The sequence below is a fragment of the Panthera pardus genome, unplaced genomic scaffold (genome assembly GCF_024362965.1).
Source record: "Panthera pardus isolate Hobbes unplaced genomic scaffold, ASM2436296v1 HiC_scaffold_3, whole genome shotgun sequence".
NCBI lineage: Eukaryota > Metazoa > Chordata > Mammalia > Carnivora > Felidae > Panthera > Panthera pardus.
Genome location: NW_026526876.1, coordinates 44,235,983 through 44,367,013, shown reverse-complemented (window position 1 = coordinate 44,367,013; position 131,031 = coordinate 44,235,983). Strand labels below are relative to the sequence as shown.

The window sequence follows — 131,031 nt, the reverse complement described above, 5'->3', positions numbered from 1 at the left end:
TGAAGTAATGGTAATGTATATAGGTGTGTTGAACCAGTAAAATTCAACTGAGTAAGTTTTTTTTTTTTATAAGTTTTATTTATTTAAGTAACCTCTACACCCCATACGGAGCTCAAACTCATGACCCCAAGTTCAAGGGTCCCACATTCCTCCAACTGAGCCATCCAGGCATCCTTCAACTGAAAGAAATTTTAAAGATCTTGTTGGCTGTATTCAATGATACATGAATCTGGTAGCATACCGTCTAGCAGAAAGAAAGGGGATCCAAGGAGCTATACAAAATGGAAGGCTTTTGTAGGCAGAAGCCTCTGGACAAGGAAGCTACAAACAAAAGAAAAGAAAGGATTGTTTCAGGCAAGGCTTTTCTTGGGGTGGGGGAAGCGAGTTATCACATAGATTACTTAACTAGAGCTTACCAGGAAATTCTAATTTGGCTATTAAAGATCACATTCCTGGGGTACCTGGCTGGCTCAGTCAGTAGAGCTTGTGACCCTCCATCTCAGGGTTGTGGGTTTGAGTCCCACCTAGGGTGTAGAGAATACTTAAAAATAAAACCTTAGGGGGCACCTGGGTGGTTCAGTTAGTTAAAGGTCCAACTTTTGATTTTGGCTTAGGTCACAGTCTCATGGGTTTGTGGGTTTAAGCCCCACATCAGGCTCTGCGCTGCCCCCCAGCTGATTTTTGACAAAGGTTTTTTGGGGGAGTGAGAATTCTTGCCCCTTCAAAGGTCCTTCTAGCTGATATACAGCTAGATATACATGCAGATTAACAGGAGAAAATCAAATGTAACAGCACACATACGGGGAATCCACACAGACATGGAAATTCCAGAGACAAGCAAAATGAGGTACATATGTCATCCTGAACCGAGGAGAAAGGGGTAAGGGTCTGGCACTTCAGAGGAAAGAATAAGAGCCATAAGAAGAAGAACAGATAGAAGGTAATTAGGTGGGGTAATTAGGTGGGGCAGCGCCCCACCATACAGATGGGTCCCTCAGATAAAGTTGGTCCCTGCTAATAACCCTTATTCTGGGAAAGACCCCCAACTTAGATTCTTCTATGTAGTTAAGGGAGGGGCAAATTTTCTCTTGAGCCCATAGGGTCTCATTTGCCTTTGACTCAAAATAATCTTCATGTCAAAGTGGCCCATCTTGGGGTGACCTGTGTCCTCAGCGTCAACAGTTCAAAAACAATTCAATGGAGGAAACGTAGCCTTTTCAACAAATGGTGTTAGAGCAATTGGCTATCCAGAGGCAAAGAAAAGGGACCTCAGTATAAGTCTCACATCTTATACAAAAAAATAACGCAAAATGGACCACAGACTTCAATGCACAATATAAGAGTTTGTGGGGCGGGGGAGAAGAGAAAATTTGGGACATGGTGCCAGGCAAAGAGTTACTAGGTTATCAAAGGATACCAAGAACATGACTCACAAAAGGAAAAACTGAGAAACTGGACCTCATTAATTTGGAAAACTATTGCTTTATGGAAAGCCCTGTTAAAAGAATGATGAGACAAACTACAGAGTGGGAGAAAATATTTGCAAACACCACATCTAACAGAATAGTAGTAGAAGTATTTAGAATATATGAAGATCTCTCAAAATTCAACAGTAGAAAAAGCAAGCAATCCACACAGAACATGGGTAAGAGACTTGAAGGGATATTTCACAGAAGAAGATAGCAAATAAGTAGAGGGAAATGTGTCTAACACGATTAGCCATTAGGGAAATGCAAATTAAAACCATGAGAAACCACTACATATCTATCAGAAAGGTAGAAATGAAAAACACAACAATGCCAAAGGGTGGCCAGGGTATGGAGACACTGAATCACTTCATACATGGCAAGTGGGAATACAAAATAGTTCAGCTACTCTGAAAAACAGTTGGGCAATTTCTTAAAAAACTAACCATGCAACTATCATATGACCCAGCAATTGTAGTCCTGGGCATTTATCCCAGAGAAATAAAGACTTATGCTCCCATTAAAAAAAAAAAAAAATCTGTAAATAAATGTTTATAGGAGCTTTATTTGTAATAACCCCAAACTAGAAACGACCCAAATGACCTTGAACAGAGCCAACAGGCCTTCAACCCAAATGGTTAAACCAACTGGTTCATCCATGCCATGGAATGCTATTCAACCATAATAGGGAACAAACTGTGGACACACACAACAACCTGGATGAATCTCCAGAGAGTTCTGCTGAGGGGGAATGGAAGCCAACACCAAAAGGTTATATACTTTATGATTTCACTCATATAACATACTTCTTCAAAAAATGTGTATTATTTATTTTTGAGAGAGAGAGAGAGAAAGTACATGTCATGTGCTAGTGTGGGAAGGGCAGAGAGAGAGGGAGACTCAGGAGCCAAGCCCTGAGATGGTGACCTGAGCCAAAGTCAGACACTTAACCTACTGAGCCACCCAGGCGCCCCTCTCTTATAACATTCTTTAATTTCTTTTTCAATGTTTATTTATTTTTGAGAGAGAGAGACAGAATGCGAGCAGGGGAGGTGCAGAGAGAGGGAGACACAGAATCTGAAGCAGGCTCCAGGCTCCAAGGTGTCAGCACAGAGCCTGACTCGGGGCTGGAACTCACGAACCATGAGATCTGAAGTCAGATGCTTAACCGACTGAGCCACCCAGGCGCCCCTAGCATTCTTGAAATGACAAAATCATAGAAATGGAAAGCCTTGCAGTGGCTGTAACAGAGCAACAGGAAAGATCATTGTGATGATGGAATTGCTCTGTACTTTGATTGTATCAATGTCAATGTCCTGGTTATCACTGGGGCAAAGGTCACATGGATCTCCCTGTACTATTTTCTACAACAGCATGTGACTCTATAATTATCTCATACTAAAAAAACTTAATTTGAAAAAGGAAAGCAAATAGAAACATAAAATATATACTTCTCTGCTCCTTGCCCTTTCATTATATCCTAGGCACATTTCCATGGCAATGTATTTGGAACTACCTCGATAGGGGTTTAACTGAATACATTTTGATACAGCGGAATTCTATACAACCATTGGACGTACACTAATTTTATTCAATTAAATCCCCGTCGATGACTATTTGTTTCTCGTTGTTTGTTTTTACAACGTTTCAGCAAACACGACGCAGGAGCCTTTGCACATAGTATTAGTCTATCTGTAGGATAAATGCCTAGATGTGGAATTGCCAGGTCAAAGGGTATCTGAATTTATAATTTAGACAAGTGTTTAGAAACTTCTAAAGGGTAATTTGAAAAAAGAATAGGTCCTTTCTATAAATTTTTGTAGTCACGAACATGGCAAAATACAGATAAGCACACAGAATTGGGTACCTACCACCCAGCCTTATTAAAATAATTTAATACTTTGTTTCAGACTCTTAGATTACATTAGATTCAATTGGATTATAGCTAAGGTTAGATCTGACTCTTAGAATTACAGTGTAGTGTCGACCCTTTGTCATCACGCCTGGTTCCCATAGTAGAGAGAATGGTGACATTTGACTATCTCCAGGAAGGAAACAAGAATAGTCATGCAAGCACTTAAAAGCCACCTGCTGCTTAAGTACCTTTTCGCTTTTGGAGTAGCAGTCTTCGAACTGGGGGCAAGTAAGTGCTGAAGAGTACCCAAACACTTTCTTTTCTTTTTTTAAACTGGCTTCTGGATTTATATCTGATTTTTTTTCTTTTTTCTTTTTTTTTACCCAAACACTTTCTAAGGTGAAACAGGACTGCGTGGTTTTAAGAGAATCAGATTATACATCTCTTTTTTTCACTTGAACTTCTTCCTTTTTTTTTCTTTTTAAGTTTATTTCTTTTGAGAGAGAGAGAGAATGAGACAGGGGGAGGGTCAGAGAGAAAGGGAAAGAGAGAATCCCAAGCAGACTCTGGGCTGTCAGTGCAGAGCCTAATGCAGGGCTAGATTCCAGTAACCTGTGAGATCATGGCCTGAGCCAAAATCAAGAGTCAGACGATTAACCAACTGAGCCACCCAGGCGCCCCGAGATTCTGCATTTTTTAAAATATTTATTTATTTATTTATTTATTTATTTATGAGAGAGAAAGAGAGAGAGAAAGAGGGAGCACAAGCCAGAGAGGGGCAGAGAAAGAGGGAGCCAGAGGATCCCAAGTGGGCTCTGTGCTGGGGTACCTGGGTGGCTCAGCTGGTTAAGTGTCCGACTTTGGCTCAGGTCATGATCTCACGGTTTGTGAGTTTGAGCCCCATGTCGGGCTCTGTGCTGACAGCTCAGAGCCTGGAGCTTACTTTGGATTCTGTGTCTCCCTCTCTCTCTGTCCCACCACCTCTTGCACTTTCTCTCTCTCTGTCTCTCTCAAAAATAAATAAACATTAAAAATTTTTTTTAAAAAAAGCAACCAAAGTGGGCTCTGTGGTGCCAGCAGACAGCTTGATGTGGGGCTCAAACTCCTGAACCATGAGATCCTGACCTGAGCTGAAGTCAGACACTTAACTCACTGAACCACCCAGACACCACTCACTTTCATTTTTTAAAGACAATTTCATGGGGTAAAGAGTTTCAAGGTCACAGTATTTTTCTTTCAGCATTAAAAAAAAAAGTTGTTGATGCTTATTTATTTTTGAGAGAGAGACAGAGTGAAAGCGGGGGAGAGGCAAAGCAGGCTCCAGGTTACAAGCTCTGAACTTGGGGCTGTCAGCACAGAGCCTGACAAGGGGATGGAACCCACAAGCTGTGAGATCATGACCTGATGCTTAACCGACTGAGCCACAAGTGCCCCTCTGTGTCTCATTTAAGATAGCTCCTATTACTGTGTCTTCAAGTTCACTAATCTTTTCTTTCTCATCTGTGAATCTTTTTTTTTAATGTTTACTTTTTTATTTATTTTGTAGGAGACAGAAAGAGGGAGGGACAGAGAGAGAGGATCCCAAGTTGGCTGTGCACTGTCACCACAGAGCCTGACATGGGGCTCAAACCCAAGAACTGTAAGGTCATGACCCGAGCTGAAATCAAGAGTTGGACACTCAACAGACTGAGCCACCCAGGCGCCCCCACTTGAACTTCTTCCTAAAGCTGATTGCCTGAGAATGTGATGGCACTGTTTCTGTTCTCCAAAGTAAAAGTATCTTTTTCTCTCTCCTGCCTCCATCTATGTAGCCTTACTGGCACCTACTATACTTGGTTATTTATTTGTACCAGGTTTATTAAATTTAGATTAATTTTAGGGATAACTGTAGTGCATTCTACAGTAAATAATGGACAAGGCAGCAATCACTGATACATAAAATCTAGTAATGCCCTGACCTTGAGAAAACGGCTTCTTTCTATTGGGATCAACTCCTTTCTCTTAGATATTAATACTCTCTTTCAATTCAGTCAAATGAGTGCTTATAAACATAATTGATTTCGACTATCAAATTAAATTGCTAGTAAATCTGTAACAGTTCAAACGTCCACTATCTCTCTACCCATGAATATTCAAGTCTTTGATTACAATTCTCATTTTTTGCCCATTTCATCTCATTTAGCTCCATAAACCAAGCACCTCTAAATGTAAGATTAAGTGGTGTAGTCATCCCTTAAGTCTCAATGGAGCTTCCCAAATATTGAGAAAGTGAATGACTCTAGCGACTGGGCAAACGCTCCTTTTGGATGTCAGGTGATTCCCAATTCTTTGTTTTTAACATTATGCAACATAATTGAATTGTTGGCTGATGGAGTACTGAAAATAAATTTTTTAAGTGTTTTTCTTTATTTTTCAGGAAGAGAGACAGAGAGATTTTGAGTGGGAGAAGGACAAAGAGAGAGGGAGACAACAGAATCTGGAGCAGGCTCCAGGCTCTGAGAAGCTGTCAGCACAGAGCCTGATGCGGGGCTCAAACTCACAAACGCGAAATCATGACCTGAGCCGAAGGTGGATGCTTAATTTAATGGCTTGAGCCACCCAGGTACCCCTGAAAAAAAATTTTAAAGGAAGATCTCTAGGAAACTTTAGCATGTAACGTGGAAGGAGTTTAAACAACTGGCTGACATTGCCAACGACATAAGTCCTTCTATTCTTTTTTTTTTTTTTTAATGTTTATTTATTATTTCTGAGAGGGGGGAAAGAGAGTGCATGCATGTGTGAGCCGGGGAGGGGCAGAGAGAGGATCCAAAGCAGGCTCTGTGCTGACAGCAGAGAGCCCTATGCAGGGCTCGAACTCAAGAACAGTGAGATCATGACCTGAGCCCAAGTCAGACGTTCAGCCAACTGAGCCACCCAGGCGCCAAGCCGTTCTAGTCTTACCCACTTATATAAATGAACAAGTTTTCTCAGGATTTTACATCTATAAAAACAAAAAAATTGATCTAGAATCAATGTGGAGCCCTGTCTCTTTTAGCAATATTCATCCAGAAAGACTTGACCTAACAAATTAAAAAAAAAAAGGCAGCTCCATTTCGTTAATAGATGTTTCCATGTCCATTTTATTTTCCCTGTTTAATAATTATGTACCAAATGTGTGATGTTTTATGTTATTTTGATCAGTTGTGTACCATTCATAACAGTAATAATAACTCAATCATAAGATCTACAGCATTAGGGTTACAGGAAAATAAAATTTCCCAAAAAATTTTCTTTCAATGTGTCCAATGACTACAAAATATTAGCATTTACTAGTCCAGTAACCTTGGGTTAGTTACTTAATCTAAACCCTTTTTTTTAAATCTTCAAAATGGGAATAGTAATAGTTCATAATTCATATCTTTGTCATGAAAACTAAAGGAATTAATATGCTATGTGAACGGATGGAATGGAAATTTGAATGATGTACACTTTATGATTTACTTACCTAGTGGTTAATAAGGGGGCTTATTTTTATATTTTAAAATATGGATGGGGCACCTGGGTGGCTTAGTCGGTTGGGCATCTGACTTAGGCTCAGGTCATGATCTTGCGATTCATGAGTTCGAGCCCCAGGTTGGGCTCTGTGCTGACAGCTCAGAGCCTGAAGCCTGCTTCAAATTCTGTGTCTCCCTCTCTCTCTGCCCCTCCTCCACTTGCGCTCTGTGTCTCTCAAAAATAAACATTAAAAATATAAAAATAAAATATGGATGGTGGTAGGTATTACACCGATAAGGTCTTTCAATTCCACTAGGCACATGTAAAGGAGTGACAAGTGGTTTTATTTTAAACGTATATTTACAATATACCAGGAAATGCATCTTTTCCAACTCTTTACCAACGAAAAAATTGTCAAATGTATTGGGAGTAACTGCTTTTTTGAAATTCTTTTCCATATATAAGCAAATATCTTAGAAGACAACGACTGAGAAGTGCTTGTTTATCCAGAGAGTTGCCTAAATTTCGACCCTGCATAGAGCTCAGCGGGAAAGGAGTGAAGGCATTTATTTCACTTATGCCCTTCCCTAGCCCAGCGATGAGCAAAATGGAATCGAATCAACCCCGCTCCGCGTTCTTGCGGGTCACGGGAGCCTGCAGTAGCCACTGGCAGCCAATAGAGGGCACACGTTAAAAGGCCCCAGGGGGCGGGCCGCCGAGCACGCCTCTCGGTAGCCCTGTGGTGTCTCTCGGCTTCCGTTGAGCAACGGGCAAGATGGCGGCCTCCGAGACGGTTAGGCTACGGCTTCAATTTGATTATCCGCCTCCAGCTACCCCTCACTGCACGGCCTTTTGGCTTCTCGTCGACTTGAACAGATGCCGAGTGGTCACGGATCTCATTAGTCTCATCCGCCAGCGCTTCGGCTTCAGTTCTGGGGCCATCCTGGGCCTCTACTTGGAGGGGGGGCTTTTGCCCCCAGCCGAGAGCGCGCGCCTGGTACGAGACAACGACTGCCTCAGGTGGGCGAGGCGCGGGGTTGGGGGTGGCGGGGTGGGCGGCGGGCCGGGGACGCGCCTGCGCACGCCCGGGGCGCCTCGGGCCTCTGGAGGCCGCGCGTGGGTGAGGGGTGTGGAGTGGGGGTGGGCGTGGGGTGGGGCTGTCAAGCTGCTCATTCGTGCACCGGAGGGATGCTGATTGGTCTAGGCCAGGATGGGGCTCAGGAATCTGCACTGGGAGGAGCATCCTTCCCGGAGTGCTCCGGGGGCAAGTGGTTACTGGGACAAGCCTGGGAAGACAGTGATCTGGTGCCCGGGCCGGGCGCGTGCTTCTTGCAACCTTGATTTAGCAAGCGCGTTCTTACTGTGTTACATGCGCCGGATGCGGATGTGCATGAGACCTGGCCTTCCCCTGGCGGCTGGCAAGGTCAGGTGCAGGGGGCCCAGGCAAATAGAACAGTCATGTTCTCTTCCAAGCGTGCAGTTTGTCCAGCCTTAGTAAGCTCCTGCCAGATCTCCTGAGACTTACGGTGTCATTCTTGCCTCACCTGGGTATTTTATGGTTCATTTAAGTAGGTGTTTGGGACCTTTTGGGTTGTGAATTGGAAAATAAAATAGTTTTAAATATGCTTTTGGAAATAAAAAAAAAAAATGATACAGAGGGGGCGCCTGGGCGGCTTAGTCAGTTGAGCTCAGACTCTTGATCTTGGCTCAAGTCATGATCTCACAGTCGTGAGGTCCAGCTCTGAGTAGGGCTCTGGGCTGAGAGTGCAAAGTCTACTTGGGATTCTCTCTCTCCCTCTGTCTTTGCCCTTTCCCTGCTCGCTCTCTCTCTCTCTCTCCAAATAAATAAATAAAATTTAAAAATGACACAGAGGTGGGTATCGAGGAGCCATTGTGGTATGAATTGCCCATGTGTGGTTGATTTGTCTCGATAAAATGGTAAGACAGGATCATTTCAGTTTGGATTCTTATCTTAGACTAATTTATTCAGGGCTTCTTTTTAAAACTTCAGGTACAATGAAAAAGTTCTAGAGTTTTGAACCAGGCTGCTTCCTCTGCTTGCTCTTTGTTGAATATTCTTTCCTCAGAGCATGTCAGATTCATGAGATTTCTTCAGAACATCAGGGAATTCAGTTTGGAACAATTACTACATCTTTGTGTGTGTGTCTCTCTTAAAAATGGGAATGCTGTGATTTACTAATGTTTAGTCGTTTCTAAAGACAATTTGAAATAGTTAAAATTTCAAAAAGAGTTCTTTTTCCTTTTTATTCACTGAAATAGCTTTCCATTATTTGTGCAATTCAGGAACTGCTTAAATGTTACGGTTGTAAGGACTGTATCCCCTCCTGTGAAGTTTACTTTCTGACCTGCCCCCTGCCTAATGAATTACTAACTGCAGTGCAGTTACACCTCAAGTAATGAATCACCTGGGAATTGCACTCTGTATAATGAAGTGAACAATGTCAAAAGCAAATGATGATGGCTTTTATAAGAAATAAACATAGCACGGTCGCAGGCCGAATTCCTCCTAAACACTTAAAATGCATAACTGTGTATGGTAAGAAATATCTCTGTAGCTGGCTTCGGTGGTTAATGGGGCAGACCTTAGGAAAAAAATTGAATTTGTAAAAATTTTTGTTTAAAAAAATTTTTTTAATGTTTATTTATTCTTGAGACAGAGACAGAGCGTGAACAGGGGAGGGGCAGAGAGAGAGAGGGAGACACAGAATCTGAAACAGGCTCCAGGCTCTGAGCTGTCAGCACAGAGGCCGACGCAGGGCTCGAACCCACGAACTGTGAGATCATGACCTGAGCCGAAGTCGGACGCCCAACCGACTGAGCCACCCAGGTGCCCCAATTTGTAAAAATTTCATGTTTTTGTGGTTTCCTGTTTTCCATCATTTCTGTCTTCCCCCAACAGATTCACCTTTCTCCAGAGCTGCAGAAGAAAGCCTAGTCTCTTTTTTTTAAAGGTTCCTAATATTGTTGGAGTAGACCAAGATAACTAGTTTCATGTTTTTGTATGTTACCTTCTTGTGTGATGCAGGCAGGCAGCCTGGATAATTACACTAGATTGTGTTGCTAAGCGCAGGAGACAGTGGAGAAGGGAGAGATCTTCGTGAAACACAAGGGGTCAGGGAATTTTGCAGCACCTTGAAGGACATGTAGGAAATGGAAATGTTGGGTAGCCCATTACTAGTGGAGGCAAAAGCTAGCCTGACTCGGTGAAGAGATGCATCTGGCCGCAGAAGGATTCTGTAGGGGTTGCCGGAGTACTGAAAAGTCTCATGGGGAAAGGTGAGCCAGGTGGTGGCTATCCCGTGAGGCTGGAGAGGTTTCTCCTCACTTGTATGCCACGGCCATTTCCTCACGGCCCATTCTCTTATGCGCCCACAGTCTGACTTTTTCTGCTTTGACAGACGAAAAAAGATTTATACTTTAAAATGGCTCAAGGTAAAGAGTCCCTTATTTATCTTCTCACATACTCTTTCCGGTATTACCCCACTCTCTAGAAGTATCCTCAGTTAAGTTTGGGGTCTGTCTTCCTAGATTTTTTTTCTCATACACACGCAAACATATACTTTTTAAATACACATGCCATTATAATATACATATTGTCCTGCCCCTGACTTTTTTTTTTTTTTTTTTTTTTTTTAGAGAGACAGAGCAAGTGCCATTGGGGGAGAGGGGCAGAGAGAGAGAGAGAGAGAGAGAGAGAGAGAGAGAGCTGGGGAAAGGCAGAGAGAGTGGGAGAGAGAGAATCCCGAGCAGGCTCCACATTGCCAGCATGGAGCCTGAGGGGCTCGAACTCATGAATCGTGAGATCATGACCTGAGCTGAAATCAAGAGTTGGATGCTTAACTGACTGAGCCACCCAGGCGCCCTGAGAGAGAGAGAATCTTAAGCAAGTTCTGTGCTGAGCGCAGATCTTGATGCAGGACTTGACCCCATGACCCTGGGATCATGACCTGAGCCAAAATTAAGAGTCTGACTCTCAACTGACTGAGCCACCCAGGCACCCCTGCACCTACCTCACTTTTTTACCTAACATATCTTGGGTATCTTTCATTTTAGTGTATATGGTATGTGATGTACATCATTCTTTTTTTAAATTTATTTTATTTTTTTTTTTTAAAGAGAGAGTGCATGAGCTGGGGAGAGGGGCAGAAGGGGGGAGAGAGAGAGAGAGAGAGAGAGAGAGAGAGAGAGAGAGAGAGAATTTTAAGCAGGTTCCATGCTCAGTGTGGAGCCTGACGCAGGGCTCAGTCCCACGACGCTGGGATCATGACCTGAGCCAAAATCAAGAGTTGGATGCTGAACCCTATAAGCCACTCAGGTGCCCCTACATCTTCTTTTTAAATGCCACATAGTAGGGGTGCCTGGGTGGCTCAGTCAGGTGAGCGTCTGACTTCAGATCAGGTCATGATCTCACGGTTCATGGGTTTGAGCCCTGGGTCGGGCTCTGTGCTGACAGCTCGGAGCCTGGAGCCTGCTTCGGATTCTGTGTCTCCTTCTCTTTCTGCCCCTCCCCTGTTCACGCTCTGTCTCTCAAAAATAAATAAATGTAAAAACAATGTTTCTTAAATGCCACATAGTATTCTTTTACATGCCATAAATTTATTTAACCAATTTCTTCCTAATGGACATTTTAGGTTGTTATCTTAGTTCATTTGGGCTGTTATAATAAAAATACCATAATCTGGGTAGCTTATAAACAACAGAAATTGGCACCCGGGTGGCTCAGTCAGCTAAGTGTCCGACTTCAGCTCAGGTCATGATCCTGAGGTTTGTGAGTTTGAGCCCCGAGTAGGGCTCTGTGCTGACAGCTCAGAGCCTGAAGCCTGCTTCGGATTCTGTGTCTCCCTCTCTCTCTGCCCCTTCCCTGCTCACACTCTGTCCCTGTCTCTCTCTCAAAAATAAATAAACATTAAAAAATCTAAAAAATAAATTAAAGGGGCGCCTGGGTGGCTCAGTCGGTTAAGCGTCCGACTTCGGCTCAGGTCGTGATCTTGCTGTCTGTGAGTTCGAGCCCCGCGTCAGGCTCTGTGCTGACAGCTCAGAGCCTGGAGCCTGTTTCAGATTCTGTGTCTCCCTCTCTCTCGGACCCTCCTCTGTTCATACTCTGTCTCCCTCTGTCTCAAAACTAAATAATAAATGTTAAAAAAAATTAAAAATAAATTGAAAAATAAAGCAACGGAAATTAATTTCTTATAGTTCAGAGACTGGGGAGTCCAAGATCAAGGTGCCAGCAGATTTGGTGTCTAGTGAGGTTTGCTTTCTGGTTCGTAGATGGCACCTTCTCACTGTGTCCTCATGTGATGGACGGGACTAGGGAGTGTCGTAGGGTCTCTTGGATACGAGCACTAATCTGATTCATGAGAGGTCCACGCTCATGGCCTAAGCAGCTTCCAAAGTCCCCACTTCCTAATTCCATCACATTGGTGGTTAGGATTTCAACATGGATTTTGTGGGGACACCAACATTTTGACCATGGCAGTTTTTTTGTTTTGTTTTTGTTTGTTTCTTAAGATTTTATTTTTAAGTAATCTCTACGTGGGGCTCAAATTCACAACCCTGAGATCAAGAGTCACATGTTCTACCAACTGAGTCAGCCAGGCACTCCCCATGGTAGTTGTTTTCTGGTTTCCACTGGTAAACATTGCTGTAGTGAGCATTCTTGCGTGTCTGTGTGTGCTTGGGCAGTGATTTAGCCGGGTGCATTCCCAGAAGAGGTACTTGTTGGTCAAATTTTAAAATTTGGTAAGTACTGTCAAATTAGCCTCCAGAAAAGTTGCACAAGTCTGTCTTTATACCAACAATATAGGAGTTACTTTTTTTTCAGTATTGTGTGAAAAGGAAGACAGCAATGTGATTAAGAATTCAAGGTCGGGAGTCAGAACCCTGGGTGTGCATCTTGACTCATCAGTTGTGTTCCCTTGGTCCAGTAGCTTTACCTCTCTGAAGGTGATAATGCCACAGCCAGATGGGAGGGAGACTGCAGGGAACAGAGGGGACCCAAAGAGAGTCCAGCTCTACCTTTTTACTCTCCTTGTTGAATTCCATCTCCGTTTGATGGGACAAATTCATTAAAGCCCACTAACTCCTGCCCTGGGAGGACTAACAACATTTATTGTATTAACAAAAATTAGAGTTAACATTTGGATGGTACTTGCTCTGAGTCTGGCACTGCCCTAAATATACATGATAGCTCATCTGAGTATTAAAATTATTATCACTATCCCCATTTTTACAAATGAGAAAGGTTGAGCTACTATTTTAAAAATTTAAAGTGGCAGAACAAGGATTTGAATCCAATCGCTTGGGCCTTGGCCAAAAGTGGGTGGCCCGCAGTGGGTGTGGGGGTCAGGCTATGCAGTTGGACGTGGCTGTATTTCTGTGTGATCGAATCCTAGAAGTGAAGTTGCACATTTAGGGGCGCTTGGGTGGCTCTGTCGATTGAGCGTCCGACTTCGGCTTAGGTCATGATCTTGGGCTTGTGAGTTCGAGCACCACATCGGGCTCACTGCTATCAGCACAGAGCCAGTTTCAGATACTCTGTCTCCCTCTCTCTGTCCATCCCCCCCCGCATAAAAAAACTTTAAAAGAAAGAAAGTAAATTGCGCATTTATTTTTTTTAATTTTTTTTTAACGTTTATTTATTTTTGAGACAGAGAGAGACAGAGCATGAACAGGGGAGGGGCAGAGAAAGAGGGAGACACAGAATCTGAAACAGGCTCCAGGCTCTGAGCTGTCAGCACAGAGCCCAACGTGGGGCTCGAACTCACGGACCATGAGATCATGACCTGAGCCGAAGTCGGACACTTAACCGACCAAGCCACCCAGGCGCCCCAATAAATTGCACATTTAAAGGAAGCACCTTTAACGTGGGCACGTGGCTGGCTCAGTCTAAACAGCATGTGACTTTTGATCTCGGGGTCTGAGTTCAAGCCCCACAGGGGGTGTAGAGATTACTGAAATAAATAAATCTTTAAAAAAAAAAAAAGGATCACCTTGCATTTTGATAATATCACCTGGCTTGCCCTACAGAGTTTGCATGAACACTGGAGAGTCTGTTTTAGAAATTTCTTGGAATTAAATCTCTTTCACTGCTAATTACATAGGTAATTCACTTCTCTTTGTACAAGGACAGCTATGTTTGTTGTCTGTGATCCAAGTAAAGAAATGAAGGACATTGCCAGGGAAAGTGCATACCCTGAAAGGAATTGGTTGGTAACTCGGCAGACCCAGGTGAACCATTTCTTACTCTCTGGATGGCATTTTGTTCCTCAATCTTATTATGTTCCCAACAGAAATGATTCTCCTCAGGAATCACAGATAGTGAATAAGGCGGCAGCAGTCATAGGTCATACCTTCGTATCAGAATCCACAGATTCACTGTCTTCAGAATGGGTAAGGTGATGCCAAGGGCTGCTTTTGTAAGCATGAGGGTCTTGCAGGCTCCTCTGAAAGGCAGCAGGTGCCGGGTTCCAGTGATTTAATAAACCGCAATGACTGAACAGAGTCTTGCAACCATTTTCAAAGTTTGATGGAAAATTCAGTCCTAATTGGTTGCCTTAGAATTGAAACTTGAATCATAGCATTGCTACAAAGTAAAACAAATTAATCAAGAATGTCAAGGGACAATCCATTATTCTTACAAGTTCCCCAGTTCTTAGAGTCACAGGATTTCCAGCTAGTTTTTGCCCATTTAAGAATCACTTCCTTGCTGCTAGATGCTGAAGTCCATCCTGGGAATACAGGATGGTGTATTTTTATAATCTAAATCTCTGATTGTTCATACTTTTTTTTTTCTCTCTTTATCCTGATATCAGTAGCTTTGACTTTGCTTTGTATGTGTCTGTGTATCTGTGTATTCTGAAGAATAATTGAGGATTTTTTCACCTGCCACATTGAGATAAATCCACCGGTATTACAGTCCCTTAAAAGAATTTAAAGAGTGCTTATATATTCTTATTCACCAATTATACTTTATTTTCAAATATGATTATACATCTTTCACTGGTTACTAAAAAAAATTGATGAAATATATAGCTGGATATAAACATATTAAAAGTATATTGCCTGTTTTTAGCAGACGATTTTGAGCACCCGCTATGAACTTGACACTGGGGACACTCTGGGCTCTCTGTCATTGGACTGCACATATTAGAGGTGGCTGTTGCCAGGCCATGGAGCAACAGAGCTCCTTTACTGTAATCATTTTGGATGAAATGTGTGTTAGGGTTCTTCAGAGAACTGGAAGCAATAGGAAATGATAAATACATAGAGATATGAATCTGTTATAAGGAATTGGCTCATGAGATTAGAGAGGCTGAGAGGTCCCAAGATTCACAATTGGCAAGCCAGAGACCTAAGAGAACCGATGATAAAGTTCCAGTCCAAGTCCAAAGGCCTGAGATCCAGGGGAGCCGATGGTGTAAGTTCCAGCTCTAGTGTGAGTCTGAAGGCAGGAGCAGGCTGAGGTCCCAGCTCAGACAGTTGGGCAGAGAGAAGGAATTCTGTTCAGACCTTCAATGGATTGGGTCAGACCCACTCACATTGGGGTGGGCCATCTGCTGGGCTTAGTGTACCCATTCAAAAATTTTTTTCTTTAATGTTCTTTTATTTTTGAGACAGAGAGAGACAGAGCATGAGTGGGGGAGGGGCAGAGAGAGAGGGCCACACAGAATCCGCAGCAGGCTCCAGACTCTGAGCCCAGAGCACAGAGCCCAACGAGGGGCTTGAATCCATGAACCGTGAGATCATGACCTGAGCGGAAGTCAGGTGCTTACCTGACTGAGCCACCAAGGCATTAGTCTACCCATTCAAATATTAATCTCGTCTAGAAATATCCTCACAGACAAACCCAGAATGATGTTTAACCAAATATCTGGGCTGTCATGGCCCAGTCAAGGTGACACATAAAATTAATAATCACAGAATGTCATGGAATTTTGTGATGGCTGTCACTGTCCCAGAGAACATAAATTGTTAGAAGGTTTTCTTAAATTTCAACAAAATAAAAATGAAGTCTGATTTTAAGAAAAAACAGCCCACATTTAAAAATAAAAATTTTTATTTTTAATACAATTTAAGTTGGTTAAACGTCCGACTCTTGATTTTGGCTCAGGTGATGATCCCACGGTTTGTGCCCCTACCCCACTCCATGCACGTACATGCTTCTCTCTCTCAAAATAAATAAACATTTAAAAAATAAAAAGAAAATAAAAAGAAGAGTGGGTACTCTGCAGTATCACCATTTGGGGTAGGCGGCATAATAGAGTGGAGAGATTGTGAACTTTGAAGTTAGACAGACTGAGGTTTGAATCCCATCTCTGCTGCCTATTAGCTGTGGACTTTGGGTGGGTTACTTACCTGAGTTGTAATTCTGTGATCTGTCTTAAAATGAAGCATACCTACTTCATGGTGGCATTTGATTAGAGAAAATGTCTAGAAAATGCTTGGGATGCAGTAGATATTCAATAAATAAAACTCGTCACTTCAAAGTTGACTCTAAGGGATGCCATATAGACCATTTTGTCAAAAAGAGTCTTTTGTCCTGAAGTTATTTGACATTTTTCCATTGACTGATGACAGGTATAGTGTGCGGCCATCCTGGTATCTAACTGTGTCCCAGAGACATGCCTGTGAATGACTCACTGTAGCTTTCTCTCTTGTTGTTTTGCTAGAGTTAAATTAGAAGAGAGAGAAACTGCGGAGAATACTGTAACAGTCAAGAATGGTGACGATAGTCATTTATTACCCAGAAAAGCAAAGAAGAGGGCATTTAAGTTGGAGGAGGGTGAAGAAACCGAACTAGATTACAGAAATTCAAAGAAACATTGGAAGAGGCAAGAGAACAGTAGCAATGGGAAGACCTTGGATCTAGAACCTAAAGCTGCCACAGATCAGAGTATGAGGAAAAAGGGCAAGAGGAAAAACAAAGCCATGTGTGGTGTAGTGGATGGTGATGACGAAGAAACCAAAAGAAAGTCACCAAAGAGGAAGGAGAAATGCGAACTTAAAAGGCAGACCAAGAACTCCAGGTCTTCTAAAGCACAGACGGTGAAGGACTGGGCCATCTCGAACTGTGGTCCTCTGAAAGGCTCACTTGCTAGGAACAGCCTTGTCAAAGCCAAAAGGAAAGGCGGCGCGGGCGTCTGTCCAAAAGACAGCCCCATTTCCTCCTCAGAGTCCGAGTCTTCTCATGAGTCCACCAGTGATGGTGTCAGCAATGTCCTCTTGGAGGTCAGAAATTCCTCAGAGAAAACAGCAACCGAGTTATCAAAGGAAGGGCCCTCGACAAAAAACACGACTGCAAACAAAGTGGCTGCCAAAACTGGCTTCACCTGTGCGGCCGTCAAGTGCAAGACGACCAGAGCATCATCTTCCAGTTCGGACTCCAGCTCGGAGTCGGACGACCAGTGCACGGTGTCGAAGAGTGCCCCGGAGCGCGCTGCGGGTTTCTTAAAGCCTGTAGGCCTCTTTGCAGGAAGAGGCTGTCCGGGCCCGGGGCTGTGCGCGCAGACCCCACACGCTGCCGGGTGGAAGCTCTCGGACGCAAACGGTGCCAGACAGGCTCCTCCCGGGCCCCCTCCCAACGTGACTCTCCCCACCAGTTTGGGAAGAGGCTGGGGGAGAGGAGAGGACCTTCTTTCTTGGAAGGGAGCTAGGGGTCGGGGTGTGCGGGGGAGAGGCCGGGGCCGAGGGCAAGCTGTTTCCTTTGTGTTAAATAGAAACCCTGAGTATCAGAAGCACCAGCAACTAAATGAAATGGTAACGAACTCCTCTACTATTATCCAGGCAAGTATTATTTATCGTGAGTGCGCTTCTTCCGCTAGGCCCGTGGGGTGTGTCTGCAGTTGATGTCACGGCTTCACTTTTGTCACCAGTAACAAAGTCACGTGACTCATGCTGTCTTTCAGAATCCGGTAGAGACACACAAGGACTACAGTTTGTTACCGCTGTTAGCAGCTGCCCCACAAGTTGGAGAAAAGATTGCATTTAAGGTACATTTTAAGACAACAATTACCACCAAAAAGATTCTTCTCCCTCCAAATAAACTTACTCATTGGCAGGTCAGGATTATATATGTGTATGTACTAGACCCTTTCCAGATCATATCTGTCCGGTGCCTAGTATGTAGTAGGTACCTACTTAGGTTTTCTGAATGAATAAAAATGGCTGAGCTTGGTGTGTGGAACCTAGCAAGCGCTCAGTTAAGAAAGGCTCTGCGTAGCACCAACCCCTCTCCACCCCAAACCGAAGAAACCTCTCCCACTGGAACTTGTGTCTCGCCGCAGGTCATGGCAGGGCTCCCAGAATGATGGAGTGGGCACCCCGCCACTGCATGTTTTCTTGGGGGCAGGGGAGAGGAACTGCGGGGCTTGTGTATTTGTGGGCTCTTTCTTCTTTTTTAGCTTTTGGAGCTGACATCCGATTATTCTCCTGATGTCTCTGACTACAAGGTAAGGCTTTTTATTTAAAAATAACGAAGTGTCAGTATATTAAACAAGCTAAAGTCGTATTTAATACTGCTAATATGGATAATTTTGATTTTTTTTCAGTAAATAATGTTGTAGAAAATGGGAGCATTATCAAAATGTAAACTTTTTAACAGTATCACTGTGGAGCCCCCAGTGTTATTTTCCTTACATCTGGGGAAGAATGTAGAATAATGACAAGTTTAATTCTTTTTTTTTTTTTTTTTTCTAACCAGCTTAGACAACCAGCTTAGCAAGCTTATTTGAATGCCACTCTCCCAGGATCCTAAACTTTGAAAGAAAATACTAAATAGCTTTCAGCCAGAAAATTTGATTACATTCATCATAGGAATCTCTTTTATATAATTGTGAATTACTGCAGATTCTTATGGTCTAACATGGCCCCTTTTATATTATCTGTTCACCACAGGTAATTCACGAGTACTGTCCCTGTAATTTATTCACTTAACACGCGTGTGGGACTTCACATTGGCATGAGCTTTATCACAATTCAGTAAAAGGTTGACCCCATCAGTGGGATTACAGAATTACATGTTCCCTTCCTTTTTTCATCCATTCAAAATTTTGTTGAAAACTTTGTTAAAGGGGTGCCTGGGTGACTCAGTCGGTTGAGCGCCTGGCTTTGGCTCAGGTCATGATCTCACAGTTCACAAGTTTGAGCCCCGCGTCGGGCTCTGTGCTGACAGCTCAGAGCCTGGAGCCTGCTTCGGATTCTGTCTCCCTCTCCCTCTGCCCCTCTCCTGCTTGTGCTTGTGTCTCTCTCTCAAAAATGAATAAATTTAAAAAAAAAAGAAAACTTTGTTAAAATGCACATTTTTTAATTTTTATGTAATATACGGAATATTAAGTCCATTTAAAAAATGAGTTGATACCTTGGAAGACTTTTTTTAAACCTTGAAAGATTTTTAAAATCTTGGTAAGAACCTTTCCTCAAAAGTAGGCTAGAAGGTAGGTCAGTTCTGGGTAACTGGTATTTTATCACATTTTTCATCTTGACCCCTTTATATAGGTGACATATAATTTGTCATCTAAAGCAGGATACTTGTGCATGAAAAGGGTTAATATTATATTAATGATTACCCTGGAAGGAAATGTAAATGGACTTGTTTTAGGCAAACCAGGATGTTTTATCACCTTACCATAGATAATTACTTTAATTCTGTGATGTACTACAAGATAGAAATATAGAATTGGTATGTTCTACAACCTCTACAAACTATGATTCTAGATGATACTGATTTTTTTATTTTTTATTTTTATTATTGGTTTTTTATTAAAAATTTTTTTTTTAATGTTTTTTATTTTATTTTTGAGAGACAGAGACAGAGCATGAGCGAGGGAGGGACCAGAGAGAGGGAGACACAGAATCCGAGGCAGGCTCCAGGCTCTGAGCTGTCAGCACAGAGCCCAAAGCAGGGCTTGAACTCATGAACCGTGAGATCATGACCTGAGCTGAAGTCAGTGTTCAACTGACTGAGCCACCCAGGCGCCCCATTATTGGTTTTTTATTTCAGAGAGAAAGTGCATGAGTGGGGGAGAGGGACAGAATAAAAAGGGCCTTGGGGGAGAATCTTAAGCAGGCTCCACGCTCAGCACAGAGCCCAACACAGGGCTTGATCCCATGACCGTGGGATCACAACCTGAGCTGAAATCAAGAGTTGGACGCTCAACCAACTGAGCCACCCAGACACCCTGATTCTGATTATTTTTAATGCATATTAAATCTATGTTGGTCATCACAGTTCTTACCCTGGAAAGCTATTTTCTTACTTTCCCGGTATTTAGAACTTTCTGGAAATGATTTTCAAAACCATTTGGAAAGTGAAAATCAGTACCAGTTTTTTTTTTTTTTTTGCCTTGACCTCAAGTGCTGTTATCTAGCTTGATCACTAGCTTTATTCCTGAAGCTTGTCTTCAAAAGTTAAATCTGTCTTCAAAGGATGTAGTCTCCTCCACGCTCAACCCTGTCTCACGTGTACGTACCTACCTGTGGGATTTTAATTGATGAAGGTGGCTGAGTGATGCCACAGAAGTCAGTGCAATGAAAGAAGAATTTATTACTTACGTTTCCCGAGGGAGGGGGAATGCCACGCCATGCAGGACCCTGGAAGAAAGCACCAGGGTGTCATCCAGAGGCAGAGACAGGAGTGAAGAGAAAGCCTGGGCAGGGCCTTTATTGGGGTTTCCTTGGGATAGGCCAGGCGGGATGGGGGAAGCAGTTTAGGATTGGCTCGTTTGAATAATTAGCAGACTTTGGGCTATAGGGGCTGTGCCTAGTTGTGTGGTACCTGACCCTGGAATGATTTAGATTCAGGGGAAATATTGGCTTGGTGTGTGGGAGTTTTATTTCTCCTACATATTGATTTATTAAAGAAAAAAAGTTTTCATATTGAGATAAAATTTATGTAATGTAAAATTTACCATTTTAACCATTTTAAAGTGTATAATTCAGTGGTTTTAGTATATTCCAGTGTTTTACCTGCTGGTTTTTGACTTGGACTTTTATTTTTGAAAGGAAGGAAAAATACTAAGCCACAATCCAGACACCCAGCAAGTAGATATAGAAATTCTTTCATCCTTACCTGGTGAGTCTTGTAGAAAAGAATTCAAAAATTTAGTCTCTTTATATCTACATTGGTTTCTAAATAGCTTTTACACACAGGAGCTGCTCTCTTGCTTGGCCTCTGGGACTAACTGTCCACTATCCCTGTCCGCACAGAGCAGCCCAGGAGACCCGAGCTCCCCCTAGTGGAGGTGTGTGTCCACTACGGATTGTTGGATCTGTTTACAAAGCTGTTAGGCAAGTTGTTCTTATTCCTGTAATTATGCAGTTTCATAAAAACTGCATAAACTAATGAACGTTGATTGCAAAAAGAATTATTTCTGTGAAACCCAAGTTGAATGCCGACCCAGGAGTATAACTAAGAAATTTACTATTCAATCGTGTGGGTGGATCTGCTTTGAGATTGGGAGGAATCTGGTAAAAATCTAGGAAGATTCTGAACTCAGGCTGCCTTGCTAGTGTTTGCATTCTTGTATCCCTTTAGAAAAACTCAGAACTGGAAATTGTAGAAATTGCAGGTATACATTAAGTATGTGGTTTATGAAAGAAAGAGAACTCTAGTCAGTGGGCTCCGAAGACCTTCTCAGGTCTATCTCCAAAGATTGGCAAATGAGCATACTTCAGTGTGTTAAGTCAAAATAGAATGTCTAAAGTATATGTGCATGCACACTCTCACACATCGTTTTAAATGGCTCCCTGCTTTATCCCTGATTCATCTCACCCATTACTGGTTCTAAAATCTGAGAATAAGAGAGCTTTTACTGTATGTGGCTTCACTTGGGTTGTGTTGTAGGGGTCCCTGGCCACAGATCAGGGGAGACCCTTTTTCTTTAGCAGAACCAAAGGCAATTAATTATATTCTCCTTGTGTTTAAATAATGTAGTGAGTAAAAGATTCAAAACTCCCGTACACAGTAATCAGTTAACATGGTTTTCCAACGAAGTCCCTTTATAATGTTAAGTAAATGATTAGATATAACTTAAATTGGTTTTCCAGCTTTCTTCTCATTAGGTTTTATTTGAGGAAATCTCTCTTCCTAGGAACGGTGGGCAAAGAAATTTGTCCATGGTCAGATTCCACGACACAGCCTGATCACTGCTTGTCAGGTGATTGACAGTGATAACATCCAATTAGAACTTTCCTTCTTTGGGGCACCAAGAAGTGTCTTTTATCTGCTCACTGGTGGAAATACAGGTAGTCCTCGCTTTGCATGGTTCTGATATATAGGAACTTTAGTTACCATGGTTTAGTTAAATAACGCCAGTTCCCAAAGACATTCGATATGTTACCTGTTAACTGACTAGTGGCACAAAGTTCTGCTAATTCTTCAGTCCACAGATCGCTACATAAATAACAGATGCCCATCATGATCGGTGACCAGTCATGTCACGTCCTTCCAAGTCTCCCGGTGATAAGTCACCGTGCACCTGTTACTCAGTTCCCATACACGCAGCATCGCATGAGGCTGTGCTGTCTCCTTGTACAATCTCAGTGATAGACCCACAGGGCATCTTACAAAAAGGATAATGGAGGTAGGGAATTGGTCGACAGAGATGAAAGTACAACAAAGAAACAAAAAGTGGTAGTTCTGGAGGTGACACCCAAGTGAAGTTTAAACTTGTGGAGTTAGAAGAAACCGCTAACCGTGGGGATGTTGGAACTGCAGTTTATGTGAACTTGACATAAAGGAAGAAGGTAGTGGTGATGACAGGGATAAAGAGGTCCCGGAGGTGGCATCAGCAAAAACATCACACAGTTGCAAAACAGAAACAAAGAAGCTCCAAGAGTTATTTCACGATGATGTCAAGATCTCAAAGGAAAAAATCCTGAAAGCTGATCCACGCTTAGAAAGGTGTCTGCAAGTTCCGTAAAGTGTAAAGATTCTCTGTGTTGTTGTTGTTATGCGACAGGAAGGCAAGCACTGTTCGAGCCACCCTTGATAAGTTTCCTTTTCTTTTCTTTCGCCTGATAAGTTTCTTACAAAGAAATAGAACACTAATTCTCGGTCTTTTTGAGGTCTTAGATTACAGTGTACTACATAAATGCTAGTTTTAATATCTTTTCATCTCCCTGTACAGTAATTTTAATGTTCTGATCGTTTTTAAAGGTCATGAGACAATCATAATTTTTCCATTGATTATTCAGATAGTTTTGCATGATGTCAGCCTGGATGGTCATTTTTATGGTCCCACACTACCATGCAACGCGAGGATTGCTGTATTACCAAGTAGTAAGCACGTTTAATTTCTGAGGACGGAGCAAAATACACAAATTTTGCAGAATTCATATCACGTTAACCTGCTGAAACAGGTCCTGTATCTGTCGGGTTACCTAATGGTCCCACGTTCTTTTCTGGGAGTACTAATAACAGTGTATGGAGCTCATTTCTTTTTGACGAAGGATAGATGGTCTCTGGCAAACGGCCCAGGGGCTCCCGTCTGCTGTTACAGGGTGTTTCCGAGGGTCTCCTGTCACTGAACACTCCATGCTTTCGTGTGCGTACCCAGCCTCCACCTCAATGGACAATTTGTTTGTGGTTGTTTTTCTAATGATATAAATTCCCTGTAGAGGAACATTTTCACTACTGGGAAATGACTTACTGTCTCTCCTTCCTACCGTCTGGTTTCAGCCATGAAAGAACCTGGGAAATTTGATTTGGTTTATCACAACGAAAATGGAACTGAGGTAGTGGAGTACGCTGTGACGCAGGAGAAGAGGGTAGGCGTGCTTCTCTTCTTGGGATTGCTCGGTCGTCCATTCTCTCTCGACTGGTTGCTGGTAGTCTGGAAGGTGACATCGCAGCTTCCGGTTTCTGGTGGTCTGGAAGGTGACATCGCAGCCGCCTGAACTGCCTGTATTAAAGTCGTAAAAGATCTAGGCCCTGGGATCTCTGGTCTGCCTACAGGGTGGCGAGTTCAGTGCCAAGTGCCAAGTTAGGGTACCGTCCCAGATCTCAAAGAGCCTACACGACAAGATTCACGAATAACAAAGTCTTATTTAAGATTATAGAGTTGTATAAAATCTTAATTGCATAAGGGTTTCAGTAGAAAAGAACAGTGTATTTAAAAACCTTTATTGATATATACATTGAGAAAATTATACGTATGTATACAGCTTGAACGATTATCACAGATGAACATACCTGTGTCACCAGCACCTAGATAAAAGAAATGGGATATTGACAACCCCCCCCTGGAAATCTCCATCGTGTCTCTTTGCAGTCATTACTACCTCCCAAATATTACCGTGATTCTGACTGATGCCAGCTTAGAAGTTTTGAAAAATGACATGAAAATGATGATTCTGTCTTTTGACTTCCATTTAATCTTTAAATTGCCCTTTTAAGAAGTATATGGTTTAGCTTTTAGGCAGCCAGACTTCCAGAGTTGCTGGCAATGCTGGCTCATGAGGCTATGCTAGCATTAAACTAACTAGAATTTATATTTAAGAAAATGCTTCCTCTTAAGGTGTTTATATTTGAAAGGTTATGGATATTATTCTGTAGCTTTCAGTATTGCAGACTCACATTTTACCTGAAATGTAAACTTGTAGAAACCCTAACCAGACTGCGTTTTGCTTTGTCTTTAGGATCGATGACACTCTTAGGGATTTATTCCCCAAACACATTTTTAGGGTCTGTGGTAGGATCAGCAGATTTGGCCACATCTCCTGTACTTCTTTATTGGCAACGTATGCCTCTGCGCTTTTTTGTTGAAATGTATTCTTGGAAACTACATTGGAAAATTAAACCTTGGAAGTTTCCCCTCTCTATGCCTATTAAACCGGGGCCTGAAGCAGAGCCTGTAATTACCTCTCCTTGACACTAGATGGCCCTCGTGATTCGTCCACACGGGCCGAGTGTTCACATTGGCTGCTCTTGGTGAGATGCGAAGCAGCTCCTGGTTTTAGGCAGCACAGGAGAGCGACTGTAGAGCTGCGCAGAGGAACATCAGCAGTCCCGGGAAGAGTGCGTGGGCCGCCTAGCCACAGGGTCTTGTTGGGCAAACCTCCCTGACCCCTTTGTAACCACCGCCCTGCGCCCCACCCCACCCCCTGCTCCAAATGAAAGAAGGGTAAAATGTGTTTAACGTAAAGTGTAGTTGCCTTCTAGGTAAACAAGTTCTTCTGCCCTAATTGAACTCAGCTTACTGGGACTCACGTCATTCCAGGTCTTCAACCATTCTGCACAAATGGAAATATACTTGACTGAAGTTTTTAATCGACTAAAACCCAGATGACCTCAAAATGAAGCCTCTAAACCAAATGTTTTGTGTCTTTCCTCAGATCACTGTTTTTTGGAGAGAGTTGATTGATCCAAGACTGATCGTTGAACCTCCGAGTACCGTACCAAGTACAGAGCCTGCTCGAGGATGACCTCTCCACCTCCTAGTCTACAAATGTCTTGTTTGTGAAAGGGACTATAACCTGAACTTGTTTTTTTTTTTAAAGATTTGAAAGTTGTGTGCGTTTTTTGTTCACTTTACTGCATAGGAAAAAAATCTACCTCATCATTTAAAATAACATGGGTGTTGCTTTTGTAGACCTTTTTTTTCCTTCTTCCAGGCTTAATTTCAGTAACAAAATTTAAAACATGACATTCCCTCCAGGCATTGTTATATATCAGCGTATATGGTTTCTTCTCTTTTTTTTTAATTTATTTTTTGACCATCAAGTAGCCATCGTCAGTAGGAGTTTATAACACCAAGTACAAGAAAATGCTGCATATCTTGTTTCAGTAACGTTGTATTAAGTAACATTTTAAGACATGAAAGCATGTTACTTGACCGAATTTTTTAATATTCAAGTTGTTCCATTAAATGTGGAGCATCTTATACATTTCAAGTATTTTATACTTGTAACTGTCAAGAATTAAAAAGTAGGTGGATTTGTTGCAGGCAATGAGTTAAGGAATCCTTTCACATTTTTCTCAACATTAAAATTAAGGATTTTCAGAACCTTGCGTAGAACAGTGAAAATAAGATCTCGTGTATTTGCCTGGGGACAAACGGGTGGTCCACCTGGGTGAGAGGATTTCCTAGGAGTTTGGCCCAGGGAATGTGTTCTCTTTCTACAAGATCTCAAGCACCTGGCTGAGTGTGAAGTGAGGACTGAACAGGAACTTCCTTTTCTGTTATTATTCAAAACAGAGCTAAAATGGCTAAATATATACTGTGAAAATTGCTTTCTTTTAACAAAACATCGGGTTCCTCCTTCAGCTTTGCAAATTTCTAAATAAAATCACATTGAACTAAACTTCCATGAGTTGAGTATTGCTGTCTTGTTTCACAATGAGGCGAGAGATACCAACAAAATTCATCAGATCTAGGAGCTGTTGGGCCAGTGATGCTGTCCAGTTTTAACCTGGATAACATTTATGTGTATCAAATGTGGATTTATTGATTTGCAATGAAAAGTATTACTCCAGAAAGAGTGAGCTCAACATGGATGGTGGATCTTGGTACTGGGGAAGTTCTTGTGTGGCACACTTTTTTTTTTTTAATGTTTATTTTTGAGAGAGTAAGCAGGAGAGGGGCAGAGAGAGAGGGAGACACAGAATCCGAAGCAGGCTTCAGGCTCCGAGCTGTCAGCACAGAGCCCGAAGTAGGGCTCAAACTTATTAACTCTGAGATCATGATCTGAGCTGAAGTCGGGTGCTTAACCGACTGAACCACCCAGGCGTCCCTTGCATAGCACACTTTCTTTCTAGGGTTTGGAAAACAAATTAACTAGTAAGTACCAACAGGTGTATGAATAAATGCTCAACATCATTCATCATCACAGAAATGCAAATCAAAACTACAATGAAACACCACCTTACACCTGTTAGAATGGATATTCTCAAAAAGACAAGAAATAACAAATGTTGGTGAGGATGTGGAGAAAAGGGATTTCCACTGTTGGTGGGAATATAAATTGGTACAGCCACTATAGGGAACAGTATGCACCCCTGTATTCATTGCAGCATTGTTTACAATAGTCAAGATATGGAAACAAGTGTCCATCAATGAATGAATGGATAAAGAAAATGTATATGTACATGCACTTCTTCTTCAGCCATAAAAAGGAATGAAATCTTGCCATTTCAGACAACATGGATGGACCTTGAGGGCACTATGGTAAGTGAAATAAGAAAGAGATACTGTGTGATCTCATTTATATGTGGAATCTAAGCAACCCCCCACTCAAAACGAACTCAGATATGGAGGACAGATTGGTGGTTGCCAGTGATGGGGGTGGGGGGCAGGTGAGGGGTGGGCAAAATGGGCAAAGGCAGAGGTAAAAAGTATAAGCTTCCATTACAAGTCATGGGGATGTAATATACAGCATGGTGACTATAGTTAATAATACTATATTACATATTTGGAAGTTCTAAGAGAGCAGATCTTTTTTTTTATTATTTAAAAAAATTTCTTTTTTAATGTTTATTTTTGAGACAGAGGGACAGCATGAATGGGGGAGGGGCAGAGAGAGAGGGAGACACAGAATCCGAAGCAGGCTTCAGGTTCTGAGCTGTCAGCACAGAGCCTGATGTGGGGCTCGAACCCTTGGACCGTGAGATCACGACCTGAGCTGAAGTCAGATGCTCAACTGAGCCACCCAGGCGCCCCTCTAGGAGGGCAGATCTTAAAAGTTCTCATCACATAAGGTTTTTTGTAACTATGCATGGTGATAGATGTTAACTGGATTTACTGTGGTTATCATTTTGCAGGGAGTGTATACAAACACCACGTCATTATGTTGTACACTTGAAACTCATGTTGTATGTCAATTACACCTCAGTTTAAAAAGATAATTAATAAACATTGACTAGACCAAAGAGAAGTGTTGACCTCAGGGAGTGTTTTCTTCAGTTTATAATCAGTTTATGAGTCCCCCTTTCCCTCTGGAGTAGTGTTTTTTGAACTGTGACTAGCAGCCTACCAGAAGGGTCATGATGTCAAACTAGGAGGGCATGACCTTTCTGAAAGATGCAGTACAAAAGAAAAATACTGTACCACATCCAGTAAATTTCAGTTTTCTTTATAAAACATAATCTACACATAGCCACATAAAATGTGGCTGTATTTCTTCTTACTTGAAATTAGATAATTGTCTGATGTGGGAACTCTAAACTATACAGTTTATTCCAGGAGTGAGAGACAAGAGGGGAGATGAGAAAAGGTTCTGGGCAAAAGTAGCCGCCAGGGACTAAGTCTTTGCCTCACTTTGCCTGGGCTGGTGGTCCCATTCTAGATGAGGAAATAGGTACTCAGATGCCAGCTATGAATACTATAGGATTAGCCTATGGATTTGAAGAAGCGATGCATCTAATTTCTCCCAACATAATATTCGGTAACTTGCCAAAGATCACCCATCTAGAGGAGAGAGAGTCTAATTTCAGAGCAGTATTTTTTCCCAAGATGTTTTGGTGGCTGTCCCTAAAGCTGCTGTGTCTGGCCTGACAGTAAGCAGTGGGGCACCTGCCACACGTTTCCCCCACTGCCACCTGTATCGTTGGGACTGGGAACGTTCTGGCTAATTACTTTCCTGCCCTCACGACTCAGTTTTCTCTATCTTCAGGCTGTCTGCTCACCATTAAGTTCTTTTTTTTTTTTTTAATTGAATGTCTATATTAATTTAAAAAAACGTTTTAAAGTTTATTTTTGAGAGAGAGTGAGAGAGAGAGAGGGCACAAGTGAGGGAGGGGCAGGGAGAGAGGTAGAGCGAGAATCCCAAGCAGGCTCTGCACTGTCAGCACAGAGCCCGACTCAGGGCTCGATCCCACAAACTGTGGGATCATGACCTGAGCTGAAAGTCTGAAGCTTAACCGACTGTCACCCACGTGCCCCTAGACAAAAACTTTCAGTTATTTTAAATATGTTCAAAGAACATTAGGAAAACATGTCTAAGGAGATAAAGTGTGAGAACGGTGTCTCTCTCAATAGAGAAAATCAGTAAGGAGGGAGGAAAAAAAATTTTGTTTTAAAGAACCAAATGGAAATTCTGGAGTTGAGAAGTACAAAAACTGAAATGAAAGATTCACTATGGAGTTCAATAGCAGATTTGAGCAGGCAGAAGAAAGAATTTGTGAACCTGGATATATAGATCAACTGAGATAGATGATCCAGTCTGCGAAGCAGAAAGGGAAAAGAGCAAAGGAAAATGAACAGAGCCTCAGAGACCTGAAGGACATCAACAAGCAGACCAACACACACATGCTGGGAGTTCCCTAAGGAGAGGGGAGAGGAGGAGGGCAGAAAGAATATCTGAAGAAATAGCAAAGGAATAAAAAAGTACACCAGAAGATGGCATAAAGGAAGGCAGTTATGGAGAAATAGAAGAACCAAGATGATAGAAGACATAAAAAGAAACAGCAAATGGCAGACGTAAATCTTATCAGTAATTTAATGGAAATGAATGAAATGCTCCAATTAAAAGGCGAAGGTTGGTTGGATGCATAAACAAAATGATGCTGTCTACAAAAGCCACGATTTAAAGACACAAATAGGTTGAGAGGACAAAGAGGGAGAAAGAGGTGCCACGCAAACAGTAAACCCGTAAGACAGACCACATTCAGGAAATAAAACAAGTCTCAATAAATTTTAAAACACTGAAAGGGGCGCCTGGGGGGCTCTGTCGGTTAAGCGTCGGACTTTGGATCAGGTCATGATCTTGCAGTTTGTGAGTTCAAGCCCAGCGTCAGGCTCTGTGCTGACAGCTCAGAGCCGGGAGCCTGCTTCAGATTCTGTGTCTCTCTTTCTCTCTACCCCTTGTGTGCTTATACACACACACACACACACACACACACACACACTCTCTCTCTCTCTCTCTCTCTCTCTCTCTCTCTCAAAAATAAACATTAAAAAAACCCCACTGATATAATACAAAGCATATTCTCCAACCACAATGGGATGAATTTAGCACGATAGTGATGTAGGCAGGCCTGGTCTGAGGACCCACAGTGGGTCCTCAACGGACCAGCCAGGAGGGTCCTTGGCTTCAGGCAGGATAGAAATGAAAGGTGAACCAGGAGTGATGAAGTTTTGGGGTGATGGTGGCGTGGTCCGGAGCCGACAGCCAAGAAAGAATTCTTGAAGATGTCTTTGGTGCAAAAAAGGTGATTTTATTAAAACATGTGGACAGGACCTTTGGGTGGGAGCTGTACTGAGGTCGTAATGGGTAACTTATTATATACATACAGGTTGGAAGGGGTTAGGGATAGATTAAGTCTCTAAGGTATTTTTCCAGGACCTTGAGGGGCTAGCTGTGTTAGGAACACACTAATTATTACCATTTAGTAAAACCTCAGTCATGAGACCCTTCAGATGCATATCAGGGGGCCATAGCTTGGAGTATGATCTTGGGGGAGTTGAGATAAAGGCAGTTTCCCAAGGAATTTTTATATGTTAAAGTAGACTTACAGGATCCTCGAGGTTGGGATAATGTTAAGGTTCTCTTTTGCCCCTAGCAAAGTGTCATCATTGAGGCAGCTGAGCTCCTAGGGGGAGGTCACTCTGCTGGTTTCAAGGACTTGTCAATGGGCTGTAGGCACTAAGGGAATTTAATCTTTCATTTGTCTTAGTTTCCCACATCACCATGGTAAGCATTTAAACCCCCTTCCTTTGTTCTTGGGTGGCCAGGAGTGTCGAAGGAATACCACACATATTCTACCTGGGGAAGGGGTGCTGTTAGCCTGTACTTTGTCCCCAGTTTGCCCCATGCTCCTACGTCAAGGAGGAAGTGAACAGTGTTTACTGAGTAGTGTGACAGAGTATAGCAGACAGAGTGTTTAGGAGACTCAGAAAAGGAAAAGTGAGTCTCCCTGTTGCTTGGGGTTAGGGGCTTATACTGGAAAGGGGTTCAGGGTACATATCGGTTCGGGAATCCAGGAAAGGGTCCCCTCAAAGGGAGTGTCAGGCGAACGCTAGGTGTTACTCCACAAATCACTGAAGGGCAGGGGGACTGATGCCAGTGTCCACCCAGGTTTCTTCGAAGCTAATGTCCTGGAACATGTCTGAGATCTGGTTCTTCTTAGATGGTGTCATGTGTCTTGGGGGCCTGGGGCGAGACTCAGAGAATGATTAACTTCCTCGCTTCCCCCTTGGAGTGGGAACGTGGTAGCTTCTCTGGTTTACCCAGACGCAAGGTGGGATACGGAGCATGCGTAAATGGAGCCTTTCTAAAATGGAGTCCCTTCCGCTTCCCTGTCTCAGGAGGTCGTAGTAAATATCTAGTGCGTGGAATTTGGTAAACATAAACTATGTTCCACCTAGTCGTCTTCACTGTCTAACCAGCCCTTTGAAACTTCTTGGCCTGGAAAGAAAATTCTACAGACATTCTGGCTGAGTCACCAGGCCACCTCACCCACAAGAGCTAAGTCATGGAGGATTTCATAGAATTTATTTCCTGGAAACGGCTCCATCCCTCCCCTTGGGAGGCAACATTTTCTGGTAGCAAATGTTTGGTTTCTAGAATGAGATAGGTTGCACGACAGTATCTGTAGTCTTAAGGAAGCTATTTAGTTTCTCCAAGGCTTAGTTTTCTCATCTGTAACAGGAGATAATAATACCTTCCTTAAAGATTTAGTGGGAGGATTAAATGAGATACTATGCGTAAATCTGATTCCTGACCCCTCCCTGCCTTCTGCCTTCCTCCTCCCCATGCAAACAACAATGTAATAGGAGAGAGAATAAATGGGGTTAAGAGTCTCAGAGGAATAGAAGTAGGAAAACCAGGAATTAGAATTTTAAGCAAAGCAATCCTGAGCTAGAATCTCAGTCCTGTTTTGTATTAAATATGTGACCCTATTCTGGCCCCAACTTGGGTGGAGAAATTATTAAAAAAAAAAAAAAAAAAAAAAAAAAAGGAGGGTAGGAACGCCTGTCTGGCTCAGTCCCTGGAGCCTGCTCTCTTGATCTCAGAGTCCTGAGTTTGAGCCTCATGTTGGGCGGAGAGACTACTTAAAAATAAAATAAATAAAAAGTGACGCTCGGGGCGCCTGGGTGGCTCAGTGGGTTAACTGTCCGACTTCGGCTCAGGTCATGATCTCACGGTCCATGGGTTTGAGCCCCGTGTCGGGCTCTGTGCTGACAGCTCAGAGCCTGGAGCCTGCTTCGGATTCTGTGTCTCGCTCTCTCTCTCTGCCCCTCCCCCGTTCATGCTCTGTCTCTCTCTGTCTCAAAAATAAACGTTAAAAAAAAAAAAATAAAAAAAAATAAATGAAACATTAAAAAAAAATAAAAAAGGGGCGCCTGGGTGGCTCGGTCGGTTAAGCGTCGGACTTCGGCTCAGGTCATGATCTCACGGTCCGTGAGTTCGAGCCCCACGTCAGGCTCTGGGCTGACAGCTCAGAGCCTGGAGCCTGTTTCAGATTCTGTGTCTCCCTCTCTCTCTCTGCCCCTCCCCTGTTCATGCTCTGTCTCTCTCTGTCTCAAAAATAAATAAACGTTAAAAAAATTTTAAAAAATAAAATAAAAATAAAAAATAAAAAAAAAAGTGACCCTCACCTATAAAATGGATGTAATAAGATCTGTCTTCTAGTGTTTATGACATACGTATGTGACTTGTCTCGCAGAGAGTAGATGCCCCATAAATAGTAGCTTTTACTTTTAGCAGTAGTTTAAGACATTTACCTTTTCCTTATTTTTGCTGCTTGCCCCGTCGCCAGTGCAAACTCCAACTAACTCCTCCCAAGGCACTGCCTTGCTTTTTTGCCCCCCCTCCCCTCTCTTGAATATTTCTCTTCTCTCCTCCTGTACACCCGTTTTTCCTGCACTCAGGCCAGGGGCCGGGAACAGAGCCGAATAAAAGGAAATAAATCTAAATACACAATCTGGTGAAAAACGTTTGTTTCAAAATTGTGTGTGTGTGTGTGTGTGTGTGTGTGTGTGTGTGTGTGTGTATGACAGAGAGAGAGAGAAAACCTTTGTTACAACTGGGATGTCTGCAAATCCCACTAAAGTAGAACTGGAAATTAAAAAAAAAAAAAAAGCATATTGTACAGGTGGTATGGAAAGAAATCGCCAGCTTTAAGTCTGAGTGTGTGCCCATGGGCTCTGGCCTTCAGGGGCTCTGGGTCCCTGTGCCAGGGCCCGACGGGGCGGGGGAGGGGGAGGGAGGAAGGGTTTAAAAGCGGGCGGGGAGGCGCGGCTTCACGGTTGGCGGCGCGGAGCGGACGTCTCGGGGCTGGGTGAGTTCCCCTCAGAAAGGCACTAGCGGCGGGCGCGCCGGGGCAACAGCGCGACCCGGGCCGGGGTTCTCACCTGACGCGCAGGTTTCCTCCTCGGCGGGCCGTGGGGGGCAACCTGAGACCCCGAGTCCGGCGCCCGCGCGCACCCGAGGGAGCCTCTGGAGCTCCGCGCGCGGTCGACTGCGACCGCGCGCCGCGACCCCCGGCGCCCCCGCCCCGGAGCGCGGCCCGCCCCGCCCCTGCCCCCACGTGACTTCCTGAAAGGCCCTCGGGGCCCGCCCCTCCCGCCGCTCACTTTCGTTTCCTAGGCTGTGTGGGGCGGCCGCGCGGCGTTCGCGACCGAAGTGCCAGCGCGTCTCGTCCGGTCCCCAGGAGCGCCATGGCGGAGCTGGTCCCCCTGGCCGAGGAGCTGTCGTGCTCCATCTGCCTGGAGCACTTCAAGGTGCCGGTCACCACCCCGTGCGGCCACAACTTCTGCAGCTCGTGCCTGGACGAGACGTGGGCCGTCCAGGAGCCGCCGTACCTGTGCCCGCAGTGTCGCGCCGGCTATCAGGAGCGGCCGCAGCTGCACAAGAACACGGTGCTGTGCGCGGTGGTGGAGCAGTTCCTGCAGGCCGAGGTGGCCCGGGCGGCGCCCTCGTCCCCCCGACGGCTGCACGCCGCCCGCCCGCGCCGCCGAGCCCAGCCCGCCCTGCCAGGTGGCCTGCGACCACTGCCTGAAGGCGCCCGCCGTCAAGACGTGCCTGGTGTGCATGGCCTCCTTCTGCCAGGAACACCTGCAGCCGCACCTCGACAGCCCCGCCTTTCGGGACCACCAGCTGCAGCCGCCAGTCAAGGACCTGATGCGCCGCAAGTGTCCCCAGCACAACAGGCTGCGGGACTTCTACTGCCCCCAGCATGATGAGTGCATCTGTCACATCTGCCTGGTGGAGCACAAGGCCTGCTCGCCTGAGACCCTGAGCCAGGCCAGCGCAGACCTGCAGGTAAGGGGTGTTGGGGGAGGGAGCCACTGTGGGCATAGTGGCCCACCACGGATCACCTGGGGTAGGGGGATGGGCCCTGCTGGGCCTGAGAACCGGGGCAGGGCGTCCCCAGCGTCGTAATAGAAAGGGGCGGGGAGAACACACAACCCTCCTCTGTCATCCTTGGTCCACTTTCTTCCCCCCACCCTCTGTCTTAAAAAGGGGAATGCTGAAGACGGGTGGTTGCTTGCCTTAAGCCTAGTATTTGTCTGATGGTGTTTAGCAGAGGGTTTCCAACGTCAAATATGAGCCCTGGAGGTTACCTCTGTTTCCGCATTTAAATCCCGGCAGCTGGAATTGAATATAATTAGTTCCATTTTACAGTTGAGGAAATGGAGGTCCAGAGAAGTTAATTTAGCCTGAGCTGTTGGGACCCCAACGGGTTTGACTCTATGGTTTGCCGTTTCTCTCCATGACCACTGGGTGCATGGAGGATGTGACGTTCTTGCAGGCTTGAGGTCATGTGTGCAAAAACTTTTGGTGAGCCAGAGAGTGACCAGGGAGGATCGTTTTGAGCAGGATGGTGGGCAGAGTCCCAAATATCTCTGGATACTACCCAGAGGGACAGCCAAACTCTTGCACCATAGTGACCTCCACCTTGGCTGTGCAACTTTGAGCACAGCCTTTGGTTCCTGGGGCCTGAGTCTTCAGTAAAGCAAGGAGGCGGGACCAGGTGGTTTCGTAGGGGGCCTTCCAGATCTGTGTTGATTTTAATGGTTTGGGGGAAATCATAACTTCTCCTTGTGGACTCAAGGCAGAGGCTGAAAGGTGTAATTGAACCACCTTTTTTTATATCAGCCTGAGCTCCGAGGCATGGCCTGATTGCCTTTCATTTTCACAGTCAAGGACTGTCCTGTTGTCGAAGGAGATAAGAGACCCAGCGGAGGTTTGCGGTGGCGCCGGGACCAGGCTCCGGGCCCTGCTCCTATGAAGCCATGGCCCTTCCTGGGCCTGGTCTGCTTCTCTGTCTGAGCTGGGTCCCTTAGGACTTCTTCCCTGAGTCTTGGAGGGCCAGGGGTTGACCTCTGAGGCACAGCTATGTCGGGCCTCGCCGCCTGGGTCTCCAGCTGCCACACTAAAGAACCTGCCTCGCCTTTCGAGCCAGGAGCCCTGCTCTGCTCCATATCAGCTGTGGTTCAGGGCAAGTCGCTGCAGTTCTCCCAGCCCCGCTTCCTCATCTGTAAAATGGGGTTAAGAGCATTTCTTCTCAACCTGCAAGGGTGGTCAGGAGGCCCTGGGGAGATGAGCTGTGTGGGAAGTGCTTTGTGGGCAGGTCCTGGTGTCAGGTAGGTGACTGGTTGACCCAGGCTCCGACCTGGGCTGGGTGTTGAGACCTGAGCTTCAATTCTGCCTCTTCTTCCTAGCTGGGTGAGCGCTGCCTAAGCCCTGCCGGTGTAGTTTCTGGGAAGAGAGCTTGCTGGGGGTGGTGTCAGGCGACCAAGATCTTCGTGGCCCTGGGGTGCCCGGGCCTGTCCCTGAGCACTTGGGCAGCCGGCTTCTGCCAAAAGGCTCTTCTAGAAGTTCTTATCCAGGGAGGCAGAAGGCAAGTAGGGGCAGGAGGGTTCCTCTCAGCCTGGCCGGGAGCTGCAGCTATCTCTCTCGGCCTCTGGGGCCCGGAGCTGGAGTCTGCACCCAGTGTGCCTGTGTGCCATACTCGCTTGGCTTTGTAATCCTTGTAACCGGCCTTGCCTTGCTGCTTCTTCCATCAGCCTCCACGTCTAGCCCTGCCACCGCTCGCTGCTGGGACAGAGCCAGCCCCAGCTGGGCAGTGCCCCAGCTGTGGGAGGCTGGTTCGTCCTGGCCACTGGTGTGGGGCAGACCCGGGACTCTGCTGCCTCCCACGTCCTCATGGCGGACCCAAGTCCCTGATCTGTGAACAGGTCCTCAGAACTTCAAAAAGTTCTCTACCCTTGATGAGGGGAATGTTGCACCTCTCAAAGTCCTTGGGCCACTTTCCTGTGTCTGGAGCCAAGGAGGCCCCTCTCTGCCATCAGGGGCCTGTCATATGTGTTTGATTACTGACGGATAAAGTTTTCCCGAACACAGAGGTCTGGGGTGCACTAAGAGTGGCTGTTGGAGGTGGAACAGTGTTGGGCTGTTGGCAGCCCCCCAGGTGTTCTGAGTTCTCTTGCCGTTCTGACCCCTGTGAGGCCGGATCTGCCATGGCCTGGCCTCCTGCCTTTGGCCCACAGTTTATCTTGGCTACTGTGAGAGGCCAGGTCAGAGGGCACTGTCACAGAGGTTGAATTGGAAACACCATCAGTAACTTGGGCTTTCGGGGTCAAGTTAGTGTGGTCTTGGTCTCCGCTTCTAGCGCCTTATGTGACTTGTCACTGTGTTGTTCAAATCCAGATTCAAGGTCAGGTTCGGAACTGAATATCTCTAGTGGTGTGGGAGGGCTGGAGGATGTTGAGCTAGCTCGTTAGGGGAAGTAAATGTTTTTTGTCTAGACTTTTCTAACGTACTCAGTGCTTTGATTGTAACACCAGGATCTTGGAACACCAGTTAACAGAGATGTGACCTAGGGCGAGCCACTTCATGACTCTGCTTCAGTGTCCTTATTTATGTGGTTTTTTTTGAAATGTTTATTCTTGAGAGAGAGAGGGAGAGAGAGAGGGAGAGAGAGGGAGGGGGAGGGGCAGAGAGAGAGGGAGACACAGAATCCAAAGCAGGCTCCAGACCCTGACGCGAGGCTTGAACTCACAAACCGCGAGATCATGACCTGAGCCAAAGGCAGTCGCTTAACCGACTGAGCCACCCAGGCGCCCCTCAGTGTCCTTATTTATAAAGGGTGGGTCGCTCTCACTTTACAGTGTTGTTTTTAGCTTTAAGTTAATACCTGAAAAGCACTAGAACAATGCCTGGCTTGCAGTGAATATATAAGAAACACTAGCTACTCTTACGGTGGTGGTGATTTTCCTTGCCATTTCTACACCATAACGTTTCACCTGAGCAGGGAGGCAGGACACTCCAATATCGATTCTGAAAATTGATAGAAATACTAAGAGACCTAAGATGATACTATTTTCCTTCATGCATAATTGACCTTGGTTCCTGGAGGTGGTTAAGGACTTTGTAATTCTGAGTCACCTTAATTCAGTTTCGGGGGTTGACCTGGTGGGGGACTGGCCTCCTGCTTGTTGATCCTCATTCTTAGGGTGTTAGCCCGCGGAGGTCCCTGCCTGTGGGGCATACCAAATGAGCCTTGGACTCTGACTCTTGTTCCTGCTTCCCTGAGGTTGACCATGGCTCTTCCAGCTGTGTTCTGGAATTGGCAGATGACTCTGGGAGAACAACTGCAGAAACCAGGCTTTTCTCTCTGGGTTTTCCTTCTCCCAGATCTTGGCTGTGTCATCCTTCCCTGCTTAGTTAGCTCTCCCTTGTCATTAAGCAGATTTTTCTTCCCAGTAATTTGTCTGCTTTTCTGGTTGTTTGCAGTGGGAGGGCTGGCTAGAATGACTGAAGCAACTGTCCCAGCCCCAGCTGTTCTGGCTATGGTGTGAACTTGGCCCCCTTGCTGGGCTTCTTGCCTCAGTTTCATTGTCTGTAAAATGGGTGTGCCAACGAAGCAGCTCTTAGTAACGCAAGCTGACTTTAGTTTGGCTGTACTAGGATCCAGGCACTATGCTAAATCCTTACATTGTTTCAGTTAATCCTCCTACTAGCCCTGCGGGGTGGGAACATTTGTATCTATTTCAAGGCCAAGGACCTAGGTGAGAGACTCTTGGACAGCTGGGAATGGGTCGGTCTAAGTCCTGTGCTCCTAACTTCTTTCTTGCACTGTCCCTCTAAAAGTTGGAAGGGAGGCAATAAATAAGAGAATGCTTCAAACAGCTACAGGCAGGCAAGACCTGGGCCAGTAGAAACGCCTGTGGGACCTTCTGGTGTTGGCTGGTGGGGGCTGGGCTGAGGTGATTTCTCACCTGCTTGTTTTCTCCGCAGACCAAGCTGAAGCATAAACTGACCATCATATGCGATCAGATCAATGGCGCATCGAGGGCGCTGGAGGATGTGAGAGCCAGGCAGCAGGACATACGGGTGAGTGACAGGGCTGTCCACTGCCAGCCCCGGCCCCAGACCCTCCCTCAGCCTCCAGGCAGGACAGGCTCAGCTCTGATCTCCACAGGGCTACACACATGGTGTCACACATGGCGTCGGAATTAGACATCACCCATGCAGGACATCCAGAAAGCCATGTCCCCAGGGGAGATCCTTCATAGACCGAGACTGAACACTGTCTACAAGCCCTGACCTTGGTGTGAGGAGGACGGGGTCAATCACTAAAAATTAGGGTTAAAAAGTAGTAATATAGACGCGCCTGACTGACTCAGTCAGTAGAGCATGGGACTCTCGATCTCGGGATTGTGAGTTCGAGCCCCGTGCTGGCGTAGAGCTGACTTAAAAAAAAAGTCATGAAGGAGCACCTAGGTGGTTCAGTCAGTTAAGCGTCCAGCTTCGCCTCAGGTCGTGATCTTGCAGTTCGGGAGTTGGAGCCCCACTTTGGGCTCTGTGCTGACAGCTCAGAGCCTGGAGCCTGCTTTGGATTCTTTCTCTCTCCCTTTCTCAACCCCTACCCTGTTTGCACTCTGTCTCTCTCTGTCAGTAAAAAATGAATAAACATTAAAAAAAATCATGAAGAAAAAAGTATTAATATAAAAAGTGATTATGTGTTCTTTCTTTCTTTCTTTCTTTTTTTTTTTTTTTTGAATGTTTATTTATTTTGAGAGAGAGCACGCACAAGCACGAGCTGGGGAAGGGCAGAGAGAGAGGGAAAGAGAGAGAGAGTCCCAGGCAGGCTCTGTGCTTCGGACCTCGATCCCACAACCGCGAGATCATGACCTGAATGGAAATCAGGAGTTGGAGGCCCCAAGTGGTCATGGTTTAAATGGGAAAAAAAACAGGAAGCAAAAGTGTATACTCACTAGAGTTACATCTTTTTATGAAAATAAAATGTATCAGTTCTAGGGCTGTCATAACAAATTACCACAACCTCCGCTCACAAGGAGAAATGTATTCTCATAAAGTTCTGGAGGTCAGAATCCTGAAATCAAAGACAGGGCCACACTTCCTCATTCTAGAGAAGAATCCTTCTTTGCCTCTTCCAGCTTCTGGTGGCTCAGGTGTTCCTAGGCTTGTGGCTGTGTTACTTCAGCCCCCACCTCTTGTCTTCTCATGGCCTCCTCCTCCCTCTGTGTCTTTTCTTCTGTCTCTAATAAGGACACTTGTCATTGGATTTAGGGCCCACCTGGATAATCCAGGATAATGTCATCTCAAGATTCCTACCTTAATTACACCTGCAGAGACTTTTGCTGAGTAACGTCAGCTTCGCAGGTTCTGGACAGATCTCTTGGGGGCCACCATTCAACCCATTACGGGAAGTATGGGAGAAAAGACTGGAAGGAAGGATAGGAAGAGAATAGTAGTACCAGTATTGGAGTGGTAGAATTAGAGATTTTTTTGGTCTAGTTTTCACAAATCTTGTAAGTTTTTAATATTATATATAAAAAGAATACATATATATAGAATGTATGTATTTTATATATTTATATATATTTATGTTTTATATACGTAGAATATATTTATTTTATATATATGTAATATATATAGAATACGTGTATATAGAAGAATACACGTGTATAGAAGAATGCATATGTATATATACACATACACATATATGTACACATACACATACATACATACATACATATATATATGGAAAGTTTTTAAGTAATCTCTGTACCCAGCGAGGGCCTTGAACTCATGACCTTGAGGTCAAGAGTTGCATGCTCTTCTGACCCAGTCAGCCAGGCACCCCCAGAGTCTTTTCTTATTACTTTACTACTATGGGGGGTTTTCCTCATTTCTTTGGTTGAAGCTGGGTCACCATCAGACCTCTGTTCTAGCCGGGAGTAAAAGGGACAGGGAAGAAGAGTGTCACACATACCACTTTTGCTCACACTGCACTGGGAGTAGCTTAGTCACATGGCCAACTCTAGCTGCAGGGAATCCTCGGAAATGTAGTCTGGCAGGGCAGCCACGTGCCCTCAGAAACTCCAGGGGTGTTCTCTTACTGAAAGGAAGCCATTCTGTCTGTTTCTAAGCTTTATATGAAGAGCATCATGCTGGACGTCTTCTTCTACAGGTGGTTTTTCCCTCATTTGTCCATGCATTGCCCCAGCTCATTAGTTTTCGTTACTATCCAATATTCTATCCTGTGAATAATTTGTAGATTTGTATCAAGTCTCTTACTTATTTTTAATTTTTTTAACTTTCAAATTTATTTTAGAGAGAGAGAGAGAGAGAGAATCTTAAGCAGGCTGCACACTTACTGCAGAGCCCGATGTGGGGCTCAATCCCACGAACTGTGAGATCGTGACCTGAGCCGAAATCAAGAGTCGGACGCTCAACCGACTGAGCCACCCAGGCACCCCTCGAGTCTCTTATTGTTAGACATTCGGTTCTTTCCGGGGTTTTGCCAATTCAAACAATGCTGCTTGTGAGCGTTCTTGAGTCTGTCTCTGGGGTGGGCATCTGAGTACATTCCTTGATTTGGTCTGAGCACCTTCAGATTTACTAGATGTTGCCAAATTCCCACCCAAAGCGGTTGTGCCCGTCTGTACTCCCACAAAGTACAGGGAAGAGTCTCCCGTGCTCCACACTTCACCACTGCTCTGTACACAGGCTTAGCTTTTTTGTCTGATGGACGCCCCTGTGTCTTACCCCGCTAGGAGACTGCCCGCAGGAAGACGGAGCAGCTCAGACAAGAGTATGTGGAAATCAAGATACTCATTGATGCCGCAGAGGCCATCTGCACACGAAAGATAAAGGAGGAGCAGAAGAGGGTCAATACCAAGTTCGACAACATTTACCAGATCCTCTTCAAGAACAAGAGTGAGATCCAGACTCTGAAGGAGGAGATTGAACTTGCCCTGACCAAGGAGGACGAGTTCGAGTTTCTGGAGGTAGGTCTTGATGAACGCTCTTTCTGCCTGCCGTTACGATGTTGATTATAGGTGCAGTGGGGCCCTCGAGGTGGGGCTGTAAGAGGTCATTTGAAGCATCCCCCAGACACACGCTGTATCTACTTTCTATGCCGTGTGACAACTTACCACAAACTCAGTGGCTGGGGAGAGCATATGTGTGTTATCCCACTCTCCATGGCTTAGGAGCTGGGACCGGCTGAGCTCGGCTGGGCTGCTGAGCTTGGGGCATCTCCAAGCTTGCTGGCAAATTCAGTTCCTGTGGTGCAGGCGTGAGGTCCCTGCTTTCTTGCCGGCCGGTGGCTGAGGTCTGCTCTCCGTTCCCACAGGCTGCTGCCTTTCCTTGCCACGTACGTGGCCCTCTCTCCACTTGGCAGTTACCTCTTCAAAGCCAGCAGAGAATTTCTCCCTCCAGGAAAGTCTGTTCCCTTTTTTTCCTGCTTAGATTATTAATCTTTTCTTTTTTTCCTTTTTTAGAAAGAATATTCTTCTTCTTTTTTTTTAAGTTTATTTATTTATTTTGAGAAGAGAGAGAGCACGAGTGGGGGAGGGACAAAGAGAGTCCCAAGCTCTGTGTTGTCAGTGCAGAGACTGACGCGGGGCTCGATCTTACGAACTGAAATCATGACCTGAGCTGAAATTAAGAGCCGGATGCTTAACTGACTGAGCCACCTAGGCGCCCCTCTTTGTTTTTGTGTTTTTTTTTTAATATTCCAGTGTAACACATACAGTTTTACATTAGTTTTAGGTGTACAATATAGTTATTTAACAATTCTTTTTTTTTCCTTAAGTGATTCAGCAATTCTATACGTTACTCAGTGTTCATCGTGATGAGTGTGCTTTTTTCCAAAATTAGTTATTTCTTCTTCTTCTTTTTTTTTTTTTTTTTTTTTTTTTTTTAAACGTTTATTTACTTTTGAGACAGAGAGCATGAACGGGGGAGGGTCAGAGAGAGAGAGGGAGACACAGAATCTGAAACAGGCTCCAGGCTCTGAGCCATCAGCACAGAGCCTGACGCGGGGCTTGAACTCACAAACTGCGAGATCATGACCTGAGCCAAAGTCGGACGCTTAACCGACTGAGCCACCCAGGTGCCCCATTCTTCTTCTTTTTTTATTTTGGAGAGAGTGCAGACAGGGGAGAGGGGCAGAGAGAGAGAGAGAATTCTAAGCAGGCTTCCACACTCAGTCATGGGGCTTGATCCCATGACTTTGGGATCATGACCTGAGTGGAAATCAAGAGTCAGACGCTCAACTGGCTGAGCCATCCAGGTGCCCCATGATGTGTGTGCTCTTAATCCCCTTCACCTATTTCACCACTCACTTCTTGGTAACCGTCAGTTCTCTACAGTTAAGAGTCTGTTTCCTGGCTTTGTCTCTCTCTCTCTCTTTTCTCTTTGCTTGTTTGTTTTGTTTCTTAAATTTCCACAAATGAGTGAAATCATATGGTATTTGTCTTTCTCGGACTTAATTTCAGTTAGCATAATGCTCTCTAGCTCCATTCATGTTATTGCAAATGGCAAGATTTCATTCTTTCTTACAAGCCCGGTCCCTTTTAGTGGCTCTTACCTGGTTAAGTCAGGCCCACCCGGGATACTCACCTTTCTGATGAACTCAAAACCAACAGATTTGGGATCTTCATTACATCCACAATATTCCTTCAGTTTTTCCATCTAAGGTAACCTGATAACAGGAGTGACGTCCTACCATAGTCACTGTCCTGCCTATACTCAGAGGGAGGGGATTATATAAGGTGTGTACCCCTGGATCAGGTGGGCATTTTGGGGGCCATGTTAGAATGTTGCCTACGCCCCTTTCCCCCTCCCCCCTCCCCATGGACCCTGGAAGTGTCTTTCTAAAGCACAGACCCCCCCCGCCCTATCTGACCTCATGTCCCTTAGCACCCCTGTCTTTGGCATCACACTCCTCTCCTGCCCCGTGCTGCAACCACAGCAGAGCATCACCATTACCCAGACAGACCCGGCATTGGATGGGAATGCCGCGGCTGTCCTTTTCCCAAGGCCGCTCCAGACTCCCCCACCCCCGTCTTCCTCAGATCCTGCTCTTCTGCCCTTCCTGGTGATCAAGTGGGTCGGTCTGCCTCTGCTGTAGCACTCGGTGGCGTTGTTTTAGATGTGCTTGTCGATGTGTCTGCTATCTGCTCCTTCGGGCCAGCCCTTCCCTTCTTAACTGCCCCCTTCCCCTGGCCTGCAGCGTGCAGCGGGTGTCCCGGTGAGCCCCATCGATGGGGTGACGACACCTCAGAGGCCCAGGTTCCTTGTTCAGGTCCTGGGGAGAGTAGAGGAGTGGCTGGGAGTCTTCTCTTCCCCCCGCACAGACTTCTTTCCAGGCCTAGGCTCAGTGCCATCGAGTTTCATCTCTGTGGTCCTTCTTGTGTATTGGAGTAGCTGCCTAGAGCTCTCGGAGAAGGATTCAAGTCCCTGTCTGGGGACCTCTTGATGTTGTGTGACCCGATTTTAGCTCAAGTCTGGGGACTTTTGTAAGATCCTCCCTTTTCCCTGGATGTGCCCTGGCCGAACCCTCTGCCCGCTGAGGCAGCCCTGTCCAGTTTTAGAATGGGTGTTTGGAGCTGGTCTTTTGAGGGTTGGAGATGGTCCTGAGTCTCCTGTACTTTTCCAGCCACAGCTGGAGGAGTGGAAGAGCATTATCCACGGGGGTCAGGAGATTTATGTCCCAGCTTTGTCCCTGCCACCAATTGGCAGTGTTCCTAGCAGGACACTTTTTCTCTTTCTGTCTCCCCCCATTCCTTTCTTCCTCTCTCTCTCTGTCTCTCTTTCTTTTCCTCCTTTCCTTCCACGTTATTTATTTATTTCCAGTTTATGTATTTTGAGAGAGAGCGTGCAAGCGGGAGTGGGGGGCAGAGAGAGAAGGGGACAGAGGATCTGAAGCAGGCTCTGTGCTGACAGCAGAGAGCTTGACGCGGGCTTGAACTCATGAACTGTGAGATCATGACTTGAAACCAGCAAGAGTTAGATGCTTAACTGACTGAGCCACCCAGGGACCCCACGTTGGTTATTTCTTGACTTCAGTTTCCCCCTTGGTAGGTGAGTGGCCTCTGAGGGCCCTGATCCACAGCGCTGTGACCAAAAGTGGCACATTAGCCCCCAGCAACCTCTGGCCTGTAATTTGAGAAGGCTGATTGGACTGAGTGCCCGTGGACACGGGGAATCTCCTCCTGGAGTTCATGAGGGCTGAGCTCAGACCCTGGCTTCCCTGCAGCTGCCTGAACTAATACCCTGGCTTGTTTCAGAAAGCGATCAAACTTCAGGGAATCTCGACAAAGCCGGTCTTCGTCCCCAAGATGGAGCTGAATCAGGAGCTGATAAAGGGTGTCTGCCAGGGCACCTCAGACCTCAAAAATGAGCTGAAGCGGTATATCAGGCTGCCCCAGGACAAGAAGCCCGAGGGACCCACCGGCTTAGGTAACTATTAGCAGCCCCCATGCTCCCCTTCTGGGACCCCTGAAATGGAATCAGCATTTTGGAATCGGGGAGAGGGTCTTGACCCAGAGCACTGGGGCTTCAGTTTTGGGATCCTGAAACATCCGCCCTCCATCTGGGAGGTAGTGGGGAAACATCCTGACATTGTAGCCATCCTTCCTGAAACATTTCTGGGGGCCTTGATGTCAATGATGGGACTTTTGGACAGGCTCTTTTTGCATGTGATCTTGAGGCTGGCTCAGGTGGCTCTTTCTTTTCTTTTCTTTTCTTTTTAAGTTTATTTATTTTGAGGGAGAGAGCACAAGCAGGGGAGGAACAGAGGGAGAGAGAATCCCAAGCAGGTTCTGCACTGTCAGCGCAGAGCCCGATGTGGGGCTTGACCTCACAAACCATGAGATCATGACCTGAGCCGAAATCAACAGTTGGGTGCTTAACGAACTGAGCCACCCAGGCAGCCCTCAGATGGCTTTTGAATGGACCCTGGGTTATCAGTGTGTTTGGTGGAAGAATGGCTGGTTTTAGGGTCAGAGAAACCTGGAATTCCCCCCGGCACTCCCTTTTTTTCCTCATGCTGCCATATCCAGTCCATCACCAGGTTTTACTTCTTAAATATCTCCTGACTCAGTCCAGTGGTTTCCCTGCCAGCTGTCACCTGTGGCAGCTTTCTAAATAGTCCTGCATCCACTCCTGCTACAGCCAGAGAGAGCTTTTTAAGATGCAGATCTGATTTCTCCCTCTCACCCCGTTTAGAAAATATCCCTTGCTTGTAGGTTTCAGACCACGCTCTTGACCCTGGCCCTAGAAGCCCCTGCCTGGTTAGGTCCTGTCTATTTCTCCAGCCCTGAAGTGTCCCCTCCTCCCATACATCTCACTGCATTCAGTTGCTTGCATATGCTAAGCTTCCTGCCACAGGGCCTTTGTATGTGCTCTTCTCACTGCTTATAAGACTCAGACTCCACCATCTTCACCAGTTAACTCCTGTCACCCTTCAGAGAGCAGTTGAAACAATATGTTTCTCAGCAGACCTCCCTATCGCCACTCTCACTGCTCAGACTAGGTCCCAGGATCCTTGTCATCCCTTGGGAACCTTTGCACATCTGTCATTTTATTCTTCCCCCACTAGATTGCCATTTCTGTGAGGGCAGGGGCTGGGTCTGTTTTTCATCCAGCATTCTCTCCCCAGTGCTTAGCACAGAGTCTGGCACATAGTAGATTTTACTGTGTAACCCAGGGTGGGGGGAGTTTGAATTCCAGCTTGTCGACCCACGTGTCCTTGCAGAGGAGCCTCTGGGACAGGTGTGGTGCACTCCGTAGCGGGTAAAGCTGTTGATGCATTGGACGCGCATATTTGTTTTCCTGCTGCAGCAGTGATCGCTGGTCTGGGGGACGAGGGGTGGTGGAAAAACTGGACGGAGAGGAACCAGCACTGCACAACAGGCATCTTGGCCACCCCACCACAAGCAAGGTGCTCATCCCCGGCTACACCGGGAGAAATGGAAGCGTAGAGAGGGTTCAGAGGTCACGAAGCTGGGCGCTGGCAGAGAAAAGACTTGATCCCGGCTATGTTTTAAGCCAGAGAAAAGAGGGACACACCAAACTCGTCTTTCTGTCCCCTTGTTTCTAGCTCCTGTAAATGACTGGATGGGAAAAGTCCGTGGGAGTTGCCTTTGTAAAACACTCTCTCTGCCGGCCCGTGGCAAAGCTGGTTCCTGGGGTTGCTTTGGAAGAGCTGCATAAACTAATCCCTTCTTCTTTGGCCCAGGGAACCCTGGAGAGCATGGCCCAGCGTCCACGCACAAACCCGCACACTTTGTGAAGAAGGTCCTGAGTAAGTAACCCTGCTGCTGTCCCTGTGGCTGTGGCCTGGCCGTGGCTGGCCGGAGCTCTGGCCGACACACTCACAGGTGTTGCCGCTCCTTCTGGGTGGGCTCAGCCCGTCCCAGGTTGCCGGGGGCCCGAGTGTATCTGGAGACCGGCATGGCTACGGCCACAGCGAGTGGAAGTTGGAGGGGCTGTCGCAGGAGCTCCCCTGGGGTGCTTAGCAGGACTGGCCCATCGGCACTGGCTGTGTGGGCTGCCTGGGCCTGCAAGGTTACCAATGGTGGCTCGTCTTGAGAAATACTTAGCGATACCCAAGTTTTGGCTCTCGGGCAGAGCCCCCTGGAGGGGCCTGGCCATGGTCCTGGAGGAGCAGAGGCCAACCCTCGCCAGTAGTTCAGCGCTGTTCTGTCTTGAGTTGTCATGTGCTTGTACCATCATAGCACTTCCTAACCTTTTGTCATTATTGCCCTTCTCTTACCCGCCCTGCTCCCAGCCATTGAAGACATTTTTTTCCTAATGGCCCACATTGGTGAAATTTTAATACCACACATATGTGGTATGCCTGTTTAACTTTTTTTTGTTTTTAGTATTTATTCATTTTTGAGAAACAGAGACAGAGCATGAGCTAGGGAGGGCAGAGAGAGAGAGGGAGACACAGAATCCAAAGCAGGCTCCAGGCTCCAAGCTGTTAGCACAGAGCCAGACACGGGGCTCGAACCCACCAACCATGAGATCATGACCTGAGCTGAAGTTGGATGCTTAACCGACTGGGCCACCCAGGTGCCCCGCAGTATGCCTGTTTATATGTTATGCTTTAAAAAAGTTTTTTTAATGTTTTATTTATTTTTGAGAGAGAGAGCGTGAGAAGGAGAGGGGCAGAGAGAGAGAGAGAGGGAGACACAGAATGTGAAGCAGGCTCCAAGCTCCAAGCTGTCAGCACAGAGCCTGACACGGGGCTCGAACCCACCAACCATGTGATTATGACCTGAGCTGAAGTCAGATGCTTAACCGACTGAGCCACCCAGGTGCCCCTATATATTATGCTTTTTTAAAAAAATATGTGTATTTATTTTGAAAGGGAGTGAGTGGAGAAACAGGCAGAGGGGAAGAGAAAGAATCCCAAGCAAGCTCTTTGCTGTCCACACAGAGCCTGATGAGGGGCTCAATCTCACAAACCACAAGATCATGACCTGAGCCAAAATCAAGAGTCATTTAACTGACTGAGCCACCCAGGTGCCCCTATATATTATGCTTTTATACGTATAAAGAGTAAGACTTCTTTCACCCTCTTCCACCAAGAATGAATTTTTGCCCCCTTTGGGGCCATATCAGCCACACATTGAGAAGGCACATGCTGTTGAGGTGGGGGCTGGGGAGAAGAAAGGTCCTCAGTTTCCTCATCTGTCCAACTTGGACCATAATGATACTGACCTCACGGGATTCTTATTAGTGAACCTCAGGGTCACTTGAGACGTTGGTTGTGAAGCTCTTATTTTATTTTTATTTTAGAGAGAGTGAGTGAGTCAGGGAGAGGGACAGAGGGGGAGAGAGAGAGAGAGAGAGAATGAGAATCTCAAGCAGGCTCTATGCACAGCCCAGAGCCTGATGCGGGGCACCATCCCTTGACCCTGGGATCATGACCTGAGCTGAAATCAAGAGTTGGTCACTCAACGGACTGAACCGCCCAGGGGCCCTGTGAAGCTCTTTTAAAGGCCATAAATATGCTACTGAACTGTGGCTGTTACTGCTTCCCTGAAAAGTGAGCGTGAACGGAGGAGTGCTGCCCCTGGGGGATGAGGGAGCTCTTGGTCTGTGTTGTTTGCTTTTAGAGTTTAGTTTGTCTTTGGCATTTCCAAATGGAGTGGAGCCAGGGGCCAGGGTGCCTGGTGTGGAGGGAGCAGGGAGCCCTCAGCTCACCAAGAAAATGTAGAAGGGCACCTGGTGTGACTGGGGAAGGGAAAGATAGGGGGACAAATGCTGTGCACCTATGTCCTTCTCAGGTCACGCTCCCCCAGAAGCTTCCTCGCCCCTGCCCCAGATCACAAGCATCGCTCTTAGCAGGAGTGAGCTGTGGTGCCGGCTGGGGACTGAGATGGGGAAGTTGGCAGGGAAGGAGTGGATCGGTCACAGTGTAGATGACACTCTGAACCGCTGTGATGACTGGGGAGGGGGCCTGTGCCGTGCCCTAGGTCCGTGGCACAGCGTGGGGTCCTCCCAAGATGCTGGTCCAGTGGGAGTGGGCAGGTGAGGAGGAGATGGGGGCAGAGTGAAGACAACACCTGGAAAAAGGACTCAGAAGTGGGAGGAAGGAGAGCTATGGGGTCATGTGGGGCTGAGTGGGGGCTGGTGTGGGGGGAGGGAGAGGATAATAGGAGAGAGGGGGGCTTATCTGGAGCGTAAAGCACCCTGCGGGAGGGCAGGGATAAGATCCAAAACACCCCTTGTCATTCCAGTGGTGAGGAAAGTGGTGGAGGGAACCTGAAATCTTCTAGCTCAAGTAGACTTGAGTATGCATCGCAGTCACCAAGGGGCTTGTAAAACACAGATTGCTGGGCCCCACCCCCAGGCTTTCAGATTCAGCGGGTGTTTGGATGAGATCTAAGAGTTTGCATTTCCTACAGATTCTCCGGTGATGCTGCTGCTTCTGGGGACCACACTCTGAGAGTCATTGCTTTAGCTAAACTTAGTCTTCACAGGTGCACACTCCAAGATAGTTTTTAACGACTGTTGTGATAGGGGAGCCCGGGTGGCTCAGTGTGACTCTTGATTTCAGCTCAGGTTATGATCTCACAGTTCGTGGGTTTGAGCCCCGCATCAGACTCTATGCTGATACCGTGGAACCTGCTTTGGATTCTCTGTCTCCTCTCTCTGCTCCTCCCCTACTCATGCACATGCATTCTCTCTGTCTCTGTCTGTCTCTCTCTCAAAAATAAATAAACATTAAAAAAAATAAAGACTATTGTGATACTCGGCAAGCCATTTCTTTGCTGGTTCCCTTTATTTTTTGGTATGTTTTCTCTTGCATTTTCCCTGTTATAGAGATGTAATTTACCTACAGTAAAATGTACAGATCTTACATGTGCAGTTAGATTAATTTTGACAAATGCATATGTGTGTTACCATTACTCAAATCAAGTTAAAAAACTTCCATTACCCCAGAAAATTCCTTCATGCTCCTTATGATCAGTGTCAATCCCCCAAACCACTGTGGCAGGTTTCTGTCCCCATAGATTCATTTGCTTGTTTCCAGCTAAAACATCCTAGCTTTATCTGCATGGGTCACATTCAAGCAAATGATTGTTATTACGGTATTTTGAAAGTGTCACTGTGCAGTGCTTGAACGTAGCTTAATTCTAAAAAATTTTCTTTTTCAGAAGAAGAAAAGAAACACAAGAAACCTCGTAAGTTATGCATTTGTACATCTTTCTGTTTCTTGAGGTTGCCCAGGTGTGGAATTAAATGCAGGGAAGGCTGCCGCCTCTCTCATTAGGTTCTGCGATGGGGCCCGAGTTCTGGGATTCTGTCCTCTAGTGGCAGGCGGGCCTGAGGTTGGAGGTGAGGGCAAGTGTATGTGAGTGAGACAAATAATGAGTGTAGCCCTGTCTGGACGTACCTGTATCCTCCCGGCTGTCCAGGTGTGTGTTTGTGGAAGTAGCTCTTGAAAATCAGTTTCCTCAGGGAGGACTGGCCATCTGGTCACTCTGTGTCAGGTGTTCAATTCATGTTTCCCCTCCTCTGCCTCTGCCTCACCCGTCCATATGCCCACCTTTGGAGCCCCAGAACAGTTACTGGGTTTAAAGCAAGCAGGCCTGGAGACTGAATTATTGCGGGCAGGGGGCAGTGGGGTGTCCACCCTGAGTTGGTTCTGAAAACGGCTCTCTGTGTCCTCATCCAGCTGTAGCCAAAGCCTCCGCTGTGCAGCCGAACCCGGTGTCCCTCACGACCAAGGTGCTGGACACCTTCTTAGCCAAGTCCAGGCCCGAGCTCCTAGAGTGTGAGTAGCATTGGCCCTGACGAGCGGTCCCGCTGGCCCTCGGGCTCTCCTGTTTAGCTCTCTGCACAGACCTTTGCCCTCGCCACTGTTGGGAGGTCCCGCTTGGCTCCCCCTACCCCGGTTAGCAACTCGCCCGTCCTCCGTCAGCACCTGCCCTTCTTCACCTCCCTTCCTAGCCAGCACAGACCTTGCAGAGGTGCCTTGAACCCCCAGCCCTCGTGAGCCCGGCTCGTCCCTTTCTCTGGGCTGGCACCTGCTGCCCACGGCTGTGCCTCAGTCCCGCTCTAGGTTTCCCGCCGGCTCCTCTGCCATTCTAGAGCCTTCCCACTTGTCACAGCCTCAGTCTTCTGCATGCCCTTCCCACCCCGCTTCACAGAGAAGAGGGGCCCCTCATGCTCTTGTTATTGCCATTTCTCTTGCATCTACACCTGCTCCCTCCTGCCCTCCCTGGGCCCTCCCCAAGGCCAGCCAGGCTCCTGCTGTCTGGACTCATGCTCTTGCTCTGGCACTCACATCTTCGTCCTCACCTCCTCTCCTGGGGCCTGCCCCTCCGCAGCGTGTTTAAATCTCCCTCATCACAAAAGCAAAGCAAAACAAACAAATGAAAACAAAAACAGTGGCCAGTGCAGCCAGCTTTTCTTGGCTCCTGCGCTGTGTCCACCTCCCTTTCACCTGAATACTGGTTAAAAATACAAATTCCTGGGCCCCAGGCCAGTGCTGCAAGATCAGACGGCAGGGGACCAGCCTGGAAAGCTGTTGTGAAACTCATTTCCTTGGTGATCTTTTTGAGGGAAGATGGAAAAATGAAGCTGCAATGTCGTCCCCCGGTGCTGGTCCTCAGCTGTGGCTGCGTGTCAGATGCCCCGGGGAGCTTGACACAATCTCCCTGCATGTCTCTGTGTTTCTGAAAGTTTCCGGGCCGGGGGGGAGGGTTGTGGGGGGCCAGAACCAAGAGTCTCATTCTCTCAGGGCAGTCTGGCCTCTGTCCCCACGCTCAGCTCTGGCTGAGGGTAGTGGCAGCCCCCGTGCAGCTAAATGTCAAGGACACCTTTCAGCCTTCAGTTGGCTGGACCTCTCAGCTGTATCCCTCCTTCCAGGAACACTCTCTCCCTAAGGCTGCTGAGTCCCTGGGCTCCCCTGGGCTCCACCTGCCCCTCTGGTCACTGGTCACTCCTTAAGCTCCTTTGCAAGCTTGCCCTCCCTTGTCCAAGTGGAAGTGATTGGAGTTTTTGCCTCACGGCCAGGTCTAGGCTCCTCCCACCATCGCTCCCTCGGTTTCCCTTTTGTACCCGCAGCCTCACACAGCAGCACCTTCCATGTGTACCCACTTCCCTGCAGTGGCCATGATCTGTCTTGCAAATTGCGGCCCTGGCCCCCCTTTCTCCAGAGCTGTAGCAGGCCTGGGGGGATGGGTGGGTACCTGGGTTTCTCAGGACCAGCCTCCCTGGAGCTTCCTGCCTTCCCCTCCCCCATGCTAGACCCAGGCCTGGCTCTGGGCCAGAGCTAACTGCTGCTGAGCTGCTGGTGGTGTGCTGAGCCAAGTGTTTCTGGATCCCCATGCTCCGGGGGCAGGGAAAGTGAGTTCTAGCAGCTCAGGACCTTAGAGAACATGTTCCCCAGCCCATTCATTTTGCCCACGGGGAGACTCAGGGCTCTGAAAAGCATCCTGCCCTAAGCCACCTAGCAAGGGAGTGGCAGGAGGTGGTGAAACCCCAGGGCTCTTGGTTTCCCGGTTCCCAGGTTCCCAGGCTAGGGATTGTCCCTGTGCAGTGCTGCCTGGAACCTTTCTCCCAGGGTCCAGGGTCTCCTGGGAGGGAAGGGGTAGAGATGGGTGTGTCCTAGGAAGGAGGTGGAGGGTGGGGACCACACAGGGCTGAGCTCAGTCTTCAGCTCCCCTGGAACTGGTTGGAAGTGTCGGGAATATAGTCCGGTAATTTCCGTGCTCACAAACATTGTTCAGCTCCCTGCTGCCCACCAAATAAAATCTAGACCCCTTAACTCTCCGCTGTGTGGCCCCAATATGTCCCCCTTCTCCTGCCAGGGCCTCTCTCTCCCAGTTGCCCAGCCTTTGTCGGTCCCAGCCCGTGCCCACTATCCTTGTGACCCCAAGCTCTGCTCTCGCTGTGCCCTCTGCCCCGCTCCGCTTGCTTCTGTTTAATTCTCATCTTCCTGTTGCTCAGCTCAGATTCCAGCCTACGTGGGCAATGTTCCCTCGTGCTCTCCCCACCCTTCACGTAAGCTGTTTGCCCCTGTAGCGGCGTGCCCACCACTTAGCGGCGCGTGTTCTCACAGTGTTGTGCGGAGGGGCTCGCCTCGCTTGCTGTGGCGTGAACTCCATGAAGTCAGGTGCCAAGTCTGCTCAGAATCGTGCGTCTTGCGCAGAATCGGGTGCTCAGTAAATGGCTTTGGGTGGATGAGTAGATAGATGGGTGGCTGATAGATGGACGGATGGCTGGATTGATGGCTAGCCAGATGGACAAATGGCTGGCTGGCTGGACAAAATGGGTGGATAGATGGATATGTGTACGGATGATGAGTGGATGGATATTCGGCTATGTGGGTAGATGGATGTGTGGATGGGTAGACGGAAGGATAGATGGACAGGTGGATAACAGAAATGAGCAAATACGACCAGTTGGGGCAAGGTTTAAAAATGAGAACGCTTTGGGCTCCTTGTAATCGGTTCCTTGGGTCATGCTTTCTTAGATGCCACTAAGTTCAGCCTGGACTACAACACCGCCCACAACAAGGTGGCTCTGTTGGAGAACTACACTGTAGCTTCCGTGGCCGACTTGCCCCTGAGCTACCAGCCACACCCCAAGAGGTTCACATACTGCTCTCAGGTGCTGGGCCTGCACTACTACAGGAAGGGGATCCACTACTGGGAGGTGGAGCTGCAGAAGAACAACTTCTGCGGGGTGGGCATCTGCTACGGCAGCATGCCGCGGCAGGGCCCCGACAGCCGGCTGGGCCGCAACAGCGCCTCCTGGTGCGTGGAGTGGTTCAATACCAAGGTCTCTGCCTGGCACAACAATGTGGAGAAGACGCTGCCCTCCACCAAGGCCACGCGGGTTGGCGTGCTTCTCAACTGTGACCATGGCTTCGTCATCTTCTTTGCCGTCACCGACAACGTCCACCTGATGTATAAGTTCAAGGTGGACTTCACCGAAGCTGTGTACCCGGCCTTCTGGGTGTTCTCTGCGGGTGCCACGCTCTCCATCTGCTCCTGCAAGTAGGCCGGCCACGGACACTGACCTCTGGGTGCCCAAGACAGTGGTGGAAGGCCTGCAGGTGGAACTGTCCCAGAGCTTCCTGCGACTCTTCAGGGTTGAGAGTATGGGAGGGGGGAGGGGAAGGTGGGGGGAGGGGGAGGTGATCGCGCTGTGGACCAGGAAGCACTTCTGCCTCCTGGTGCCCATCAGGGCAGGGTGACCTCCTCTCTCTTGTTCCCGTAGGTCCCCAGCTGCTGGCAGCTGGATGGGGTTTTGGGAGGTAAAGTCATTAGCGCCCTTTCCTCTTGGAGGGAATCTGTAGCCACTGTGGGCCCTTTCTCGGGGGGGTTGGTGTAAGGTCCTGGCCATCTGGGGCAGCCTTCGGATCTTAATGTTTTGATTACTCTCGATAGGGCTATTCAGCTTAATATATTGATTTAAAAAAAAAAATCCCATGTCATTGAATTTCAGTATTATTCACCCCCTGTATGTGGGATTCGGGTGTATGCTCAGACTCCTGGTTATTTTCTGTCCTTAAGGGAAACTGCCCATTGCAGGTCTCTACCCAGATCAGAGTTTCTAAAAGAAATGGGTTCTCTCCCTCCACTGGAGAATGGCCCTGCTTCCCTTCCTTTCCTCGTACCTCATACCCCGTCAACGGTTTTAAAATATTTAATCCAGCAGGAAACTTTTCAGACTAAGGTTTCAAACCATGATCTGAATGTGTTGAATTTGTGATTCAAGGTCAAGGTGACCCAGGTCCCATGTTGGGAACCCTTCCCACTCCCACTCTTGGTGGACACTCTTTGGCTGCACCCACGAGAGCCTTGCGGGAGGCCTTCTTCCCATAGCTTAGGCTTTGGAGCCAGGAACACCACTGGGCAAGGGTGACCCTGACCTGGGTTGACATTGTGGTGGTTTTGCTCTTACTAGCGTCGTGGCTTCTTACAACTGTGCTCAGTGAGAGCCTCTCATCCGAAGGGCTGTGAGGTACTTGACTGGCTGGTGTAGACACCACTGTGGCCAGTACAGTCAACTGGACTGCTGAGCTTGATATCCCTGGTCCACGATCATACAGACGAGCCATGTGGGGCTACCTCCGGGACCATGCCAGTTCTCTTGCTGGGGTGACCACCTGTGGCCAAGGGAGTCTTCTAGCAGGTCCCGTGGGAAACGGCAACATTCCTATTCATCCCTGGCCACAGGATGCAGGCCCGGTGTGACCCTCTTGCGAGTCGCACGCCTGTCACTGGCACTGCATTAACCCTTTCTCTTGTCCTCATTTGAGCTAATTCCAGATGTGGGGACTGACCAGGCTAGGGGGCCCAGAGACTTTCGGGGCCAGTGAGAGAACAAGCTACGGGACTGAAGCACAAGGGGTATCTTTTCCTGCAGTGTTTTCTGTGCAGTGAAAATAACCCCAGTCTGCTAAGGGGCAGGAGGGAATGGATTGCCAGAATTTCCCAAGCTCCTTCTATCCTGATGTTGTCAGGATGTAAAGTCCCAGTCCAAAAGTGGGAGAAATTTAACCTCATTTTGGTGAAACGAATCCTGGGATTTCCTAAGAGGGGAGCTCAGGTCAGGCTCTTTGTAGTATAAAAAAGAGGTCAAGCACTGGGGACGTGGGGACCCCGGACCTTTTCTGTGAATGTTTGAGAGTTTAACGTGTCTCTGGCCTTGTGCTGGAGTCCCGGGGCTCTCGAACCAGGCCCAGAGCTCTGCGAACCCTTGACAGGTGTGTTGATCTGCGTCCCTTCCTGGTAAGGACCTTCACTTCCTTGGGAGAGAGATCATCTTTTTTGGGGAGACATCCCTGCAATGGCTGAGATGCAGTTTTTAAGTTTCCTTCCTTTGATTCTGGGAAGGAGAGTTCTTCGGTGATTCTTCTCTGCTTTTGGCAGAGGTCAAAAAGATCTTCGTCGATCTTCTGAAACAAAAGCCTTGTCTGAAGCCAGTTCCTACTTGGGAAACAGCTAGGCTTAGAAGAGGAGAATGCTGAAGGTTAATCCTCGGGGTCCTGCTGTGGCTCTCCCTGCAGACCCGAGGGGCAACGGAGGGAGCTCTTCCCTGGCGACCGTACAGGTCACGATGGGGAAGCACTGTTCTCTCTGTTTCTAAGAGGCGAGGAGGTAGCCCAAGGTGGACTCTGCCAGGTGCTCTGGAGATGTGGATCGAGGTGTGTGCATCCTCGCTGTCTCGAGCCATTCTGTTTGCAGTGGGGAGACCTCACACTCCTCTCGCCTTGCAGGGCTGCTGCCCAGCCTAGAGTCCTCAGATTTGGGGCAACATTGTATTCATCTGACTTCTCGTTTGCAAAATAAGTCAGATGAGGTACCGGATGACTCCACTCACGACTCTGGCCATCCCATCATGGAGGAGATTCCTCCTAGATGGCCCCCTGGTACCCTGGGGAAGAGTCAGAAAACCCAGAAACAGACATAAAAATACTATCCCGGACTCCTGGTATCAGGGACTGACTCAGTCACTCTGGCATGATCAGAGCAGGGCCAAGTTTTTGTATTATTCAAGACTGGCCGGTTCCCCTGTTTTAATTACTCAGAAATGGATCTGCGATCTATAACTAATACTGGTATGTTATCTCCTTTATTCCGCCTCTCCCCACTATTGATTTTAGTTAATTAGTAGGAGTATTTGTGCTATTATTTCACGAGCTAATTTTTTTAAAGAGTTGATTCTTCAGGACATCATTGGGGCTGTAGACACAGATCTTTTGAAACCCATGAGAAATACTAGGGCCAAGGCTGGTCGACATGCCTTAGAAGCTGTGAATGTAAAAAGCGGTGTCTGCTAGTCTTTCTTGCTTGCAAGTCTGTGTAGACCGTGCATACGGTGTCTATACACACTGAAAAGTAAAGCACTTTTCTGAGCTCTGTGAGTTCTTGTGAATTATTGAACCCGAGGGAGGTCATGTGCTATGGACTAGATGTTCATGTTGCCTCAAAACTCACATGTTGAGCCGTAACCTCCAGTGTGATGGTATGGGGTGGAGAGGTTAGGTCATGAAAGCGGACCTCCCATGAATGGGATCAGTACCTGTATAAAAGAGACCACCCCATATTGCACCCTTGCCCCTTCTGCCATGTGGGCACACAGCAAGAAGACGGCTGTCTGTGAACCAGGAAGTGGTTCCTCCCCAGAAATTGAACCTATCAGCACTGGCTCTTGGCTGGATCTTCCAGCCTTCAGAACTGTTGAGACATAAATATGTGTTGATTTAAGCCACCCGGTTTCTGGTGTTTTTGTTATAGCAGCCCAAACTAAGATGCCCCGGGAGTGCAAAACGGAATAAAGGAAACTGTGTTTAAAATGGAGTTAGGAGGCCCGAACGGGGAGCCCTCGGGCTGTACAACTCCTTGCAGCCTTTTGCAGACCCGATGGGAAGAGCGGACCCTGCGTTGCCCACAGGAAGAAGCCTATGCTACCCAGCAGGAGGAAGGGAGATTTTTCTCCATCCCTGGCAACAGCCCAGCCAATGAGACCGTCCCGAGTCAGCCAATGAAAGGGCCCTACACTTGGAACTCCCAGTTCACACCAATGGACCTTTTGCTTGTAACAGCTCCTTCCAACTCCCCCACTTTCCTCTCTAAAAGAATATTCTCTTTTGTTCTCAGGCCATGCCTGTAGTTCGTTTTGTGACTTGCATGTCCCGAATTGCAATTCTCTGTTATTCCTGAGTAAATCTATTTTTTTGCTGGTAAATGACTTTTAATTTTCAAGGTTAGCATTACCTTCTGGATTTGCCAGCCAGCCAGAGGTGTCGGTGGCCTGGGGACCCTGAATTGTGGTTGCTGTCTGAAGCAAAGACAGTCCTGTCCAGGCCGTGTCCTTCAGCCTGTAGAGCCCAGATGCCAGCCTGTCAGTGGCAGAATTGCCTCAGTGCACCAGGTGCTGTCAGCATAGAGGTGGTGGGACTTGCAAGCTTGGAATAAGCCCTTCCCGACCAGTCTCTCTGAATGAAACACCCTGTCCTTGAAAGGAGCTTCCCACGTGTCTTCTCTCCGGTGTCCAGCCTCCAGGGTTTAAAGTCTGGTTTTGTTCTCTCACACCCCACCCCTCTTGCAGTGTTTGTCTTCCTGTCCCTGTACCCACAATATGCTCAATATGTCCGTTACAGACTTGCCTGTCCCTTTAGAGATGCCACTTCGGCTTCCGCGGGACACGCTTCTGTTCCAGGACAGGACCTCCTGACTCCTTAGTAGTAGAGCAAAGCCGTGAGCACGCGTGTGTGTTTGAGGGCTGGTTCTGAGCTCTCTGTGGTTGCGGGAGTGCCGCATTCACCGATTGTGGGCTCTGTCCTGGGTCTTCCCTCTGTGTTCTCACCTCATTCCAGGTGGTCTCGAAACACCCCTGCATCTCGAATGATGGACGGACCCCAGCCTTTGCTGACCCTGTAGGGGCGGTCTCCCTGCGCTTTTCAAGAGTCTCAATACATAAACTGTAGGAAGGCTCTAGAAAAACAGGTCTGAGTGAGGGGATGAGAAGAGACACTGATATAATAAGGAAAGCAAGTTGAAAGGGGTAATTTGAGTGAAAACGTCTCATGACTGATGATTTCCCTAGCCTATCTTTTGTGACAAGATTTTCTGTGCTGACCGGGTGTTTCCTCTCAGAAGTCCAGACACTTGAGGTTTTTCATGTTTCCCCATGTGCTCCTGGATTTTCTCGATTGAAAACGTGTAGGTGGGGGCACATCCCCTCCCAGCTGGATTTTGAAAAGTTCCTGGTTGAATGTCCACAGGGGGTCCTGCTGGGCGGCTTCCCTCGGGAGTTTGCTGAGGAAACACTGATGCATGGGGGCTAGGGTGAGGCGGCATGCCATGGTGCTTCTAGGAGGTTCAGCTCCCACGTTTGTAGTTTTGGGGGCATTTATTGTGCTTGGTGTTCTGTGAGCCTCCTGGGTCTGTGGTTTAGCATCTGGCGTTAATCCTCGGTCATTATTCTCTCAAATAGTTTTGTTCCTTTTTCTCTTTCTTCTGGTATTCCTATTGTGTGTATACCCTTGGATGCTCTGTTCTAGGGTTTTTTTGTTTTTGTTTTCTTTTCAGTCTGTTCTCTGCTTTTCAGTTTCTTAAAATTTTTTTAATTTAAATTGTTTTTAATGTTTATCTTTGAAGGAGAGAGAAACAGAGTGTGAGTGGGGGAGGGGCAGAGAGAGAGGGAGACACAGAATTGGAAGCAGGCTCCAAGCTCCAAGCTGTCAGCACAGAGCCCAATGCAGGGCTCAAACCCATGAATCACGAGATCATGACCTGAGCCGAAGTCGGACACCCAACCGACTGAACCACCCAGGCGCCCCTCTGTTACTGGTTTTTAACTTCATTCCATTGTGGTCTGAGAATGTACTTTGCATTGTTTGAATTGTTTGAAATGTATCAAGTTTTGATTTATGATTCAGAACATGATCTAGCTTGGAAAATGTTCATGTGCACTTGAAAAGATTGTGTATGTTGCTGTTGTTGAGTGGAGTTATAAACTGACCAGTTGGTCAAGCTGGTTGACAGTATTGTTTGAGTCTTTTATTTATAACCTTACTGATGATTTATGTCTTCTTATATCAATTCTTGGGAGAAGGATGTTATACAACCTTATATAACCTGTCTTTCTTATAGGCAGCAGGTGTTTGATTCTTGCTTCTTTTTGCAATCTTGCAGAAATTTGACAATTTCTGTTTTTAATTGATACATTTAGACTGTTTTCAGAATGGGAAATAATGCTGTGGTCATCATTGAAAAAACTGCCCTGATTCTGTTTTTTTATTTTTAATTTTTTTAATGTTTATTTTTTGGGAGACAGAGAGTGCAAACAGGGGTGAGGGAGGGGCAGAGAGAGAGGGAGACACAGCATAGAAGCAGGCTTCAGGCTCTGAGCTGTTAGCACAGAGCCTGACGCGGGGCTCGAACCCACGAACTGCGAGATCGTGACCTGAGCTGGAATCAAGAGTCAGATGCTCAACCGACTGAACCACCCAGGCGCCCCTTCTCTTTTGTATTTTTTAAAAAAATTTTTAATGTTTATTTACTTTTGAGACAGAGTGCGAGCAGGGAAGGGGCAGAGAGAGACAGAGACGCAGAATCTGAAGCAGGCTCTAGGCTTTGAGCTGTCAGCACAGAGCCCGATGCGGGGCTCGAACCCATGAAGCGGAGATCATGACCTGAGCCGAAGTCAGACGCTTGCTCGACTGAGTCCCCCGGGCTTCCCTTCTCTTTGGTACTTTTGATCGTTCTCTTTCCACTGGGCAGGTCCTTTCCCCGGTGCTGCCCCGTCCTGTGTTCCTTAACAAAGCTACAGTAGTTAGTGAAAACCCCACCGATGTGTCAAATCAGGTGTAGCCCAAGGGCGTGCCTCCCCAGGTCATAGGTCATCTTCTGTTGCTCTGTTTAAGACACCTGACCTACATGTTCCCAGATATGCCTCTGGGGTCATTAGGGGTTCCTTGAGTGGAACTCTGACTATGCGCCCCTCCATACAATGCTACTGTTGCTCTCCTAGAGGGCTGACTTAGTCATTCAGTGAATACTTTTGGAGTTCTTATTATAATCAGGTATTGTTTTCATGCTGGGGATACAGCAGTGAAAAAAAGCAAATCCAAATCCCTGCCTTCTGGAGTCTACATTCTAATGGAGGGAACAGACAACACCGATAAATGTTAGGGAAAAAGTGCTATAAAGAAAGTAAGGTAAGGACATAGTATGATAGATTTATGTGTGGATGTGCTGGTCTAGATAAGGGGTTCAGGGAAGATCCCACTGATGGGGTGACATGATCAGCATCCAGAATGAAGTGAAGTAGAGGGTCAGACCACATGAAGCTCGGGGAGAAGAGCAAAGGCCCTGTGGCAGGCATGTGTCTGGTCTCTGGAGAACACTGTGGCATAGTTTTGGATTTTATTCCAAGTGTGATGTAATGAGAGGAAGGCCACACTTCCCTTTAATTCTCTCTCGTTTCCCTCCAGAAAGTAAGCTCCATGAGGGCAGGGGTTCTGTCGTTTTTGTTCACTGCTATTTCATAAACACGCAGAAAAATGCCCGGGACTTAGTAGACACACAAGAAATGTTTGTCAAATATGTGAATGAGCATCACAAATACAAGCTCCAGTGTGCCTAAAAGACTCTGCTGTTATGTTTGGAATCAGCCAGAGGAGTTTATAACAGAGGAAAAAAGGAATATTGAACATCTGATGCTAGACATGACTATTTCCAGAGTCCTGAGAAAAAAGAAAAAGCCAAAGTTAAATCCTTTGCAGGCGTTCCCTTAAGGCTCTCTGGAGCTTAGCCTATCTTTTCTCTGCTGGGTCCATCTGATTTTAGTGGGCAGAGAGAGAGTCCTTTCCTCAACCTGGAACGGAGAAAGCCTCCCTACCCCAGTGGGAAACTCATCAACCCTTCACAGGGATTGATTTTGCCCTGGGTTTTACTTCTCTCCATGTCTCCCTACAAGGCAATTTATAGGAGCAAATTCCCTACCGCGTAGGTATTTAGTCTGAATGATTCTCAGACTTCTGAGGCATTTGAGTCACCTGGAAGACTAATTACAACAAATTCCGGGGCTCTATCCCCAGAGTTTTGTATTCAGAAGGTCTAGGGTGGGGCTAGAGACTTTACATTTCTAGCAGGTTCTCAGGTGTTGCCAGTGCTGCTGAGCTGGGGACTCACTTTGGGAATCACTTACTGGTCTAGAAGAACACCTCAGGGGGCATCAGCAAATACATCCATCTGGGCTTTTGTGTGTCAAGTTCAGGCCCCGTTGAGGTCCACCACTGTGAGTGGAAGAGAACTCTGTGGCATTCTACGTGGTGGGGCCATCCCTCGCGTACTGATACGCTCACCTCCCTGGCTTGCATCACACTTCCCTTCCCCTTTCCTTTCCTGGTTATTTGTCATTTCATCCTCTGTTGATTCTGCTTGTCCACTCCCTCCCCTAAAGGTGACTGATTGTCCAGAGTCCCTGCTATCCTTACCTCAACATTCTGCCCTCCAAGAACCCACCTACCATCACCATCATCACCACCATCATCGCTGACATTCATTTCCACTTACTGGGTTCCCGGTAACATATCAGACTTTACACGAACATATTGGTTAGGATGCTGCTTTTGATGGCAATGAACAGAAAACCCAACTTAAACAGATTGGGAAGATTTTCATCTCACATACCAAGTAGGCCTGAGGCAGAGCCGTTCCAGGGTCGACTGACTCAGTGCCTCAACATTGCCCTCAATGGGTCTTTCCTTCTTTCCACACTACCATTCTTGGCCAGTTGGCCTTGTCTTCAGGCTTGCAACCCTGGGAAGCAGGTTCTATTCTCCATTTTTTTTTTTTTTTGGTAGATGAAAACAGGCTCAAGAGATGATGTTAGAGTCTGAAAGCATTATGCTATGTAAAATAAGCCACACGCAAAAGGACAGATCATGTACCATGCTACTTATCCGAGGTACGTAGACTAGACACATTCATGAAGATAGAAAGCAGAACCGCGGTTCCCAGGGGCTGGAGGGGGCAGGGAATAGGGAGTCAGTGTTCCAGTTCCCAGGCTCAGTTGGGGAAGATGAAAAAGCTCTGGAGATAGGGGTGATGGTTGCACAACATTGTGAATGTACTTAATGCCACCGGATTGTGCACTTAAAAATGGTTAAAATGGTCAATTTTATGTTACGTATATTTTACCATCAGCGTGAGAGAGAGAGTCCCAAAATGGCCACAGCCCTCTTTTCATTTCCTCATGCTCTTCCAGAACCTTCCCACACCCTCGCTAAGAGTCCAAGCCTATTTCTCATTTTGTTGAAACTCAGCAGTTTTGTCACCACCTTGGTGATGGAAGCGACACTGTGTGACTTCTGAGGCTAGGTCACAAGAGGAGATAGGGCTCCTGGGGCGCCTGGGAGGCTCTGTTGGTTAAGCGTCTGACTTCAGCTCAGGTCATTGTCTCGCAGTTTGTGGTTTTGAGCCCCGCCTCGGGCTCTGTGCTGACAGATCAGAGCCTGGAGCCTGCTTCGGTGTCTGGGTCTCCCTCTCTCTCTGCCCCTCCCCTACTCATGCTCTGTTTCTCTCTTTCTCTCTCAAAGATAAACAAACATCAGGGCGCCTGGGTGGCTCAGTCAGTTAAGTGGCTGACTTCAGCTCAGGTCATGATCTCAGGCTTCTTGAGTTCAAGCCCTGCATCAGGTTCTGTGCTGACAGCTCAGAGCCTGGAGCTTGCTTCGGACTCTGTGTCTCCCTCTCCCTCTCTCTCTCTGCCCCTGCCTTACTCATGCTCTGTTTCTCTCTCAAAAAAAGTAAACTAAAAAATAAATTTTTTTTTTAAAGAGATGGGGCTTCTGCCTGGCTCTCCTTTCTGGAATGCTTTTCTGGGAACTCAGACATTGCATGTGAGGGAGCCCCAGCCCCAGCTGGAATCCCGACCCACAGGGTGTGCGAATGAGTGAGCTTTCTGCCAGCTCAGCCCCCAGCAGACACCGGGCGGAGACATAGACTCATGTGAGAAATGCAGAGTCCCGCCCAAGTTGCAGAGTCAGGAGCAAAATAAATATTCTTACGCGAAGCCACTAAGTTTTCAGGTAATTGGTCACACGGCCATGGTGACTGGAACACACACGTAGTGAGTGACAGTCGGAACCTGAACCCTGGAGCTGAAATGCACTCAGTCACACCCCTGCTTCTCCGCAAATGACCCACAGATCTGCACCTGTAGTTGTGGCCGGCCCCGATCAGGTCTACACGAAGGTCCCAGTGTAACTTCACGGTCTGTGCAGCTATTTAGAACCAAGCTCATCTTCTGTTGCTCAGAACCAGCTGTCCCTTGTGTGGAGGAACAGCTCAGCCACGGTATCACGGTGTCCTTGCACATGTCATCCACTTAGGCCAAGGCTCGAACCACCCCTTCACTGAATCTTGGCAGAGCGCCTCGCGATCCTCGCAGACGTGAGTGGATGCGAGGTCTGGAAGGAGCTGGTGCAAGGCCATCTTCTGTTTGCCTCCTGTCTCTCCTGGGAAGCTGTCAGGAGAAAGTTTCGCATTTCTCCGGGGTTCCGGTGAGGCGTGGGTTTCAGACTTTCACACCGCCTCCCCGCGGTCTCGAGCCAGCTCTTCAGCACGGTGTGCTCCACGACTCACCCTGCAGTCACCTGGCCCCTCTTGCTCTGCTGTGGTGGTTTTCGGTGAGCCGAAAATCCCAGGGAGCTCGCACCGTTGGCTAATTCTTTTTGCTGCCTTTATTTACTTATTTTTAAGAAATGTTTACTGGGGCGGCTGGGTGGCTCAGTCGGTTGAGTGTCCGACTTCGGCTCGCGTCATGACCTCGTGGTTCGTGAGTTCGAGCCCTGCGTCGGGCTCTGTGCTGACAGCTCAGAGCCTGGAGCCTGCTTCCGATTCTGTGTCTCCCTCTCTCTCTGCCCCTTCCCTGCACACACTCTCTCACTCTTAAAAATAAATACACGTTTAAAAAAATGTTTATTTTTGAGAGAGGGCACACGAGTGGGGGAGGGGCCGAGAGAGGGAGACCGAGGATCCGAAGCAGGCTCTGCACTGACAGCAGAGAGCCTGACGCAAGGCTTGAACTCATGAACTGTGGGATCATGACCTGAACCAAAGTTGGATGCTTAACCGATTGAGCCACCCAGGCACCCCTCTTTAAGTAATAAACTGTCTAAATCGAAAAGCGGCTCCTTGTAACTTCACTGGTTGAATCAGTTAGGCCTTGGCCTTGGCCTTGTATGTGTGAGCTTGATTGAAACCCTGCACTTCTCCATTCCTATCATTTATGTATTCACGGTCAATATTTATTGAGCAAATCCATTCTTCCAAGGCTCAAAATCTTGAGACTACTTAATCCTTTCCTCAAGGTATCCTTCATCCAGATCTGTCCATTCTTCGTCTATAAATGTTCTCATTTCTGCTTCGATTTCCATGTCTGTTGTCTCCCTCAAGCCCTCGTCCACTCACTCCTAGATTGTAGTAAGATCCTTGAACTAGGCTTCCTGTTTCCAGTCCTTCCCCTTATAAGTCATCTTCCACGGTACTGCCTGAGTAATGTTAAAATGCCATTTTGTACATGGCACCCCAAAGTTCACAGGCTTGAAGTTGACATGCTTTAGCTTCATGTTCAAGGCTCTACAATTTTTGCCGTATCTCCACATTAATCTTCTCTTAATCCTCCACATTAACTTTTTCTTCTCACCAGCTTGGCCAACACAGTGTTCTTTGAATATGCCAGATGGCATCTCCTATGAAGTTTGGGCTAAGTGCCACTTTCTTTCTTCCCGAAGCGTTTCTCTACCACTAGCTCTCCTGACCTCGTGTGCCACTGAGTTCTCTGTAGTACTCAGTGGGTCTGTGGATGAGTCAGAAAATGACTAGAGACGGCAGAAGATAACCAGATAGTACAGGTTTATTGACAGTGGATACTAAATGTTTGAGACACCCCCGCTGGGCCTGCTGTTCTTGGCTCAGAGGTTCTTAAGTGGAGGGGTGCCTGTGTGGCTCAGTGGGTTGAGCGTCCAACTTTAGCTCAGGTCATGATCTCACAGTTTGTGGGTTCGAGCCCCGCATCGGGCTGTCTGCGGTCAGCGCAGGGCCCACTTCAGAGCCTTTGTCCACCTATCTCTCTCTCAAAAAAAAAAAAAAAAAAAAAGTTCTTAAGTCTAGGAGGCCCCTGAAGTTGGTCGTAAAATTCTGCGGTACGTGCAGATCACCACTATCACGCCGTCTGTGTGTGTGTCCGTAACCATAACCAGCTTCTTACAGAGGTCTGCTTACAGGCTGTGAAACCCTGACCTACACAGAAGATGGTATATGTTAGTGACAGACAAAGCAAGAACAAACGCCATTAGATTTTGGAGTCCCAAGACTGGACTGGTGTCCCAGCTCTGTGAGACCCTGGCATGTCACTAACCTTTCTGAATCACAGTGTACTCATTTGGAAAACAAATTATATCTGCTCTGCCTACTCAATTGGGTTTCTGTGAAAAATAAATAAAATACGTGAAATTGCTTCATAAGCGACTGAATGCTCTATAAATGTAAGTTATTGTGCCACTTAATTCCAAACCATATGGTTCTGTTTATATGTTCCGGTTTACATCATGTCTTAACCTATCTTGAAAGGATAGGTTCTTCAGTAGTCGTCTTTTTCATTTTCTTGAAGATTTTACAGCTTTTAAAATTTTACAGTTAGTTAGGTTCTAACAGGATGCCTGGAGGTCAGCAATGAGGAAGTCACGGCCAGCGGTCGGGAAGGTTGGAGCCCTGTCCTGGCAGACTCCACGAGAAGCCGGGTCAAAACCACCCTTTTTTGTTTGTTCGTTTGAAGTATTGTTGACAAGTTCTTATTCGTCGTGTTTCCTTGGTTCAGAGTCCACTGCCCTTGCCTAAGTCATGATCTTAAGCTCTCGCATGACACTATAAAGTACGGCTCCTATCACCAAATTAAAGCAAGCCTCCTGCAACATTTCAGTCAGAGCTCGTTGATAAGGAGACTCACCAAACCTGGGAGCCCCTCTGCTGAAGGAAGCAAGCATTTATTTAAAGCAGGGCTTCTCAAAACTGGTGGACAAGGTGGGTTTTTAATTTTAATTTTTTAAAAATTTCCAACACATCATATAGTGGTATTTTTATAAAATAGAGGAAAATGGCATGAAAAACACATAGAAAATACAAACCACATTTTATTATCACTAGATTCAATAATAGTCAACTGTCAAAATAAGCTATAAAGATGAAAAAAACCCCACCTTTTTTTAATGTTTATTTTTGTGGGAGAAAGAGACAGTGTCAGTGGGGGAGGGAGACACAGAATCCGAAGCAGGCTCCAGGCTCTGAGCTGTCCGCGCAGAGCCCGACTTGGGGCTCAAACTCACGAACTGGGAGATCATGATCTGAGCCGAAGTCGGACACTTAACCCACTGAGCCACCCGGGCCCCCAAGCTATAAAAATTTCTGAACTCTTAATTTCTGCTGCACTTATTTCCTGATAGATTAGAAGCAAACTAAGTGGGCCATACTTTTGGTACAGATTTCAAGTACTTAAGTACTTTCATGAAGTCCATGGAAACAAAGCCCCTCGGAGAACCTGATTGGCTACTGGTCTATTGATGGACTCCCCGGGTCCAATCAGCCACAGGGGAGGAATGATCACATGGCCCTTTGGCAGAGTCTCTGGCAGGGGGCACTTCCCTGGGAATGGGGCGGGAGCTGCTCAAAGGGATGCTGTTTGCCTGGGCTGCTGTACGGTGTACGGTTGTGCCTGTGTAGCAACTTGTTCAGAGACCTTGGAGTGCTCCCCCCGCCCCACCCCCCGCCGCCATGAGCTGGAAATTGGGAGGCTGAGAGTAATGTCCTGCAGAGGTGTTCTATATAACACATAGAATCTTAACAAACGATGTGCAAATGCTCGTTAATTTGAATGCAGAGACGAGCCAAAGAAACTCCCAGCCTTCAAGAGCTCACAGCTTTCTCACAGACTAATTAATGCTGTTTCTATTTCCTAGTTTCAAAACCCTACCCCAAAATTTAAACTCTTACGATGGCCAATGTGTAACGGTTTCAGCTTGTCAAAATCTCCGACCTCCTTCCAGAAGTAATTCATCTTTGTTTCCCTGTGTGGGGAGTCCCTCTGAGGGCTTATCATAAACCCCAGCATTCCCAGTGCCCAGAACAATAACGTGTCTGTCTACACCTCGCATTACTTTCTATACGATACGCTGTTGGTGGTGGGTGTGTTGATGATGCAAACACATCAGGAGTGACCTGGCATCAACCTTTAGCCCCGAGTTCACAATCTGTAAAATGGACTCAATAACATCTACTTGCAGCACTGTAGATTATAATGAGGTAAAAGTAAAAATATCGAGCATACGACCCAAGTGACCAATAAATGTGTTAAAACCCTAAGAAGTCAAAACACGGACCTGTCTGGGGTTAAGTTAATACAGAGAGCCTTGTGAACTTCAGTGGGTGTCCCGGCCAAGCAGGGTAATTCATCTTTAAACCTCATGATCAAGAAAAGGTACATCATGTTTGGCATTGTCTGCTTAAGATAAAAAGTACGCAAGTGACAGTGACATTTTATTTTAAAAAATTTATAAAAATGGACTCTTGGATAAAAATGACAAGAACGGATATGCATTCGTTTGTACACTCTGTGCCCCAGGCTGCAGAAGCCACGCAGTGGGGCTCTTTTTCTATTCTCCTTTCTGTCACAAGTACCAGACCCCGGGCTTGCCACACTCTCCGTCCTGCTGTAGATCAAGGACCACTCTGTGAAACGAACTCAAAGCTGCTCATTTCATCTCGTTGTGTCAAAGAACAACACGGGATCATACTCTCTGGAGTGCTGCACTTTAACTTTTATTAAAAAACAAGCAAAGGTTTTCCACGTATCAGTGCTTTAATTATTTCTCAGTAGGCATCGACCACAACACGGAGCAAACCCAACAAAAGCAATTCAGTGACACAGGGTGCTTAAGTGGTGTTCGTGGCGTGTGGCCCGGTGGGGGATGGGGGTGGGGGGGGAGAAGTGCGAGGCCAGCTGGCTGAGGAGGCGGAGCCACCCCAAGTGTCCACACCATGGGCCAGGGAGCCAGTTCAGTCAGCTCACCTGCGAGCGATCAGGGCGAGGATCCAGGCTGCTCGAAACTCGTATAGAATAGAATTACAAATCAGAGCGCCCATTCATCCGTCGGGCTCCTTCAAGCAGCTCAAATTCGAGAGGAAAACTACCGGCAGGGCCCAGAACGAGAGTGGAGAGTGAGGGCAGCAAACGCTCCGATGAGCCACCGTCCTCCGACTATACCCCGCCTGCCCTTCCTGCAGGTATGTTCTCACACACGGTGAGGTCCGCACATAGGACAGATGCCCTGTCGCCTGGTCAGTGTGAGAGGAACAAGGATAGCGGCCTAACTTCCCAGCTCTCCTTTTCAACGTTCCACACTGGTCACCAGAAAGCACCACAAGGTGGACATTTCGTATGGTTTATCTTGCTCAGTGCGTTCTGCTTGGACACTTTCCTTTACTGGAGGGAGTCCGAGCCCCTGCAGACACCGAGGAAATACACCTGCATTTACAGCTTCTAGGTCGCTGACTTTCTTCAGACCTCTCTGCAGATGGCTAAGTGCAATCATTTATGTTTCGTGAGCTTCTGTTTGAGAGGGGGACCCTTTTGGATTCTTTCTCCAGATCCTTGGAACACACCTCCTTCATTCCTGCAAGCCTCAGGCACAGACTAGTTGTGGCCGTGGGGGGGAAATGTGTATGTGTATTTACTAACTAAAATGAACTAAATACTCAGACCATTTCTATACTAACATTAGAAATGTGAGGAACAGAGGTTAAGCCAGTGCTTTACTATTAAAAACAAAAACAAAAACAAAAACAAAAACAGAAAATGCCTTTAAAACTTGTGAAATAGCCAGATGGTCATATTCCAAGCAGCAAGACCTTCAAAATATTTTTTGTCAAAAAACACGAGGTTTCTGAATATGTAAAAATCAGCAGAAAATTAACCAGGTGACAGAGTCATTCACTGAGTAGTGGCTTCCAAACCCTTTTAAAAAGTATGGAATCCTTTTTTTTTTCAAAAAGAGGCAGAATTTTATTTACTGAAATCTTACCTTAAGCAGCATCCAGTGGGGGGGCTGCACCGAATGAAGGGAGAAAGCGGGAGCCCCTTGGGGGTCCATCCCACTGGCCCCTGAGCACCACCTGTTCTCTAAGACTCCCTAGATCATAGTTTCAAAACCTGTTTCCACGTAAGAATCGGAGGCTACCAATTTTTATGTAATAGTGTCCAGATAAATATATTAATTTGGATAGGATAGGACATGAACAAATCGTTCACAGCATTCCTTTAGGAGAGTGATTTGTGGGGGAAGAACGCAGTTAGTGGAGTGAAGGAAAAACAATTTTAAGAACATCCGATTCAATTTTCCTGCATGATACCCATCCAGCAAAAGCCCTGGGTGAACACATGAGGTACAGACCAGTAGCTTTAAAAATGTCAGCGTGCATCAGAAGCACTCGAGGTGCTTGTGAATAAAAGCACCAAGGGTCAGCAGGGAAGAGCCTCGTGGGATTACGAAATGTCTATGTCCCATCAGAGACACTGATTCATGACGTCAGGGGCCGGCCTTCGGCATCAGAGCTCCCCAGGTGATTCGGACGGACGCTGCAGACAACTGGTAGATCACACTTTGATAAAAAGGAGAGAGGCCTTACAGGGAAGATGTGGGAAAGCCAGGGCATACTTTAAAAGCAAACGCAAAACCACTTCTTCTGTCTTACTGCTGGGAACATGCCTTCATTCGGCGTGGGACAGAGTAACAACACTCTTTTCTTTTTAAGTTCCTATATTTTTTTTTATAAATCGACCTACATTCCATTGTCCCAAATTAGGTAGAATTAAAAACAGTTCTGAGTATAAAGTGCTGGTTCTTGCTTCAATGTTATCACCTCAAGGAAAAACCACACAAAACTATCACCTATTCTACTGACCTATTTGGCCAAATAAGTACAAATGATGTATTCGGATCCACATGAATCTGTAAATTAACATAACCTTTACAGTTTCCTAGTTAGTGCAAATTTAAAATTCCATAATATACAGTAAATACAATTTTACATTACAAATGCAAACTATTTTTCTTTTGACATGCTGGTAGTGTTCATTTTTACAACGCAAAAAGGACTTGACCATTTCTGAGCCACAGAATATTTTACAACTCGAAGTAGGCAAACATATTTCAAAAAGCAAATACGACACATTCTGACACACCCTAAAAAAATAAAAATAAATTAATTTTGACTATAAAATTTTTATAAACAGTAGCTACATTAGGGGTTCCCAGCTAATTGCTGCAGAAAACCTAAAACCCATTTAAGGTCGTGTAACCTCACTATCAGACAACTTGTGTTTTAAAACACAAGTCGGTTTGATTTCTACGCAACATAAAAAGCACTGAGAAATTATCACCATCTACTTATGGGGTCCATAAGAGCTGCCAGGTGTTCAGTGTTTAAGCCACGAAGTTGAAGGGGTTAGGAATGTAGGAGGACAGTAAAGGGGGAGAGGAATCTGAAAACAGACTTGGAGCTAGGCTTCACTTTATGTATTTCTTCCTGAGAACACAGAATTTGTTTTCGTGTTTAGTCAAGACAATTTAAAATGGAACAGGAAAATATTATGGCAAATGATTTTTTGTAAAGTACAGAATCACTGGTCATGTCAACAACCGCTACTCTTAAATATACTTAGAATATACTTGCAACATGAGTCTTGTAAACTATCCTTTTGAAAACAAGACCCGTGCCTGTACATTTATTTGAAATGCTGGACAAATGTGCCTAAAAAGTAAACGGACTTTGCTAAAATAAGATGTGTGATGACATGGTATTCAAAAATAAGTTTCCTAAATGAATCTGAATGACTGAGACTAAGGTAACGGAAAAGCTTCATGAAGGGTCAGCAGGGAAAAGCCTCACGGGATTATGAAAATTGAAAAAAAACAATTTGTTTAAATAAACAAGGGTGTTGTATATAAACCTGTTCTAGATCCGATGTAACATTATGGTTATTACAAAAGCTTTCTAGCTATTTTGAAGATTTGAATTCTGACATCCCAAACGATTTACTTTGATTCTACAATTAGCACTGTGGAATTATAGTAAGATAAATTGTAGCCTAGATTTATAAAATGTGATACCTGTAACAGTGTCGACCATGAGTTAAGGAATAAAATTCGTTATACTCAAAACATGATCGGTCCATGAAAGAAAACCTACAAAACTCTGCCACCAATAGCGACAGGTTCCCTACCACGAAAGGTGGATGAAAAGGTGAAAACAGATCCGCTCGCAAAATCTGTCAATACTAGAATTTACCATCTCCTGTTGAGATGTGGAAGAGGTTAACTGAAGCAGAATCAGAGTATTTTATATAATGCACTGACTACTGTATCACTACTAAGTTTTTCCTTTAAAACATGGCTTTGGCCTGAAGGTGAATGAAATTTAAGTTTCATGGCAATTCACGGATGGCAGATTCATAATAGATCCTTATAGGAAGCTAATGGTGTTTTGGGGGATACAGTCTCGTCTTTCAGAGATTAACGTCATGAAAGACCACCAAGCCCGCAAATGGGCCATTTGTTAGGAAAACACCAGGCTGGTGGCCCAAGGGTGTGCCTCACTGGCCTGAGGGATCAGGCGGGTTCACACCAGGAGAGTGCCATCTACTGGGGAACCAGGAGACCAGCCCTTCAATCAGCTTCTGGCAATTGAGAGTCAAATAAAACAATGAAACAAAACTTTCAGTTACGTAAAGGTAGTTTGCCAGTGCTTTCATTCTCCCTCTTTTTAAAAAATATTGAGTAATGTTTCCAAAGAATGAGACTATCCTGATGATATTCCAGGAAAATTAAGTTATGGGTTTTACTTCTTTAGTCAATAGGCTACATTTCTGATTGTGACTAGCTGAATTTATGTGACGAATTTAACTTATTAAATAAAGCCATCTATCGTAAACACTAAACACAAGTATACCACAATGAAGAAAATAAATAAATAAAAAAAATCTCTCTCTCATTTCAAAATAAATACGATATAAACATTTTAGCACAGGATTCTGTCTGTTTCCCCAAGGGGAATTTCTGTACTTTGGATATAAAAGACTACTGTACTTCAAATACTACAAGACCACTGAACTTTTAGAAGTTACTAATCATTATCGAACTTCTTTTGAGCAACTAATAGGACGAATACATTTTCTGTAGTACTTTTTTTCAATTGTTGATACTGTCTCTTACTCAGGAGAAACTGGGTAACAGTCTAGCTTGGAAACTTTCAATCCGCAGTGCTCTGAATGTTAACTGTTACCTATTCAACTGTGTGGCTGTCTTCTGGCTCCACAGGGTCATAAATGAGATGCTGAATTTCAGCTCAACGTGGTCATTAACAGGGTTAACCAAGCAACATCTGGGGGTCTCAATCTGCTCCTAAAAGTTATATAAAAAATTTAAGTAATGTCCTCCTTTAACACTTCTCCTTTTTAGGTTTCCTGGAAACAGATCCGTATGCATCCACACAGTGCTAGGCTGAGAAGTCTTCGGGGGCCAGCCGCGGCGGAAGGCCCTCACTAACCCTGGGGGTAGGACGCCAGTCATCTCCGTTCAAAAAAGCAAGTTAACTTTCCAAATGTTAGGATGGTGTCACAACATTAAGAATTAAGATGGCAATGATTCTGCCACTTACATCTTGTCCATCAGATATGTGTTCAAGAATAAGGAAGGAGAGTGTGGACCTCAGAGCGAGTCCTGCTCTCACACATCAAGCCATGACAAACATCTCACCTGCAAGTCATTAGCCCTCTGGGACTTTGTAAAGTTAGTACTACACGACGGGACCATTTTGCTGAAAAAAGAACAGGCATCTGTAAACAACTGGCAATTTGGCTGTTTTTGGAATTGCTATTTACACGGATGTATACCCATTCTACTACTGGTGAAATTAAGACCAAACAGCTGATAGAGAATTTTACTCCTGGACAAATACGTATCTGCTTGTTTGGGAGAATTCTAAACTTTCATTCCTCATCCATCTACTCGGTTTCCTTTATGTCCTCTTGATCTGAAGTACTGGAGATATCATCGTCCGTCTGTTCTCCAGAGAAATACAACATCAGTGCGTGTGTCTTGTGAGTTATGGTGACAGTGCAGGGGCCCTGGGCCCACGGCTCCCCATCTACCTGCATTGGCATCATCGAGCACTTCAAAATCAACTGGTATTAGGGAACAGATAATTAGAAACAAGTAAGTCCCCAGAAGCTCAGAAAGGTCTTCCTTAGTAATATCATCCACAGTCCCTTAACTTTTCTAGGGACAATTATGAGCATTTCCTTCTTAGAAAATTAATCTGAATATATCTTTATCATCAGTCGTTTAAGGGATTCTTTTCCACTGAACACTTTGTTTCTTCCCCATCATATCGAAGCTTTTGGTGGAGGCTGAGTGACAGTGTGGGTGTAAACCACTGTTTATTTATTTACTTCTTAAAAAAAAAATCTTAATTTATTTATTTAGAGAGAGAGAGAGTGCATAGTGCACGAGCAGGGAAGGAACAGAGAGAGAGAGAGAGAGAGAGAGAGAGAGAGAGAGAGAGAGAGAATCTGAATGAAGCAGGCTCCCTGCATTGCCAGTGCAGAGCTTGAGGTGGGGCTCAATCCCATGAACCCTGAGCTCATGGCCTGAGCCAAAATCAACAGTCGGATGCTTAACTGACTGAGCCCCCCGGGTGCCACTGTGCACCACTGTTTCTGGAAAGCTAGAGTGTGTATTTCTTTCGCTATGGATCAGTGGCTTAGAAATGGGACTCAATGAAATACAGAGCAATATATCACTTACCCGCACCGTATGTGCTTGTCCTATTCGAAAAGGGTTTGCCAGTTTCACCTGAATCTGAGCACAGTGGAAAGACCCATACACTCCAACGACCTCTAGCAAACCGTCATCATGCCTACAGTTGGAAAAAGGACACATGGATTGTGTGATGCAATGAAGTAAGATCAGTCACGTTAAGACAAATACTTTTTCACAGCGGTGGACAATCAACTTATTATTTAATAAGGTATTCATATTAATGACATATACAAAAATAGAAATTTGAAAAAATATTAGTCTATAAACAACAGAGTGCCTAAAAAAATTTTTTTTTTAAGTTTATTTCAAGAGAGAGAGAAAGCACAAGTCAGGGAGGGGCAGAGAGAGAGAGGGAGAGAGAAAGAACCCCAAGCAGGCTCTGCACTGTCAGTGTGGGGCCCAACGCAGGTCTTGAACCCACGAACCACAAGATCATGACCTGAGCTGAAGTCGGACGCTTAATCAACTGAGCCACTCAGGCACCCCAGATTGCTTTTTTTTTTTTAAAGCTTATTTTGAGAAAGAGAGAGAGAGAGAGAGAGAGAGAGAGAGAGAGACAGAGCGCATGCGCATGCATGTAAGCAGGGGAGGGGCAGAGAGCAAGGGAGAGAGAATCCCAAGCTGACAGTGCAGAGCTGGGCGTGGGGCTCGATCTCATGAACCATGACACCATAACCTGAGTTGAGATCAAGAGCTGGACGTCTAAGTGACTGAGCCACCCAGGTGCCCCAAAAACAGACTGCTTTAAAGAAAACAGTGTCATAAAAAACCCAATCATAAATGTACATACCTGGCTAGAGGGTAAGTCTCATCTCCCATCCCTTCCCACAGTCTGCAGCCACCGCCCCAGTAGCCGATGTTCAGAACTATAATACCTTCCAAATTGGGCAGTTCTACTCGCTCACCATCCAGTTCTAGCTTTAAAGAAACACAAGTAGTGAATTACTACAGGGCATACTATTTCTGCACACTTCCACCAAGGGTTCACCTCCATCTGCATACATACAGGATGTGAGAGACACACGTGTAGAGAAGACTATTTCCTACCCGCGCCCCTCCCCCCCACCCCAGGAATCAGCCTTTCCCATCCGTTCAGTGGTTATTACATTAATTATAACAACTTCATTTTTTTAAACTAAGGTAAAATGACACCGTTTCTGTTAATCTCATCTTTTTCAGGCCTTACCCAATTTGCTATTTCAGTGGCACCCGACACCCTTTCCTGAACTACTCCCTCCCTTCACTTCTGGGAGTCAGACCCTCCTCCTCTGGGTGTTCCTCCTCGGTCACTGCTGAGTTCCACCTCCCGCCTCTAGCTCTGTTCTAGGCTCCTCTCTCTTCTCGGGCCGCAGACTCCGGAGGAAAAAGCCAGCGCGATGTCGTTAACTGCCATCTCAGCGCTGACAGCTCTACCTTGCTGGTCCAGGACAGCAAACCGGGCCAGATCTGTGGATCCTACTGCCCATAAAACGGTTCCAACCAGTGGTGGCACCTGCAACTGCTGGGCGCAAGACTGGGTTAACGCAAAGCATCTTCCCTGCGGCCCCTATCTACCTCCCAGGAAAGAGCACCCCCGTGGGCCTCGGGTGCCTGGGCCAGAAACCTGGGGTCATCTTTGATTTCCTCGCCTTTACCCTCCACTTCCAAGCACCTCCCCTCTCGGTCACTCCGTCACTCCGGACAGTCCCAAGTCCAGCACACCCTCACCTCTGCCCTGCGGGTGCCTACCTGGCCCGTCTCTCCTCATCTTCATTGCTCTCAGAGCAGGAAATTGAGCACTTGGGGAATGCAAATGTGTCATCCTGACTGCAGCCCTTCTGCGCCTGACTGGAGCTCAGGATGAAATCCAAGTTCTTTCACGGGCCAGTACGGCCCCTCTGAGATTTGGCCTCTGCTCCTGCTCTGTCCCTCCTGTGAGCTATCCTCCAGCTGGAGCTCCCTCGAATACACCATGTCCCCTCTCACCTCTGGGCCTCTGCACATATGCTTCTTAGTGGAGAACAATTTCCATCTCCTTTTTCACTCAGCTATCTCTTATTTAATGTTCAGATTCCAGCTCATCACTTCGTTCAGAAAGACATGTTACAGTCACTTTCCCTAGACAGTCTCTCCAGCCCCTGGGTTATGTACTACCCTTATTTATTCTTGTAAGATTTCCTGATCATGTCACCTGTCACACTATCCTGCAGTGTGCTTTAAATGTTTTCTTTCCCTCTACACTGTAAACTCAGTGAGAGCAAGGGATTTATCACTGGATCCCCAGTACCGAGGACAGTGCCTGGCATCGTGTAGGTGGCTTCACAAATAATTTTTGTATAAATAAAATATCAGACAAAACAATAAAGCGTTAGCATGTTTGCCCATTCCGCCAAGGTTATCAAAGCCCAGGATGAAGCAAATGTAATAAAGGGCAAGGAACTTTTTTTACGGCAAATCTTCCCATTCCTCCTGCACTGTGGCCTCAAAGCGTGTGAGCTCAGCGTTAGCCTAATTGCCCGGCATACGTATCATCAGGCCCCTCACGCTCCCTGCTCACTTTTCTCTCTTCCTAAGCTCTTGCCCTTTTATTCTTTTTACTAGTTTTTACGTTTCTCTGTATTAATGTGTTTGTTGGTGCTGTTAACCATTACAGATTCTTTCTGGAAGCAAGCAAGGAATATACACAAGATTTTGCCGTATCATGACATCAGGGATACTGTAGCGACAAGCACTCAATAATATTCTGTTTTTCCTGCTCCTACATCTCGACTTTGCTTTGTATAGAAGAGAGACACATCACAATTGTCATATAAACTTTGCATTTAAACTTCCTCTGAGAGTCCATGATGAGTCGGGTACTACGTGAAGATGGCTTCACATTTGTCATCAAGTGTGAATGGAAAGCTGCTCAGTATCAGTTCAACAGACCGGAGGGAGATAAACCTGGGTTCAAATCCTGGTTATGTGTGCCTTTGGGCAAATTACTTAATTTCAAACAGTTTTCTCTTCTGCATAATGGCAACAGAGTAGTGCCTGACTTGTAGGATTGTGGTGACAACGCAGTGGGATAATGTGTATGAAGCACTTAGTAAAGCGCCTGGCCCACAATAAATATTCCATGTATGTTAGCAAAATATGTTAACAGAAAATTCAGCATTTTTCTTAGAAAAAAATTTATAATCCAGAGACCACCTAAAACTTTAAAAGCTTACCTCAACTTTTTTATTCAAATCTTTACATTCTTGTACCAAACAGTCTTTGGTTCCATAGAACAAGTAAACAGCCTAGAAGAAATGGACAGAAAATGGGATATTAAAGCAACCTAATGAGCTCGTAAGCAAGATAAGACACTGAACCAACGATCCCTGACGTGATCATCGAGCCTTGCTTGCTTACAGTGGACTAGGTTCTCCTGGGGAAAAAGGACGTGTTACTTCTGAGCTGAAGTAGCCCATTTTTCAGTAGCATGTGCCTAAATGGTGCTTTCTCCCAGTTTATCCAAAAAGCTACATTTTACAAAGAAATACTGTATCAAAATTAGAAAACTCCACCTTTTCCTAGTACTTGAGATCACTTAATGAAAGGAATAGAGACACATCTAAAGGACACTTATAATCACTTCCGAAAATAGAAAGGTTGATGGAAGCTCTGAGACGTTAATTACTAATCGTACAAACGGCAACACTTGTGGCCTTAGTAATTATATTAGTAAGAGGTAACTATTTGTAAACGTGAACTACTTGTAAAACTGAAACCAGGAGCAAAACCGCTTCGCATTAAATTTTTACATCCTGTTGCTCAATCACCAAAAGCCATTAAAAAAAAAAAAACAATGCCAAAGTGAAACTTGCACCAAAGGAATCACTTGTACTAGGAGTCAGAGTGGTGAGCGTAGGTAAAAGCCGTGGCAAACGAACTGCTCCCTCTCTTCCTTCGTCTGCATTTCGGAGCTTTCTGAAGCCAAAGGAATCTATGTTTTTCCCGTTCATGACTTCACCAAAAGTTTATCCTGCCTGCCTAAAATTCTTTCCAATGTTTGTTGCCATTTAAGTAAGATAGGCTATCGTGAATTTCACTTAGTTGCTGCTGGAGCAGAATGTGCTGTGGAACATTCTCCAAATTGTAAGAAGTTTGTCACAGCCACAAAACACTTCAATAACAAAACAGAGCAGGTGAACGTTTCCGTAAGTAAGTTCTATCTGAATCTACTTGGAAGAGGGCTAGATATAATTGAACTATTTTTACTGTACCTTCAGTGATAAGCAGGAAATGTTATTTTATCCAACACACCTTATTAAGAATTCTGCTAGAAAACAGAGATGGTGCCTTCTCGCGATGAGCGTGAAAATTGAGAGCCATGAGAGCATCAGGTCCAACAGAAAAATAGTTGTTCATTGTGAATTCCTGCGAAAAGGGGGAAGAATAAACAACTGCAATATGCTTCAATCTAAGCCTGTTACATATGTGTAATCTGTTAAATCTCAGTCTGTATGTTCTTTATCAAAATTTAATGCTTTCTGCATTTACATTTCACTTAGAGCTGATGCTACCTATCCAGTGAAGTTTCCAGAAATAAAGCTTCGGTTCAAAGGCCGATGACAATCCACATAAATTTCACTTTGCTTTTCTGAGTAATGTGCTGCACCTCAGACCTTATCATCTAGAATGGCTCTACTTTGCACCCAGGTTTCTCCTGTATGCCCATTACACCTGCTTTTCACTTTCACTGCAACCCCCAGGGTCTCAGTTTCTATCCGTGTCAAGCCAGGGTGTTGGTCCTTGCTTAATTTATTTCCCAGCCCAGCATGAGTGCCTCAGTCTCCATCCCCAGCTCTGTCTTGTTCCTGAGCACTAACTAAGCCTGCATTTCCAACCCCCTTCCAATGTGCCACAGCCTTAAGGCTGGTATGCCCCCAATCTAACTCCTTTTCCTCTTACTCAAACCTGAAACTCTTTCTCTTTGTATCCTGGTTACGGTCATTCCCACACATCCAGCCTCAACAACTAGAAATCTGGCATAACGTGTATTTTCTCTCTTGCTCTACTACCGAGCTGCCAAGGGTCGATCACTTCCACCTCTACAATGTTTTTGCTGTCTTCCTGCTAAAAGTCCCCATATTTTGCCCTCGTGCAACTTTCAAGGCTATTTTCACTCCACCCCCAGAGTTATCTTTTAGAAAACACAGAGCTGATCTCCGCAGTATTTGCTAACCATGATTTGCGTCCCCAGGATCGATTTCCTCTGCCTGGAAAGTCTTTTGTTCCTTTCTCTGTCCATCTAAATTGCGTTTACCTTTTAAGGACCACCTCACCCATCTCTTCCCCCGAAACCTCTCCAGCCCGATCTGCCAGGGAGGCGCTACCCGCACTCACAATGTGTTTCCCCCACAGCCCTCTTTACAGGCCAACTGGGGGCTGAGCACGTGGGTTTCTCTTCTGCTCCATAACCGGCCCCCAGAGGGAATAAGCACCGCGTCTCTGTATCCCACCACTGCGCCACACGTGTACAAAGCAAAACTGCTTTCCAGAAATGGGCACTAACTTGCACTCGTGATGAATTTGAAAAATCCACTATAAAATATGACGGACTAGTTAAGAGTGCTGAAATCACGTGCAACTGAGGCCCAGAAAACATACCTTGGGTTTTCTTAAGTTGTAGTATCCTTTATTTGTTACTTGAACTTTCCATCTAAAATACAGAGGTTAAAAAAAAAGGCAATTATTATCAAATTAACTGCCACTTAACTTTGCAGTCCTGTAGATGAAGTACTTTTATTAAAATAGCATTTGAAAAAATAAGCACACCTAAGTGACTACACAAATTTTGAGATGAGTGCTCTACCTAATGTGACTTCAGTCCTCATATAACAGAATAAAACCCCAGCATCGTGGATGAGTACAATTAACACAGTCTTTTACATTTAAGTTACATTTTGTAACTACTTCAAGTCTTCGTTTTTTAGACCAAACAATATTACCGAAGCTCCAGAAATCTACCTTTTGGAGGAAGTAAAACTCACCTATCTAGTTTAATCCCATCTGCTTCCATTACATTTCTTAAGACCTGAGCGACGGGGATCTCTCCCGCGTACCCTGTGCCCCAGCCCAAGGTATTGGACAGATCGTTGCCTGTTCCCAGAGGCAGGACTGCGACTTGCGGAATGTACTTTTCTTGTCCCTAGAAAACGGAAGACGTGTGTTGGGAGTTTTCTCTTCAGATGATTTGTGGGGTAATGTTATTTGGTAAAACTTATAGACCAAAGCAAGAGAGACACAAATATAACAGCTGTATGTTGTTTTGCTGAAGGTTATAGGAACTGCTTAATCATAATGTTCAAAATTGGCAATGTCTTCTAATATTTATCTGTGTAATAAAAAATGTAACCATAATATTGTATCCGTTATCTCGGAACTGCTTCTGCGAAGGGCACGCAGGTCTTAAAGGTTGATACCTTAATCTTCATTTCATCGACTGCGTCCAGGACCCAGCCCACCGTGCCGTCCCCTCCACAAACAAGCACGCGGGCCGAGTGACAGGGAAGGAGAGTGCAAAGCTGCAGGGCTTTGACAGGGGGGGTTTTAGTTACATCAAAAACCTAGAAATGAAAGAAAAAGAACACTTATTTGTATCCAACACTATCCTCCGTCTGTGAGGATGACGTCCCCCCAGGTAAGTATGGATGCGGTTAGAGAACAACGCGGGCTACGAAGTGCCTAGCGATGCGCCAGACTGCTGATACTGCGGCTCGTCTGGACGCTGGCCCTACTCACAAGTAAGCCTCGTTCTACTGACGAGGAAGTTGAGGCGCAGGGAGGTTAAATAACTTGCCTGTGAGTCCCCCAATACTTAAGTGTTGACATACACCTTCAGTCCTATAGTCTATCCATTACACGACACTGCCTCCTTCCTGTTCACGTGAAACCAGAATGTGCTAAGTTCACCCTTAGCACATTACTTCATATTTTATGGTGGATTTTTCTTTTTTAAAAAATGTTTATTTTACTTTTTGAGACAGAGAGAGACACAGCATGAGCAGGGAAGGGGCAGAGAGAGAGGGAGACACAGAATGTGAAGCAGGCTCCAGGCTCTGAGCGGTCAGCACAGAGCCCGACGTGGGGCTCGAACTCACGAACTATGAGATCGTGACCTGAGTCGAAGTCGGATGCTTAACCGACTGAGCCACCCAGGCGCCCCTATAGTGGATTTTTCAAATCCATCACTAGTGCAAGTTTGTGCACATTTCTGGAAAGTAATTTTGCAACATACATACAATGATGTAAAGATGCAAGGACCCTTGATACCTCTAATTCTGTAAATGATCTAGGAAAACATTTCAAAAAATGAAAACGCCTGTTTATAAAGGTATTCAGTGTGGCATTATTTATGGTTGTATAATTATGAGACAAACTCAATCTCCAACAGCAGGAGCCTGGATAAACAGGATATATCCATTCAATTAATTATCTTCATCATTTCAGGTGTAATTATGAAGACTACATCACACCAGGGACAAATACTCTTTAAGTACTGAAAACAACACAAATTTTAAATCTAGAGTATCGTTATTGTGATGTTAATATGCAGACGCACAGACAATGCATGCAAAGAACACGGACAAATGAAAACAACCGGTGTATTCATGTGGGGAAACTGCAGGTGATTTTCTTTCCTTTTTTATTACTTTTATAATTTCCTTAAGTATCTGTTGTTGAAAGGGAAAAATACAAACGGGAAGGAAAAAAATTATTGCGTTTCTAATTGTCGCAGGAGTTGTTTATAAATGTTTTTTAAAGTAGAAGCAGCCAGCACGTAAACTCAATGCTGCCATCCTTTTATTCTTCTTGTTTAAACTGAGGCACAATTTATATATATGGAAATGCGCTTTTAAAGTGCACAATTAAATGGCTTTTAGTCAGTTTACGGAGCTGTGCAACCATCACAATCCAGTCTAGAGCGTTTTCACTGCTCCGAGAGGGTCCCTCAGTGTCTGGGTGCACTCACTCCCATTCTGCAGCCCTGGCCTCAGGCAACCACTCACTCCTCTGTTTCTGTACACCTGCCTGTTGTGGACAGGTCACATAAAAGGGACATACCCCGAGGGTCCTTGCACCTGGCTTCTTTCACTTAGCATGGTTCTGAGGTTCGTTCATGGTTGCACGTATGCGTCGTACCTCGTCCCTTCCTATCACTGCGTGATACTCCCTTGTGTGGGTACACATTTGGTTCTATCAACTTACTGGCGAATGGACAGTTAGGTTGTTTCCACCTTTTGGCTATTATGAATATCGCTGCTATGAACATTTGCATAGAAGTCTCTGCGGGACATATGTTTTCACTTCCCTTGGGCAGACTGCTAGAAATGGGATTGGTAGGTGGTAGGGTAAATTTATATTTAACTTTTTAAGAAATTGCTTCACTTTTCTAAAGTGGCTGCACCATTTTATGTCCCCACCACGAGAGTACCTCTTTCTCTATATATTTGGATGGCTTGATACTTTTATAATTCTTTCCTAAAATCAAGTGATGACTGGTTTGAAGCATTAACCACCATTACAACTTAGGGAAAACGAAAAGCTAAGCATGAGAACATTAATACAGAAGGAAAGTTTTCTCTTTAGTTACCTGGACTGGGTTTAGGAGGATCCTAAATTCTCCCAGCAGCCCTTCTCCCATGTTAGTTCCACTACGAGAGTTGGCCAGGATTATTAATGGGGTCCACTGCTTTCCAAGCTTAGAGGCTAGCTAAAAAAATTAATGCGAGTGAAAAGGTTTAATATCTCAAAGATGGTGAGCAATAAATTTTTCTTTTTTAAAAAAATGTTTATTATTGTCGAGAGAGAGAGACGAGCGTGAGCAGGGAAGGGGCAGAGAGAGAGGGAGATACAGAATCTGAAGCTGACACAGCACAGAGCCGGACGCAGGGCCCAAACTCAGGAACTGTGTGTGAGATCATGATCTGAGCCGAAGTCAGATGCTCAACCAACTGAGCCACCCAGGCGCTCCAGCAATAAATTTTTCATTTCTTGGCAGCAATAGTGCTGTAAGTACGCTGGGAAAAAAACAACTATCACACTACAATGAATACAAAAATCAAAGAATTCTAAGAATGGAAAGGGAACTTATAGATGAATAATTTAACTCGCGCTTCATGTGTTGTTAGAAAGTTTTGACTTAAATTGAGTTAAAAATTTGTGTTTCAATAACTTTCATTCATCATTCTAATTTTGCTTCCTAAGGCAACCAGAAATAATGTTATTTGTTCTTCCATATAACTGTTGTGCTCAAACACCTGAAGCATTGTATCTTTCATCAGTTTTGTCTCCTGGGCAATCCATTTTGCATCCTTTCAACTGTTCACAGCATGGACACAGGTTTTCTCTGCTCTCTTACCTTGACTGTCCTTCTCTGGATATATTCTAATGTATTTTAGTTTGTAAGGCTTTTTTTTTTTTAATTAAAAAAACATTTTAAATGGTATACTCAATTAGATTCAAGAATCCAGATTTATACAAAGCCCAAAGTCAAATGAAATTCGTATTTCTCTAACCTAACCCTTTCTCTCCTCTCCCTTCTCCTTGTGGATGTGAACAACGATGATGTTCTACAGTTTTACTTAGTGATTCTCACCCCTTATGATCTTAGATTGAAATCAGACACATTAAGGCACTGTATGTACGTTTAAAAAATATGTACCATAACATTAAACATAATATTTAAAAATTTTTAAATGCCTTTTTCTTTGGCAGGACTACTGTCAAAGATGACATTTAAGATATAAAACCCTAAAATAAAATAAAATAAAATAAAATAAAATAAAATAAAATAAAATAAAATAAAATAAAATCCTAATTTGGAAAAGACACAAAACTGAATTTCGAGATAAAATAGTTCAACTATTTTGGCATATTCAAGTAGGAAATAAATGCAAATTTTTACAGTTATCCCTTAAGAACCACATAAAGACTGAAAGATACATTTAGATCAGTTTCTACACACATACATGCTGCGAAGTGTTGACAGCTTTAAGGTCCAAATTATTTGTTGGAGCATCTAATGCTCCAAATAACATAAAGTTCCGAATAGAAAAATTCTGTTAGAACAATGTGTGAGCAAAATCCCTGTTTTCTTTTCACTGATAATGATAAAGAATTTCCAATCTGGCTGTTTATCAGAATTGTCTGAGGACCTTAAAGAAAAATACAGATTCCTGGGACCTACCCTCGGCCTCCTAATCAAACCTGGTGATGGAGGTGGAGTCAGGAATCTGCATTTTTAAAAAGCTCCCCAAGTGATGCAGGTGCAGGCAGGGATTTAGAAACCAGTAATATAACATTTCCAATTTCCCTTTAGATGTGAAAGGACTCAAGGGCCGAACTTGGTGGCACAGCTCTAAACACTGGGCAGGGCTCTGCAGCCCACGGTAACGATTCTTCCCTCAAGGCCACCATTAAGTGTCACACAGGGACTCGGGCAGCTTTGTGAAAATCAATTACATAAGGAAAAATGAACTCGGCTTACCACCGCATAATCTGTTTTTTTGTCTTTACGCATCTGATTAATAGACGTCAAGTAACTTGGTGGAATGATGAGATTTTTGAATTCTCCAAAATCACACTTTTCGTTCTTTAAACTATTTTTCATGCACTCATCATGTACCGTTTTCTGACACCAAATGCACCTGAGGGAAGGAAGAAACAAAGACAATAATTAATCTTAAACCATAATTTCACTGATGTGCAAACTGATCCTTTAGTAATCTCACCACTATTGGGCATAAAATCTAGCAAAGAAAAGATTTATAACTATCTGCACAGTGAAAATGAGCAATAAAGTTTGAAAATACTTGGCAGTTTAATAGCGTTTTTTAGAACTTAAAAAAAATATATTACTTTGAAAGAGAGCTCACGTGCGCACATGGGAGCAGGGGAGGGGCACAGAAACAGGGAGGGAGAGAATCCCAAGCAGGCTCCATGCTCAGCGCAGGGCTGGATGCAGGGTTCGATCTCCTGACCCTGGGATCATGACCTGAGTTGCAATCAAGAGTTGGATCCTCAACTGACTCAGCCACTCAGGAGCCTCTATAACTTTATTTTTATTTTTTAGAAAGTGAGAGAGAGTGGGGATGGGGAGAGGGAGGGAGAGAGAGAGAGAACGAGCAGGGGAGGGGTGAGGAAGAGGGAGAGAGAGGATCTTAAGCAGGCTCCACGCTCAGTGAAGCACCTGATGCAGAGCTCGATCTCATGACCCCGGGATCATGACCTGAGCTGAAATCAAGGGTCAGACACTCAGGTGCCCCTAACTGTGATTTTTAAAGTGTGGTCTAGGGACACCCGGGTGGCTCAGTCAGCTGAGCATCTGACTTCGGCTCAGGTCATGATCTCGCCGTTTGTGAGTTCCAGCCCCACATGGGGCTCTCTGCTACGAGTGCAGAGCCAGCTTCAGATCCTCTGTCCCTCTCTCTCTGTGATCGCGCTTTCAAAAATAAATAAAAAACGTTAAAAGAAAAATAAAGTGTGGTCTGGAGCCCCTCAAGATCCTTGCAGGGCGACTCTGAGATTAAAATCATTTTAATATTAATACCAAGATGTTATTTCATCTTCCTCCTCTCAAGTGTGTACAGATCCAGTGCAGCAGCTGACAGGAGGATCTAGGTGGCCTCTAAACCAAAGAAATGTACCAAAAAGGTAGAATAATGTCACTCTTCTCACTAAATTTTCATAAAAATATTTTGTCACTTTAAAAATGAGTATTTAAGCAATTTCCCAGTTTTAATTTATAACATGGTAAATGCCAGTAGACATATCCACATAAACAAGAGTGGGTCTAGAACAATGGTTCTGTATTTTAATTATTTGTGCTTTGGTTGAAATAACGTTTGTGAGGCCTAAAGTCCTTGCTGCTTAATTAAATGCCCCACTGGCCTGGGTCTTTGTGTTCCTCGGGGTCCAGTCTGTCCAGTTTGAAAACCTCGTAATTTATGACCATCTGAAAATATTTCAGTAGATATAGCCAAACAGTGCATTTCTTGTTGGCAGTTAATACAAAACCAATCTCTGTGTTTGTACTTGAAATATAGACAGAAGATATGTACATTCAGATTCGCCTCTCTGGATATGAGCATGAAACAAGCAGAGAATAGTGCTGGTGAAGGTCCCAGGTTTCTATTATTAATCTGCTAAGACTTTAATCCAGTCACAGATAAGGCAGGCAGAGCTGAGTGTACAGACAAAAGCAGGCCGGCAGAAAATAAATGAATTAAAAAAAAGAGAGAGAGAATAAAAGTCTTTTGCCCAAGGTCAACCCTTTTGGATTTCTATTTTAAGGTTGTTTTTTCCGGTGGATGTTCAGATTTCTCAACTGATTACTGCTATTTACTCAGGAGTCTTATTTACCCCTGAAAGAAGTGTTACCTGCATGATCCGTTAGACAGAAAACTGTAAAGTAACTTGCATATGTTTAGTGAATAGTTCCTTTCAGACTAAGCTTGAGACCACACCATTAACTTTACAACAGGGGACTGTAATTGAGAATAATCTGAAAGGGTGCCCCTGAATTATTTCACACTGGTTTCCTCTGGGAAGAAAAGTGGGATGAGAGGGCTGAGAAGAATATCTGCTTTTTATCCTATGTCCTTCTGTATTGCTGTACTGCTTGAGTCTCTAAAAACCAGAATACATTCGTCAACTACCTACATACATTTTTAAAAATACATTTTCAATAAGATAATATCAGCATATGCTTGAGAATTTAGAAAATACAAAGAGACATTAAATAAAAATCATCCAAAGACAATAAATCTTAACTTCTTGCTGTACTTTTCAGGTTTGTTTTTTTTTTTTTTTTTTAACATTTATTTATTTTTGAGAGACAGAGAGAGATAGAGCATAAGCAGGGGAGGAGCAGAGAGAGAGGGAGACAGAGAATTGGAAGCAGACTCCAGGCTCTGAGCTGTCAGCACAGAGCCCGACACGGGGCTTGAACTCATGGACCATGAGATCATGATCTGAGCCGAAGTCGGATGCTCAACCAACTAAGCAACCCGGGCACCCCTGTATTTCTCAGTTTTACTGTGCATAGATGTGTTTCTCGTTATGATATATGTACATCTGGACGGTACTTTTCTTTCCATGTTATCATGAATGTTGTCCTATGCCATTACACATTTAAAAAAATATGGTTTGTAAAGAATGTATAGTACCATACATACGGATATACAATTTAACATTAAAAAAAATAAGACATTTATTATTTTTTATTTTTAAAGTTTTACTTTTTTATTTTGAGAGAGAGAGACAGGGAGAGAGAGAAAGGGTGGGAGCAGGGGAGGGGCAGAGAGACAGGGGGAGAGAGAGAGAATTCCAAGGAGGCTCCGCACTGTCAGTGTGGAGCCCGATGGGGCTCGATCCCATGAACTGGGAGATCATGACCTGAGATGAAATCAAGAGTCAGACGCTTAACTGACTGAGCCAGCCAAGTGCCCCTAAAAATAAGACATTTAGATAGCTTATTTTTCTAAGTATAAACAACATGAAGAACAACCATAAGCATAAATAAGATTATTTCCCTTGAATTCTAAAAGCCAAGTTACTGACTCAAAGGGCATGCATTTTCCTAAGACTGTTTTCTTTTTAATATTTTTTTTGAGTACAGTTGACACATAACACGGACATCAGTTTCACAGTAACCAGTATGTGGTCCTTCTGTCCAGTGTGCTTGTTACCAGTTCATCGAGATGTCTATCATGTCTAACACTTGCTAATCCTGCACGTTAGTATTTTAAATTTTTTCCTTGATAGAAAACACATTTTTTTGTTTTAATTTGAAGGCTTTTGATCACTAGGTGACGCTGAATATTTTTTGTCTTCTTCTGTGAATGGATGGATTCATGTCCTATAGTCACCTTTTACTAGGTTTTAATAATTGCATGCACTTTGGATTTATGTAGGGTATTAACCTCTTTCCTGTCATATTTATTGCAAGCTTCTTTCGGTTTCTTTTCAATTTACTTTTTAATGTACTTAAGTTTATTTTTTGATAGCTCCCTATTTCCCTTTGGGGTTTACTTAAATGCTTTTAAGCTCTGAAGTCCTTCACTATTTGCAAATTCCCACCCATTCAGTTTTCACACCCATGTCTTTAATTTAGTGCTTCTTCTGGGGCTACAGGCTCCACTGAAAATCTCCTGAAAGGGTCAGGGTTTCTTGGAATCTTATCCATCTGTGAACTAAGAGCCCTTGCTTTAACCCATTTGGAGTTTATTGTGGCAGATAGTGTGGTTTGAAGACCTCACTTTCCCCCCCCCAGAGAATACCTGTCCTAGCACCATTCGTAAAACAATCTTTTCTATCCCCACAGACTTGGGACACCTTTATCATTTACTGCATTCTCATACATTTCAGAAAAGATTCTTTTAGCTAAAATGATGGCTATTATCAGCCTTTGTTCTTTAAAGGTAGAGCCAAAATGCATACTAGTTATTCAACATTATACTTTTCCTTACAAATACTATATTCAAAATTGAGAATTGTCTCTATGTGTTTTGTAATTAGTGTTTAACCTGATCTAGATTTCAAACCTGATGGGAAAACAAGACGTTACTAATATAATGTCTTGATATTTTAGTTCCAGCGATCATGTCACTGACTCATTGCTTATGTTTTTGACATTTTAGATCTACACAGAAGTCAAAAGAATAGCAAAGTGAATACCCTTAAATCAACCCTTCACTCTGATTCTTAATATTTTTCCCACATTTGCTTTATCTCTTTGTGTAAACTCACATATAGCTAAATCGTTTGAAAGTATTACAGACATTATGAGATTTTATCTTTCAATATTTCAACAAGGATTTCCAAAAAACAAGGATAGTCTCCTTGCTTTTTAAGATGTTTTGTGAGGGGCGCCTGGGTGGTGCAGTCGGTTGGGCGTCCGACTTCAGCCAGGTCACGATCTCGCGGTCCGTGAGTTCGAGCCCCGCGTCAGGCTCTGGGCTGATGGCTCAGAGCCTGGAGCCTGTTTCCGATTCTGTGTCTCCCTCTCTCTCTGCCCCTCCCCCGTTCATGCTCTGTCTCTCTCTGTCCCAAAAATAAATAAATGTTGAAAAAAAAAAATTTAAAATGTTTTGTGTTAGAATTTTTTTTTTACAGTAAACAGATAAACAGTAAACCACCTACATTCCAGCATTAATATCTTCTTATAGTTGCTTTGTTACATTTCTATCCATCCATCAATCCACCTAATTTTTGGTGTATTTCAAGTAGAATGCAGATATCAGGATACTTCCTAAATAGTTCAGCAAGCAAGCCTATCTTTATCTAGAGTTCATCATTTATTTATGGGATTTTTCTTTTGATGTAAAATTTACAATTAAATATACAAATCTGTACATTTGCTGAGTTTTGACAAATGAACATTTTCCTATAACTGAAACCTTTATCAAGACAGAACATCACCCTATGTGCCATTTTTATGCAGGTGTATGATAGCTTTATTTAAAAAAAAGTTTTAATGTATATTTATTTTGAGGGAGAGGGGGAGAGAGAGAGAGAATGAGTGGGAAAGGGGCAGAGGGAGGAAGAGAGAATCCCTAGCTGGCTCTGCATTGACAGCAGAACCTGATGTGGGGGTCGAACCCTCAAACTGTGAGATGATGACCTGAGCTGAAATCAAGAATCGGACGCTTAACTGACTGAGCCACCCAGGTGCCCCTGACTGCTTTATTTTTTAAAGAAGCAGCTTCACAGGGGAAAAAAGAAACTACAGGCAACACTTCTTAGAATTTTTTGTTAAGTTACCTGTTCACGATAGCTCTCTTCTTTAGTATGCTAGAGGAGGTGGCAGAACTATACATGAGGTTGAGATGTTCATTTATTTATTTATTTTTTAAGTTTTTAAATGTTTATTTTTGAGAGAGAGAGCACGCGAGTGAGCTGGGGAGGGGCAGACAAAGAGAGGGAGACCCAGAATCCGACGCAAGCTCCAGGCTCCGAGCTGTCAGCACAGAGCCTGATGCGGGGCTCAAACCCACGGACCGTGAGATCATGACCTGAGCTGAAGTTGGACGTTCAACCAACGGAGCCGGCCAGGTGCCTCGGGGTGTTCATTTATGATATTCACACCAAAACGGGGGTTGGCCAACTACAAATACGTCTGCCACCTGATGTTGTGAATAAAGTTTTATTGTAGTACAGCTACACCTAGTGACAACACTAGTGTGTTGTCTAGTGAGTCAAGTAGTTATGACAGACCATATGGTCTGCAAAGCCTAAAATACTTAGTTTTGGCTTTTCATAGAAAGGTTGTCCACCTCTACTCTAGAAAATGATCTGGGAGGGGCGCCTGGGTGGCTCAGTTGGTTGAGCGTCTGACTTCGGCTCAGGTCATGATCTCGCAGTCTGTGAGTTCGAGCCCTGCGTCGGGCTCTGGGCTGATGGCTCAGAGCCTGGAGCCTGCCTCCGATTCTGTGTCTCCCTCTCTCTCTGCCCCTCCCCCGTTCATGCTCTGTCTCTCTCTGTCTCAAAAATAAATAAAAACGTTAAAAAAAAAATTAAAAAAAAATGATCTGGGATCTTTCATCATTTCAGATAATTAAAGAAATGAATAAATACATACCGACAGAACACAGAAACATACAGTTTAAGATCAAAGTCAAGACTAAAGTGGCCAATGTAATCACCTGCTAAAAGTCAGAAGCTTTGTTTCATTAATCAGTGTGTGTAAGGGGCATAGGATGTAAGGAAGAAAAGCTTTGGAAGCTTTTCTTACATAGGATGTAATGAAGAAAGCTTTGTTTCATTAATCAGTGTGTGTAAGGGGATAGGATGTAAGGAAGAAAAGGCCTTATAAATAAAAAAGCACCTTAAGGGGGCGCCTGGGTGGCTCAGTCGGTTGGGCGTCCGACTTCAGCTCAGGTCATGATCTCGCGGTCTATGAGTTCGAGCCCCGTGTCGGGCTCTGCGCTGACAGCTCGGAGCCTGGAGCCTGCTTCCGATTCTGTGTCTCCCTCTCTCTCTGCCCCTCCCCCGCTCATGCGCGCGCGCGCGCTCTCTCTCTCTCTCTGTCAAAAATAAATAAACATAAAAAATAAAAAAAAAACACCTTCAGTTTTCTTAACAAGAGATGGATTACTATAAGGAACAAAGGTTCATTTAACAAATATAATGAATACTTGTAACACAATTCCCTATTTTAGTCAGGTGACAGTTAAGAAAAAAAGGAAGGATAGGGAAGGAGTGATACGATACTAGGTGCAGAGACACATTATAGTGGTTGGGGAAATATACACGAAGAGAAAAAAACCTACAGGGAAAGTAGAATCTGGCACAGCGCCTGAAACAAAATACATAGATGCTCACCAGTGTGAAAGCTGAATCAAGACTGAATGAGTATAAATTAAAGGGCCTCTGTCACTTATTCGGCAGAGCTGAACTGGCCCGCAAGCTTCAAAATCAGTTACTACCTGGGTCTTTCTAGTTCCCTTAAGACTCATACTTCTGTAGTGATACAGACATGGTAGAAGCCCTCGCCAGGGCTGGGTAAAATCCAGAGGGACGGTCTGGCTTGTGTTTAAAGTTCGAATAGATAGTTTATTTTCCTGAAATATCTCATTCCTACGGAAGGTCAGCGCATTCAGTAACCCTGCATAATGCTATTGGCTAAAACACAGGAGAACACTGCAGAACATGCACAACTTCAGGGTGCCATGCTCTTTTCTCCTGGGAGTAACAAGCATTTCCTAAATTACACAGAAATAATCCCCACCTGTGGTGAGGGGCTCTAGCAAGCTGAGGACAGACTGTTGAGTATCTGGTAAGAACAAACTCGTGAGAAAAAGATGTATCATCACATTCACTGTGTACAAAGGGGAGGACACAACATTAAGGACAGAGGCTGACGTTGTAAAAGGTACATACAACTTTAGAATTACCTGCAGGGCCTGCCAGAGCAAAGACTGCTCGTCTCCAGCCCAAGTTTCTGATTCAGGGGGTCGGAGGTGGGAGTAGGGTCCCGAAGAAAATAGAAGATGCTTAACTGAATTTCAGCTTCAGATAAACAACGAATGATTTGGGGGGATATAAGCTGGCCGCAATATTGCAAATGTTTTTATCTTGTTTGCTAAATCTGGCAACACTAGAATTTGCATTTCTAACAAGTTTCCAAATGATGCTAATACCGCTGGTTTGGGGAACCTACTTTGAGAACCACTGAGATATCGGATATTACGTCATCATCAAAAAGGAAAACTCTGGGCCTGGGGGTGAGTAGATCAGGCAAGGGTTCCTGGAGGAAAGGACACAAGACAAGTCTCTAAGGATGCCTAAAAGCTAGCCAGGGGAGGAAAGCCTTGAGAAAGAGAAGGGAAATATGAAAAAGCCAGTGTTGCTGGTGCTTAAAGTTTAACGCAGGTGGTGGCAGGTAAAAACTGGAAGGGCAGGCAGGGTCCAGAGAGCACATCAGCCCCTGGGCACCATGTTAAGCACCTGAAGGTTATACTGAAAGACCATCAGGGTAAGTGACCAGGAGCAACTGAAGGGGTAGGGGTTTAATTAAGCAGAGGAGGGACAGGGTCAGATATGCTTTTTTTTTTTTGTGCAAATGCAATTTTTAAAAAAGTGCTTATTTATTTTTGAGAGAGAGAGAGAGCGAGAGAGAGTGGCAGAGAGGTAAGTAGAGGCTCCAGAGCAGGCTCTGCACTGACAGCAGAGAGCCCAATGAGGGGCTCAAACTCACCAACTGTGAGATTGTGACTTGAGTTGAAGTCTGACACTTAACCAACTGAGCCACCCAGGCGCCCCACTTTTTTTTTAATGTTTATTTTGAGAGAGAGAGAGAGAGAGAGAGAGAAAATGAGTGGGGGAGGGGCAGAGAGTGAGGGAGAGAGAGGGAAAGAGAGAATGCCAAGCAGGCTTCCACCCTTAGCGCAGAGCCAGATGTGGGGCCTGATCCCATGACCGTGAGATCATGACCTGAGCTAGACGCTAGACCTGAGCTAGATCAAGAGCTAGACGCTTAACTGAGTCACCTAATCGCCCCCAGATACTCATTTCTAAGAAAAATCATTTGGGTGGAAGATCAGAGCACTATTATTCATTAAGGAGTATCTGAAGTGCAGTTCAGATATTTATGGAGGCCATTTTTATCTAATTCTACACAGACACCAAGAAGGGAAGGAAATAATATGCCAGTCATGTCTTCTTTCCAACTAATCCCAGCTTTTGAAGACTAAAGCTTAACTATAGAGAGAGCTATTAAATTTATTTAAAGACGCTGGTAACCTAGCTCTCATTGATGCCAAAAGTACATCTAAATTTGGAAGACAAATTAAAAAAAAGATTTTGAAGTAAAAGAAAAAAATAAAGACGGAAATAAATAAAAAAGTAACTTTCTATCTAGTGTCAGCTTTCTCTTTTAGGTCTTAAACATGTTTAGGGCCCTTTCTACTTGTCAGAAATAAAACTCAGGACAGTGGAGATGTCCAGACTTAAGGATGAGACAAGGCTAAGTGTTAGTACTCTTAACACTATGCTGGGGGTTAGAAATCCCAGACACCAGTTCCATTTTACCACTGACTAAAATTCGCTCAACTGCAAAATGAGTTAAAGCAGATGATCTGCGGGAGCAGCATCTCCTTTTGTTATGAATCTCTAATACCAGCAAAGAGCATCTTCACCTATTTTCAGAGAATATTTAAGAATGTTCATGTGTTGTCTAATGTGTGTTTATTTACAAGCCATCAAAATATTCTTGGCTTAATCCAAGACTGTCTAAGATGCTACCGGTCCTAAGAAGGCCATGTGGTGAAAGGAGAATCCTTTAAGTTTTGTCTTTCATCACAGCACCAATATCTATATTTGAAAAAGATAATTAAAGCGCTGCCATGGAATGATGCTTGTTTTCACTGTCCATTCATAAAAAGATGCTGAGGAGAATCAGTTTTGTGAGTCTAAGGAAAAGTCAATTTGTCCACACTTCGTTTTTTCTCACTTAAAATGGAAATAATCCATAGTAACAAAAGCGAAAACGTAACATGGTGGCTATGAAGTATGCAGTACTTAGAGGCCTCTGGATCAAAGTTCAGTGCCAAGTTTTATTGCCCAAAAGGGCAGGCTGGCTGAGGAGCGGAGGCTAGATGTATCATCTAGGCAAATGATACTGCAAAGCTGCCCTGCTTGTCCAATACCCGGGATGTTTATTAGCTTGGTTCCTTGAAGTGGGCAGTTGAGGCCATTTGCAGAGATCAAGGTAAGTCTCTAGCGCACTCTGCGAGATCCCGACTCCTACCCCGCATCCTGGGACAACGTGTACCCACAAAGGCCGTACCTGTAATCGCAGAGCTTGGGTTGGCTGCCGCACTGCTGCTTGCAAACCACGCAGCAACTGCACAGGGGCACGTTGCCCCGGATCCAGTGGTGGGGCATGGCGTCCAGGGCCCTGCCGTCACTCTTAAGCATGATCTCCTTGCACGGGAAGCGCTTGTCGGCCTTCTTGAGGCAGCCCTCGTCCACGCGCAGCCCGCAGCAGTCGCAGAAGGCGCCCAGCAGAATGTGCTGCGTGCACACGCAGCAGTAGGTGGGCTGGCTGAACAGGTCCGTGTCGCGCCACCCGTGCTTGCTCTTGCGGAAGATGTCCCGGCGGTGCAGCTGGCGGCGGGACCGCTGGAGGCTGCACCAGAAGGTGATGAACACGGGCAGCAGCACCGAGCACAGCGTCCACAGGATCAGGTGCCCGTCGGCAAACAGGCCCTCGTAGGGCGCCGGCCGCTTCTCCCCTTCCATCTTGTCTAAGACCGATTTCTAACTGGGAGACAAACAGGCGGGGTCCGCCCGGGGCTCGCGGTCCCCGCTAGCCCGCCCTCCGCCTTTCAGGGGACACCGAGGGCGCCTTCTGCCCGGGTGGTCCCACGGTCTCCAAGGGGGAGCACGCGCCGCTTCTTCCCCGCCGCTACCCGGGAGCCTCCCGCCGAGCCGCGCCGAGGGGGCGGCGCCCAGCGCTGTCACGCTCCTCCCCGCGCCGGGCACGGGGTCGCCCACAGGAAAAACGGATAGGCTGCCCTCCGCGGGGACGCGGCCGCGGAGCTGGGTGCCCGGGTCTCTGGGCGCGGTGGCGCACGTGGGTCGCGCGGCGCCGCCAGCGTTCGTGACCGTTAGTTCGCGGCCCGCACTCCCCTCCCGGGCGCAGCCGCTCCTCCCGAGAGCGGCCTCCCGCCGGCCCCTCCCGAGGCCTCGCGACCGGCCCCGCCCCTCAGGCCCTACCTCGCGTGGGCGGAGGCGCGGCTCCGGGACCAGGCCTGGGGCCGCCCGCGCGCGCGCGCGCGAGCAAACCTCCGGGGCCTACCTGCCCGCCGACGCCGATGCCAGCGAAGGGCAGAGTGAGCCCTGCGCACGCCGAGCCGGGCGGCGCGGCCGCGGGCGGGGGCGGGGCCTGCGGCGCGAGCCCCGGGGCGCAGTGGAGGTGAGGGGTGGAACGCGAAGGCAGACTGGCCTGGGGGAGAGGGTGGAGCCGGGTGGGAGGGGCGGACTCCGAGGGCGTGGCTAAAGGAGAACGGTGGGCGGAGTAACCATTAGGTGAGGTACGTAGAGAGGATGCAGGTTTGAGCCGTGCGGGTCCATAACCCACAGTATAGGAAGTTCTAGTATGAACGGTTTACGGTAAGCTTATCTATGACCTTCAACTTCTCCCACCTCCTTCAGTGGTGGAGGTGGGAGCTGGCACAGTTTTGAGTGTTGGGAGAAAACTGGCAATTTTGAGTATTATATACTGAAAGAATGGGACAATCCAAGTAAAAAATTGGTAGATGTCACCTGAGCTAGTTGTTTATTAAACCCACACTGGCTTAGGGTGAGCCAAACACTGTGCCAGGAGCCCCAGCTGCCACAGAGTGCCAGTCCTGTTGAAACAAACCCGACAAGAAGCATTACTTTAGACCTATTAAAAAAATGGTTTACTGCACCCCTGCCTCCATCTCTGCACTTGCTAGGCACCAGGCTGAGTTTATCATTCCCATTTTTCCAGATGAGGAAAACTGAGGCGCAGAGCGGTAGACAAACATGCTTGATGGCCCATAGGCAATGTTGGGACTGAGATCCCTTCATTTTAACTTGGCCATCCAAGTTAGCTTCAATCCAAATTAAACCATCAAAGAGAGAGTGTCTCTTATTTTGTTACATCTCTAAAAACCTTGCCTCTGGGGATCTTGTTAAAATGCAGGTTCTAATTCCCTTTCTTGGGGAAGTGGGGTGAGAGCCTGCATTTCTGGCACATGGTCAAATAATGCTGATGTTGATGGTTCCTGGGCTGCATTTTGAGTAGGGATCTAAAGTGTTTAATCATCTGGATTATAAAGATTGGTGGCAGACTGTGGTGAAGTGAGAAGACTGTGTGGCTTGGATCAGATGGATCCTGGCCATACACATCTGTGAATCCTATTGGAAGCAGAGCCCTTAAGTTAGTTTCGATTTGAAAACGTAACAAAGGATATACTTTAAAAAATTGAGGGGTTTAAAAAAATTCCCACTATAGAACATTTGGAAAATGTAGAAAAGTAAAAAGAGGAAGAAAATTATCCGTCTCTCACCCCGAAGACGACCTGTATTTGAACACCGAGGCATATTTTTTCATTATTTTCTATGGAAACTGTGGTTTATTTTGTTCTGCACATAATTTTGATTATATTCTCCGTCTGGCTATTTTTTTTCATTTACAAAATAACTTTTCCACGTTTCTATGAATTTGTATATAACGGTTGCATAGTATTCCATTCTATGGAGATAGTTCACAGTTGTGAGCTTACTTCTGTTTTTGGCCATTTGTCTCTAATATTTATATTATATTTATATTTGTCTCTAATGATATATAATGTTTGTATATGATTTATCATTCTCATTTTCCAGACGAAGAAAACTTGCTTGATGTCATACAACCAGTAGTCAACCGAGTTGGGGCCTTGACTTCAGTTAGTCGGATGCCAAAGCCTACCATGCTCTGAAGCCAGGCAGGTGGCTCAAGATGTGGTCTTTTGACCGCCTACATCAGCATCATGGAAGAATGTGGATTCCCAGGTCTTGACTAGGTCTCTCCAATCAGAATTACAATGGAGCTGAGATTCTGCCTGCTTAACAAGTTCCCCAGGTGATCCTTTTATTTTCTTATTCAAACTTTTTTGGGGGGGTTTAATTGTGAAATATATCACATGTTCAAAATATCTAATGAAACATATAAGCACATATACGCAGTTAAACATACGTGCAGTTAAAAACAATAATAGAATAAATACCTGTGTAACCCACCACACAGGTTGACGTATTGAACATTCGGAGCCTCTCCTGTGCCCACCTGATTGCTAGCCTCATCAGGAAACAACTACTCCCCTAATCTGTATATCCTTCATTCCCTTGCTTTTCTTTATAATTCTACCATCCCTAAAGTAGTCCCCGCCCCCCCCCCCCCCCCAATATAGTTCTGTTTTGAAAAACAAGCCCAAACCTGGTCCTGAGGAGATGAGCTGAGTAGAGTCTGGGGCAGAGTCTGAATCCAGCTTCCCCGAGGAGATCCCCACCACCCCCGGGGACATCAGAGAGCATGGTCTTGGGAAGATTGCTAATCACAGTGAGGACAACTGAACAGGGCTGTAGTTTGAACATCAGGCAAAAATCTGGCTGGGAGAGGGGCTGTTTTCCATGTTTCCTTCTTAGCTGCTTAGGACTTCCTTCAGATTCTTAGCACCTTGCTCAGGGAGAAAGGAGTATTCAGCTGATCCAGGAAAAACGCATAGGGCTGGGGGAGCAGGAACCTTGTCAGCTCGTGGTCATCAAAGTATAAATAAATAAGAACCTGGCTCACCCAGACAGTCTGTCCTCAGTGTGTCTTCGGTTGTGATGTAGATCACACCTTGTGCCAAACTGGACTGCCTGCCCTCTGCATCGGAGCACAGGGGTCATCTTGGGATTTCCCTTCACCACTCTTCTGTTTGTACCTTCTGTTCTCTGGGTCCTGGCACTTGGCCTTTCTTGGTGAATTCTCTTGTCTTTCTGGAGCTCACCCATCAGTACCTTTAGGAACAAAGGTACATGGGAGGTATTGTTTTGAGTCCTTGGATGTCTACAGATACCCTTATTCCACCTTCCATACCTGATTATTTTTCTGGGTATAGAATTCAGAGTTGGAAATGATTTCCCTTCACAACATTGAAGACATGGGTCCATTTCTGCTTGCTTTTAATGTTGCTGTAGAGATGTCTGACGCTATGCTTATTCCTGATCCCTTGAATGGGACTTGTTTGTGCTTCCTGGAAACTTGGGAGAATCTTCTCTTTTTCTCTAGTGTTCTGAAATTTCACAGACAAGTGCCCGGTGTGAGTCTGTTTTCATCTATTTTGCCAGGTTTGCTGGGTGCTTTCAGTCTAGCAGCTCATGTCCTTTGGTTCCAGAATTACTTTGTTCATTTCCTCCTCTCTATTTTCTGTGATCTCCTTTTTTAAAAAAAAAGTTCATTTATTTATTTTGAGAGAGAGAGAGAGAAAGAGAGCGCATGCACAGGAGAGGGACAGAGAGAGGGAGAGGGACAGAATCCCAAGCAGAATCCAGCATCACAGATCCCGATGTGGGGCTCGAACTCAGAACCGTGAGATCATGCCCTGAGCCGAAATCAAGAGTTGCATGCCCAACCAACTGAGACACCCAAGTGCCCCTATGATCTCTTTTTAAAAACTTCTCTTATTTAGATGTTGAAACTACTAGAATGTCCTCTTTCTCTCTATTTTTTAAAATAGACTTTATTTTTTAGAGCAGATTTAGGTTCACAGCAAAATGGAGTAGAAAGTACAGAGATTTCAGGTATTCCCATGTCCCCACACAGGCAGAGCTTCCCCCCACTGTCAGCATCTCCCACCAGAGTGGTGCATTTGTTACCAACGATGAACCTCCATTAACACACCATCATCCCCTCAAAGTCCCTAGTTTGCATTAGGCCTCACTCTTGGTGGGGCAAATTCTGTGGGTTTGGACAAATGTATAATGACATGTACCCACAATTACAGCATCATACAGAATAGTTTCACTGCCCTAAAAATTCTCCGTGTTCTGCCTGTTGATTCCCACCCCTCCCCCAATCCCCAGCCCCTTGTAACCACCGATCTTTTTACCATTTCCATAGCTTTGCTCTTTCTAGAATATCATATTGTTGGAATCATATCATATGTAGCCCTTTTGGATTGACTTTTCTTAATTTAGTAATAGGCATTTAAGATTCCTTTGTTTTCATGGCTTGATAGCTCATTTCTTTTTAGTGCTGAATAGTATTACATTGTCTGGAATATTACTTATCAGTTCATTTATCCATTCACATACTGGAGGACATCTGGTTGATTCCAAGATTCGGCGATTATGAATAAGGGACTATCGACCTCTGTGTGCAGGTTTTTGTGTGGACATAAGTTTTCAACTCATCTGGATAAATGTCCTCTCTTTAAAAATATTTTTTCTCCCTTGCTTTGTTGTTGTTATTTTTTTAAACCTCCCTCCTCCTCTCTCAGTATCTCTCTCTCTCTCTCTCTCTCTCTCTGTCTGTCTCTCTCTCTCTGTTTGGCTCTATTTTTCTAAAATAGATATTTTCTAAAATAGCTATTTCCATTTTCTAAAATAGCTATTTCCATAGCTTTATCTTTGGATCTTTTTTAATTTCTAAGAACTTCTTTTTTGTTGTTGATTCGATTTTGGAATATTCCTTTTTTCCCCCCAACTTCTTGTTCTTGTTTCATGAGAGCAAAAATATCCTCTGAGAATTCAGAGGATAGTGTTGGATAGTTTTCTTCCCCTTCTCTCCGTGCATAGTCTCTGATGGCCCCAAGTTGCTTTTCCCTTTGGTTTCCTTTGTCTTCATCTTCTATGTGAGAGGCTTTCACAGATGTTGGATGATTCTTAGCCGCTTAAGGTTAGGGAATCCGGGCTAGAGTGTCTCTTAGTCTCTCTGAAGCTTATCATCCCAACTGAGATCCCACAGAGAAAAACAACACAGATTTCAGGATCTCTTCCCCAGAAGAATCAAACTTTTCTCTCCCAGTTGAAGGCCTAGCACTTTTCCTGAATGAAGTGTAATATGACAGCAGCCTTAGAAGTGGTTTCACAAATTATTTGGTCCATGTTCCACTCCCCTAGTGTGTTTATTTGTACCACCGTACGTTCCCACACTTTGCCAGTACCCCTGTCATTCCTGTTTAGGTTGGAGAGAAGCCTGGCCCTGGCCATCAGGAATCTGATGCTGACCTTGGCTGTCCTTACCTATTGGGCAGATGTATGCTGGGCCAATGTCCTGGACCCAGCACAGAAATTACAGCCTACTTGTGGAAGCCTGCAGCAGGCCAGAAAGGCTCCTGTCCAAGGCCAAACCATCTTGCCATTGTATTATTGCTCCAAACAGGAAGGTATGTGTTTGTGTAGAAGTCCTGAGGATATGAGAAGGGAAGCCAAGGGCACAGGGTGTGGAGATGGAGGGGGAATCAACTCCTATTGAAAAGGGGCCGTGTTTTCTTTTCTAATAAAGATGGATTTTTATTTCAACAATATATAGAATTATATATCTTAATATGTGCTTGATTAATCTCTATGTTATTTGGCCATTCAAAACATTTTTTATGGACTTTCTATCGTGTGTCTGAGAATGGGGTGGGTGTGTGTATGCAAATATAAGCAAAGATGATTCACAAATCATCTTTCACGGATGAGAAGAAGGAATGGTAAGAATAGTGACAACACCAACAGTGGTTTCCAAGTATTAGATCCTTGCAATATCTGTCAAGTACCTTACATACACTTTCTCTTTTAAGTCTCAAAACAGGGGCACCTGGGTGGCTCAGTCGGTTGAGCATCTGACTTCGGCTCAGGTCATGATCTCACAGCTCTTGAATTCGAGCCCCGCGTCAGGCTCTGTGCTCACAGCTCAGAGCCTGGAGCCTGCTTCAGATTCTGTGTCTCTCTTTCTGTCTGCCCCACTCCCACTTGTGCTCTGTCTCTCAAAAATGAATAAACGTTAAAAAATTTTTTTAAGTCTCAAAACACCTTAAGAGGAAAGTTATATTGTAATTATTATTCTTTTCTTATAAATGAAAAAGCAGTCATTTGGACAGTTAAGAAATCTGCCCAGTTACAGCTTCAGTGTGACCTAGGTACTAAGTTTCAGAGCTAGGATTCAAGCTCAGGTTTATTGATGGCTCTGTGCTCCACAATCTTGACCATTATATCACATGGCCTACCCAGTAGATATTCATTCACTTTTGAGTGAAGCTTCCGGCAGGACCCTGTGATTAGCTTAGACCCAATAGCACCCAGTTATGGACATACTACCCATCTCATAAGAACCCCTTGTGTTGGTTAGCTGTTGTCAGAGTGATGCTGTGTAACAAACCACTCCTAGACTCAGTGGCTTAAAATAACAATCATGTAATCTTAAGGATCTGCAGGTTATGGGCAACTGTACTTCATGCTGTGGTGGCTGGAAACTAGGTGGGGCTAGGTTGAGTGAATCTACTGCAAGCTGTGGATCTTTGTAGGCTGAGCTCCTTGCTCGGGTACATCTGAGTTAATTTTGAGACCAAGGTGCGGGGGCGGCTATCTGGAGGAAGCTCTTTTTTGTAGCAATGGCAGCAATGCAAGAGGGCACAACTACCTGCACAAACACACTGCATATACCTTTGTCTGTGTTGTGTCTGATACCATCCCATTGTCTGAAGCAAGTCTCTTGGTTGAGCCCGAGGTCAAAGGGCGGGACTTCAAGGTCATATGGCAAAGAGCATGCATATGTGGTGGTGGTGAAGAATTGGTGCTAATGATTTAACCCACCACACCTGCCCAAACCTGACATCTGCCTGCACAGTGTGCCTGTATATTAACATGTATATTGTTCATGTACAGCTTACAGAGTTACTACTATAAAAGTTATAGAAGAATTATACACCATAAAAATATAGAATTTATAGTCTAGTGGGGAAGGTAGACAAAAAAAAAAAGAAAACAACTACAAAAAGGAATATTAGAAAATATTTAATTGACTCTGGGCCTAAAGAATGTGGACACATTATAATTCTCTTGGGACAGATTCAGCATCTTTCTATTTTATTTATTTATTTATTTATTTATTTATTTATTTATTTATTTATAAAGATGTGCCCTTGTCCCTGAAGTTTCTTTAGCTGACAGAATTTGAAATCACTGTCTTATCCTTTTTAGAGAATATCTGGTGGGATGATGTTGGAGCTTGATGGTGTCAGGTTTTTCAGATCTTTAAACATCAGTGTAGTTTGAGAATTCCTTTTATTTTTTGTTTTTTAAAGATTTTATTATTAAGTAATCTCTACACCCAAAGTGGGGCTCGAACCCACAACTCTGAGATCAAAAGAATTGCACGCCCTACTGATTGAACCATCCAGGTGCTCCGAGAATTCCTTTTAAGAAGAGGGAAGCCGACACAAATATCAGCTGTGTTCGGATGCCTTGAATATGGGTGGTAGCATTCTTCCTGTTGGTAGTTGGTAATGCAGAATTTCTAGGCCTCAGCATCTAATGAAGACCTTCAGATTGATTCAGATCCTAGGAAAATAGTCTGAGGCACTGCAGCAACATCTCTCTCCATCTCCAGTGGATTCTCTGGTATTCCTGGCAGCTTCTAGAATAGTTAACCTTGGTGGCCTTGTTTCTTTCCCCTGACCTTGGATGTCCCTGGTTCTGCTCTCTAGTCTGCCACCTTGTGGAGCTTTTGGGAATTGCACCTTCAACTGAGAGCCCTGCAGATTCACCTGATTAAATTAAAAAAAAAAACGCAAAAAAACCCACGTTTATGTATTTTTGACAAAGAGACAGAGAGTGAGCAGGGGAGGGTCAGAGAGAGAGGGAGACACAGAATTCAAAGCAGGCTCCAGTCTCTGAGCCGTCAACGCAGAGCCCAACATGGGGCTCAAACCCTCAAACTGAGAGATCATGACCTGAGCCCAAGTCAAACGCTTAACTGACTGAGCCACCCAGGCACACCCAGATTCACCTGATTGATCTGGCTTCTGCTTTCCCTGGGAATAAGGATAGGTAGTAGAAAAGAATTCTCCTCACTAGAGTGACGCTCACTACAAAGTGACCTTGCTCTTTTGGTTTTCCTATAGTTCCCCTTTTGGAACAATATGGGCACTGGCCCAGCCATAACAGCTGAAGAACGCTCTCCACCTGAAACCTTGAACCAATATGCCAGGGGAAGGGTGGGGGAGAACAGGTCCCTGACTTTCTCTAGTAGCACCTTTCCAGTCCACCAGAGGATCCTTTTTTCTTTTTTTTTAATTACAAAAGTAATACATGCTTCCTTAGAGCTTATAGTCCAGCGGAAAGAGACAGATTTTTAAAAGTAAACAAGTCCAGTATTTACACACTATGGTGTGTGCTAGGAGATGGAGTGTGATGGTAGTGGTGGGGAGTGGGCAGGGAACCTTCCTCAGGTTGGTGAAGGCAGGCTTGCGTGAGCAAGAGAACTTACAAATCAAAGCCTGAAGGATGAGAAGGATCCAGTCGTTAAAAGTGTGAGGAAAAGTATGTGCAAACGTCCTGAGGTGGGAAGAGTTTGTTAAGTAGAAAGTAACCACGCGTGGCTGGATTGCAGTAAGCTAGAGGGGTGTGGTTAGAGTAGGGCTGGAAAGAGCGGCAGGCAGAGATACCACAGGGTCCTGTAGTGCATGGTAAGGATTCTGATTTTGTTCTCGGTCCAGTGAGAAGATAAGAAAGGTTTCTTAGGCAGGGAAGTGGTGAGGTCCATTTCCTATTTTATATTTCTATTTTAAGAAGACCATCCTTGCTGCTGCATGGAGAATGCATCAAAGTGAACAGGAGGGGAGGTTGGGAGACTAGTTGGGAGCCTGGTGCCAGAAGCTGGGGGAAGAGTAACAGTAGCCTAGACTCAGGTGGTGGCCAGAGAGAAGGAAGGATCTAGACCCATGCCATCCAATATGGTAGCCACCAGCCACATTTGGCTACTGAGCACTTGAAATGCATGAACTTTTACATAAAATATATACTGTAGTTTGAAGACTTGGTGCAAAAAACCTCAGAAAATATCTCATCATTTGCTTAGTTTTATTACGTATCGACATAATAATATTTTGGGTATTCATGATACATAAAATAGAATATAAAAAAATTTCATTTTTGGGGGGCACCTGGGTGGCTCAGTTGGTTGAGTGTCTGACTTCGGCTCAGGTTATGATCTCGCGGTTTGTGGGTTCGAGCCCTGCATCGGGCTCTGTGCTGACAGCTTGGAGCCTGGAGCCTGCTTCAGATTCTGTGTCTCCTCCTCTCTCTGCCTCTCCCCTGCTCATGCTCTGTCTCTCTCTGTCTCTCAATAATAAATAAACATTAAAAAAATTAAAAAAAAAATTTTTTTACTTAAAAAATGTGGCTACTAGAAAAATTTTAATCATGTATGCAGCTTGCATCTGTGGCTCACATCATATTTTTATCAGACACTCCTGATATGGACAAAAGTTACTGAATTAAAAAAATACTTTCGTAGTAAATTTACATTGGACACATTAGAAATTTCTGGCTGGGTATACATTTTCTTTTTCTGGTCCACTGAAAGTATTTATTTGATAAAACAATACGGTTAGTGTTCGATTCAACCACAAGAGCAAAAGCAACGACAGATTTGACAATGCACATAAAAAACCACAAGGTACATAATGTGACAAATATCTATTTCTAAAATAATGCTCCTAAAATTCCTCAGTTACTGAAAACTGCATAAAAACGGAAGGACGTTAATAGCAACCGAGAGCATAAAACTGAAGATCAAATTCTGAGCAACTTTGCTGACAATGCATGATTTTTTCCTCTTGTTTACAATTTGTTCAAACTGTCCTTATACCAGCAGAGTGGATAGAACATTCAGGTTCAATATCAGTTGCACAACATTAGCATCAATTCGGACAACTACAGAGAGAACATTGTTTTCCTCTGAGCTGGGCAAAGTGACCACAGAAACAGCAGATCATTTCTCTGACTCGAGAATCTCATCCCCGTAAATGCCGCATATCTTCCAGACATTTTAAAGAATCTATTTAATAATTTCTTTATGTAATATTTACAGATGATTTGAATTTAAAAGAACTTCAGATTACTGAGATTTTATTGTCTTTGTAAAAGTAACCTTGAGTCTGAAATGGGCTGCTTACCCTTCTAATGGGCAGCAAATTGCAGGAGGCCCTTTTGGGCATAATGGGAAGAGCAGTAGCCTTTGAAGAGAGGAGAATTTGGCTCTACATCAGCATCCATAGTCTGTGAACTTGGATATGGTTTCACCTCTCCAAACCTCACTTCCTTATTTTTTTTTTAACATTTGTTTATTTATTTTGAGAGAGATAGAGAGCAAGTGGGGGAAAGGCAGAGAGAGAGAGAGAGCGAGGGAGAGAGAGAATCCCAAACAGGGCTCGAACTCTCGAATGGTGAGACCATGACCTGAGCTGAAATCAAGAGTCAGTCTCTACTGACTGAGCCACCCAGGCGGCCCTCACTTCCTTATTTGTAAAATGGATATGGTGCTAGCTGCTGCTTATCCTTCATCTTTAATCACGACCACAAGGTAGGGACTGTTCCTCCTTTGTACAGGGGGGGAGACCAAAGTTCAGAAAGGGTAAGTGATTTACCGAAGGTTACGTTGCTAGAAAGAGGTGAAGCTAGGACACGAACCCTGGGTGTTCTGGCTCTGAAGTCAGCTGAAAAAAACATTTTCCCCTTTACTACGCTCCTTGCAAATTTCCCTACCTACCTCTGAAACTATTAGGAAGGTCAAACCTAATTAGTGAATGGGCTTTGGAGAGATGTCATACAATGTGCAAATGTAAGAGACGGTTAATGAAAGAGATGAAAACAGGAGCAAAAACAGACACTCACAAACCAGTGTATGATGTAGCTGCGTCTGTTTAAATGAAGTCAATATCACATGTTGCTTTCTCCAATTCATGCTCTGAAAGTCACATCACAGAGGGGTGATTTCCTTGCTCAGGATGAAAATTTATAGGGATTCGGAGGAAAAGTTTAGTGGTCATACTAAAAACTCAGAGTCAGATGCACTTAACATCATACCGTAAGTGTAGTTAGAGCATAAACAAGTGTGTGGGGGGGTGAGGGGATGGGGGAAGTGGGGTTGGGGGGGCGGAAGTGCTTCCTTTAAGTAGGCTGGCCCATTCAGGGGCGTTCATTCTGCAAGAGGCTGAGAGCGGAACAAAGACAGGATGAAGAAGCTATTTGTGCTTGTCCTCTGCCTCACCTTACTGACTTGCTTCTCAGGTGAGCGTGAACTCTGAAAACAGCCGTTTCTATGCTGACATGACAAGCTGGGATCAGTCTATTTTATATTTGTAAAATATTTTTTTCATTTCAAAGAATATGTAATATATAATAATTCAGTGCTCTTTTTTTCCTCCCTAAGAGCAGGCTCCCAGAATTGCTATCATTAGGGATAATTATTTTTCAGTCTTTATTTTTAAATTTTTTATTATTTTTTAAAAGTTTTATTTATTTAAATAATCTGTGCACCGATGTGGGGTTGAACTAATAACTCAGAGATCAAGAGTTGCATGCTCTACTGACTGAGCCAGCCAGGTGCCCCTATTTTATTAATCTTTAAATGTATTTGAATATTAATTCTCAGAAATGCTGATAAATCTTCAACTATACTGTCTTTTAGACTTCATATGACATCATCAAAACTTGACAGACTTTTATTTGATATCATTTGGAGTTCGTGCGTGATTATCAAAACTTAATATAATTTTATCATGATACCTTCTTTGAGAGATCATGTGTGATTATCAACTTTAACACAGTCTTGTTCTCACGGAGAATCTTCCAGTAACAACTTTTAGCTGATTTAGTGTTTTGGGGATTAGAAAAAAAAAGAAAAACCATCAAAGCAAAACTAAGGGACAAGAAACACATTGACCAGAGAACTGAAGAAAATGTGTTTTAAAAAACTTACTCAGGGGCGTCTGGCTGTCTCAGTTGGTGGAACATGCGACTCTTAGTCTCGGAGTTGTGAGTTCGAAAGATTACTTAAAAAAAAAACAAAAAAGAAAAAGAAAAAAAAATCCCGTATTCATTAAATTAGCACCCACTTTTAAAGAAATGCACCGTTGCAATAGGTAACTATGTTTATGTTGTGCAGCTTTGGCTCTGAGTTAGAAACAATTTAGAATTCTCCTCGGAGCTCTCTGGAATGCCACGTCCTTTGGGACAGGTCCCCGTGAAAGCGCTTTTGTGTTTGACCGAAATCGAACTTGCAAATCCTTCGCCTTGGACTGTGAGATGGTGCACGAGCTCCTGTTGCGAGAGTCCCGAAGGCCCCTTCCTGACTTTTTTCAGGGGCCTCTCCGATTCTGATGGAAAAGGAGGCCAAGCAGCTCCTGAGATCCCGACGGCAGGACAGGCCGAGCAAACCCGGGTTCCCTGATGAGCCCATGCGGGTGAGTGCTGGGCTCCCGACTATTGGAAGGGAAAGTGTGATCGCTTGAATGCTCATTCACTATGAAACCCAGCCAGGTGCTGGCCCCACTCCAGCGTGGGCCACTAGACGGAGGTTCTGCCGGGTCTCAGGTGTCAGGTGACCTCAACCTTTTACTCTCCCCTTTTCTCCCCCGGAGGCTCGAGCCCCACACACCTACTATGCACACGATATTTCAAATGGAAACAGTGTGGCCGATGGCCAGAGTCCCAGGATCCCCTGTGGGCTGCCGGATGCCACCCCCGAGCCGGATGTCAGGGCCCTGTGTCCTGGGACTGGGGCCAACCCCCTCTTCCTCCTCTTCCCTGGGGATCCCAGCAAGCTGGACCAGCATCCTTGGCCAGCGATGCTCTGTCTGGTCAGGCAGAGTCTGTGCCCTGTGGCCTGTGGGGGCTCTGCCCTAACCTCGTGACTCTGAGTTTGGTCTTTAGTCTCTGTCCTGCCCTGTGGGTTTGTGGCGGCCACCTGCCTTGTGTTTCTGAACCAGGGCACCCTTCCCTGCCTTCATTTTGTGACTTGTGGTGGGTGATATTAGACACTGCCCTAGTGGCCCCGGGCCTGGCTTGTCTCCCCATCCTGTGGCTGAAGTACTAACATTCCTGTTTTTTTTTTTTTTAAATCAGAATTAGTTCATTTAAAAGTCTCTTATTGAGATGCAGGATTGCACATTGCTGAGGAGTGCTGGCTCTGGGGCACACCGTCTGGGCTTTTCTCCCCATTTTCTAACTGTGCAAACTGGGGAAGGTTTCTTCATGTTTCTGTACCTCTGTACTGTCAGCTATAAAATGGGGTTGACAATAAATATTACCACTTACATTCCTATAATATTATTATAAATAATGACAGAAAATAGCTACTTTATAAGGATAAAGTAATTCCTAATAAGGCACTTATAACAGTACTTAGCAAACAGTGACTACTCCTTTGAATATTAAGTATCAGGGACCAGCAAGGTGCTGACGCTGCAGGCTGTAGTTGCCTGGATTTCTGCTCAGAAGTTGGGAGCAGACACAGAGAAGCTGGCAAATTGCTATTGTACAGAGTGGCTTAGAAACAAATCAAGAACTTCAGGATGTCAAGGGTAGATGTGGCTTCCCTCCCTCCCTCCCTTCCTCCCTCACTTCCTTCCTTCCTTCCTTCCTTCTTTCCTTCCTTCCTCCCTCCCTCTTTTCCTCCCTCCCTTCCTCCCTCCTCCTTCCTCTCTCCCTTCCTCCTTCCCTCTCTTCTTTCCTTCCTTCCTTCCTCCCTCTTTTCCTTCCTCCCTTCCTCCCTCCTCCTTCCTCTCTCCCTTCCTCCTTCCCTCTCTTCTTTCCTTCCTTCCTTCCTCCCTCTTTTCCTTCCTCCCTTCCTCTCTTCCTCCCTCTCTTCATCCCTTCCTCCCTCTCTGTATGTCAGATGTGGCTTGGAATATCTAAGTGCAGGGTGGAGGGGAATTGGGAGGTGGGCAGGAGCAAGATCAAAAAGGGTTGGAGTACCTTGGACTTTATCTTGTGTTCAGTGGAGGACAATGGGAGTTTTTAAATGGGGGAATGCAGACTGGAGCTTTAGATAGACAGTTTGAGAAGCAGTTAGAAGAGAAGAGGCCCAGGATTGACATGTGGGGACATCGACGCTCAGGGGTGGGCAGAGGAAGAGGGGCTCCAAGAAGCTAAGAAGGAATATGGGGAGATATTGGGGAACCCAAGAGAGTGTGGGGAGCAGGACGTCTGGCTTGAGGCCCCTGGGGGCTCTAACTGGCCCCTTGTGCTTTTGGCACGATGTCTGGAGGGCTTCCCCCCGGGGGAAGGCTGGTTCGCAGGGCTCCGAAGGAGCTGCTCCCCTCCAAGTGGTCAGGGGACAGGCTCTAATCAACAGCGGAGTTGGCCACTGGGCGTTTTCTCTGCCAGCATCTGCCCCTGGCTCCTCTGAGCTCTGACTTCACAGGGGCTGAAGGGTCTTAGGCCCTGGGCAACAGGTGAGTTTGGACTGTTGCAGCAGGTGGGCTTGGACCATAGCAGATCAGCTTCCTGCCTCCCGTGCCCCTCCCGTGCCAGCCTTCATGCCATGCTAGACTTGTGTCCCCAAACACGGCCTGATGTGGTCCTTCCCTGGCCAGAACTTCTGAGAGCTCCTTCTCTGACCATTTCCCTTCTCCTGGCCTCTGGTCACCACTGGTCTTCACCTGTGACAACCTTCAGCTTGCTTCCAATTTTGTGATTTTACTGAATATCTGGCTTTTTAAAAAATTTGTTCTGTTTTGGTCTTTTTTTAAAATGTATGTATGTGTGTTTATTGGCTTATTTATTTATTTATTTATTTAGGGAGAGAGAGAGGGAGGGGCAGAGAGAGAGGGAGACACAGAATCTGAAGCAGGCTCCAGGCTCTGAGTTGTCAGCACAGAGCCCCATGCGGGGCTCGAACTCAGGAACCATGCGTTCATGATCTGAGCCGAAGTCGGACACTTAACTGACTGAACCACCCAGGCGCCCCTTGGTCATCTTTTATAGGCTGATGACCAAGGCTGTTGACTCCTCTTAATTGCCTTGAACCTATCGGATCTAGTTTCTGTGTGATTCTCTCTGGCCTCAGAACCCACCGCTGACCCCACCAACGATTTCCCATTCATCCTGCGTACAGCCCAGCCCTGCATGCCTGTCACCAAGACACTGATCCCATTGTCCAGAATCCTCTCTGCCACTCAGCCAAATTTGGAAAAGTGCTCATGGGATCTACCGTTGAAATGGGAAATAAACATGCAATAAATGATTTGGTGGCTAGTCTGCATCGGTAGTTCTCATCCAGGGGTGATTTTGCTCCCCCAGCCCCAGGGGCATCTGGCAGTGTCTGGAGGCATTTTGGGGGCAGGAGGAGGGACAGTTTGCTCTTGGCATCTAATGGGTTAAGGCCGGGAATGCTGCTAAACATCGTATAATGCACAGGGCAGCTCCCATAGCAGAGAATAATCTTGCCTAAAATGCCAACAGCACTGAGGGTAAGGGACCCTGGCTACACCATGCTGAACAGTCTCCTTTTTTCCCCCAACCTTTCTCATTCTGTGTCACTTTGTGTGTCTCTTGCACTGTCATTCACTGTTGTATTGTACTATATTATATTGCATTACCCTCACGCAGAACCAGCTGAATCAACAAGCAGTTTCTGCTATCACATCTTTCTAGGAATGTGATTCTGAACCATGGCTGCATACGCTGGAACCAACTGCGGAAGTTAAAAATCTGGTGCCCGCTCCCAGAGGGGTGGCGTGGGGTGTGGGGTCTGGCCCGGGCCTTGGGTGGGTGTCAGAGCCCCCCAGGTGGTATCAGCGTGCAGCAGAAGCTGAGCCCTGCCGTGCCAGGCCTTGCGGGCCACACGTGATGCTACGTGTAATACCAGCTCCTGGGGTCCGGTCGGGAACACAAAAGCTAACAGCGCGAGGCATGTAGGAACCAACCGAAGGTTGAACTGAGTGGTATGGAGAGAGTCAATGCGCTAGTTTAGATTCAGTTCAGACAGAGGGAGGGAGAGGGTCACGTGGAACATGCAGAGAGCGCTCCTCGCCGGCCGAGACGTGCACTTAATTATATTTCACATTGACTGGGCCTCACCAAGTGCCGGGCACTATGGACGTAAAATAAACTAGACGTTCTTCCTTTGTTCCATTGGGTGGAGACAGGTAGAGCCAGAGCCTTCCAGCTGGATTCAAGTTCTCTAATGAGGTTGAGAAAAGAGGGTCTCTCGCCCTAACTGGAAGGAGGGAGGGGGCTAGGAAGGCTTCCCAGAGGAGGTGTCCACCGGGCTGAGGCTTGAAGATGAAGAGTTTTCAGGCAGCGGAAGGGGTGGAGGTGAGGTGGGGAAAATATTCCACCCAGTACGATTTCAGTCCGTATTCTGCCACTGACTAGTCCTGGACTTTGGGCTTTGGATTTAGGAGAAAACCGCGTCCTTTTTCTGGACCTCAGTTTTCTCTAAAAGTGCAGAGAATTTGCAGAGTAGCTGGCTAAAAGGTTTACTCCGGGGCTCATCTTTTAGGGTTCTGGATAGAGCTTCGGGGACGATGCGGGTTTCCTGCTGCCAGTCTACAGCTCGGAGGAAAAGCGTGGGCAGCAGGACGCGGCCCCAGGCGAGAGCCGGAGGGTTTACGTAGAGGCCCCCAGAGGCTTTCTCGGAAACGCCAGGGCCTCCTCCCTTCAAGCTGGCCCTGCTGCTGCACCTGAAATCCTGGACTTCTGTCTGGCCTCTCCCCCACCTTGGGTGTCGTGGCTGCCTTCTCCCTTTCGTGGGTTTGTTGAGAGCGTAGTGGGTGACCGGCCAGTCACCGGCTGTGGAAGAGGAGCCATTTGCTCATTTTAGGCGAGCGGCTGGCGTCACAGTGACCCTGGTCCTGCATCGCCGTTGAATGTGAGCACTGGACTCGGTGACCCCGTATGACTGTGTGTGTGAGGTTGTGTAGGTATCACATTGTCAGCAGGCCACGAGGAGGCTACGAGGCGGGACCTCTGCCGCAGGGGAGGTGGGGGCTGCTGGGCGGAACTGCCCCACAGGCTCACGTCCGCGTGGGAACCAAGGGGTTAAGTTGCCCTGATCTGTGGGGAACCACACTTTCCTGCTCCTTATCTTTTGCCAAGACCACCTGCTGCCTCTCTTGTTTCTCTGTGCAAACCATCTGCTCAGACGTCCCTTTGCTGGGGAGAAGGGCAGGCGGGAGCATTGTCCTGTGTTTTCAGGATTGGAAATGTCATGTGTGTTGTGTATGTGAGACTGTGTGTGTATGTGTAAGGGTGTGTATTGTGTATGTGAGGATATATTGTGTATGCGAGGGTGTGTGTGTGAGGAGGTGTTGTGTATATAAGGATGTGTATACATGTGAGAGTGTGTGTGTCTGTGTGTGTATGCATGAGGGCGTGTGAGTATGGAAAGTATGTGTGTATGTGAGTGTGTGTATGTGTGTGTGAGGGTGTGTGTGTGAGAGTGTATGTACATGAGGATGTGTATGTACATGTGAGGGTGTGTGTATGTATGGGTGTGTGTACGACTGTGTGTGTGAGGTTGTGTATATCTATGTGAGCGTGTGTGTATGTGTGTATGGGTGTGTGTATGTGTGAGGGTGTGTGCATGTATGTTTTGAAAAAGACCTTGCAGAATAATTTTTCAGAAGGTCTGGATTCCAATTCCCTCTCTTCCACTTTTGACCTTGACTTGAGTACCTGAAACATATGAAAGAACGGCAATGGCAAGAGAAGGTCCTCTGGGGCCAGGTTGGAAGGCCACGGCTGACAGCAGCAGAGTTGACTTCCGTTCTGTAGTCAGGAGGAGCCAGCTGGGATTTTAAGCAGGGGAGCGAGGAGATCGGAGCCAGGTGACAGGAGCCATGCAGAGGTCCGGGAAACAGCCTCTTCAACGCTGCCCTTCAGATGCCACTCTACATGGGTAATGGGAAATAACATTTTTGGACAGGTTGTCACTCCTCCTTGCCATGGTACTCAGGAGACAGACAGGTGGACGGGGACGAATGAGCAGAGGGAGTGATTTCTGGGGAATGGGTGTGCCCTTGGGACCTGAGCCTTGACTCATGTGCTCACCTCTAACTCAAAATCACCAAGAGATGACTGGTTGGGTTATTTTATCTCGCTTCTCCCCTCTGAGGGACTGTCCAAAAGAAAACCGGTTCAGAGAGAGGAGAGGCCAGTGATGGGAGTGAACCATTGGAGTTTTCGGGAGGTATTTGGAATTCAAAATGCAAATGAGTATGAAGATTTGCAGCAGTTCATGAGTATTTACTAAGCGATGTTTATAATCTTGATGTGTGGCTCAAGTATTGGCAGATGTTGGCTTTCTCAAAAATAGAGGCTTTTTGGAGACAGGTTCAGACAAGCTGTGCCCCGCGCGTCCAGGGGGAGGGACTGTTCTGACCCTATGAATCCTGCCGGTGCACTGCAAGGACTGTTCTCTGACTGTGTGGCGGGGAGAACACGGTGCTATTGGAAAGGTCACTTGTGTGGCCTCGGGTTGCGGGGAGGACTGGTGTCCACCCCAGAGACGTGTAAGCATCCTGTTGGATACTGGCTAGAAGCAGGTAAAACGCCAGTGGGGATGGAGACAGAGGAGCATGGCTCTGGGGAAGAAAACAGGAGGGATGTTGGATGTATGGAGGCTGCGGGGCAGGCAGGGTGGGGGATGTGAAGAGGGGTCCGAGAGAGGGAGAAGCAGGTGGGAAGGTGGGGCCTCTGGAGGGCACACCACTGAGAAATTCCTTGTGGTAGCAAATAGCAGATACTTTTATTTTACAGCAGCGCCTGGCGTAAAACAATTTGCCATTGTTTTCTGCTCTCTGCGCCGTCGTTGCCCAGACCTTAGGAGCAAGTCTGCTAACCCAGTGACGTTGTGTTAGTGGTTCTTCGTGGGGAATGGCAGGCAGGTGGGTGATGTGTTGTGTGGTTGACAAAGGAGGGTGGTAATCGCTCGAATCTAGAAGCTGCCGTGGTGGCGAAACAGGCCATGAGACTGACTCGGGAGAAACACGGCCCCCGAATCTTCAGGGATTTGGGGGAGTGGATTCTAGACCTCACGGGAATAAGATGGGCACTTCCAGAAGCTTGGGGACAGCCCGTCTGGATTGGGTTTCCGCCGAATCACTTTGGAGTCTGCCTTAGGACTAACTACTTCTGTTGGTCAAGACATCCTGTCAGAAAAGCCCTGGTATAATGAAGCCTCAGGACCTTGATGGAGGAAAAAAAAATCTGCCTGGGCAGAACTTGATGCTGGGAAAGAAGGTCCGGGTTTATGTCTAAAGGGAAGATAGTGGCAACAATATTCTGAGCTCTCCTTGACTATTTCTCAGTCACGCTTGTGCTTACATTAATTTTCAGGGTTTGGGTCTGTGCCCTTGCTACTCAGAAGGTGGTCCCCAGCCCTGGCCGCCGCCGGCCTCAGGCGCCCCCTCGCACCACCAGTCTGCATCTCCTTCCGCCAGCCCTGGGGGTCCCCTGCCTGCTTTGGCTTGAGAGGACTGACTTCCGGTCCTGGAGGGCTAACTGCAAGGGAGGCTCTTGGCCTCTGTTCCTGGTGTCCTGGGGACCAGGAGCCCGCCCACGTTTGTTTCACGTGACACAGCTGATCTCTCTCCCTTCCTTCCGGGCACCCTGCTCATTGGGGTTCCAGTCTTCCAGGACCCTTGCCCTCAGCCTCTCGTCCCCCTTTTTGGTTTCTGTGACTCAATGTGATTTGGTGAATCCTTAGTCCTTTAAATGCCAGAGTGTCCCAGGGCCTGCCTTCCTGCTTCGTCCAGTCCTGTGAGTTTAAACTTCTTTTTTTTTAATGGCCTTTATTTTTTCCTGGTTTGTTTGTTTACTTTTAATATAATTTATTGTCAAATAAACTTTTTAAAAAATGTTTATTTTTGAGAGAGAATGACAGAGCGTGAGCGGGGGAGGGGCAGAGAGAGAGGGAGACACAGAATCCGAAGCAGGCTCCGGGCTCTGAGCTGTCAGTACAGAGCCCGATATGGGGCTTGAGCTCACAAACTGCGAGATCATGACCTGAGCCGAAGTCGGACACTTAACTGACTGAGCCAGCAGGTGTCCCAGTCCAGTGAGTTTAAATATCACATCTATGGTGATGGCTGCACATGGCCTCACCCGGAGGAGCTCCAGACTCATTTCCGTGACTGTCCACGTGACTGGCAACATTTCACAGGCAGCTCAGACCCAGCAGTCTTAGGTGGGATTCCTGACTGCACCGTCACACGGGCAAATGGTGCCACCTCCTAGTTGTGTGGGCCCCACATCCAGACTCTGGCCACTCCTTCCCCTCCATGGCTGCCAGTGGAGCCCCGAGAGGAGACTGGGCAATCCTCTCTAACCCGCCTCCCTGCTTCCTCTCTGCACCCCTCTGCGTCTGTTCTCAACAGGGCAGCAAGAGTCCGATGTTAAAACCGGGGTGTGGGGCACCTGGGTGGCTCAGTTGGTTAAGCGTCCGACTTCGGCTCAGGTCACGATCTCGCAGTCCGTGAGTTCGAGCCCCGCGTCGGGCTCTGGGCTGATGGCCCAGAGCCTGGAGCCTGCTTCTGATTCTGTGTCTCCCTCTCTCTCTGCCCCTCCCTCGTTCATGCTCTGTCTCTCTCTGTCTCAAAAATAAATAAACTTAAAAAAAATTAAAAAAACAACAACAACAACAACAAAAAAACCGGGGTGCCTGTGGGGCTCAGTCAGTTAAGCAGGTCATGATCTCATGGTTCGTGAGTTTGAGTCCCGCCTCAGGTGAGCCCCACTTCTCTCTCTCCCTCTCTCTCTGCCCCTTGCTCACTTGTGCTCTCTCTCTCTCAAAAAAAAAAAAAAAAAAAAAAAAAGAAACCAGTTCTTGTCCCTCCCCTGCTCAAAACTTTCCAATGACTCCCTGCCTTGTGCTCAGGAAAATCCACAGTCCTACAGTGGCCTCCAAGACCCTAGTCTGTCAGCCCCCTCCCCTGTCCCCACCTCCATTCCCCTCTGCACGCTGGCCTCCTCACTGTGCCCTAAATATATCAGGCTCACCTGTCCCCTCACTGCTGAAGTAACACTGTGTGGGAAGCAGGGCTTGGTTGATTCTGCAACTTGCTTTTTTTTTTTTTTCACTCAACGATACATTTTGTTCTTGCTCATTTTTACCTGAAGCACAGTATAAATGTATTATGCTGTGGTGTCTCCCTCTACTCCCCAATTCATGTGTCGATGTCCTAACCCCCAGTGTGATGGGATTCGGCTCCAGAGAGCTCCCTAGCCCTCTCTGCCAAGTGAAGATACAGGGAGAAATGTGTGACCCCAAAGGCCCCCCACCCCCGGCCCTGCTCGTGCCTTAACCTTGGACTTTGAGCCTCCAAACTGTGAGAGGCAAATTTCTGTGCTTTATAAGCTACCCGGTCTGTAGTGTTTCGTTAGAGCAGCCTGAATGGACTGCTGAAATATGGACATATTTCAGCTTACTTGTTTAGCCATTCCCAGGACAATGGACATTATTAGTTATTTCCAGTATGTGATGAAAATCCTTATATGCGTGTGTTTTGCTGAATTCAATGATAAGAAATGGAATTGCTGAGTCGGAAGGTTTATGCACTTTTAACTGAATTAAATACGGCCAAATTGCCTAATCAACTGTACCAATTCCCACTAGCGGTATGCGTAAGGATCCTTGGGTCCCTACACTTTCAAAATGGAAAGAAATTTTTAATGTTTATTTGTTTATTTTTGAGAAAGAGAGAGAGACAGAGAGAGTGAGTGGGGAGGGGCAGAGAGAGAGGGAGACACAGAATCCGAAGCAGGCTCCAGGCTGCATGCTATCAGCACAGAGCTCCATGTGGGGCTTGAACTCACAAACTGTGAGACCATGACTTGAGCTGAAGTCGGACACCTAACCGACTGAGCCACCCAGGTGCCCCTGGAAAGAAAGAAAGTTTTAAAAGAAACCTCACTTATCTACTCTTCTATCTGTACTTATGTGTGGAGACATGTTCCCAAATAATGGCAGTATTTTCTCAGTGATAAGATTTGGGACAAATTTTTACTTTCACCTTTTATACCTTTTGGTATTCCTCAGTGTCTCCATTTCCTATGGCTGCCATAACAAAGTACCACAAATGGGGTGGCTTCTCACAGCAGACATCGATCCTCTCACTGATCTAGAGACTGGAAGTTCGAAGTAAAATGTTGGGATGGTTGGTTCCTTCTAGGGGGCTCTGAGGGAGAATCCGTTCTGTGCTTCTGTCCCTGCTTCTGATGGTTGCTTCAGTCTTTGGTGTTTTTTGACCTGTCTCTGCGTCCATGATCACATGGCCTTGTGTCCTGTGTGTCCCTGTGTTCAAATTGCACTAATCTCATAAGTACACCAGTCATTGGACTTAGGACCCACCTTAATCCAGTATGATCTCATCTTTGCATGGTTACATCTGCAAAGACCCTATTTCCAAAGAAGGTCACATGTGCAGGTTCCAGATGAACATAAAATTTGGGGGGGGGGGGGACACCACTCAGTCCAGTACACTCAGTTTTCTATTTTCTTAAATGTTTATTTATTTTATTAAAAATTTCTTTAATGTGTATTTATTTTTGAGAGATGAAGAGAGACAGAGCATGAGTGGGGGAGGGGCAGAGAGAGGGAGACACAGAATCCCAAGCAAGCTCCAGGCTCTGAGCTGTCCACACAGAGCCTGATGTGGGGATTGAACCCACAAACCGCGAGATCATGACTTGAGCTGAAGTGGGATGCTTAACTGACTGAGGCACCCAAGTGCCCCTGTTTATATATTTATTTTGAGAGAAGGAGAGAGAGAGAGGGACAGAGACAGAGAGAGCATGAGCAGGGGAGGGGCAGAGAGAGAGAGAGAGAGAGAGAGAGAGAGAGAGAGAATCCCAAGCAGGCTCCCTGATGGGCTCTTAGTCCCACAACTGTGAGACCATGACCTGAGCTGAAACCAAGAGTTGGACGCTCAACCAACTGAGCCATCCAGGAGCCTCACAGTTTTCGATTTTCAATAAACATATGTATAAGTCTTACAAAAACAACACAGGAGAGGGGCGGTGGTGCTCCAGGGAACTTTATAGTTGATGTTTGAATTTTAAACAACAATGCGTTCGTGTAATACTTGTGTAATTACAGATAAAAATTTAAGACATTCATATTTATTATAGAAACATTGGAAACCAAGAAAGAGTCCAAAGAAGAAAATCAGGTTTCCTCTCCCCAAAGACAGCATTGCCATTTTTTGATGTTTTGCTTTCTAGTCTCCATGTGTATATTTTAAAATAAGTGTGCTCATATTTGATCTATAGTTTTGTATCCTGGTTTTTCTTTTAATATGATAACATATGCATTTCCCATATTGTTATAAACTCTTTATAACAATAATGATACCGAATTACTCTCTTTGTTAGATAGTTGTATCATTTCCACTGTTTTTGTTACTAACAACACTCTGAACATTTTTGTTATTAAAGTGCTTTTATTTTTTGTTTTATTTTGTTATTTATTTATTTATTCTTAATAACTTATTTATGTTTTAATTAGCTAGCATAATAGTGCAAGTTAGTTAGTGTATAGTGCAACAATGATTTCAGGAGTAGATTCCTTAGTGCTCCTTACCCATTTAGCCCATCCCCCCTCCCAGAACCCCTCCAGTAACCCTGTTTGTTCTCCATATTTAACAGTCTCTGATGTTTTGGCCCCCTCCCTGTTTTTATATTATTTTTGCTTCCCTTCCCTTACGTTCATGTTTTGTATCTTCAAGTCCTCCTATGAGTGAAGTTATATGATATTTGTCTTTCTCTAATTTCGCTTAGCATAATACCCTCTAGTTCCATCCACGTAGTTGCAAATGGCAAGATTTCATTCTTTTTGATTGCCGGGTAATACTCCATTGTGTATATATACCACATCTTCTTTATCCATTCATCCGTCGATGGACATTTGGGCTCTTTCCATACTTTGGCTATTGTCAATAGTGCTGCTATAAACATGGGGGTGCATGTGTCCCTTCGAAACAGCACATCTGTATCCCTTGGATAGATGCCTAGTAGTGCAATTGCTGGGTCATAGGGTAGTTCTATTTGTAGTTTTTTGAGGAACCTCCATACTGTTTTCCAGAGTGGCTGCACCAGCTTGCATTCCCACCAACAATGCAAAAGAGATCCTCTTTCTCCGCATCCTCACCAACATCTGTTGTTGCCTGAGTTGTTCATGTTAGCCATTCTGACAGGTGTGAGGTGGTATCTCATTGTGGTTTTGATTTGTATTCCCCTGATGATGAGTGATATGGAGCATTTTTTCATGTGTCAGTTGGCCATCTGGATGTCTTCCTTGGAGAAGTGTCTATTCATGTCTGTTGCCTACTCACTGGATTATTTGTTTTTTGGGTATTGAGTTTGATAAATTCTTTATAGACTTTGGATACTTCAAAGTGCTTTTAATATTTTGGACTATTTACTAAGGAGAGATTCTCAGAGAGTAAATTACCAAATCCAAGGATATGAGTTTTTTTTAATGTTTATTTATTTTTGAGAGAGAGAGAGAGAGAGACAAAGCACGAGCGGGGGAGGGGTGGCAGATAGGGAGACACAGAATCTGAAGCAGGCTCCAGGCTCGTGCTGTCAGCACAGAGCCTGACACGGGGCTCGAACTCATGGACTGCGAGATCATGACCTGAGCCAAAGTCGGATGCTCAACTAACTGAGCCACCCAGGTACCCCAGGATATGAATATTTTTAAAGCTTTTAGTGTATATTATCGAATTGCTTTCCAAAAGGCCTTTCTTTCTTTTTCTTTCTTTCTTTCTTTCTTTCTTTCTTTCTTTCTTTCTTTCTCTTTCTCTTTCTTTCTTTCTTTCTTTCTTTCTTTCTTTCTTTCTTTCTCTTTCTTCCTTTCTTTCTTTCTTTCTTTCTTTCTTTCTTTCTTTCTTTCTTTCTTTCTTTCTTTCTCATTTGTAAGAGACTCACCTTAAATGATGCCTTTTTGGGGATGCCTCCCTGATGTCCCTACCCTCCTACCATGAATGAGAGCATCCCTTTGCATAAAACTCACAGCACAAGTTAGCTACTTTTGACTTTTATTTTTTTAATCTGTATCTCCTACTAGACTGTTCTATACTGCTTGAGCAGATGGACTCTTTGTTGCACATCTGGGTCCCCAGCACCAAGGACAGTATTTGACATTTGCTAGATGCTTATTATACTTATTCCCATTCCTGTTTCTTTCTTTCTTTCCTTCTTTCTTTCTTTTCCTTCCTTCCTTCCTTCCTTCCTTCCTTCCTTCCTTCCTTCCTTCCTCCCTTCCTCCCTTCCTTCCTTCCTCCCTCCCTCCCTCCCTCCTTTTCTCTTCCTTCCTTCCTTCCTTCCTTCCTTCCTTCCTTCCTTCCTTTCCTACCCCCATCCCTCCCTTCTCTCCCTCCCTCCCTCCTTCCCTTCCTTCCTTCCTTCTTTCTCTTCAGGGAGAAATTTTGTAGGTAGGCCATAACTCTACCCTATAACCAGGAGGTTATTTCAAAGAAATCTTTTCTATGGCCTCACTTAAATTCATTAAATTTCTCCTAATCATCCCAAAATTTAGGGAAGAAATTATCTGCCAACTGCTGGGGTAAGTCATGGAAATTCTTTAGAAAGATGACATCTGAGCTAAAATGATGTCTTTTGTGAGTGCATTGGTAAGTGCTCATGTGCCCTGGGAATATGCTTTCCATTTTGGCCTGTGTTGCTTTAAGGAATGTTCTTGTTGGTCAAGTATAAATCATATTAGCTTTATTGTAAGTAAGTCTTTTAAAAATATGCTTTCGTGTTTAGCCCCTTGATAAATATATGTAGTAAGTACTACTCTTTTGTCCCCCATGATCTCAAAGGCCAGGTTGAAGTGACTGTGATGTAAATTGCACACGTCACCAATCTGCCTTGTGTTAGGCCTAAACCTTCTGGTGTCCCCAGGTAGTTAAGTTCTGGGCTACCTTTCTGCCTATGTGCTTACCTTGCTCCTACTTGTGAGCAAGATAATTCATCCAATGTTGATGGGCTCTTAATTTCATGCAAATGTCAGAGGAAGGATTTTTCCTTCTTGGAACAAGTTCCTGCCTTGATAGATTAACTGTCCACTTTATGTTTCTCAGCTTAGATCAGGGCCCAGTGGGTATTTAATTTCATTATCACACCTCCAGTGCCATAATAAAGGATCACTTCCAATTTCTGCTCTAATTACTGAGAAATTATTTGCTTAAATCATAACAGTTGGCATTGGACGTGGAATGCAGATATTAGTTTCTCTGTTGCTTTTAATTTTTTTTTCCCCTTAAAAGAAAGGAATCTAAAAAAATTAAAACTTATTTTCCATCTATCCCTTCTTTCTCGATCCAGGAACATTTGAGTTTATCATTAATGCCGGGTCATTACCAACTCTGCCAATGCAATTGTTGAATTTGTGGTTTTCAGCAGATTTGCAGCTTGGCTTTTCATCTTTGACTAATGATTGCTTTTCGGCCTTTGTGGCATATCCATTTTCCTAACATTTTAAATAAATAGGGAAATGTCATGGAAACCAGCGCTCATTTCTTTCTCTCTCTATGTGTGTGTCTGTTTTGGTTGTTTTTCTTCAACGATGATTTCAGCTGCTATTTAGGAGTGTGAAATATAGATTACCCTCTGATGCTTTTTATGTACGTTTGGCCCGGGCCTTTATAATGAGTGGATCAACACAGATGTCTAGGAAACTTCCAAGGAGGATTTCGAAAGGTTACGGAAAAAGAGCAGTCATTTCATTTATTTGTTTGTACGTTTCTCCAGTGGTTTTTTATTGAGGTCCTACTATGTGCCAAGCGCCGAGCCATGTACTAGGTAGCCCTTGGTCCCTGCCATCAAAAAGCCAGTTGGAGGTTTGGCTGATTAGGACAGGGATTAAGTGGGCAAGGAGGCAAATGAGCATATAATGGTAAGAAGTGTACAAATGCTCTATACCAGCGGTCCCTGAGCGATCTCATCAGAAAAGTCGGTAAGTATGGAAGCTGTCAGGTTTTTCAAAATTCTCATTTCTCCTCGAAAGCTTGAAGTTTATCGCTTTAGTAACTAATACTGGCAGTTGTTTTCCTTGAAGTGACAGGCTCACTTCGTTCATTTTCAAGGAGACGCCTGCCAAACACAGCGAGTTCTGTCCTTGACATCAGCAATCACTCAAGGGTTCTTCTTTTTATTTATTTATTTTTATGTTTATTTTTGAGAGAGTGAGCACGAGTGGAGGAGGGGCAGAGAGCGAGGGGGACAGAGGATCCAAAGCAGGTTCCGTGCCGACAGCAGCGAGCCCGATACAGGGCTTGAACTCCCGAACCGTGAGATCGTGACCTGAGCTGAAGTCTGATGCTCAACCGACTAGGCCACCCAGGCGCCCCTCATAAGGGCTATTCTTTGAGGAGACTGTCGTACTTGGTCATGCGATAGAAGTGCTGTCTTCATGCTTCCCGTTGGGTCACTTTCTTCCGCTTCACGGGGTGGGAGGTGTTCTTCAGGGAAACTGGCATTTGAAGAACGTTCTGTATTTATTCATGGATTTTAACTGTGAGTGTGTGATGGTGAAAGATACGAGGACAGTGATAGTGGTTGTCACTGCCCTGACTCTGGTTAAGGCACCTGTTTTACCCGCCAGTGCACACAATGAAAAGGCCAGTAATGTCTTGGGATTATTCTAAAGAGAGTTCTGACCTCGTGGACCCCCGAGGGGAGCACAGACCAGAGCTACTTTCGTCTTTCACTCAACCGGCACTTATTGACAGGCTCCTGTGGACCAGTTCCTGGGAGAGAGGCTCCCCCCACAACCTCAAGTCAGGCTCAGATCTTTCTTATTTAAGAGTATCCGCAAGGAATCAGGCAGAGCTTGATGAAGAGACTTTTTGCAAAGGCATGGCAGCATTCAGGTCACCCAGCAAGGGATGATGATAAAGGATCCAGGGCTAACAGCCCCTGGGCTTGATGGGGAAAGGCAGGTTCCTGGAACAGGAGAGGGCAGCCCCCTAGGAGCAGTGGCCTTCAGGAGACAATGCAGCCAGCCGACCCGACCCGCTGGAACTCCTCCGGAGGCACCATGGGAGGACACACCGTGGCCTCTCTCACCCCTACCTCTAATCCCCTGCTGGCATCTCTATGTCAAACCCACCGGGAAGCCCCAGGTCAAGGGAGTCTGGTTGCACTTTTAGGCCAGCCTCTTACTGCACAGGCCCAGGTGAAGGAGGGGAGGAATGGATTCAGACGGGCAGAGGGAGACTACGTATGTGGTACAGAACTTGTGTCATCTCATTGAATCCTGGCAACCCAGGGAAGTAAGTGCTAGCAGCATCCCCGTCTTGCAGATGGACGCATCACTTGACCGGAGAGGTCAAGTGATATCGGCAGGGTGTGGATTTGAGCAGACCCCCAGCCAGGCTCACACCTGGACCTCTTTGCCTCTCTCCCACACCGTCTGGCACACAGGCAAGGAGACGGCAACATGGGCTTTCTTCGGTGAGCTGCTCACACTGAACGGTAGAGTAAGGGTCATTGTGTGCCGGGAAGACTCTGCTCTTTATTTACAAGACCCCACATTGCCTTCCTTTCCCCCCAATTCTTCTTCTTCCGCCCAAAGACTCCCCAGACAGGCAAATTATAAAGATATACGATGATTGTCTCCTCGGCATTGCATTTGGCCACATACTTGTTTACTAAATAAAATATATTTTTTTCTCTTTAAGCTAGCTAAAGAAAATATTCTTGAGTAGGGTTAGTTCTTAAAGCAATAAACAGAAAACATGAGCAAATAATAAAATCAAAGAATGACAGCATGTCAGGGCTGGAAAGGACCTTGGGCTGTGTCCTCATTTATTCCAGGCAATCTTTGGAGCACACGCCCCAAACTGCCCCAAACACAGGATTCAGCCCCAACCCACAGACGGGTCCTGCTGCTGGGGATTCACCGTACACACAGTGGGGTCCTGCCGGAGCCTCTCACCATCCGCCCCCTCTCTGGCCGCCCCACAGACCCCCTGCCTGGGACGAGTCAGATGAGAACTTTGATAAAACAAATTCAAGCTGCATGGTTCCTGTGGGAAAGAAAATTCAGGAAAATTAGGCGCTTTATAATTCATGCCTTTGCACAGTCATTATTTTTTTTTTAGGGGCACCTGGCTGACTCAGTCGGTTAAACGTCCGACTTCAGCTCAGGTCATGATCTCATGGGTCATGAGTTCGAGCCCTGCGTCAGGCTCTGTGCTGACAGCTCAGAGCCTGGAGCCGGCTTTGGATCCTGTGTCTCCCGCTCTCTCTGCCCCTCCCCTGCTCATGCTCTGCCTCTCTCTCCTTCAAAAATGAATAAATGTTTAAAAAAATTTTTTAAAAATTTTTAGAGCTGTGTTTAATACGGGATGCAGACTTCGTAGAGGATTTCATAGAGACTGAAAAACTTAAAGTTCTAAACTGGATCATCTCTTAAAGCTTTATCGACACCATAGGAGGGTGTTCAGGATTTGGGATTTTTATGATATCGATACATACCAAAATAGTTTAATCTTGTACAGATATTACTGAATATGACTACTCCCTCCCGGGGTGAGATGCCACTTCTCTGATTATTTGCCTGCTTTGGGGTTATAAATTGTTTATGTGGATCTGTTTCATACGTTGTGATGGTTCACATCCCATCATTGCAGCACCCGGGCTTCATTCAGGGCAATGTCAACGGCATACATCCTCCAAGTTAAAAGTCATTCCCAATCTCCACCTACTCTCTTTTGAGGAGAAAACATCAAGTTCGTGTGTCCACCTGTGAGCCCGCCCACATGGCACCTCCACTAAAAAATGTGATGTGGGCCAATTAAGTCCTTACTCTCAGGGACAGAGGTCACTGCCCACCAGAGCGACCAGGGCTGTGCTGGGGGACATCCAGGGAGCGCTGGGGTCACAGGGAACCTGAGAAGGCTTCCTGGAGGAAGTAACATCTAAGCTGAGGCCTGCGAAGTCGGGTAGAAGTGTGATGGGAGAAAGAGAAGGCATGTGGGTGTTCTAGGCAGAGAGAATAGCGTAGGCTGAGAGAGCAGGGCCAGTGTGGCCCATCCAGGGAAAGCTCGGGGGGCAAGGGGTTGATGGTGAGGGGAGGTCAGAAGATAGGCAAGGCCAGATCACAGGGAGCCTCACAAACCACATTAAGTGATTAGAATTTTCTCCTGAGCCCCGTGGGAGCCATTCAAGTATTTTAAGCAAGGAAGCAACATGGGTAGATTTTTTTTTTTTTGAAATCACTTTTTCTGGGTAGTCTGGGTGGTGTTCAGCACCACTTCTCTGTTTGCACCAGGAGGTGGAGAGACGAGGTATGCGGGGAAGGAAGAGACTTTTGTCACCAAGGGAGGAGAAGTAACACTTTCCCTCTTAAGAAGCAACCTGCTGTTTTATCATTTTTCTGTTTTGTGTATCAATTACACGAGGTAATACGACGAGAAACAATGTGGGATAGGCCACAGCCTGACCTGGCTCTGTTGAGGACCGAGCTGTGTTGGGAAGAGACCACCCTGACCCTGGATGTGACCCTCAGGTGTATGAAGACCGAGCTTGAGCAGAGATCAACATGGCTGTGGTGACAGCCGTGGAGCCGGGCAGGAGACAGGGCCTCTCTCTGTCGTGAAGCGTGGGGAAATGGACTGAAAAACTTAAAGTTCTAAACTGGACCATCTCTTAAAGCTTTATTGACACCATAGGAGGGTGTTCAGGATTTGGGATTTTTATGATATCGATACATACCAAAATGTATGTACAGGGAGCTGCCCTCACCTGCCGGCTACAGTGATGCTATTCAGAGCTGCAGCCCAGCTCACCTGCTCCTCCTTCCCGGTGGGTGGTGCTGGTGAAGGCCTGAGGACAGCCGTGGCCCCTTTGGGCAGCATTTTGGACCAGTCACTGTCAGGCTGGAGCAGAGATGGTGGGGGCAGGTGAGACGTGGGGTGGAGGGAGGGGGGGGCAGGGTGAGGAGTGGAGGGGTGAGGAGGCTGTCATAGCCTGGGTGGGTGGCACTGAGGGCCCGACCCACAGACATGGCGGCAATGAAAGGGGAGCATCTGGGACCATCAGGAGTTGACTCGAAGTCCTCATGCCCCGCGTCACATGAGTTTGGGGGTGAGGGAGACGAGGAGGGTCCGCATTCTGGCTTGCGTTCCTGAGTAGATGGTTCCAGCGATGGACACGTCAGACGGTGAGCTGCTCTCTGCTATGAACACGTCCACGTGCAGGGCTGGCTGCATTTCATGGAAATGGGATCACACAGTATGTGGTTCTTCGTGACCGGCTTCTTTCGCTTAGCATCGTGTTTCCAAGGTTCATCCCTGTCGAGGCACGTGTCAGTACCTTATTCCTTTTTATGGCCAAATGATATTCCATCGTATGGAGGTACCACATTTCGTTTATCTGTTCATTAGTTGATGGATATTTGGGCTGTTTCCACTTTGTGGCTATGATGAGTGATGCCGCTCTGAACACCGTGTGCACAGTTAGTATTTCTGTTGGCATGTACCTAGGAGTGCAATCACCAGGTCACATGGTCGCTCTGTGTTCGACATTTTGAGGTTAAACTATGCTTAACATTTTGAAGACCCCTTTTTGGGTTGTAAAGTCTCTTTTGTTTGATAATAGTATAGCGACTTCAGCTTTCTTATAGTTATCCCTTGCCTTTTATGTATTTATTTTTCCCCTCACCTTTTAAAAAAGATGATCTTTTTAAATCACAAATGCACGCAGCCATAAATAATATTTTATTTAGCGATGCATGTTTTGAGACTTTAAAGCATGATGTTACGCTGTGAATGTTGTTCTTCTTGGATTTGTTCTTTCACTCAACATGCTATTTTTTTTTTAAGTTTATTTATTTATTTCGAGAGAGACAGAAGACAGCATGAGTGGGACAGGGTCAGAGAGAGAGGAGACAGAGAATCCCAAGCAGGCTCAGTGCAGAGCCTGATGTGGGGCTCAAACTCACGAAACTGTGAGATCATAACCTGAGCTGAAGCCAAGAGTCAGACACTTAACCCCAGGTGCCCCTCAACGCTATTTCTAAGACTCACTATGTCAGATGTAGCTGTAGTTAATTCATGTTCACTGCTGTATAATATTCCATGGGGGTGACCCTACCACAGTTTATGTATCCCCCCTCCTGTCAGGGCTGTTTGGCACAGTGCCAGTGTTTTGTCACTACAAGTTTATTGCTTCTGTGAACATTCTTACACGACTCCTGACACACGTTTCTCTTGTTCTCAGAGTGACCAGCAGCACCGGCATTGGCTGGAAACTTGCCCAAAATGTAATAAGTTCTGGAGCCCAAGCCCAGACTCGCTGAATCAGAAACTCCGGGGGTAGCACCCAGCAGTCTGAGTTTTGACAAAGCCTCCAGGTGCTTCTGATGCCTGCCAGCGTTTGAGGACCACTGCGTAGGGGCATCATTGAGGAGCGGGATTTCTGGATTGCAGGCCACTAATTGTTTTTCTGAGTGGTATTTCCATGCTACACCCCATTAGTGTGTGTGAATTCCCATAGACACACATCCTTTCAGCCCTAGGTTGTCAGATTTCTTTATTTTGCCCATCAGCTGGGCCCGTCTGACTGCTTTTCCCTGCGGACAGGCGCAGGCATGGCGGGTTCCCCGCTGGTCTGGCCTCCCAGCCTCCCTTAGCCTGGTCGCCCTGTCTCGGGAGCACGGCCGTGCCGTGCTGCACGAGCTCAGCTGTTGCTGAAAAGCCGCTCTGCCGTGTGGGTTTGTTTTGACAGGAGTACATGCATCATCTGCTCCGCCTGGAGCACCGGGCCGAGGAGCAGTTCCTGGAACACTGGCTGAACCCTCACTGCAAGCCCCACTGTGACAGGAACGTGGTCCATCCCGTGTGAGGGGCTCGGGACCAGCCTCTGGTACGTTCCTCCCCCCACCAGGCCTTCTGGTTTAGGGGGACGGCGGGGGATGGCACACGCATGGCTCAGAGGATTTCGAGAGCCGTCTGGTTAGCCGGGTGTGGGCTGGGGAAGTGGCAGGAGCCAGGCAGGGGTGAGAGGCGGCAGCCAGGTGGAGAGGGGCTCTGGGCACACACCAGGGAGCCTGACGCCTACTGACTCACCAAGAGATCCCAAACAGGGGAGGGCTGTGACCCTGTTTGCTGTCCAGAAAGGTCACACTGGAATGCAAATCTGGAGAAGTATGGCTTGTGGAGACTCGGGTCTTTGCAGGTGGGGTCAACAACCCTGGGCCTGACCAGTGACATCCATTACGACCATCACCACCGTCACCAGGACCAGCAACTTCTTTCCTTCCTTCCCCTAGCCTTCCGGCCTGGGGGTCTGCCCGGCCCATCCGTTCCGCCTCCCCCTTGCCCTGGGTTTGCTCTTTTAGGCCCCTGAACTGGACTGTCAGCACCTGCACAGTCCCCCGGGCACCTCTGCTCCCTCGCGAGGCGGCTTGCTTCTTTCCTCCCGGTCTCTCTCCTCCTTCCCAGATCCTATTAGATAAAGTAGCGAATCCCTTCAGAGGGTGAGCCTAGCGGCTGTAGTTGCTCCTCTGTAATTTTTACGGACAGAGCAGGACAGGATATAACTGGGTGGTTTATCATCGGTGGTCGGGAGAAATCTTCTGTCTTCATTGTTGTTGATTTGGTGCTACTGCGAGCCGACCGAGGAACACTCCCTCTAGAGTATCGCTCTTTGTAATTTGCAGAGTGCTCTCACATAAACTCTCCTCTTTGGTCCTCTTCGCACCTCTGTGCCATTTGAGGGCTTACGGTTTAACCTCATGTGATGGAGGAGCTAACTGGGCAGGATTACGCCCTAACTCGTGCTGGGCAGTGGTTGGGATGTCAGTCTTCTGGCGACACCACACCCCGCACCCTCCCTGTGGACTCCCCTGGAGTCCCTCCGAGGGACAGTCAGCAAACAGTGAGGGGAACATCTGGTTGAGGGGTAGGAGCTGGACTGACATCCCTCCAGAAAGGGAGGCACCTGTTACTGTTGTGGGAAGAGTGGTTTGTGGGCGAGCGTGCCCCGCGGCAGCTCCCTCCTCTGCCCCTGGGTGGGATGGGCCCTGCTGCTAAGCCCGCCCGGGTGTGGACCTCCGGCTCCCGCAAAACCCAGATTGCAGCGAGGCCTCATGGCAGGCAGCTCGCACTTACAGGGAAACAAGGAAGCGGCGGCCGGAGGGGCGGGGCGCACCAACTTGGAATGCGGAGTCAGGGAGCGCTCCGATCATGAAATCTGATCTCGGGAAAAAGTGTCCAATTTCCCTCTGTCTCCTCATCTGCAAAACGAGGGTAATAAGGGCTCCTCCCTCACGTGGTTGTTCTGAGCATTAGAAAAAAGTCAGCGCGTGGCAAACGGTGGCGGCCTGGCACACACGGGGGAAGTGCTCGGAAACGACAGCTTGCCGGCTGTTTCCCCCTCCTCCTCCTCCTCTTCCTCCCCTCTCCTTCTTTTTATCCACAGGATCCTCACACAGTTTATTCTCTCCTTCTTTTCCAGCAAACATTTTCACAAACACCCACCTGGCTACTGTCGAAACAGGACGAGGCTCCTTCTTTCATTTGTTTTTCAGTTGCGGAAATGGATGGGTTCAGACCTTGTGAGCTGTGGGCACAGCAGAGGTTGCTTTGGGGATTGATGGCAAATATATACACGCTGCTTCATTTTACTAACCTGTGTCAGTCACTAAAGCCAATAGCTTAACGTATAACGGGCGTCCCCCCCCCCGCCCCGCCCCCCCCCCCCCCCCCCCCCCCCGCCATGGTCTTCCTACAGGTTTGATTGGGTGGGCAGAAGGGGAAGCTTCCCTGGGGCTGATGAGCGGGCAGTTGGGGCAAGCTGCCCACCCTGACGACTCGAGGAAGTCTTGCACTGAGGAGTGAAGCTCACCGAGGGGGCGGTGGGGGGGACGGGCGCTGCCGAGCTGCTTGGTCATCTATTGCCCCCCCCCCCCGCCACCGCCCCGTCTGCTTTAATAAACGTTGGTGTTAAACCTGCTGTCTGCGGTGTCTCTTCTCTCCAAGAAGAAAAGCTGAGATGCCCTCCCCCCACCCCGTGTATCTTTGTGAATCCAGCATCAAAAGCTTACGGTTCTGTGAATACGTGGATGAAAATCCAAGCACCCAGCAGCTTTTCACGAGGGCCATCCCTTTTGGTAAAGAGATGACTTTCCCAAGGCCTGCTCTGGAAGTAGAGCCATCGCGGTATAGCAGGTGCACCCTCTGGTCTTTTAGTCAAGGATACATTTTGGGGGTGGAAAGGGGGTGGCGGCTCCTAAATCCCTCACGTGCCCACAACTCCCAGAGTCAGAGATTGCTCTGTCAAAGAGCAACAAAATCAGAACTGGGGAGGGCACGGGAAAATGGACCGAACGGTCCCAGGGAGAATCTGGCATCCTCAAAAAGAGGTAAGGAGAGATGCCCATGTACCCTGGGCTACAGGGGAGGGCCCGCCCCTGTTTCCGAGGGAGCTTGGGCAGACTTGTCTAGGGAGAAGTTCCAGAGGGTCTCGGGGCCTAGCTCTGCACAAGGGTTTTTCCATACACGACCTTGTTGAATCATCACACCTACTCTACAGGGTAAATGTGGTTTTTATTCCCACTTTAGAGATGAGAAAACAGGCTTACAGCATTTAGATGGTGTATTCATTTTCAGTCTTGGCTGTAGCAAAGTACCAGAAACTTAGTGGCTTAGAACAACGTGGCTTTATCGCCTTACGCAGGGCTGCGTTGTTCTCTGCAGGCTCTAAGGGTGAATCTGCTTCCTCACCTCCCCCAGCTTCTAGAGGCCGCCTACAGTTCTCATCTCCTGTCCCCCTCCTCCATCTTCAAAGCCAGCAGTGACAGGCTGTGGCTTTCTCACACCACATCATTCTGTCTCTTCTGCCTCTCTCTCCCACTGTTAAGGACCTTTGTGATGACACTGAGCCCATTCAGATAAGCCAGGACAGTCTCTCTATCTTCGGGTCAGCCGATTAGCAACGTTAATCCCATCTGTGACCTTAACCTCCTCTCTGTCCCTCGAGGTAGCACATTTACAGGGTCCAAGGATTAGGAGGTGAATGCCTTGGGGGTAGGTGGGTGGGCCTCACTCTGCCTCCTAGAATTTGTCCAAGTT

At 45.9% G+C, this 131,031-nt stretch overlaps 4 protein-coding genes across 9 annotated transcripts; 3 read left to right on the top strand and 1 right to left on the bottom strand.

Annotated features, from left to right (window-relative positions):
* The first annotated feature begins 7,537 nt into the window (after positions 1-7,537).
* On the top strand, positions 7,538-26,115 carry COIL (coilin). Of its 2 annotated transcripts, XM_019415678.2 has the most exons (7): positions 7,538-7,815; positions 16,485-17,598; positions 17,721-17,804; positions 18,216-18,263; positions 20,815-20,884; positions 23,492-23,580; positions 25,147-26,115. In XM_019415678.2, the coding sequence occupies exons 1-7, from the start codon at positions 7,571-7,573 to the stop codon at positions 25,234-25,236; spliced, it is 1,740 nt and encodes a 579-aa protein (XP_019271223.2). In that variant the 5' UTR covers positions 7,538-7,570; the 3' UTR covers positions 25,237-26,115. The 2 variants fall into 2 exon arrangements, with proteins under 2 accessions (XP_019271223.2, XP_019271224.2); XM_019415679.2 differs by lacking the exon at positions 23,492-23,580.
* Positions 26,116-33,410: 7,295 nt separating this feature from the next.
* Positions 33,411-59,044, top strand: TRIM25 (tripartite motif containing 25). The gene is given in 9 exon segments (XM_019415676.2): positions 33,411-33,677; positions 33,679-34,014; positions 37,996-38,091; positions 40,782-41,015; positions 44,304-44,475; positions 46,256-46,321; positions 49,689-49,715; positions 50,210-50,308; positions 53,015-59,044. Coding segments are annotated over 9 exon segments (1,827 nt in total). The 3' UTR covers positions 53,545-59,044.
* Positions 59,045-67,859: 8,815 nt separating this feature from the next.
* Positions 67,860-95,337, bottom strand: DGKE (diacylglycerol kinase epsilon). Of its 2 annotated transcripts, XM_019415680.2 has the most exons (12): positions 95,171-95,337; positions 94,239-94,715; positions 84,438-84,597; positions 82,542-82,661; positions 80,371-80,514; positions 79,939-80,096; positions 79,556-79,607; positions 78,209-78,322; positions 77,131-77,202; positions 74,730-74,857; positions 73,925-74,036; positions 67,860-73,302 (listed from the first exon to the last, which is right to left on the bottom strand). In XM_019415680.2, the coding sequence occupies exons 2-12, from the start codon at positions 94,691-94,693 to the stop codon at positions 73,123-73,125; spliced, it is 1,695 nt and encodes a 564-aa protein (XP_019271225.1). In that variant the 5' UTR covers positions 94,694-94,715; positions 95,171-95,337; the 3' UTR covers positions 67,860-73,122. The 2 variants fall into 2 exon arrangements, with proteins under 2 accessions (XP_019271225.1, XP_019271226.1); XM_019415681.2 differs by lacking the exons at positions 82,542-82,661; positions 95,171-95,337 and having other exon boundaries at positions 94,239-95,155.
* A 116-nt stretch (positions 95,338-95,453) lies between these two features.
* CUNH17orf67 (chromosome unknown C17orf67 homolog) lies at positions 95,454-129,584 on the top strand. Of its 4 annotated transcripts, none has more exons than XR_008418581.1 (5): positions 95,454-95,566; positions 96,809-97,046; positions 100,133-100,335; positions 127,685-127,822; positions 129,416-129,584. XR_008418581.1 is itself a non-coding variant. In XM_053892321.1 (5 exons), the coding sequence occupies exons 1-4, from the start codon at positions 97,009-97,011 to the stop codon at positions 127,799-127,801; spliced, it is 459 nt and encodes a 152-aa protein (XP_053748296.1). In that variant the 5' UTR covers positions 96,915-97,008; the 3' UTR covers positions 127,802-127,822; positions 129,416-129,584. The 4 variants fall into 4 exon arrangements, 3 of the variants coding, with proteins under 3 accessions (XP_053748296.1, XP_019271230.2, XP_053748297.1); XM_053892321.1 differs by lacking the exon at positions 95,454-95,566 and adding an exon at positions 107,303-107,403 and having other exon boundaries at positions 96,915-97,046; XM_019415685.2 differs by lacking the exon at positions 95,454-95,566 and adding an exon at positions 107,303-107,403 and having other exon boundaries at positions 96,916-97,046; positions 129,489-129,584.
* The last annotated feature ends 1,447 nt before the right edge of the window (positions 129,585-131,031 follow it).

Coding starts and splice junctions, on each gene's coding strand:
- COIL (XM_019415678.2), top strand. CDS start 7,571: ATGGCGGCCTCCGAGACGGTTAGGCTACGGCTTCAATTTGATTATCCG. Junction 7,816..16,484: donor CGAGACAACGACTGCCTCAG/GTGGGCGAGGCG, acceptor TTGTTTTGCTAG/AGTTAAATTAGAAGAGAGAG. Junction 23,581..25,146: donor CTGTGACGCAGGAGAAGAGG/GTAGGCGTGCTT, acceptor GTCTTTCCTCAG/ATCACTGTTTTTTGGAGAGA.
- DGKE (XM_019415680.2), bottom strand. CDS start 94,693: ATGGAAGGGGAGAAGCGGCCGGCGCCCTACGAGGGCCTGTTTGCCGAC. Junction 80,515..82,541: donor TCCTCCTAAACCCAGTCCAG/GTAACTAAAGAG, acceptor TTTCATTTCTAG/GTTTTTGATGTAACTAAAAC. Junction 77,203..78,208: donor CTAGCAGAATTCTTAATAAG/GTGTGTTGGATA, acceptor CATTTCTTCTAG/GCTGTTTACTTGTTCTATGG.
- CUNH17orf67 (XM_053892321.1), top strand. CDS start 97,009: ATGGAGCTGAGATTCTGCCTGCTTAACAAGTTCCCCAG. Junction 100,336..107,302: donor TTATTGCTCCAAACAGGAAG/GTATGTGTTTGT, acceptor GACTTTTTTCAG/GGGCCTCTCCGATTCTGATG. Junction 107,404..127,684: donor TCCCTGATGAGCCCATGCGG/GTGAGTGCTGGG, acceptor TTGTTTTGACAG/GAGTACATGCATCATCTGCT.